General features: G+C 43.1%; 1 long non-coding RNA gene across 1 annotated transcript; it reads left to right on the forward strand.

Annotated features, from left to right (window-relative positions):
- Positions 1-17,916: 17,916 nt before the first annotated feature.
- LOC144771891 (uncharacterized) lies at positions 17,917-110,375 on the forward strand. The gene is made up of 3 exons (XR_013599538.1): positions 17,917-17,992; positions 76,847-76,927; positions 110,209-110,375. It is a non-coding gene; the product is annotated as an uncharacterized LOC144771891 (long non-coding RNA).
- The last annotated feature ends 33,804 nt before the right edge of the window (positions 110,376-144,179 follow it).

Below are 144,179 nucleotides of genomic sequence, written 5' to 3' on the forward strand. Positions count from 1 at the left end.
GCAGTAATTGCCTATGGCCAAGGACACTGAGATTATGAGGAGGACAACATTATTTGGAAGAATTGACTAAATTAATACAGCAACAAAAAGCATGTTATGTTGTATAATGCAGCATATTTTGTAATGTTATTACTTCATTATTTAGCCTTTTTTTTACAAATCCTAACACTGCCTGGGCAAAGGTTTCACCTCATCAGTACCAATTTAACGATCAAAGTGATGATCAGAATTGTGCAATGGCCGTGTTGTGTTGCTGCTATTATGCAGGACTTTAAAGTGAAAAGGAGCAAGAGATTGGTGGCTCTCAACTGATTCTAATGTGTGGATGGAAAGGAGTATGTGAGTTCCTGTGGCCTATATCTGGAGTTTTTTTATATGGGATGAACAGTGCCATCCTTCAGAGGTGAAAACCCAGTGATTCAAGCAGTTGAAATGCCCAACAGAAGGTCACCCAATCACCCCAAAGCAGCTTCTGCAGAAGGACAATGGCACATGTTCTTCACAGTACAAAAAGGCCTACAGCACCCGCAATACACACTGCTAAATGTAACAGTTACATGAAATGAGAAGAGCAGATGGACATGGAGAGTTGTACCATTAAATGAAATAATCTATAGGACCTGGTGACAGAATATATGTTTTTCATTAAAGTTTCTGTTTAAATAGTGCCTTATGTTTTGTGTGGTTTAAAAGTGCTAAGCAAAAAACCCATTAACATTTATATTCTCATTTCATAATTATTTTTGTAACAGCACCTCTGGGCTAACAAGAATTAGGAAAGCGCTATAGAATGACAGTATAATACAATATGACTGTCTTACTCATATACATTTTAAAGAAGTTTTGCTTAACCTCTCCATTGTAACAGTTAAGAAAGTCACAAGATGCCACTGCAGTGTATTTGTCAATGGAGAGAGATTGTGTGCCATTCATCCCTGTTTATCTGCCCCCAGCAAGACTTTAAATGACACCTTGCAAGTGGGCAGGAGAGAGAGAGTGGGATTGCACGGGGCACAAGAAGCAACTACAAAATAAACCCATCTTTTTTCTTTGAATGACCCATGAAGTGCTAGAGCCCAGTTCACCCATCAGCGTAAATAACCCTTGTCATTGAAGCTGAAGCAGCCTGAGCTACAGCACACGCTGGGGGTGGGGTGGGGCAGGTGACTGAAGCCCTTTTAGCACAGTGGGCATTGCGTGCCTGGATTAGTGCAAAGAGCCTTGGTGAATTTAAGTCAGCAGCCCCATTTAATCGTCATCCGTTTTTCATTCCCCATGCTTTTAATGTCTCTTAAAATCTAATGAAGTTAAAAAAGGGACTGCATCGCTTTCTTTGTTTAAACTTCAGGCTTTGTTCATGGGTGCACTCCAATAACAATAATCTCTCACCTGTCTCTGAAAGTCTACAGATGTCGGAATGAGTGCCACTTTGATTGACCAATGTCAGTGTGAAGCTCAACTTCAAGGCAGTAAGAAGGGTAGGGCTGAGGAGGGGCTAGCTGTGACTTGTTTGTCTCTCTCATCACATTCACCATTTCCCCCTGTGTCCCCTCGCCTCCAAAATCTGGGATGGGATAAATCCCCCATATTCCCCACAGTTTCTACACCCATCCCAGGGAGGCCACCATGCCAGATTTAATTCGAAATAATTCTTACACAAAATAAAGGATTACTTTGCTAATATTTACATTTGTAAATGTTAATGTCAGACCTACATTCCCCCAAGGCAGTGCATGAATGGCTACCATAAATTCTTCAGCACACCTTGCGGCAGATAGAAACATTACGGGCCTCATTTATGAGGCTGTGCGTCACTTTTACGCCGCCGGTGCGTCACTTTTTGTGACGCACCAGTGGCGTAAAAAATGCGCCTTGTTGCGCCATATTTACAAAGTGACGCATCTAGGTAGGTGCGTCACTTTGTAAACCCCTGCGCCCCATTATACCTGCGCCAGGTATAATGTATGCAAGGGGGCTTTTTGACGCAAGAAAGGGTCATGGAAGTGACCATTTCTTGGCCGCTAATGTATCAAAATCTTACGCCTGCTTCATGGCAGGCGTAAGACTGACGCAGGCACTAACAACATGGGGCTTGTCCATGTGAAAGTACACATTGCTGGAGTTGCGTCACTTTTGTGACACACTCCAGCAATGCGTCACTTTTGCGCCTACAGATACGTCAGAAATACTGACGTATCTGTAACTCCTTGCGACATGATGCGTCATATTATAAATATGACGCATCAATCATGTCGCAAGGAGTGCGCACTGAGAAGTGAGGCATCGCTGCTTTCACGCAGAGATGCGTCATTTCTCATAAATGAGGCGCTACCTCTGCATCAAGCTGGGGTAAGTTAGCTTGCCCCAAAAAACCAGGGCACTGTGATGTAGATAGTGCCTATACATTGTTGTATGACAGATTTTAATAAATCTACTGAGCTAGTATGAGTCAGTAGTAATCAGCAATCCGAGAAGAAAGACTGTGCTTAATGTCTATTTAAGTAGTCTCTCATAAAAGGACATTTAACCAGATCCATCTCCTATAGAAATCGCAGGATAGCTGAAAGAGGAAGGGGTATTTGAACACTGAAGTTCTGCTTCTGTTCGATTGACACCTTTCACAGCCAAGAAGAAATTCAGTTACATATTTGTAATACAAGCTATGCACTGCCTTGCGCTACTTTGAATTTACTAAACCATGAAAGCCATGCAAAGGGTCTATATGTGGCTTAGTAAATCCCAGATAATGGCTTGCGTTGCTTGCTATGACTTGCGTGAAGCAAGTCATCACAAGCAACACACAAGCCCAGCGGAAGACCTTAGTAATTCTGCATCTAAGTCCAGTGACTTTCAATGGAATTTTCGAATATTTTCTCTCTTTACTGCTTAACAGCTTTTAAGTAGTGTTTAATTAATAAAGACCTATTTTTATTAATAGTCTTCCTATGCTTCTTTGTATTTTAACTTGAGAGTGGCTTTGCTTGTTGATTTGTGGCTGTTAGACGTGGCATTCTTGGTGTTGTTTCCCCTGACTTTTTGCCTCTACCTCCTGTATTTTTGATGCTGTGCTGGATTTCATTTTTGCTGGCTTAGATGCTTTGGGCACGTTGCCACTGCTGACCAGTGTCAAAGTGCAAGTGCTCCCTGTGTGAATTGTTATCCATGATTGGCATATTTGATTTGCTGATAAGCCTCCAGTAAAGTGCACTGAGTGTGCCCAGGGCTTGTAAATCAAATGCTATGTGTGGGCCTGCAGAACTGATAGTGCCACCCACACAAGTAGCCTTCTAATTGTAACTCAGACCTGCAACTGCAGTGTCTGCGCATACAGTTTTCCACTGTCATGTCGATGAGGTAAGTGCGCCTACTTGCTAGGCCCTAACCTTCCCTTCTCTTCCGTTTGAGGTACCACTCAAGTAGGCCCAAGGTAGCCCCATGGGCAGGGGGCAGTGTATGTGAAAGGTAGGACTTGTACTAGTGTGTTTTATATGCCCTGATTGTGAAATACTGCCAATTTTATTTTTCACTATGAAAGTCTATCTGTCCTGTAGTCTAACATGGGAGTGACTTTGTAACATCTTACATGTATAACTTTCCATTGGGACAAGATTGAGAAATAGAGTTTAGGCTCTCTGAACACAGAATTTAGTAACACATCTTTTAAGGGAGATGGTTTTATGAAATGCAACTTTTAGAAAGTGGCATTTCATAGGTACCTGAAATACCAAGGCTTCTTTGAAGAAAAGGCCAGTCAAATCGATTGGATAACCACTTCTAAAGTACAGGTACTTCAATTTCCATGCACAAAGAAAAAATAATGTAGAAGAGAAGGCTGTTAATGATCCTAAAGAATATTTCTTTAACTTTCAGATTACACCGTGGTTCAGCCCTGACGATAATCCCTAAAGTTACATGGGGATTGGAAACACGTCTGCATTTTCCGTTTTACCTTTGAGGGATTGTAATTAAATAGGACTCTTGAGAGGGTTGTTAGTACAAATATATCCCCGGAGAGACCCCTAAACTCCTTTTCCCCATAGACATCTAATTTCTAATTAGTACAAGGACTTTAGTTAGAGAGAGTTAACGTATAACTAACATTGACTGGTGCAATTGTTTGTAATGTTAAGTACAAAAGACTTGTAATGTTATGTACACAATTTTCTACATATTCTGTTGCATTTTCACATTATCACTCACGTTTGTTTTATTTTTATCTGTAAAATGAAGAATGTATCTTTTGAATGCTCCATTGAAAAGTAAAATGGTTATATAAATGTTCAAAATATTTCCAAGTGATGAAGTAAGGTACAGTGACTAAATGTGTTGCACCTCAGGCTGCTGAAATAAACAGCAGCCTTGAAAACTGGTGGCCAGGTTTCTATTTTTTATAACCTTTTAGAAAGTAGGCATTGTCTTATCTAACCATTCTGTATGCCCCTGCTGGTTTATGTATTGACTGTCTGGTTTTGGAGTGAAAGAGGCTGGGGATGTGCATTCACTGTAGACAGCCACCGGGGGAGGGGGTTAAGGTGTGTCCTTCCTTTCCTGGGTGACTCAGAGCTGAGCTGAATAGACCTTGGCTGAATTTAGAGTGGTGGGAGGAGTTTCACTTATACCTGAAAAGGCAGTGTGCCCTCTGCACAATGTTGCTGCCACTTTCTGTAGTGAAGCTGCACTGGGTAGGACAGAATTGGTTTGGACTGTGCTCCGAGACTCTGGCCACAAAGAGAACAAAGACAAAGTAGGGCATAAGTAGTGGACCTTAAATCCCAGAGAAATCGGTCACTTCTGGACTCAAGAGGAACTTTGCTGGTGTCTGTGTGCTTTGCTCGGGTGGCCTGCAGTCGCTGCTTCTGCTGAGGAAGAGGACAAATACTGGAACTTTTCTATGAACCTGCTTGTAGAAAAATCTCCAATGGCTTTAGAGTGCTGGCCTTCTGTCCTAAAGACTCAGGGACACAAATACTTCACCACCAGCTCCCCTGAACTCCACTGCTCAGAGTTTTACCTGACATGAGTAGCCTATTCCAGTTTTTGGGCCTCTGAGTCTGAACGTTGTTCCTGCTGTTGGGAGGGGGAAGAAACTTAATGAAAGCAAGAAAAACAACTCTGATGCCATCAGCGATGCTACCAGTAACTCAGCGACCTGCACTGAGGCTAGGGGTACGGCTTACAAAGTGCATTCACGATGCACCACCTGGTATCTCCAACGCCAGCCAATGCCTGCAGTTATCAGCCTCCCCGAAGCCAGCGCTCGCACCGACGCTGTCACTGCCAGAGCCTGCATCCCATTATCGTGGAGCTGATAACCAACAATGGTGACTGCACAAACTCTTCGACTTCGCATTGTCTCACTGGAACCGACGCTTTACCGCCACAATCTTCCCCTGTCCTGGACTTGACACTTCACCTCCTCGTGCACATGATGCCTTTTTTCCCCGTGGTGACCAGGGAACCGCCCTCGACCTCGGCTCCAACGCCTCACCTCCAGGATGCCACGCATCATCCATAGACTTCGTTTTCCAAAGTACTGTTGTTTTGGGTTCTGTGTGACTCCGTGCCTGATGCTGGGCACCGTGCGGTCAATGCTGTAGTTTGGATTTATGTCTGTCACAACATCATAATAGCCCCAAATGGAGCTATTTGTTTTCTACATGTGCTATTTCTGCAAGGAACTGTTTTTAGGTGCCATTTTGATATATGTATGTTGGATATTTGTAGTTTTGGTCTTGTTTGGTTTAGATAAAGATATTTTATTTTTCTAAACTGGTGTGCCTATTTGTGGTGTTATCACTGTTTTACTGTGAGTGCTGGTACAAATACTTTACACATGGCCTTTGGGATAAGCCTTCTGCCCATGCCAAGCTATCAAGGGGGTGAGCAGGGGCTATCTGAAGTGTGTATCCCCCTTACCCTGACTAGAAGCAAGAGTCCCTACTTGGACAAAGCTGCATACCTCTGCCAACTAGAGACCCCCAACACTACTTCTGCACTAAAGCCTTTGAATTCTGCGCTACCACTGATGAGACGAAGAGTATCACAATGACTGTGCATTCCCAGAAATGGACATTAAAATGGGTACACAAAAGCTCAATGATAAAACCAGTGGGGCCACCTGTAACAAGAAAAAGAGAAGTGTCCATACACGTACACATGTGTATGTGTATATATCACTTCCGTCCCAGTTATTCATTTATTATTCTCCTATGACTCATGTTAAATTTGGGGGTCTCTAGTTGGCACAGGTAGGTACTTGTGACAAATAGGGACCCTTGCCTCTGGTCAGATTAAGGGGATATACTCCTAAAATAACCCCTGATCACCCCCTTGGTAGCTTGGCATGAGCAGACAGGCTTATCTCAGAGGCAGTGTGTAAAGCAATTGTGAACACATACAGTAATCAAGCGAAAAAACTACAGATGGACACCACACAAGTTGTATATTAAAAATATTTATATAGGTTTAACACAAGACCACAATCGACAAAAATCCACAATACTGTACTTAAAATGGTAGAATAAGCTTAGTTCTCTTTAGATTTTAAAATGCGACACTTTGAGTCAATGTACCTTAAGATGCGTAACACTTCTAAAACGAAAGTGTTGCAGGGATGGTGATGGGTAGCTCCTTACACGCAAAGACGGTGATGCATTGAAGATCCGCTGCAAAGAAACAAAGATGGCATCTTCTTCTTGATGCGATACGCTTTGCCTATGTTGCGAGATGTCTCAACTCGATGCGACAGCTGCAGCGGCGACACCCTTGTTCAGCAATGCAACGGCTTTGGTGGCGACACTCTTCTCTGACAATGCAAGACGCTTCCACTCGATGCGACAACTGCAACGGCAACACCTTTGTTCGGTGGTGCGACAACAGCGGCTGCGACGGCGGCATGCTTCTCCGTGGATGCGAGGCGCTTCTGCAGTGCAATACGACAGCAACAGCGACGACACCCTTGGTCAGTGATGCAGCGGCTGTGAGGGCGACACCCTTCTTCGATGTTGCGAGACGTTTCCTGTGATGCGGTGCAATGCGACAGCTACAGCGGCGACATCCTTGTTCAGTGATGCGACAGCAGCAGCTGCGACGGCAACACGCCTCTTCTTCATGAGTCGTGCTTCCAGCTCCTTGCGACACGCAGTCCCTCAGAAGGCCCAAAACAGCTGCAGGCACTTCCAAAGAACTCTAGGAGAGCTGGTGGTTGAAGTCTGTTGCCCCTGAGACTTTAGCAGGAGGCAAGCTCTTCTCTCAAGCCCTTGGAGATTCTTCACAAGTTGAATAAAGCATACACAAAGTTCCTTTCTCCTTTCTTTGGCAGTCAGGTAACCACTGCAGGCCAATCCCCCAAGCAGCACTTCAGCTTAGGGATTGTCTCTCCTCAGTCTCTCTGATTCCACGCCTGGTTTCCTCTTGTTGCCCAAAAGTGATCTAAAGTTCTGGGAATTGGGTCCTCACTTTTATACACAGTTTCTCTTTATTCTCTGAAGGACGAGAGGCCTTTGCCTAGTCCAAACCATTTCTGGTCAGTCCTGGAGCACTCTGTTTACATGACTCCTTCGTTCCTTTCACAGTGCAGGGCAGAGACATCAGACGCACCACAGGAGGTGGAGCCAGCATTGTGGAGGGAAGCAACAGCCCTAGTCAAGTCCCAGGTGCAACTCCTCCCTCCCATCTAGATGCAGATCTCTCTATTCACCACTGGGCTGACTCACCCTGTCTCCTGGAATCCCCCAGACACTGTCACTCAAACTCCAGACAAGGAATACACAACCTAGCAGAGGCAGTCTTGGATAGTTAGACAAGAAAATACCTACTTTCTAAAAGTGGTATTTTCAAACACAGAATGTTAAAACCAACTTCACTAAAAGATGTATTTTATCATTCTGCGTTCAGGCATACTAAACTTCAATTTGTATCTAGTTCCCTGAGTCAGTTAGGATTATGCAATGTAATATTCTAAGTGCCCATTCTGGCCCATGGGGAATAGGTAGCCTTGCAATAGTGAAACGCGAAAATGGCTGCAATTCACTACTAGGACATGCCACACACATCAGGGCTTGTCCTACCTTATACTTACAATGCACCCTGCCCTTGGGCCTACCATAGGGGTGTCTGATATGAAGAAAAGGGAAGGTTTAAGGACTGGCAAGTTGGTGCACTTGCCCAGTCAGCATGGCAGTACTTAGACACACTTTTACAGGCTGCTTCTGTGGGTGGCACAACCAGTGCTGCAAGCCCACTAGCAGCATTTGGATTACCAGCCCTGGGAACTCCTGGTGCACTGTACTAGGGTCTGACAGGTAAACCAAACCAGCCAATCATGGAATCACTAATCCATACATCAATTTTACAATAGGGAGCACTTGCACTGTGGCACTGGACAGCAGTGGCACAGTGTCCAAAGCATCTAACACCAGCAAAAACACATGAGGCAACAGCAAAAATGGAAGGGAGACCCATGCCAAGGTGCCAGGTCTAACAACTCTCTTTTCTGTTTTTCCTCTATTTTCATGTTTGTTATTCTTTTCTGTTATACCACCTTCAATTTCTTTCCGCCCCTCGTGTACTTAACATGAAGTGTTTTCTTTCCGTTTCTTAACCTGCAGCACTGTCCTCTTTTTGGTCTGGCTAAACAGCTTGAATTCTGCTTTCTAGTTTTCATTTAAAGTTTTCTCATCTTTGCATAATAGAAGTGGTATGGGACACAAGAGATGGGGAAAGGAGGAATGCATCAAATGCACAGGCCCAAGTTTGCTCCACCCTGGCAACACCAGTGAAGGGCTTGTGTAACACCACTCTCTGCACGTTACCAGGTTTGAGCTCCAACAGAGCTAAACTGTTGAATGAATGTTACCTTGTGCAATGTACCTGGTGATCCTGTAAAGCACCCCTATACTTTTGGGTAGAGTTTGCACTATATATAGACTGCAAAAAAGAGCCTAATGTGTGTGAAATCACTAGCCACTCAAGCCAACTGGTTTTATGCCACCATAAGGCGTTTCATTATCTCTGGCACAACCTAGTTACCAGACTCCTGTGAAATAAAAGAATATCAGCAGCACCATTGTCCTTGCTGTAAGAGGATTACTATTTGGTTCTCCGAACACATTCATGGGGTACCTTTCTTTAGCATTTGATACACCATGGTTGTAACTCCAAATAGTAAAAGTTTTTTTAAAAAAAGAGGTCACACACGAGGTGTTGCCCATAGACTGGCATTTTGTGAACATACTGTTTGAGACAGAACCCCATAACAAGCATGTGATGAGGGTACGAATGAGCCTTGGGTGAAATATTAATTACACCGGAGTAAGCTGAGAAATTTCAGTAATTACACATCACTTTTGTGAAATTATCAAAATGATGCAATTACACTAGCTTGAGTAATTAAGAGTAATATTGGGCAATGATCATACTGCTGGAGCACAGGACCAGCAAACTAGGGGAAATATTTAACATGGTGCAAGGGTGCCTGCTTTGGTGCAAGGCTGCCAAAAGGGTGCCAGCACAGGCAAAGGACAGGATAGCGCCATATTGACTTTAAAACAGTGCATTCCTGCCCTTTCCCTGTCTTGCATTGCAGCACAGCATTGTGACTTGCTGCACTGCACTGTGTGCCTTTCTCATAAATGAGCCCTGAAGGGAGAATGAGTGATTTCTGACTACTGCTGTATGTGTACTGTAGCATTTTGTGATATTTTCTTAGCACAAAATGCATCCTTGGGCTGATTTTGAACGCAGGAGTGTATTTTGCACTAAGAAAATAGTGCTAAATGCTGGAGTATACTTCTCACGTAATTATGCATAATTCTGAGTCATTTTGTTGTAATTACAAGTAATTGAGCTAGAGAGAATTCTGCCACTTACACCCACCCCTAGTAAAACATGCACTTGAGGCATTACAAGAGAGTACACGATACAGTTAACTTTTTATATTAAGCATATATTACATTGTATGGTAGGGAGACAAATTAATTTGACCCAAATCATACTATGTTTCATTGAGAGATGGGCGAGCCCAGCATGGTTCGAGGCTAGCTCGGCTGAAGATCTGGCTCCGCCTTGTGTCCCATTGGACTGGGAGGCCAACAGACAGCTGACCCAAGCATTGTAGGTACTGACCCGTTCCCTACCTAAACCAGTTTTTAAAAAACAAAAAATGCCAATCTCTTTTATGCTCTACATTTGACTTGTAATACAGTTCACTGAATTCAGTAATGTACTAAACTGAAACACAACAAGTTTTTTAAGTGTAAGGGTCTTTATTATATTTTAAATTATGTTTATTCTATGATCAATATGCTGACTCTTTCAATTATTCGGATCGTGCTTTGGCTCTTAAAGCCATGCAAGACTACTAGCTTGGCTCTGGTTAAACTCGCTCTATAATTCTGCTGGTGAGTTCCCCTCTAGTTTCATCTATCAAGGGTCGCTTCCAGGTACCAAAGGCAGCAATTCTTCCAGTAGGCATGTCTCCCACTGGTAAATCCTGCATATCTATCTGCGAGTACAGCTGTGCCATATGTAGATCATTGCATGGTTGTGTTGTGGATATAAATTCCTATGTAACTGCAAATTATTTTGTGAGGCACACACTTGTGCTGGTTGTAATTCTAGGGGCACATACTCACACTCTTAAAGATACAAGTTGGACTACCAGACAATTCTACTTAAGAATTTATTTATTCATTTATTTATTTATTTAGTGTTTTCTATAGCGCGAACTTGACTCAGAGTAGGGTATCAGAGCGCTTTACAGTAGCGTTTCATCAGTCCTTAATGTTTTATATTACCATTTAGCATATATACATTCAGTAATACAATTGCCAATGCGCATTTAAGGAACAGGATCATCTTTGAACATGACCTAGTGTGGGGTAGCAGAGCTCTTTAACATAGCGATTCATCCGTCATAATTTTGCACTTCAGTTTAGCATATAGACATATCTACATTCAGTAATGAAATTCGGTAGTTTATGGCTAGCAGACCTCCAACAAAGACTTTATGGAAGAAATGTGCTCTTCTGATGTTTGGTGAGAGAGCATTCCAAATTCTTGGTGCTGCTCCTGAGAATGCTCGGTCATAGGTCTTTTTCTTGCAGTAGCGAGCCGGTTTCAGAAGAAAGTCGGATTTGCTCCTAGATGGACGGTTACCTCCGGATAGCGTAAGTTACTTGGCTAGGTAGCCTGGCTTTGTGGTGTATTGCATTATGAGTGATGCATGCCAATTTGAATTGAATTCTTGCTTCGAAAGGCAGCCAGTTTAGCATTTTCAGGTGAGGAGAGATATTTTTTGGATCCCGCTATCAGCCTTTTGGCTGCATTAAGACAAGCTTTCAATGGGGCAGTAGAGATCTTAGGGAGACCAGCTAGGGTAGTGCACCCGTATTCGATCCTTGATATGACCAGCGCTTGAACTGCAGTTTTAAGATCTGTTTTTTTCAGGAAAGGTTTAAGTTTTCGCAAATAGCTCAAGTGGAACCTGGCATTTTTTGTCATTGTATTAATATGTCCTAACATGTTTAGGTTTTTATCTAGGGTAATTCCCAGTGATTTGGTGGAATCTACAATCTTTGGAGTACTGTTTAGAGCAGTGATAAGGTTGGTCCATTCTGTTGACTTTAGTTTGCTTTTATGTGGTGTAATTAGTAGGAATTCGGTTTTCTGAGGGTTTAGTTTCAGGTGATTCTTGGTTAGCAATTGGAGGGTTCTTGAAAGAGCATGGTTCATGGTCCTAATCTCTTCTGTTGATGCGACCTTGATGTACAACTGAGTGTCATCCGCATACATGTGAAAAGCTATGTTTGCTTTTTGTAATATTTCTGTGAGACGTTCAACGTATAGATTGAAAAGGGCCGGTGAGAGCGTTGAGCTCAGTGGAACTCCAATTGTTTTATTGGTTGGGCTAGATAGGGTTTGGTTGACCATGAATTTTTGTGATCTGTTCTCAAGAAAGGAGCTGAACCAGTAAAGGACTGTACCCTCTAGGCCCATTCTGTTTTTCATCCGATCTATAATTTAATTTTTTCATGGTTCACCGTGTCGAACACTGATGACAGGTCCAGCAAGATTAGGATGCAGGTTTCATTGTGGTTAAGAGCCAGCAGTGCGTCATCTACGATGTGCAAAATTGCGGTTTCAGTACTGTGGTTTGGATGGAAGCCCAATTGATAGACATTTAGCAGGTTGAACTCAGAAATATGTAGACTCAATTGTTGTTGGACACATTTTTCCAGTACTTTGGCTAACATAGGGATGTTAGTAACAGGTGTGAAATTGTTTGGAACAGATGGGTTCTCTGTAGGTTTTTTTAGCAAAGAAATGACTTGTCCTGTTTTAACCCCTTCGATGCTCATGACAAGCTCAGCTCGTCATGAGGTATACCTCTCGTGTGCTCATGACGATCTCAGCTCTTCATGACCATACCCATTTCCATTATGGCCCAGCACAGCAGAGGATCTTCTCAAGCACCCAAGGTGCTAAGGCAGGCTAGCCTTTGTCCTTGTGCTAGTGAGGCATTTATGATCTTTGTCCAAAGTGGGATTAACAGGTGGTTTAAGGAGGACCAGTATTTTGCTGGTAGTGGATCATTATAGTGGTTATTGGGTTTGGTGGTCGACATGATCTTTGAGATGTCTAATTCACTGACCACTTTAAAATCTGACCATCTGGCATTGTTTTTTGGTTTCTTTACTTCTTGTTGAACCAATTCTTCTTCCTCCGTATCCATCCTACTTTCAATGTCTTCAGCTGCTTTTTTTAATTCCTTCTCCAAAGAGTCAGCTTTGTCTGTAAAGAAGGTAGAGAAATCTTCACTATTTAGGCTATTAATGTTGATGGCTGGTGCTACTTTAGCGGTTTTATTAGATTGTTATTTAAGAAGATCAAAAAGTTTCCTGGGTCTATTTACTGCATTGTCCAGTTCTTTCCTGAAAACGTATTTTTTTGATTTAATAATGCTTTTATTGTAATCCTTCCTCGATTGTCTTAATAGTGTTAAGTGGGGTGAAGAAGGATGTTGTCGCCATTTGCGTTCTGATAGTCTCATTGATCTTCTTTCTTCATTGTGGGCATCGTTGTACCATGGGTTTTTGATTTTGTCAGTGACCCTTTTCAGTTTAAGAGGGGCTATGTCCTCGATAATACTTGACATTGACTTGTTATAGTGCAAAGTGAGGTCATTGACGTCAGTCATGCTTTGGGTACTTGTAAATCCGTTGAACAGCGTGCGGCTATTTTTTCCATATTAGTTCCTCGAGTGTCCCTGATCCATTTTTTTGGTTTAGCAGCTTGTGCGGACAATTTGGTTTGGAATTTTGAATCTTGATAATATGGTGATCGGGCTAGTCACATGGTGTGATTACAAAGTTCTCTATCGCTTTCTCTTTAGCTATGATCCAATCTAGGGTGGATCCTTTAGAGTGGGTGGGGAGATGACATCCTTGGACTAATGATTGCTCTACCAGGAAGATTTTAAGGATGTTATTTTGACTATCTACCTGATCTTCCCAATGGATATTAAAGTCTCCTAAGAAGGTATCGTTAGATTGCGGGTTTGAGTTGGTGGTAATGATGTCTATTAGCTGGTCTATGAATTTGGTCTTTGTACCTGGGGGGTGGTAAAGAGCGTGAAGTTTACAGTTTTGGTTATCATCTGATCTAAGAGACATGCCCATATATTCACAAGACTCTAGTGGTTCAGCGTTAATTTTTGTGATGGAAATGTATGATCTGTGAATGCAGGCTATACCCTTACCCCTTCCTTCATTTCTGTCCTATCTCATAATCTGGTAGTTCAGTGGGACTAACAGGTCTAAACATGGTGAGGACGAGTCCGATTGCCATTTTCAGTTAAGATGATAACATCTATTTCCTGGTTTAGTATGATGTCTGCTATGTCAGCCGCCTGTTTATTTGCTGAACGACAGTGGAGTAGTATACATCGCATGTGTTCATGATCATTAATCCTGGCCGATGCAGATGTTTCAGGCATTAGTGTCACATTCTTAAGATTCTTTGTGTTAAACCCTCTATCTTTGGCTAGAGAAGTTCTGTCTCCATTCGTTATGATTGTTTTGATTGTTTGGATGTGATTTTCTCCTGTCTTATAGAGAGCAGTGGCAGTGGGTTCATATGACGAGAGAATGGATACTAGTTCACTATTTGTTAGGTAGTTGAGTTGAGAACGAAAATGGTAAATTCTGTTAGAACTCGCCAAGGGGGTGGACCTGTGCTTAGCTACTGTTTCCCTCGAGGTAACCTGAAGGACCTCCATTTTTGCTAGCCATTTTTCTGATAGGTACAGCAGGTTTTTCGTGTCTTTAATAGCGGATAGCATAGCTTTGTGAGTCTTGCTAGCTTGCGAACTGAGGTTTATAAAATCCCCATTTATGTGTACGGGTCTATTTTTTCCCATTTCTGATCTGTGACGCGTAGTAGTGGGTTGTTGTGTGGGTGTTCCTGTCAGATGGTATGTTTTGACTATCTCTGCCGACTCCGTAGGTGTATTTAAGAGCCTGGGGCCGGTTCTGTAACTCCCTGTGGTACAACCCTGTGTGTCCCTTCTGCTATCAAGATCTACTGGCGATCTTCCCATCCATCTGCTTGTTCCCATTTTAGGGTCAAGAGCACTATTAGGTGTAGGAGGAGAGCACTCCTCCAGTGGAGAGACTGAGGGTGAGGTGACAATTGAGTGTTTTGTGTTGTTGTCTCCACTGTTAGCCTTACTGGGTTCTTGACGCAATTGTTGGGGCTCCTCATTGGGTGATATGTCTTTTAATGATTGGGTAATAGTTACCTGTTGAGGTTCAAGGGTCCTGGTGGATCCATTTACACTATCGCTTGTGGAGTTGAGTTCTTAAGTTGCAGTTTGGGGTTCTACCCTGGGGTTTGTGCTAGCTCGTTTACATTCTCTACCACTTTCACTAGGCTGCACATTATTGGATTCCTGGTGTATAGGTTGGGGTTCATGTTTGATATTAGTCTGGCCCGCCAAGCTATCTAGATTAGACTGTTGTAAAGCATTCTCCCTGCTTATTTCCACCATATCTGGTAGGTTCCCATGAGGGACCGTGTCTTGGGAGATCGTGTGTGGATTAAGTTTTCCGGAGGTGGAACTGCTGATGACCTGGTTTTTTAGTGTCTAGAAGAATTCCTCGAAGTGTTCCAGATCTCTGTTGGCAGCTTGAATAAGCAAAGTGCCATTTTTATACCATGTAATGTTTAATGTTGCTCGCTGTTTTCTAGATGGCGTAATGAGTAGTTTAGTTCCATAGGGAATATTCTTAGATTCCTGAATTTTTAGAGAGTTATTTAATGTCTTTCTCCATCTGGTCATTCTATTTGTAAAGAAAATAAAATCATTAATTATCGCGCCTTTTTTAAGTTTACAGATGGGACCAGGATTAAAGTTTCAGGGTTACTTCAGAGAATCTTTTGTTTAAAGGATTTGGAAGAATATTTAGTCAAACTGGTAGGGTTCTCTCAGTCATCTTAACTGTCTTCAGCATATCTTATAGGCCCTGCCCCCCAAATTCTAACTGTTAGACCTGGCATCATTGGTGTGCCTTTGCCTCCTTTTATTTTGCTGTGTGTTTGACTTAGTTTTTGCCGGTCTAGAGGCTTTGGGCACTTTGCCACTGCTGTTCTGTGCCAAAGTGCAAGTGCTCCCTTTGTCAATTGTTGCTATGGATTGGTGTTTCCATGACTGGCATATTTGATTTTACTAGTCAGTACCAAGTACAGTGCACTGTGTGTGCCCACAGCCTGTAAATCAAATACCGCTTGTGGGCTTTCAGCACTGATTGTGCCACCCACATAAGCAGCCTGTAAATTTAACTCAGATCTGCCACTGCAGTGTCTGTGCACAGTTTGGTACTATCATGTCGACCTGGCAAGTGCACCCACTAGCGAGGCGCAAACCTTCCCTTTTCTTACATGTTAGTAACCCCTAAGGTCGGCCCACGGTACCCCTGTGGGCAGGGTGGAGTGTATATGAAAGGTAGAGCATGCCCTGATGTATGTGGCATGTCCTGATAGTGAAATACTGCCAATTTCGTTTTTCACTATTGTAAGTCCATCTGTCCCGATAGGATAGAATGAGGATTTGCTCTCAACATCTTATGAGTATTACTGCCCATGGTAACAAGATAGGAAAATAAAGTTTGATATGCCTGAACTCAGAATGTTAAGATGCATTCTGGGTTTGAAAATACAACTTTTAGAAAGTAGGTATTTTCTTGCCTAACCATCCAGTGTGCCTCTGCTAGGTTGTGTATTGACTGTCTGGCTTTGGAGTGACAGGGGCTGGGGATGCGCATTCTGCTCAGACAGCCACTTGGGGGGTTGAGGTGTGTCCTGCCTTACCAGGGTGACTCAGGGCTGGGCTGAATAGAAATGGGCTGCATTCAGAGTAGGGGGAGGAGATTTCATTTGCACCTGAATGGGCCTGGTCTGCCAAGGACAATGCTGTTTCTACATCCTGCCAGGATCCTGCAAGAGAGAGGACAGAACTGGTTTTGGCTGGGCAAGGAACTTCTCTGCCACAGAGAACAAAGGATTTTGTATTATAAAAAGAGGACCCCAGACTTTTAGATCCCTTCTGGGATTCAAGAGGAACCTCTGCCAAGGAGAAGAGCTAGAGAAACTGAGGAGGAATACTGCCCCTGTGCGGTTTGCTGTCTGGGGTTTGCCTGCAGTGGCTACTTTCTGCCCAGGAAAGGAGAAGAACTTTGCTGTTTACTGTGTCCCCTGCTTGAGGAAGATCTCCAAGGGCTTGAAATTGAGCTTGCCTCCTTTTCTAAAGTCTCGGCGACACAAGGACTTCACCCCCAGTCTCCCTTGAACTCCTTTGCTGTGAGTTCTGACCTGCTCAGAGGGGCCTGCCAGTGTCCTGGGCCTCAAAGGTTCTTTTTGGACTGGACCATAGATTTCTATTGACAGAACCTATTTAACCTTTGAAAGTGATATTGTGACTTATGTATGTTGATTTTTGTCGTTTTGGTCTTCTTTTATTCAGAAATATTGACTATTTTTCTAAAGTGTTGTTGATTCAGTTTGTTGTGTTTTCACTGTATTACTATGTGTGTTTATACAAATGCTTTATGCATTGCCTCTGAGATAAGCCTGAATGCTCATGCCTAGCTCCCTTGCAAATCACTGCCAACTAGAAACCCCATTTCTAACAAGTGCGATTGCTAGGGTTGCTTAAAAGGCAATACCTTGTGAAATAACAAACAGTTTTAAGAGCTTCAAAATAGAGAGCATAAGAGAGTATGTGTGTATGTTTTTACATGTGTGTGCATGTAAAAATCCTAGGTGAAATCTGACAACCACCTCACCATACCCGACTGAAAGCACCTATACCCAACTATTTACTAGAGAGAGAGTGTGTGTGTGTATGTGTGTATGCATGTTTTTATCTGTGTGTGCATGTAAAAATCCTAGGCGAAATGCGACAACCACCTCACCATACCTGACTGAAAACACCTATACCCAACTATAACTCTGCTCTCCCGGAAGAGTCTACAGAATATTGCCACTCCGCGCTCAACTTGGCGCATGGCAAAAACTGCACCCACCGACACATGGTGGAGTTAACCGCCCGTCCCTCTCTTTTTTTGACCAAGTCCTGTTTTCATTTCCTGAACCAGAATGAACCCAGGCAACGCCATTCTTTTGCAAACAGTACAAGAGATTTGTGAACAGGCAAGCTGCGCTACCTGATGACTTAAAGCTCCAGAAAATTATCATTAATTCTACCCGTTTACTTTATTTGAATAGGTCTTCTGCCTGTCATTAAGTTCTCGAGAATGGAAGGATCAGCTGGGTCTGCTGCAGAACGCACGGCGGATGACATCAGCAGTGCAGCACCCTCTCCAAAAACTCGACGCCATTACACCCTGTACCTCAGCTCATGGGGAATTAACAGTTCTGACGACTGCGCGCTCGGGTGGAAGGGGTCCAGGTCACAGCATTCTCAGAGGAGGAGGTAAGCGATGTTTACCTAAGGATGCTTTGAAGCATTCCTCTCAAATACCCATTGAGCAGATTATGCCCCAAAAGCCCGTTTGGGTCAGAAAATATTCAATTTGTGAAGTGCAGGTCAATTCAATTCAATTCATGAAGCTTTATTCGATACATATAAAATGACCATAAAAGCACAAAAGAAAACAGAAAAACATACATAGAATAAAGAAATACTTCTGGTTTCAGGGCAGGGAACAGCCAAGACATTACAAACATGATTCTTAAAAACACATACTTTTCCTAATATTAATACACTGAGTTAAAAACGTTGCAGTATAAAAACAGATATCGACAGATTGCAAATTAAAAATTAAACTCATTGCCTGGTTAACTGTACGTATTCAATTTGTGAAGTGCAGGTGATTCTGCGTAAAGTTTCCCTAATTTGCTGAAACCAAGTGAAAACGCTGTTTGATAAATGTTGCTACTTTGCAGCCATAGTAGCCTTTTAACCCAACCGTCTGCGGCAAATCATTGAAATGCTATTGACTCTGTCTGCTTGGAGTGGACAAGCTGATGCGACAAAGCATCTCATTTCAGGGCCATTGGTTCAGAGGCGCTCTTGGCTGGTCTTTGGGCGCTGTCTTTACCTTGAAAAGCAGCGCAGTAGTGTCCACTGTCCATTTAGAAGCATTACAATGAGGACCACTTGGAGCGCCTGGCCCTTCTATCTTGGGTTTCAGGGTGTGGCCTTGCACTGCAGGTGCCGCATTCGGTTACTATATTGCCTTTTATTTGTGTGTGGTATATTAAGGTTGGTCGATGTGCTTACTTTATGTCACCACCAGGAAGATCTGTCTATTTCTTAACTTCCTCTTTCCACAGTAAACTGATTCTGTTCTGTTACTCTGCATAGTCTATATCAACCTGACAAGGGGCTACTGAAGTGAGGTTTCCAGATCTGATTTTTATATCTGAGTTCCGTTATTTTGTCATATTTTGTGTTTTTTTAATTTTTGTTGATTTGTAATTTTTTTTATTTGGTGTGCACTCTTTTGCTGTCCACATTATTCGGGTGCTTAGTGCTCCGGGTCATCGCCTGGATGTTAAACCCTTCACACTGCCATGCCCAGCTGCCGCACGGACGGCCTGGAGAGACCCCCCTCCAGGAGCTATGGCTTGCTGGCCGCACTGATTGCCAGAAAGCCCTGGTGGTTCCTGCTGGTGCCTCTGGTGTCTGTGGTGCTGTCACCAGGGCAGTGAGAATGCTTCTACTTCTTGCCCCAGAGGCTACGCAATGATATCGAGGAGCAGTTCACGCCAGTGAGACGGCCTGCCAAAAGCAACGGGGCTTTTATTATAGATCAACGACTGGGGGCTCTTCTCGGCACAAAGCCTGCACACCGAGGGCTCCTACGTCTCCCTCATTGCGATGACCACAGCCAACAATGTCCTCACCACTGCTACCTTCGAGGAGCTGATGATGCCAGACCAGATGGTGAGAACTCTGTCTGCAGCCAGCAGGAGCCTAACCTTTGAGCAGCTCTGTCACTGCAGCTGGTACTCCTGTGTGTCCCCCAAACCGCTGCTGCAGGCAGGAAATGGCAGCGCTACTGCCATCGAAAACCTCACAGGTTTCGAGGTGGGCGGAACTCCACGGAATCTCCCAGAGTTTCTATGTAACTCCACAGACTACATTCAATGAGTTCTGCACATTCCTACTGTTTACTGGAGAATAAATTTGTTAGGGGGGTGTATCACCCCAAACACCCCCCGAAGCTATATCCCTGTCCACAGACTCCTCACAGCCCATTGCCTTCTAGTTGTGAGCATACTTAAGCAGGATATTGGTACCAGGAATAGAACTAAGTGCCTTCTCCTGCACATTTTGAGATGCAAATTTAGAAGTGTGAATCAAGAGGGAAAAGGGGGTGCTTTTATTTATTTATTAATTTTACTTTTGGGGGCAGCGCCTGCTCATCTTCAATTCGGTCACACCCATAATGGGTCAAAGGATGCTCCTCCAGTGTCCTTATATCCTGTCACTTTTTTCAGATTGCAGTCTTTAGTGGCTGGCATTAAGTATTGGCCACTGTAACAAATATTTTCAGTCATGACTAGTCAAGCAGATTATGGAGATCCTCAAATCCTCTCAAGGGTCCACAATTACCACATTGGACAAAGAAAAAAATGCTCCCTCCTGAAATGAGATTTGCTTATTTTTCAAAGTTCTTATCCTTGAAGGAGTCAAGGATCTCATATCTCTATGGAGCTGTAAATGAACTGTCTAAGTATCTCTAAACGTGGCTCTTCAAAATCCTCCTGGCACCTCTAAAAAAAAAAGCAAATATCTCACAAACTACTGAATGGATTTACATCAAACCAAGCAAACGGATACCTCAGACCAATAGGCTGGTTTAATAACAAGTTTGGTATACTTTCATTCAGCGTGTTGTATTTTAATGGACCAAAGCTTCCTATGGGACTTAAAATGGAAATTGACAATATTTTGACCTGTTTATCCCCCTCCTATGCCCCCAATGGATAGAGCTGCACAAAACGTGACACGTTCTTTTTCATTGGAACGTTTTGTGCAGATTCATCAAATAGTACAAACTTAGAAATTAAGAAAACATCGCCATTTTGATGGAAAGTTAGACTAAGCCAGGCAAAACCATATCTCTCATGGTGAAGGACAATGCCATTGAAGCAAAATCACTGATTAGCTGCAGTGCAGAAGAGAGATCTCAAGAAAAATGCAAACAAACCTGTTTTATGAATTTAAAGATAAACACCACTTTCAAAGTAAAGTGTTCTATATAAGTGGGGACATGTATTTATGACACTCCAAAACACAGGGGGGGAATATAATGTATGCAAATGGAAAATATATGAATTCACTTTCATTCAGAATCCTGTTACTGGTGACCATATCACAGAAGAAAACATGCGATCATGGGTACACAAGATTTTTTCTTTTGGGTCAATGCAGATTACTGGATATTGGGATTATTCAGGGAGCTACACAATCTGACTGGCTAGCTGCAACTAAAATCTTGTGACAAGATGTTATGCACTGAAATCTGGATCTTAACAAATGGAACCTGGGCATACATAATGCGGTAGGAGTAGCGTGCCCTGTATTTAGCATGAAAATATGTTTTTCATTAACAGGGAACTGTTTATTGAAAAAAGTAAGTCAAATCCTGTATTGTAATGCTTGGTTGTCTGCAGCATAAAGATGAGAACTACACTTAATTATGAAGTTAAGAATGTAGAATTGTGGAAATAACACCCGTTGCATGGTTACAAACATTCTATCAGTAGAAGAGAGAGTCTGTTGAAGCTGTTGTCTTCGGGGTGAACCTCAGAGTGGACACGGACTGGGATTAGAATGTTTAGGTTTTGTTTGACTTTCACAAATGGATTGTTCATAAAACAATGGGCAATGGTCAGTGCTAGTGAAGGTATGAAAACTTGTGACTGCAGTTTTAATGTCATAATTTTGGGTAAGGCTTCTGGTTTATGGTATTTTTTTAAAAATTTCTGTCTTCTTTTTTTTTTTTTTTTGTCCTCATCTTTCGCCCTTGGTGATCAACTAGTAGCGTGTGGAAAATAACCTTACTGTCTCAGATAATCTGGAAGGAGCACAAGAGAGATCACCCTGATTGCCCTACAGTAATAATGTCATAGTCCACTTAAGCCACTTTAGAACAACCGTGTGGGACACATACTGCGTTCATATACCCAATTTCACACCGATTCCAACTTTGTAGGGTATAGTCAAAATAGAGGGTAAGATACCAAGCAGCGTAATCATTGGACCTTGGGGGGAAAAAAAACCCAAGATCAATCCAAAATATATCACCAATTTAGTAGCCTCCAGAAGTTTCTCTTATTTTTATTTCCTGATCTTAAGAGGTCCATCTTTGATACTTGTAGCACTGATGATTGCCAGTCCAGCAAGGTAGGAGATGCGGGGTCCTTCCATCTCTTACATATTTCTCTCCTCGCCAACAACATACAGTAAAAAATTAGATCTTTTGCTGGACCATGGAATTCTGGGGAAATACCAAAAATAACCAAGGCAGAACATAGAGTTAATCGGGATCCCAAAGAAGTAGATATTAAAGTAATAACTGAGGTCCAAAACGGTGATAGAAGCAGGCAATCAAAAAACATGTGCAAGTCCGAAGCCTCTGCCAGTCCACATTTTGGGCATAGAACTGATGGACTATTCGAGAACTTTGATAAACGTTGGGGCGAGTAGTAGGCCCTGTGTAATGTAAACAGGTGGTTACGACATAGCCAAGATGGTTTTACAATGCTCCACATGATCTTAATAGAATCGTACCACAAATTTTCCACACTAATATCTATCATGTATGTAGACCACAACTGCTCTGGTAGCTGGAACTCGCACTCTGCCTCATCCAGAATAAGATTATACCAGAATGAAACCTCTTTATTGAATGGAGGCTTATCTGTTAGGAGAGACACCAGTTTACTATCCCCTCCCAGCTGGAATCTGCCTTTAATAGAAGACTGTGAATGAGAATGTGACCAACTTTGCATCTGAAGGTATTTAAACCTAGAGAGCCGAGGCCCCACTTTTAGACTCAATACCTCCCATTGGAGTAGTGATCCCTCCACAAAGATGTCTCCCCAAACTACCAAACCCGACTCGCGCAGCGGTGTAGCGAGGCTATCAAGCAGCCAGGTCGGGAAGCCAGGAGAGTTCCATAGTGGAGCCTTATCTGAGTAGTAGTCTATTCTAATGGTGCCCCTCAGTTTAGCCCATGTTCTACATACGTCTCTAAGCACCTTCAGTTTTATTTTCTTAAAAAACTTGGGGTCCCCAAACTTAAATAAAATTTTTCGATCAGCCACTTTTTCGCCTCTAAGTAACGCAGCAAACATATACCCACAACCTATATTTGTTGGAGATTTTAACAACATTCTAACATGAGACATCTGGAAGGCCCACCCGTAAAGCTGTAAATCAGGGGCCGCCAAACCTCCCTCCTCTCTACGTCGCCTAATCTTCTTCCAGGCAATTCTCGGATTACGGTTGTTCCAAATAAAAGAGCGAATATCGCTTTGAAGCTTAGCTATCATAATGGGATTAAAAAAAAGAGGAATAGTATTAAATAAAAATGTTACCTTGGGTAAGATCGTCATTTTGACTAAGTTAGATCTACCCAACAGGGATAGTGGGAGTGTAGACCATGATTTCATTAGTCTACGACATTCTTTGGCTATAAGCGCAAAATTTGCTGGAACTATCTTGTCTATATCTTTATATATATTCAGACCCAGGTAACGGAGGACCGAACTCATCTGGGCCCCAGCCACGGGCTCAGGGTCATTCCAGACCATTATGTCTTTCTTAGATGCATTTACCTCAAACCCTGATATGGCTCCAAACTCTTTAGCCAACATGATTACTGCCGGAAACGCCGACCGTAATTCTGATGTAAAAATGAGAACATCATCCGCATATAAGGCTGCCTTCCTCTCCCATCCCTCAAAGACAAAAGACTTTATCTCTTATCTTCTGAGCAAAAGGCTCTATATACAGATCAAATAAGAGGGGGGAAAAGGGGCAGCCTTGGCGGGTACCCCGTGTGATGTTAAATGGGTCTGATAGTTCTCCATTAACAAGTACGGATGCTGACGGGTTCATATACAAAAGTTTGACTGCATGTCTGAATTTTTTACCATGATTAAATTTCGCTAAGACCTCCGATAGGTAAACCCAGTTCACCCTATCGAAAGCCTTGGTGGCATCCAAGGTCATTACTGCTAAAGGAAGTGATGCCGTTGTTGCCATATCGATCGCGCCTATGAGGTCATAGGTCAGCTCATACAACTGGTGCCCTCTTACAAACCCTTTTTGATCTGTGTGCAAGATGTTTGTCGCTACTGCCCCCAACCTATTTGCCAATACAGATGTAAAGATTTTATAATCTGTGTTCAATATGGAAATTGGTCTGTAAGACCCACAATTTGATGGTGATTTTCCTGGTTTTAAAATCAGTGTAATTGATGCATTATCCCATGATTTAGGAGGGGGCATTCCTTCCAGGAGAATCTTGTTAAACAACTCGGTCAGAAAGGGAATAATAGTTGAAATCAAAACTTTATAGATTTCAGATGGCAGTCCATCGGGGCCTGATGCCCTACCCTTTTTGCTGCTGGCTGTAGCTGCCCTGACTTCTTCTTGTGAGATCAGATCGTCCAGCTTATTGCTTTGTTCTAGAGCATGGGTACTCACAAACTTTCTCTCGGGGGCCGAATTTACAGTGTGGTTTGTGGCCGAGGGCCGCACTGGTGGAGGCGGGGTCAGTGGGGGAGGGGGGAGGGGCAGAGACCAAAAAAACTGTGACCATGAGGTTGAACACAGGCCCCTGCAGTGAACGCCTCCATCCACTAAGCCACTAGACCCGGCATACACATCTATCTCTCTCTCTCTCTCTCTCTCTCTCTCTCTCTCTCTCTCTCTCTCTCTCTCTCTCTCTCTCTCTCTCTCTCTCTCTCCCTATCTCTCCCTCTCTCTGTCTGCCTCCCTCTCTCTATCTCTCTCTCTTGCTCCCTCCCTCCTTCCCTCTCTCTCTGTCTCCCTCTCTCTCTCTGTCTCCCTCTCTCTCTCCGTCTCCCTCTTTTTCTCTGTCTACCTCCCTCTCTTTCCTTCCCTTTCTGTCTCCCTCCCTCTGTCTGTCTCCCTCCCTCTGTCTGTCTCCCTCCCTCTGTCTGTCTCCCTCCCTCTGTCTGTCTGTCACCCTCTGTCTGTCTCCCTCTCTTTGTCTCCATCCCTCTGTCTCCCTTTCTCCCTCTATCCCCCTCCCTCTGTCTCCCTCCCCCTGTCTGTCTCCCTCCCTCTGTCTGTCTCCCTATCTAGCTCTGTCTGGCCCTGTCTTTATCTGTCTCTATCTCTATCTGTCTCACCTCACCCGGCTCTCACTCCCTGCTGCCCTCTGTCACCTCACCCGGCTCTCACTCCCTGCTGCCCTCCCACCTCACCGGGCTCTCACTCCCTGCTGCCCTCTGTCACCTCACCCGGCTCTCACTCCCTGCTGCCCTCCCCCCACACCCGGGCTCTCACTCCCTGCTGCCCTCCCACCTCACTTGGGCTCTCACTCCCTGCTGCCCTCTGTCACCTCACCCAGCTCTCACTCCCTGCTGCCCTCTCCCCTCACCCGGGTTCTCACTCCCTGCTGCCCTCCCACCTCACTTGGGCTCTCACTCCCTGCTGCCCTCTGTCACCTCACCTGACTCTCACTCCCTGCTGCCCTCCCATCTCACTTGGGCTCTCAATCCCTGCTGCCCTCCCATCTCGCCAGGCTTTCACTCCCTGCTGCCCTCCCACCTCACCTCGGCTCTCACTCCCTGCGGCCCTCCCACCTCGCTTGGGCTATCACTCCCTGCTGCCCTCTGTCACCTCTCCCCCCCCCCTCGTGTAGCGAGACTGTATTTGCCTGCATATTGAAGTTCTCTCTTCCCTTCCTAGGCGTAGGACCTGGGTGGATCCTTCAGCAGTGTGTTTGGTTTGTAAGGCCCAGCACGGGAAGCCAATGAACAGATTTCATCATTCTTGGGGAATGGATAAAATGAGAAGAATTATTGATTAGGACAGTTTCCTGATTGTGCATTACATGATATATTGAAAATGGATATACAGGAAGGCCAGTGTACAATGAGTAAGCCAGACCTGAAATTCCAGACACATTTTCATTGTGAATGCTTATTCCTCGTAGTAGTAGGCCACGAGTAAGTTCCTTGTTTGGGACTTACAATACCTCTGGGATTTATATTTTTGCCTGATTTACTGGCATTTCAAAGTACACTGTGTGCAACATGCACTAATTATTCATGATACACAATAAAATGTCCGAACATTACCCACACGTGTGTTTTGCTTTCAGTGCCCGGGAAGCAAGGGGTGCCCAGGAAGCCCAGGCTGACATAGTTCTTCACAGCCCGAGTACTTCACAGGTCTTTAAAGACCATTTACATGTGAATGAGCCTTTGTTCACCTCTTAGCGCCCCTGCAGCCCCACTCTGACTGTGGCTGCAATCACCCGGCCCCCACAGAGCAGTACTGGCGGTGTTTCCTAACGCTTAAAAAAAATCAAAAGAACACAGTACGATGTCTCAAGGTCCGCGGGCCGCACAGGAAGGCTTGCCGGGCCGCTGCCGGCCCGCGGGCCGTACTTTGAGTACCCGTGTTCTAGAGTCAAGGCAGGAAGAGAAATGCCCGCCAGCCAATCTTCGACCTGTTTTGACTCAACGTTATAATCCTCACAGTAAATTTCACTAAAGAAGTCGCGGAGCGTTCTCCTAATTTCAACATCAGTTGATAGTGTATTTCCTCCAGTCGTAATTGAGTTGATATTATTATGCACTACCTCAGTCTTTGTTTTCCAAGCCAGCAGTTTATTTGCTCCTTCGCCATATTCAAAATGTGCCAGTTTGCTGGCCTCCCACCTCTCTTGAACCCTGGCATTTAATACCGAGTTTAGCTCTCCTTTCAAGATAGTCACTTTTGCCTGCCTCTCGTGGACTATAGATGCACAAGGTTCAGGGTGGCTAGCAATTTCTATTTGTAGATTAGCCAACTCCGATTCTAAAGAGGTCACTGTTTCCCTATAGACTCTGTTCTTATATAAGGCTTTATTATTAATCTGACCCCTTAAAAATGCCTTAAGTGTATCCCATATAACACCTAAAGAGGCGGATCCTATATTTTCATCCAAGAAAAACTGGGTCTCTACATTAAGGGCATCTATGATGTTAGTAGATGACAATAGTGATCGATTGAATGACCAGTTACTTGATCGAGTTTTTGGGAACCCATCCAACTCTAGTAGAATTGCAGTATGGTCCGAAAGATGAAATGGTAAATGGGATACTGATTTAACCAGATGGACTAAGGATTGGCTGATCAGGAAAAAATCAATTTGAGACTGATGGTGGAATCTATAGTTTCGAAATGTAGTTCCTCTTTGTAGACCGTGCATTGTTCTCCAGATATCATTATATCCAAGCTGCTTCATATTATCCTGCAGGTATGCCCTAGTTTTCGACAAAACTTTAGCTCTATTAGATGGCGATTTATCAACTAAGGGATCTAGGACTATATTAAAATCGCCCGCCATGATAACTGGATCCGGGAATTAATATAGATGTGAGAACAGGGTCTTCAATGCAGAGGGATCGTCCTGATTAGGACCATAGTAACCCACTATGGTTATCGGGCCCCATATATTATAGCTGACACTATTGCCCATCGCCCTCCTGGGTCTACTAGATTAGAAACTAATCTCGCTTTGATGGATTTTCTGAATAGGATTGCCACCCCTCTAGTATGTGTTGTTTGTGACGTCATTATACAGGCATCAATCCATCTATTCCTCTTAACCAATATTTGCATCTCTGGCTCGGTCAAATGTGTCTCCTGGAGTACCATGATCTGCGCACTAGAGTCTCGAAGATATTTCATAATAATGTTTTTCCTAGGATTTGTTCGCAGACCATTAATATTCCAGGAGAGGATAGAGATTTTACTCACAGGAATACTATTTTCAAATTACACATGTAAAAGTAAATTTTAACTGAGACATATTTTAACAATAATCTCTTCACACTAAAAACCAACCTCACGTGAAAGAGAGGACTCTTTTTTAGTTCTTCCCCCTGCAAAACCCCCAGTGCCCCTGTTTGACCCTCCTCCCCCCCTGGAAAACCCTTGTTATATCCATCTGGAAAACCAGATAATAGCACTCTGTTGTGAACTCCCATCTTGTACATTTTATGGCCGGCAAACACGGAAAACACGGACAAAACATAAGAAGGAGAAAAAAAAGGCAAGCTCCTTAAACTCTAGTTGGCATAAAGAAAAGTCAACCTATGTACCTCAAGCCCCTTATCTAATCATTTAAGGGGATATACGGGTGCATTAGTTAGCTTGTGCATATTACCTAGCCCAACCTAGCCTCTACTCCTCTCATCCTCCTCCCTCAACTGTGCACTTACTGTATGTCCCCATGCTTCCCCAAATTTTTTTATTTTTTATTTTTTTTAATGTATTTTTTCCACCTTTTTTTTTTTAAGTATCTAACAGATTAGTTTTAACTATCCCAAAAAAAACAAGAGGTATCATCTAATTACCCGCTCCCTTTTCTCTACCTATTGTAAGCAGTAGTTCGTCCGCTGCCTGCACTGATCTTACATTGTGCATGGTGTTATTGTACATGATTCTCAATGCTGCCGGGAAGACCATTTGGGCCACTGCCCCATAGCTTCTAAAGGCCTCGAGCCTTTTCCCAAGTTCCCATTGTTTGTCCAGTGTAATCCTGGACAAATCTGATCTAACTTGAAAATTAAAGCCCTTTGCACTGACGGTCTTTTGTTTTAGAGCTAGGTTTAGGATGGTTTCCTTAAGAGAATACGTGAGGAAGTTAACCAAGACCTTTCTTGGCTTGGTCCTTTGTGGATTCTTCCTAAAAGGCTCTCTATGTATACGCTGTATATCTAGGGCTAATTCCTCCTCAGACTGATCTAATCTCAACGCCTCTTTCAACAGTGAAATTACATATTGCTTGATGTCTGAGCCTTCTTTATCCTCAGGAATATTCATTATGCGAAGATTATTCCTTCGAGCATTATTCTCAAGTATCTACATCCGTTCCGATAGAATTTGGTCTTCTTTCCTAAGTGCGTTGATATTCGATTTGGCCTCGTCTAGATGTAAGGACATACCTGTGACCCTATCCTCGAGTACCTCCGTTCTCATTGTAAGGTCACTTAGTTTTTTATCAAGGTTTTCACAATAACACCTAATATCCGCTTGATTAGCAGCGGAGGTTTCAAATCCCTTTTTAATGTCTGCAGATAGCGAGGAAAACATTCCGTGGAAGGATGCCTGCAGAGTGGTAATCAAATCAACATTTGTGCTAATATGAGGAATAGCACTAGACGAAAGAGGCAAAGTGTCTGAGGTATCCGCTGTAGCTGTTGCCCCTAGTATGGGACCCTGTAGATCCAATCCAGTAGTTACAGAAAATGGGGCTAACATAAGAGGTGGAGCCAATGGGGGCGCCAGGACCAAAGCAAGAGGTGAAAGGGGCCCTGGTGTACTAACAATTGGACTACCACTCTCTACACCACCAACTTGATCATTACATAGCCCCGCATTTACTGCCGGAGTCGCAGAACCTTCTGCACCCCCCGTAGCCATCTCGAGTGGAATATCCACTTTGTCAAGTAAATCCTCGGCATTCTGCACTCCTACTACACTTGTGTTCACCGTTGATATTGATTCAGGTCTATCTGGTAATAATACCACCTGAGGGATCACCTTGAAAAAAGACCTCAGTGATGCCGTTATTTTGGATACTGAGGCTGCGTTTTTATTTTTGGTTTTTGTCCCCTTGCCTGATTTACAGGTGTAGGCGCGTTTTGCTTTGACCTGGCCGGTCAGGTAAGAAGAAAGCTTCTTCTTATTATTACTGAGACTATCTAGAATAGAATTATCCGTCCCTTCAGGCACCCCAGGTTTTGTTATAACATCATTCGCATTACTAGTGTTACTTGCAGAAGCTGCCGTAGCTGGGCTTAGACTGGTAGCTGAAATTAAATTGGTATTTCGGGGGAGGGATTTGTTATATTTAACTTTTCTGAAATCCCCCTTATGGGACTTGTACTTATTACCTCTCAGGTTGTAGGATACCCCAATCCCATTATCACAGTTACCACCATCTCCACCTCCGCCTCCGCCTTCACTCAGCTCGCAGACCGATACCGGGTTTTCTCCATTGGACGCCTTCCCTTCAGTGCCGATCGCCTCCGCCTCCGAGATGGCAACAATCCCGCGACGCCCAGGGAGCAATCCACAAATCCGGCGACCTCTTCGAAGCTCCAGGGCGGCCAAGCACCACAGCAGCCCACCTGCTGACACCAAAGCGCTCCGCTGAATCACCCCAGTCTCTCGGCAACCAGCGTGCACCGTCGCAAGAAATCTCTCTGCAGCCACGGCGCCCAGACACGCCCTCTCCAGACCCATTAGCTGCAGCCGAGCGAGGGGACACAGAAGCCGAATGAAGACACAAACACCGATCCAGGCGAGATTGTTAACTCCCTCCAGGTATGGAATCTCCTCAGTTAGTTATCTTCGCTGGGCGACCGCACCACAGTCCGACCTAATTACACTGTTTCATTGTCGGATCGGGAGCTCACACGCAGAGTACCGCTGCGTCTCAAGCGGCCGCCGCCATGTTTTCCCCAACTTAAATTTCTGTCTTCATTTATCCATATTTATTTTCTACTCATTTTATCTGTATTTATTCTCGTTTGTCTTTGGTGCAAAAAATGCAATGAGTATATTTCTACATTTATTTAACCAAGAAATGTTTACTCATGTTTTAATGTCTAATGCTTTTTGCCTTTTACAGTATAAAAGTTATTTGAAAGCATTGCATTGAAGAATAGCTTGCATTGCGGTACTGCTGCAGTAATTTAAGCTTCATTAGGAATTGTTTTAAACTTCCCTGCCTGTCACTGTGCACAGTTATTGACTTAGCACTGATGATTAACAGTTGTGAGAATTGTCCAATGAAAAACCATTTTACATATTTTTTCACTTTTAAAAATAAATACAGACAGGAGAATAAATGGTCTTTGTCAGTAGTTATCTGTAAAAATCAGTAAAGATGGACAACTGGGCACCTCAATTATGGATTTTTGTGATTGTGACACAATTTGACACATAATTTAAAGATTTCAACCCAAAAAAATGTTCAAGCTCCAATTTTTCAAAATAATACAGCCAGGGAACTTATATCATTCTGCCACATAATTGCACAACTGCTGCCTAATAATCCTAGTTGACCTGACAATGGTAAAGCTCTGCAGAATCAATGTGATGAGGGCTGTCAATGTGATGATGAAATCTATATTTGAAAGGGAGCCATAAAATATTTTCCATATTTCATGGGCTTCTGTGAAATTCAGCTTTAGGGATCACTGCATTAAAAGCCTCGAGGGCCTGATGTACAAAACCATTTTGCAGTCACCAAGCCTGTGATTCACAAAATCACATGGGTTGTGACCGGAAAATGCTTTTTCTTATGTACTAAACCCATTTTGTGATTCAGTAACTGTTTACTGAATAGCAGAATGGGTTTAGAACCCATTGCTAATTGCTATTTTGATGGGGAATGTTTTGGGTGCCCCTTTCAAATAGTAATTTGTTAGGGTATATACGAATGTTTTGTGACTGAAATCTGGTTGCAAAACATTGACATTTTATTGAATCCTTAAAAGATTTGTTGATCCATTCAGTCAGTTAAAATACTCTTTCATTGGTTAAATAAAACCATAATAGATCCATACAATAAATCAAGGATAAAGTTCATTTAGAAGGTTAAATAAAAATCCTAGAAAACGGCTAAAATGTATATAAAGTTACAAATTGTTATCAAATCAAACAGGATAACAATGAGAAAGTATACAGTTGTTACAACATACATTTTCATGAAATTACTGGGGGCGTACCAAACACCTAAGAAGCAATCAACCCTTTCTATTCCTGATCCTAATTGCACATATTAAAAACCTAGCAACTTTGAAACAGACATATTAATTTTGCCGCATTTATAAAAAGATTAAAGACCTCTTCCCCTTTGTGAATGTTAAAGCAAATGTATGTTGGCCAGTAGGCTTGGATAAAACTTTTGTTTTTGAACACAGGCCCTTTTCCTTTAAGAAAAATGGACTTCATTAAAAAAGTGAACTTTTTTGAATATGTGATCAAAGACACGATGGTCTGCTGACTCATGCAGGCCACCATCCCTGTGATAGTATTCATTGTAATGGGTTGCAATTTGTGATCTACCTCGTGAATATTGATAGGTAGGTCAAATTTTGACCTACTGAAATTTAGAATTTTCAGAACTGATCTTTTAGTGTATAGTTTGCTTTTAGAATTCCTTTCCATTACATTTGCAAAGAAGACATTGTGCAATTTGCAACCACTTTTTGCTAATGGAAATTTTATAAACCAGGCCCTGAAATACCCTTATACATGCAAAACACACACACACCCACACACACGCAACACACATACACACACACAGTTACTTACTGAAGAAAACTGAGTTACGCTTCTGGCTCACAGGCGCAAAACCATTGAAATACTCCAGCTATGGTAAGAAACGCATACAATCAATCAGGTCAGATTACACTCACCTGGCCCCTTTATGCCCTTCTAGTGCACACCATAACTCACAACATCCTCCCATGCTTTTCATGTTAGCCTTTTTTTCTTGTGTTATTAGCAAATTGATGTACTTAACATGGCAGGACCCATGAGTCACAGGATGCATTCTATACTGCTCATCATAACTGGCGAATTTCAGTGCACGTTTGAGCCAGAATCATAACCTAGGGGCATATTATCGAGACACAGCGTTAAAATTCTCGCTGCTTTAGCGGCAGGAAACTGCAGCTAAAGCGGCGATAATGGGCTTCATAATATGCCCTTGAGAATTCCAATACAAGCCCATGTTCTGGAGTTAACATGGGCTTCTATTGTAATTCTCTACAGCATATTATCAAGCCCATTATCGCCGTTTTAGCAATAATTTTAACACCGTTCTTTGATAATATGCCCCTAAGTCTTTAATTGTATTTTTTCAGTGAATTTATTGGCTTGATACACAATATTCGTAGCACCTGCTGCAGCATTGTCATTAATTATGTTATTTAACATTTCATAAGAGATGTTCTATGTAAGGTAAGAAGTGCATCACAATGGGTGAGCAAATTATGGTTAGTTTATCTAACCCTAACTGGGGAATTTCAGGTTTTTTTTAGGTTTCATTTTGTTTTGTAAACACAACTGTACTTTAACTGTTTTTTTCATTGAATTGCTGACTTTTCAAATAAATATGTTATGGTCTTATAGCAAAATGAACCATAACTTCACTTTAACATTAGTTTTTTTCAGCGAATATTTTTTTATAATCTTATATCACAATCAACTGTTCCTTACACCTAGCCTCCTACTTTTCACCAAACCCCCACAGTGCATGACCTTCAGCACTGCTCAACAAGCCCTGACCGCACAGTCTAGCTTATAGACAAGCCCTGCTCCTAACCCGACATATGTATCCAACTACTGGGGTGTGAAACTTTCAGAAATGCGGTTTGCTGCAGGACCTGCCCCTACTCTCAACCCACTGCAGGCACCTGCCTTCACAACACACAGCCTTGTGGTGTGCACAGCAGAAGACAGAAGCTACGCTAGGCCCTGCAGCCAACTGGCTGTCAGTGTCCAACTCCCACTGCACATGCCTTCAGCAGTGTGCAGTAGGGTCTTGCAGACGTTTGGCCAGGCCTCTGGCCCAAACTGCTATGGGTGGGTGGTCACAACCTGTGGCACATGGCCGAAGGCCATTGAAAAGAAAAGATTCATGAAACCAACAAACAATTTGTGAATCATGAGTCTTATGGAAGGTGAGGTTCCATAAATATGGTATGGGATTCGCAAAGACATAATTATGTTATTTTTTAATATTCAGTTTAATGCCATGGGGTCCCTGTGGGCCCCGCTAACATAGGCCCGGAGGACAGATTACACTTACCTGGCTCCTTTATGCCCTTTTAGGGTTACCTGCATGGTGCTCAGTGCACCATGTTGGGTAATGAAGTCACAACAAAAAAAGTTCTTAGATGGCCAGCCAATCATAGTGAGGTGGATTCGCCAGATTTTATGAATCTGCAATGAATGGTAGGAGAAAACCATCCTTATTACACAGTCATCTTTAAGTTTTTTAATTCGATCCGCAAATCCAGCATGGATTTGAGAGTCTGTGCAGGAATAGCTAATTTACATTCGAGATATGATTAAAATGTAACCCCAACATGCCCAGACCAGAACACTTTTTAAACTATAATATTTTGAAAGCTACTGAACGATTGATACCACACCAAGCTACGGAACTTTCATCTGTAAAATTCAGCTTATTTGGCAAGATTTAGTGTAATTTCGTTCACCAATTTTTTATGTATATAATAGCAAATATGTATTTTCCAGTTGAAATTGGAAGTATCACTTCGTAACCCTCACCGTTTTCTGCTCCAGTTGAAGAACCGGATTTTAAGACCCAGCGGCGCCAGGGGCACGCCCAAAGTCTTCGGGTATCACCTGTCTTAGAACACAGGGACATGGGACTCTTCTTGGTGGCGTCAAAGATCAAATTTATTGGCTGCAGCCAGTAACAGAAGTCCTAGAAGTCAACACGGTATGAGTTCTCAGGAGACTGCTCAATTTTACAAAGCAAGTCATCCCTTTTTATGCCAAAAATCACATTCCAGACAAATACCTAACATTTACAAACTGTCCAATCACATGTATCCACACCCAAAGTATCACATGACGGTAAAACCCACTTTTCAGTTACCCGGCCCATGATCAATCATCGGTCAAACCCAACATTCTTCTTTAGACAGGTCGAACGAACCCATAATAAAAAAGAGCACATCCCCATCGTAAACAGACCATAAAGAAAGGAGCAGAAACAGGTGTGAGTAGGATAAGGCATATTTGTGTGCAATAAAAGTTTTACCATGTCCTGTGCTCTGATCCTTAATCTTGATCAGCTAAAGGGCAGGAACTGGTTTAACAAGGTCAGCTTCAGGCAACAGGGTCAGTTCACTCAGGTCAAACAGGAGTCAGCACGAACTGGAGGTACATGTACTTAAAGGACTTGTTCAGCCACAGTCATCGGCCTATGTGAGGGCAACCACAAAATGGCTGCCATACACAAAATGGAACCCAAGGGTTCAGAACGAAATCCCTAAATACTTAGTGAATCCATCAGTCTAACATCACGAAAACACTCATACTTGCCGCACTAACTAGTTACGGTTCGCTAATATCAAATTCATAACGAAACCATGACCTTTATGGAACGGGTTCAGAATTCACGGAACCTCAGACCCTCCTTTTGCCCTTACATAGGCAATAACCTAAACTCACGTCAATCTGAATCCAGGTCTATATTCATCAGATCATCAAGATGTTGCTGGAGCATAATCCTATTACTTAGTACCTCTCTTGGGACAGGTCTCCTTGCACTTGTAGTAGCACAGAGGCCACATATAGCAGGAGCGCACTGCACAAAAAGACAGAACAGGAAAAGAATCGCTAAAGCCATCCCAATGATCATCAGAATCTTCCATCCCCAGGTCTATAACAGTTCCCAAAACCATCCAATCAACGACCAATCTCCTTTGTCCACATGTATAGACTCGGAGATTTTATGTAACCTGGAAATGGCCTCGTAAACTGTCGGAGCATTATCTGGGATAAAAACGCAGCAACTCGATTGGATCACTTTACATACTCCACCTCGATCTGCGAGTATGACGTCTAAAACCATACGATTTTGTAACGTCATAAGGCGATCCACTTGAAGCTCAGCTGTCAGATTACTAAGGGCACCAGCAGTTTCGTTTATGGTGGATCCAACCACTCTCGTCAATTGTCGTAAGCCTCTACTGTTAGCCATAGGTCCCCAAAACTGTAAGAAACCCTTAAAGAAGTCTCCCACTTCTTGTCCAGCAGTATCTTCCTGATCGAAGACACCTCTAACAACTCTCGTCTTGTGGTAATCTGAAGCAACAGTATACGTAGGAGGCAACAAGAATCCAACATAACACGTTCCCGAAAAATCAGGGGGCAACCATGTATATGCTCTGTTGTAACAAACAAAATATGTGCCCTTAGCTGCCAAAAACAGCGGGGAAGATTGAGACATAAAAACGTACGTCTAAGTACAAACACTCTTCCCCAGCTGAGCTTTCGGATTTTTGCCAATACCTTGCAGACAAAATTGACCTCGGTGGGGTACGACCCAAATCGGAGGTGACCTCTTTCGTTTCTGCCTTTCACTCAGACTAACACTGTAACCAGTCGTGTTCCATCCAACATAAGCCGCTAACTCTTCCTTAGGAATAGTCCTATACGTGTCGATATCTCTGCTCATATTCATAACTCCCTTCACCAAAGCTTGATTACTTAAATTATCTCTCATGGAATGTAGAGGATAAACTTCCAGGGCGTAAATGAACATAGTCTGAAAAGCCCATATCGACCCATTCTGACTAAACGGTAAAATCAGATAAGGAACAACTCTACCTGTAGTATGTGGCATAAGACCACACACCCAGCAATTAGTAATGTTCACTACCAACTGATGCTGGTGTAGTAGCTGTATGAATGTGTTATGTACAAATTCCGACCTTCTAATCTGCTCGTGTTCAGGTAGGACATGAAAAGAATGCACAGAAGTAGCAGTAGAAAAAGATATAGGCTGGGAGGTGGGTGCAGAAGTCAATTGGGTAGCGAAAACAATCCCACCCGCCAATGCTAACGTCATGCTTAAAAACATCAGGACACATGTTATCAGAAAACATTTGCTGTACATTAATTTACACAGTTTCATTTTAGAGTTCTTTCTCTCAGCAGCTCTCTCTGTCCCAGGAAACTCCATCCTCTAACCGTGCTGTTCGCGGCAGTTGGTTCTTCCGTGCTAAGGAATGCGTCTGTCAGTCCAGGGAATGCCCTGAAACCAACTAGAAAAGTTGACCTTGTGTATATGGTCTGCAATCCCAAGTCTTTATACCGCGACCCTACAACTGAGCTCGGATGGCAGCTCGAAAAAGAAAAATAGGCCAAAACAGTTTCTTGGATGAGAGAGTGCAGTTCTCCAAAAGCAAAAGGAGGAAAAAAAAATTAAACTTTAATTGTCAATTGTTTCTCGGTCGTAAATTATAACGGTCTTTTCCAGGCTTCGTTTGACTTTGGAATAATAGTTCAGGTTCAGTAGTGTCCAATTTCAAATGTGGAGGTGCAGCTGCTTGTAGAATGTCGTCGTCCTCTCGTTCAGAATTTGTCCCTACTAGATGTGCATCGCTAAACGGCATGAACTTCGGTACTCGTTCTGTCTCTGAATCACCAACACCATCACGGATCCACTGGTCGTACGGCAGAGGTAAAGGCACCCTCTTGCAATGTACGCCGTGAATCCAATTTTTCTTCCCGAAGACCTTCACCGAAGTTCTTGTGGACAGGAGCACTTGGTGGGGGCCGGTCCAGCGGGGCTGCTCGTTTTTGGTCCGCTGAAAATTCCTCACTAGGACCCAGTCACCGGGATTGATGGTGTGGCCTGGATCCACAGATGCTGGTGGCAAGTTATCATGAACCTGTTGATGCAAGACACGCAATTTAGCCGTCAAATCATACAAATAGTCCACCAACACAGGATATTCGATGTCACTAAACTTCACTGGCCTCGGCACTCCCCACACATTCGCCGGATGGCCAAAAACAATTTCATAGGGACTAAGGCCAATCCGGGAATGTACTGTGGTTCTAGTTGACAAAAGTGCCAACGGCAAAGCATCTGGCCATTGAAGACCAGAACTCGCCTGAATTTTGGCTAACTTTAGCTTCAAAGTGCCATTGTAACATTCCACTAGTCCAGCTGATTGGGGGTGATTTGCAGCGTGAAATTTCTGTCGTATTCCCAACCCTTCACACACTCTCTTCATAACCTTCCCCACGAATTCACTCCCATTATCACTCCACACTATCCTTGGCAACCCAAACCTAGGGAAATATTCTTTGAGCAAGACTTTGGCTGTGGACGAGGCAGTATTGTCTTTTAGGGGGTGTGCCTCTACCCATCTAGAAAAGGCACAAACAACTACAAGGACATATTTCAGGTTGTTACACCTTTCCATGTGGATAAAATCCAATTGCAGAACCTCAAACGGATACGTCGGAGACGCAAAGTGACCAGCTGGAGTTGGAGTTCCCTTGCCAGGATTATACATCAAACACACCATGCAATTCTTGACCACATTCTCTGCACATTTGGGAATTCCAGCATTCTGCCATACTGGAGCCAACAACTTACAAATTCCTTTTACACTGATGTGAGACAAACCATGTGCCATAGTAACCACTGCAAGCACGTACGCATCTGGCAACATCCATCTTTGGTGTTCTGACAATTCAACCCAACAACCAGTCGAATCCAATCTACCCGTAGTTTCTCTCCAAACATCCTTCTCACTTTCAGTAGCTTCAGCCTGTATCGATTTCACACTTTCAATCGTATCTTCGCACATTCCAACATCACCAATCCATCTCGCAGGGCCTGCCACATACATTCGACTCATCAGATTTTTTGCTGTGTCTTTTGCAACTTCATCCGCAAACGCATTACCACGGCCAACATCATCCGTAACCTTCCGATGAGCACTACACTTCACAATCGCAACTTGCTTCGGCAAAGTAAGTGACTCGAGAAGTTCATTCACCAACTGTCCATGCTGAATCTTAGTCCCATGGGATGTGAGGAATCCCCTTTCTTTCCACAAACGTCCGAAACTATGGGCAACACCAAACGCATACTGACTATCAGTATACACATTCACTCTCTTTCCTTAAAACACACGCTCTAGTCAGTGCAATCAACTCTGCTGCTTGCGCAGAATTCTGTGGTATACGTGCTGTCTCAACAACTGTATTTAAAGTTGTGATAGCATACGCTGCAGTCATCTCACCATTCGGAAGCTTAAAACACGAACCATCAACCCACAGCGTACCATCCACATTCTCAAAAGGAGTGTCTTTTAGATGCACTCTAGCTTTTGTTTCTTCCTCTGTACGAAGAAAACAATCATGCTGTTCTTGAGCATCCGTCTCTGTAGAGATCGGCAATAACGTAGCTGGATTCAACACGTTACATCTTCTGATGTGGACGTGGCTAGCCAATAGTGTCAACTCGTAGCCTGAAAGATGAGCACTAGTAAAGTGCTGTGTCTTAGTCCTGTTTAATAAGGTATCCACTGCATGCGGAACCATCACAATCAACGTATTATCCATCACCAGTCCAGCAGACTGTCGGATAGAAACAGCTGCTGCAGCTGTAGCTCTCAAGCAACTCGGCAACGCTCTAGCTAATGGATCTAACGTTGATGAAAAATACGCGCATGGACGCTTCTTGTCCCCAAAAGATTGTGTCAACACTGACAACGCACATCCCTCTCTCTCGTGCACATACAACGTGAAAGGCCTGCTATAGTCTGGAGTACCCAACACAGGAGCAGAACACAATGCATCACGCAACTCAGAAAAACTTTTCTGACAATTGTCAGACCACGGAAGAGGATTCGGTGTATCTTTACAAGTCAAAGCCAGCAGAGGTTTCGCTAATAGAGAGAAATTTGGAATCCACTGTCTACAATACGACGTGATACCCAAGAAAGCACGCACTTCTCTCTGTGCACTTGGCACAGTCATTTGCGCAATCGCTTGAATTTGTTCTGGGGTCAACCTTCTTGCCTCCTTTGACAAGAGATGACCTAAGTAGGTCACTTCTTGGCGACAATACTGCAACTTAGAAGGTGACACTTTATGATGCAAGTCCGACAAATGTCGCAACATAGAAAGAGTAGCTTCTTTACAACTTTTCTCATCATCAGCGGCCACTAACAGATCATCCACATACTGAATAGGAGCAGCACCAGCAGGCAACACAAGAGTATCAAGTTGAGTTTTCAAAGCCTGGCTATAAATAGAAGGACTTTCGCAATAGCCCTGGGGAGCTCTCTTAAACCGGAAGCTTTGGCCTCCTAAAGAGAAGCCAAAAATATCTCTACTTTCCTCGGCAATTGGAATGCTGAAGAAAGCATTCTTCAGATCTATAACCGAAAACCAGGCAGCTGAAGCAGGAATCAAAGTCAACAAAGCAGTAATATCCGGAACAACTGGAAACTGTGGCACGACAATCTTATTAACCTCTCTAAGATCGATCACAAACCTATAAACAGGTGGCTGAGTAGAGTCAGTGCACTTCAGGACAGGCACAATGGGACTGTTACATACATTGCCTCTAGTTTCTTCAATCACATCTTTCTCAATCAAATCATAGATGATCGCTAAAAGCGCTCTTTCACCATCGCTAGAAATCCTATATTGGGGGATGCGCGGCAATTTAACATTCGCCTTGAGCGTTACAACGTAAGGTGGAATCTCCAAAAGACCCACATCATTGAGACCAGTAGCCCAAAGAGTATCAGGGAGAGAACGCAATTCCGGTGGAAGCTGATCTTTAGACAAATACATCGGAGAGATCACTTTCTTACCCAATGTAAGCTGTACTCCCGAAGGAGAACAACGTAATGTTGCATGCAACCTTTTCAACAAATCCAAACCCAACAAATTCTCACCACAACCTGTCGTTAAAATGAGCGGTGCTTCCAATTCACAAGGCCCTATAGAAAGAGACAAGGGACTAGAAACTGGGTTACGAACTGGGGCGCCAGAGAATCCTACTGAAACATTAGTTAAGCCAGACAAAGGTGCGCCAGGGAGTTTAGAATGCATGATAGAACTCTTTGCTGCACCAGTATCCAAAAGAAAAGGCTCTACCACACCCGACGTGGCTACTGCAACATAAGGCCCACTCTGATCTACTGGAACCGACACTACTCCCTCTCTTTGTCCATGGCTGTCCTAGCAATCATTATAATCAGCGTTCTCACTCTCAACATAATAGTCATCAGCATAGTACTGAGTCGACCGACCAGATGTCATTTTCTGTTGATCAAAGCAATTCATAGAATTTTGTGGGGGAAAGGAACTTTCATTATGAGGAAACGCACCACGTCCTCTACCCCTTGACACTTGTTGAAAACCACCACGACCTCTCGGGCCGGCATACCACTCGCACGTTGTCGCAACACAGGGCACTCATATTTATAATGACCTTCCTCCTTACAATAAGCACACTGATTCAAACCCAAGGGTGGTCTTGGAGGAAAATACCCAACGTTCTGTTGCGGTCTCTGAAATGGCGGAGGTTGCTGAAACTGTGGGCGTTGCTGTGATTCTTGCTGATGCGAGCGAGGCGGATACGCCTGCTGCAAAAGAACCTTCATCTTTAAGTCTTTAGTCTTTTTCTCTACTCTATCTTTCTCGTCCTTATCCCTATTCTCATAGTACTGTGCAGTTGCCAATATCTGGGCCGACAAAGAAACAGCCCAAGAACTTTCAGAATCTTTCAACTTATTACATAGTTCAGGCAGTAAGTTAAAGACGAACTTATCTACGAACAATCTTTGCCAACCTTCCGTACTCATATCCTGACCACTATGATCTATAAATGTTTCTTCAAACCTGGTGAAGAAATCAGATACACTTTCGTCCTTCTTTTGCTTACATGCTGCTAACTTGTCCCAATTTACTCGTAACGCTGGCATCATCGTTTTCATAAGATCATCGAAGCTCCTCACGATCTTCAGGCTTGGACCGGTACCGCTGAAGTCGCCCCACGTTGGGCGCCAACTGAAGAACCGGGTTTTAAGACCCAGCGGCACCAGGGGCACGGCCAAAGTCTTTGGGTATCCCCTGTCTTAGAACACAGAGACACGGGACTCTTCTTGGTGGCGTCAAATATCAAATTTATTGGCTGCAGCCAGTAACAGAAGTCCTAGGAGTCAACACGGTATGAGTTCTCAGGAGACTGCTCAATTTTACAAAGCAAGTCATCCCTTTATATGCCAAAAATCACATTCTAGACAAATACCTAACATTTACAAACTGTCCAATCACATGTATCCACACCTAAAGTATCGCATGATGGTAAAACCCACTTTTCAGTTACCCGGCCCATGATCAATCATCGGTCAAACCCAACATTCTTCTTTAGACAGGTCGAACGAACCAATAATAAAAAAGGGCACATCCCCATCGTAAACAGACCATAAAGAAAGGAGCAGAAACAGGTGTGAGTAGGATAAGGCATATTTGTGTGCAATAAAAGTTTTACCATGTCCTGTGCTCTGATCCTTAATCTTGATCAGATAAAGGGCAGGAACTGGTTTAACAAGGTCAGCTTCAGGCAACAGGGTCAGTTCACTCAGGTCAAACAGGAGTCAGCACGAACTGGAGGTACATGTACTTAAAGGACTTGTTCAGCCACAGTCATCGGCCTATGTGAGGGCAACCACAAAATGGCTGCCATACACAAAATGGAACCCAAGGGTTCAGAACGAAATCCCTAAATACGTAGTGAATCCATCAGTCTAACATGACGAAAACACTCATACTTGCCGTACTAACTAGTTACGGTTCGCTAATATCAAATTCATAACGAAACCATGACCTTTATGGAACGGGTTCAGAATTCACGGAACCTCACAGCTTGACGGATCTGCACATAATGTACCATGAGTACGCACATTTTGGTTATTGGAAATTGTAGTTCAGATTCAAAGCTATAAAGAAAGCAAAAAATGCCTTTTTAATTGAAGTTATGACCTAACTATAACTATACAGACTCTATCATCGCCTCTGTAATAAAAATATACATTTCACACTGGTGATTGTCTTAGTAGGCCCTTTGCTTCTTGACGCTCAGAGGACCTCATATCAACAAGAGGGCTTGTAATGCCTTAGAGCACATTTGGTTCTCTTATTAGAGAGTAACTGAATGATCTTGTAGCCATGAAATACCACAGAGGAAATAGAAACTCCTCTCTGTGATAACTAATATTCACACATCATCAATACTGTAAATTCGTCTGCAGTCTATCAACATATTCAAAGAGTGACCCTATCTTTTGCCAATTCAATGCTACTCCCTGTTTTTTCTGAATCCCCACGACTTTCCCTCTTCAGAACCCAAACTTTCCAAGCATCATTTACTATAAGTGGCCTACCAGTTATTGTATGCCCCCAACATACTTGGAGCACGATTCTTTCTCACAGCTACTATGTGTGGTTGATACCAGTGCACCTGCTCCTTATAGTTTGGTCAATACTTAAACAATGCTTCTATGCTTTCCGGTTTGAAGAAAGTTGTATTTGTAGTTCTTTGGAGGAACCTTTCAGCCAATTTTGCTTAGCAACTACCATCTAATTTCACTCCTACCCTTTGCAGTAATGCCAGAGAAAAAGAGGTTCTTATCACATTGCTAAAGTGTGGTGTCCAAGCAGGGTCTGGCCTTCCTATGAGACCAAAGTAGCTCTGGTGTCTTTTATGAACCAACTAAGTTCCATTTAAGATGAGATTGCAGTCAGGGTTGCAGCTCTGAATCTTTTGGATCTTTCAGTGCCTTCAGTACTGTATTTCAGGTGTCCTGATTTCTAGACTGTGTGAAACTGATATCAGTGGCGAGGCCTTAGACTGGTTTTCTGCCTTTTTGGGTGATGCTCTCAGGCAGATTATATTTCCTTCTTCAAACTTCTAAACTGTGGTGTACCAGCCTCATCACTGAGACCCTCACTGTTAAATCTTTATGTGGCCCATCTTGACAAATTCATTAGATAATATGGGTTGCTTTCCATAACCTATTCAGAAAATGCGCAGACCTTCCTTAGGCTAGAGGATCACTCTTTTTACAATGCTTGCTCTACAACACAATCCATTACAACGCAGTTGTTACAACAACCGCATTGTTACAACACGAACCATTACATCGCACGTCTTTACAACGACTGGCTGTAGGAGGTGTGCTGGACTTAGGAATAGTATAATTTACTATTCCTACTCCAGTTTGTGCAACAGCAGGGAAGGTGTTGGATTGTAAATCCAACACCAGGGCGCCCCCTAAAGCAAGTCGCTGAAACGACATGTGATGTAATGGTTTACGTTGTAACAACGCAGTCGTTGTAATGGAATGCTTTGAAGCGCATTCGATGTAAACGATGTTGCTACTCAAAGACTAGCATCTCAACTACCACACTGCAGGAGAGGGGACGTAACAGTCTTTAGCGTAATGCTGGCTATACAGAGGTCCTGATTATTAGGAGCTCCTTCTCAATCTGATCTTCGGCCTCGTGGCATGCCCACCGTGGCCTTTGCCCTGTGCTGCTGTCCTCTGTACATAATTTAGGTTTACCGTTCATCAGAAACATTCCTATTCTGTTCCTATCTCCAGGTTACATCTTCTTGCTTCTTGGTCTTTGGATCCCAGCAATGCTGTTCTCCTTGGGCTGCCAGACGACCACACCCAACATCTTCATACCGATCATAACTCTGCCACCTTCCTTCTGTTGGGTGTATGTAGGTGTGCTCAGTTTCTAATGATTTTTGCAAATCCACTAGCTCCCCATGGCTAAACATTTCACATTCAAGTACTTGTGTATTTGCATAAAGCTCTTTACAATCATAGCCATGCATTATTCAAGGAACCTTTTTTATCCTTGAAAAAGTCACAGTACCTACTTTGTTGTATAGCATTTTAGGACTCTAGTGTAATTTTCCCGATTCATGCCCTTATATAGGTATAAATCACCATATCCTTATATAGGCATAGAAATCATAACCATATTTAGACATAGCTCATGCAGTCCAAATACGGCATGGCTACTTCCACTAGTTCCGAAAATCCACAACGATTTCTTGGAGAACTCAGCTTCAGAAGCTAGGGACTTCCCCGTGCTTGAATATTGATGTATCCAAGAACTCATGGAGTTTTCAAAGAGCTGAGACTCTTTGATGACGTTATTATGTCCACCTTTACGTCAATCTAGGCACCTTCAAGGTATAAATATACCCACACTTGCCTTAGCCAACACACGGTGGTTTGGAGCAGTTCGACTAGCTACTTGCCCTACGCATCCTGCTACAGCAAGTGCCAAAGGAAGCCGACCCTCTAGCAGACGCACTGAGAGAGACACTGTCTTTTCTCTGGACGAGAAATCCGACTCCAGTGTTTCCAAGCTACCCTTGCAGGTTGTTGGGAAATCGAGTCCTGAGACTGACCTCCTTCATTCTAAACCACGGTACGGAGCTGATTAGACACTAAGGGGCAGATTTATGAGGACCTTGCGCCACGTTTACGCCGCTGTTGCGTCACGCAAGGCGGCGTAAACGTGGCGCATCCCTACGAACGATTTACAACGTGACGCATCTAGGCAGATGCGTCACGTTGTAAAGCCCTGCGCCGCTTGTGGGCGTTCCGGCGCAGGGGGGGCGTTCCGGGGCAGGTGCACCTCGCAAAAGTGACTGAGTGAAATCTATGAGATTTCACTCAGTCACTTTCAGGCCAATGCTGCGTCAAAAGCCTGCGCCTGCTTGAAGCAGGCGTAAGGCTTGACGCAGCATTGCTAAGATGGGCACCCCCGAGCCTTGCTGGAGCTGCGTCGCGCTTGCGACGCAACTCCAGCATTGCGCCACCTTTACGGCACAGATGCGTCACGCATCTGTGCCGTTTTTGCCCCATGGTGCGCCGCATCATAAATGCGGCGCACCATGGGTGGCGGAGCAGTGGCGCACTGTGGCGCATGTTAACTGGCGCATCCCTGGGGATGCGCCAGTTAACATTAATCTGCCCCCAAGAGAATTCTTGGATAGATTCTTCGCAAAAAGAATACTAGATTTATGCTACACCTCACTTACTTCTTCCCTCGTACTAGACTTAGGTTAGGTACATCGGGGTAGGCGTAGTTTAGAAGCACCAGTTAAGTACTTTTTAGCCTTTGTTATTTATGTATGTATTTATCTGTGGTCTATGAACCGTACAATTCTTTTACAGTATTATTTTATCCTACTCTTCTTACTGTACGCATTATACTGTGCAACAAGTCTTACGATTGTAGCAGTTCATTTCTTCTGCATGAGAAAGAAGACAGTTCAATAAATACTTTTATTGAAAACGCCCGTCTCTCTATTTCTCTGCACCTCTGGTGAAACGAAGCATGCATGAATGACTGAGTAAAATATCTATCTATTGTTTCCACAACTCTGAAGATCAGTTTTATCTTGGGGAAACAAAGTTGTCATGTTTATGCGGTTGTCAGAAACTAAATCCCTTCTTGTGAATTCGAGAAAGTTTCTAGTGACCTCTGAGCTAGCTGGCACACACAATTAAGTCTAATATATTCGATAGTGACCTAGTAGACATAAGTCCTGCGTCACATCTATAGGATATATTATTCCAATGTGCACAGCCTATTGGGAATATAGGAACTACACTACAACTTGCACAGACGAAACATGTGTGGCTGCTTTGTTTGCTGGGAATTCATTTTGAAAAGAAAATCAATAAAGGAAAAATTTTCTGCGATAAGATTTTTGTGGAATGCCCTTCATGTCCTATATACCGGTTATGATAAGTTACAGAATTGGATGGACTCAATAATGGGTTTACTGAACACTAAATGATTTTAACAAAGATTGATTGATGTGATCAATTTGAATACATAATTGGTGTGCTGTAATAGCTTTAGCTTCTTTTACTTATTTGCATGTTTTTCATGCCAATTGCACCCTTTGGTAGTAGGTGACATAGCTAGATAAGCACCCTGCTGTACTTACAGCAAGTTCATCAAATAGTCACGCCATTAATTGTTATACATTTAATTATCAAATCTCATTGATGTGCGGTTTTTCCCTTTTAGGGGTCGCTACTACCTATTTTGTGAAAAGGAAAAGGAAATTTGACTGTTATCAAAGTAGCTACTTTTGGTGTGAGCAGTTTCCTTTAGTAATCCTAACATAAAGTACATCAACTGTTTGTGCGTGCTTAACATAAACGAGCAGCCATGGCCGGCAGTGGGAGGAAATGCAGGGCGGTGATGTGGGGAGGGGGAGGGGCAGGGTGGGGGGTAGTAATGTATGGATTACGGAGTTTTACAGGTTAGTAAACATTTAAACAAATAAAACGAATTTCGTTGAGTGCACTGCATCCCAAAATGCGATGCAGTGCACGCAACGAAATTCGTTTTATTTATTTAAATGTTTACTTACCTGTAAAACTCCGTAATCCATACATTACTACCCAACACCCTGCCCCTCCTCCTCCCCACGTCACCGCCCTGCATTTCCTTCCACTGCCGGCCGCGGCTGCAAACGAACTCGAAAAAAATAGTGGATGGGACAGTTCCAGTAAACCTAGCTGCTGGCCTGTGTGAGCTACATTGACAATTTTACAGTAATGAGTATAGGATTAAAACTCACAAGTGCAGGCCACACTGGATTAGTAATCCTTTGGCTTGCCCTTCTACCCTCCATCACCTGCAGTATTATCTCACTTCACTACACCCTTTTCCCAAACAAACTTTACACACCGATTTGATGGCAGGGCACGCTTTGCTATCGACCATGTATCAAAGTATGCTCTCCCTGAAACTTTGCTACAGCCTCCCGACAGTCTCTGCAAATTGTCTGACAGTGGTGCACACCACCGCCTTCTTCTGCTCTCTCACTCGCACATCCGATATAGTCACGCGTCTTGAACAAGCAGGCATCAAGGGTAAGTTTATGAGAAGGGAGCAGAGTAACAACACTGAAAACAGCACCTCTGCGCACCAGTGGTTAACTACTGACTCAATAGGCCAATCTGGTCAAGTCTTTGTCTCCAAGTTTAATAATCTCACAATGGGGAATGTGCCCTCTTGCAGTCTTGCGCCTTAAACTGTGAATTAGTTTGCCAGAAGATAGGTACTCACTGTGCTGAGACCTTTTTTTGTCTTCCATCAGTATCAGACTGGGACATAAATTAGGCCCGGGCACCCAAATAAAAGTAGCCCCTATAAGCTAACCAGATAGCTATAAAAGTAGCCTATATTTACAAATCTGATCTTGTAAAAATTGGTATTTTACCAGTTTATAAGAGACTATATGCGATTATACGTGCTGGGGACAATGTGAGTGATCAGGGAAATCAACAGCAAAAACCGGCTCACTTGGACATAAACCAGGCCCACAAAGTGTCAAAGACACTGGCCCTCACAATGATCTGTCAGACTAACCCACCGGGGACTGCCTGGTTGCCCTACAGGCCATTCCGACCCTGTATCACATCCTCGTAAGCGCTGTGATTTTGTCAAAGTAACTCAGACGGGATTGTCGATAAGTAGCAAGTTAGGTTTAGTGTATAGGCCCCAATCACAAGGTCAGCCACAACTGGCGGAAGTGGAAGGTTCCAGTCTTCCATACAGAAGAACAGATCACTAAACAGACTGCGCTCTACTAGGAACGTGACCGGCCTAAAATAATCCACAATGACGCAACAGCAAAAATCCCAGGAGGCACTAAGAAAAAAACGTGCCACTTATCGTGCTTATGAAATACTCGCAGAAATTGTCCGTTTAAATAATAATAATTGTGTTGAGGACACCGAGAAATTGAATTTCTCTTTCGGTGAATATACTTAGCAGTTGGAGGCTTGGAAGATCCGCTCACATGCATTTGAGGACAATCTTGTTCTCTTTGTTTGGAGACATTTCTTTAAAGAGCACCACCAGGTTTCGGATCTTAGCTTTTCTGCAGAGGATGACAGTTTCATAATATTTAGCATTTACTAAAACAGACTGAAGGCAATGGAGCAGAAATTGCACAGTAGGGCTTTTAAAGGGCACTGCAATCCCCGGATGGCAATTATTTTTAACCACGGGTGACGTGATTGAGCACGGTGGACGTGTGGCTTTGGTATTTAAAAATACTACCGCGTTATTAAAAGAATAGATCACAGAATGTAATTAACAGCGTACTAGCCAGCATTCGTAAGTGTTTTCATTAACATGGCCTTCTCGGGTATGACGGGAGCGCAGTCTCGTATTCACTAGAGTGTTGCTTGAAGTCCCAGCGGGGAAGTGGGTACATGCGACACGAACGGTCTCTTGTGTATAGACTGCTCAGACATTGGGACGAATATTAGCAATTACTGTGTGCTCTGCTATTAAAGAGTTTCACAAACACTATCAGAGCTACTGTAGGCCGTAGACAGCTCACATACTGCGATATAAGTGCTGGCACGGGTTACATAGCAGCACTCCAGGGAAAAGAAGTGAAGGCCGACGGAGCAGGGCACACACAGCAACACGATAAGTACAATGGACAAAGAGGCAGACAGAGAGGAGTAAACAGAGAATGAGAACTAAGGAAGAGCAGAAGCACATGAAGGCTCTGTGAGGTCCCTAAGGAAAGGTCTATAAAGTGGCTGATGAAAGGCCTCTAGGAAAGGTTTCTGTTAGAGAAAAATACAATTGCAAATATTATAGAAAACTCACTGGGCGCTATTCATAACCCTTTTTTCCCTCGTCAATTTGTGTGTTTTAATCCTGGACAATCAGAAGTAAGTTGCACCAAAGTTTGGAGCAAAGCAACTATTCACAGATTCGGCCAGATTTATCATACCTTCACAAGAGCCACACAGCAAGCCACATTGCTGTGCAGCCTGAAAGAGAAAGGGCAGGAGTTTCTCTTTGTTTCACCTCCACTGGAGAGGGGTAGAATTTTGACTCGTTCCCTCGTCTACCACTAAATTATTGTACATTTTGGAATGCCTCAAAATCCATGGGTGGATGCGTGAGAACACCCACACTTCCGCAATGGAACGCCTCCCTGGGGTAGAGTAACACAAAGCAGCAATTTGCGCTGTGTTCCGTTATTCTAGATTTATCAAGCCATGCAGGGCCACGCAAGATGGCCTTGCACAGCTTGATAAATCTGACTTTAGTGTTGTGTCACCTTTGCACCCTCTTGCATGCAAGCGCAATGCAACACTATGATAAATATGGGCCTCGCTTCATTAACTAAGCCCATAGTTTCTTAGGCTTACTTACCAGTATTGGCAAACAACTTAGCCCATTGCCCATCATAGAAACCAGCCAGATAATTTTATTGCAAATTCATCACTAGATTTGGCTTTTGTATTAATTTTGCTAATTGAACCACCACCTAATAGGGCAACACTAGATGTCCTTTGAAGTACCCAGTATTCCTTCAAAATGTTAAAACTTCATCAATTTCAAATTCATCATAAAATAAAAAACATTTGCGCAATAAAAACAACATTCTGAATAATAGATGTCCCAGAGTTTATTTTACTCTGAACTACACCAATATAATTTCACAGGTTGTGGACAGACATCTCCCTAAAATATCCCAAAGTTTGGTTTGGTTTCAGGGAGAAAAATGTCCTCTATGCCATAGATGTTTTACGATTTTTTGGTTTTGCTAACATTTCAATTTGTAATCTGTGTTTAGTTTTGTAGAGGAATATCTATGGACCGAAACTTTTCATAATGCTTGTGGATTTCATACTTTCAATATCTTTTTATTCTTCCGCTGAGCGGCAAACTTCACACAACAGACCAGGATGTTCAAAAACCATAAGCTTATTCACCAAGGTAATAATGTCATTATTTATTATAGAAGACTATGCATCTGACAAGATCTCCATCAGCAACTACCTTTCGGATATGGATCTTGGAGATCGTGGCCTCTAAATTATCGATGAGATTATGGTGCTTTAAGAATTGGACTTTTTAGGTTAAGCTTGATTAGATTTGCCTCTTGTTATGTGACATGTTATGTGCCATCATGTATTCCGTCTAGCTGACCATCAACAACAAAAGTAGTGTCGTTTTTTTAGCATAAAGTATGTAAAGGGTGACTACAGATTTAAATCCCAAAGGCAATCACCTTTTAGCTCTTGAGGAGTACATATATGTGAATGCTGTGAAATCCCTAGATCTTTGTCTGCAGACCCTGTGAGAGCAAAGAATAATTTCTGGTCCATCTAATAATAGGGTATGTGGAATGTTGTCTATTAGTAGGGGTAAGTAGGTGCCTACCACTAGTAATAAGACCACAATATAAGGTCCAGTCAAGGTCTCAATAAATGATTCTCATACTCAACATTTGGTAACTGGCTGCGACCAGCCAGTCTTAGCTTAAGAGACAGGCGTGTAAAGCATTAAAAAAACATTAAATACATTGAATAAGTAAGACACAACACACAATAAAAATCCAACACGAATTTCTAAAAATAGGAAATATTTGTATGATTAAAATGATACTAAAAATATGCAATGTAGGAAGCCAGAGATATGAATTTTTAAGGATCAACAAATTCTAGTGCCTAAAAGCGACACTTTGGGACATCAGGTGCACTTGACAGAGACAAAGTCTAAGTTTACGGCTAACTGCAATGGCATGCGGGTCAGATAAAGTTAGTGGTAGGGCCCAGTCAAGTTTTTACCTTCTGAAGTAGTCATGTCATGGCTGCTTTGCTCAGTACGATGCCTCAGTCAACTACTGGAAGTCTTGTTGAGGGAAAAAAGCTCCAGAGCTGCAGCGGGGCAAACCTGCATTTCAGGCTGAGTCGCTGTTCGACGTCAGCGACTTAGCTCTTGCCGACAGGTCAGTCTTCTTATAGAGCTTTTGACAAAAATTCCCCAAATCTTCTCAAACTTCTCAACCTTCCTACAGAAAGCCCTTTTGGGAGTCCAAAGTGTCCACAAAAACCAATTCAAGGTTCCAGAAGCTCTGAGTTGCTCCTTGGCATATTGAGACTGTGTATCCCACAATGCACCCAGCCAAATCCTTTAACGTCCAACTGAAGGTGGTCATCTGGTTTCTTCTTGTTGGAGATGATGCAGGTGGAGCTCTGTTTATCTGTTGCTTTCAGGGAGTACACTCCTTTACTTTTCAAAGGAACTAAAAGCCCTTAGGGCTGTAATTCCAAGGTGTGAAGCAGGTGCAGTCACTCAGAGTGCAATCCTCATGGTGCAGGCCAGGGTTCCAGCAGGGCAGTCCTTCTTCTCCTTGTAGTTTCAGGCAGGGATTTAAGTTGCTGGGCTGTTCTCCCATATTTATCCAGTGTTCTTGGGTGATAAGAGGGGGGCACCCCTTACCAATGAGGTACAAGGTGCCACCCAGACGTTTGACAGCTTCCTAAAAAATGTGGCATATTTTTGCCCCAGAAACCACTGTTCTTTTAAAAACCAAAATGGAGAAACTGTCTCCTGGAGGTTAAGATCTGACTAAGCCAACCCACTGGAGTGGCTAAGTTTCCCTAACGATCCCCTTCCAACCCCTCTGCTAATTCAATTACTGGAGCTTCAGTCTGGCTAGGGGTGGAAGATGTGTGGGTGAGCCTGTGTCCTGCCCTATCATTCCCTCTTTGAAGACCCTTTTGGCTACTCTAACACCATCCTGCCATTTGCTCTGCAACTGCAGATCTCCTGCCACCAGAAGTCGTTTGTCTCTATGCAGGCCACTTCACAGCTCATCAGAGCATTTTGTCTCAGACTGTCAAAGGCTGGCCAATCAGGAGGAGCTTATGGAAGGCTGGATTTAGGCTCATCAAAAAACAAGTTCTATAACTTCTTTTTTTGTAAAAGTTTTAATAAATCTAACAATGGCAAGTTGTTGGATTTGTCAAAACTATTCCTTTAAGTCTTTGAATTATATTTTTAGCTCATTCCGATAAATAGTTATACTTTATTTAAGTATGCCAATGTTAGCATATGGAGCCAATGTGCTCCATAGGGAGACACGAAATTGGCAGTGTTCCCCTCATCAGGGCATATAAAACATCTTTTTAAAATGTCCTTGCATGTAGTTACAAGGAGCCCTGTCCCTGGAGCACTTAGGGGAGACCTTAGGAGTGACTCATATATGTAAGAAAATGAAGGGAATGAAAGAGGGTAAGGAATTGATCAATATCTCCTTACAGCACACTATTACCTTGCTACATAAAGTTTCACAGTGCTTCATACATATGAAATTTCTCCATCCCGTTTTTACATTTTCAATAGAGGATGTTAAAGATGCCAACATTCAGAGACATCTTGCATCCAAGAAAAAAAGTCAACATTTTGGTTTGTTTACCAATTTGGTAAAATAACATTTCTTAACCCAAGCCATATGGAATGTATACCCTGTCATCACCGAGCATGAGCAGGAACAATTTAGCATTCTACTTGAAGACCATACACCCACCTCTATAAATTACACAATGCATGAATTGTATCACTTACTTAAGCTTAGCCTAATAAAAACATACATTTTGTATCTTTTCCACCTTGTTGCAAAATGCTACTGTTTCAAATTTGTGAAGACCTACAATTCCTTATACACATAGGTCTCCAACAAGACAATCTTTGGGGTATTGGATCTTTTAAATACAGTATTTGAATGTTGTAGTAAGTAGTACTAGTGTACCACTGCTTTACATATTACAACATGCAGTTCGTGATTCAAGCACAATATGTTATATATTTTAAATTGAGAAGTGCTATTACATTGCAGAACATTTTTGATAAACATGAATATTTTTCCTAAGCATGCCCCATTCCTGCATTAAGAGCGTAATGCAGGACCAGTCATTCTGGATTGTGGAGGACCATGAAGAAGCAAGGGCAGGCAATGGAAGGTCAAAGGGGTGAGGGCAGAAATAAACAAAGGTTTTTGGAAATCAGTTGTTTTGCACACTATCAATGTTGACGTGTTTTTGAAATGGCATCTCCAAATTTTTAATTATGGTGAATCTTATGGATATAACCATTACCTATGCACTATAGCCAGTGCCCAATTTCACTAGGAGCAAAAGTACTCAGCACAAATGCAGGCCATGCTCCAGGCCCAGGGCACAACTACAGGCAGTTCCCAGAGGGTACATGGGGCAGTGTACCTGTGCCCACTAGACACTGGGAGAGGTATTTTGGCTATGAGGCAAGTCTGATGTGTATGAGCTATGAAAGTAGGGGTAACATATCATAGCAAACCATAAACATTAAAACTCAATGTATTTTTTTATATTTAGGATCATCATTATAATTCCCTTGCAGCCGTGGTTTCAACACTCCTATATATGTCACATCAATGATGTCATAACTTTGAATCATTTATTTTCCAAAAGTAAAAAGAAAGAACATTACCACTGTGCTAATGAAAAGACACAATACCTGTTTATAAAAAACACTAAATATACAAAGTACATAATACAACATAGCATTATAGAGCTTCGGTGACATTTGAAAACTAGTAAACTGCACAGTTGACTATCATGTCATAAGAGCTCCACATTGACTTAAAAGAACAAGAGCTCTGTGAATTATAAACTTTGCATACATACATATCACCCTATCATATTCCTTTCAGCTGCAAGGAGCTGTCTTCTCTGCTGTTACTCAAGACCGCCAGCCAGGAATAACAGCTGGAATTCAAAAGCTGTCAGCTGACAACCCAGATATTTCCCCTTTCTTGCTACCATATGTCCTGCCTTAAGACTTCTGGAAGAAGGGATGGTGGGTTCACATAACTCATTGGAAACTGTAAGACACAGTGTGCTGAAAGACCTGTGTGGTAATGGCGAAAGTTCTAATGGTCTGTAGAGCCTCTTTCTTGCCGCGTGTTAATGTTTTAGAAACATTTTTGCCAGCTTACCACTTCACAAAGCTGGGCAATTAAAAATATATATGCAAACCTCTAATCCTCAAAACCTTGTACAGTGTGCTCTCTAGACGTATACAAAGTTGCCCATTGTTTATCCTCCACATGCGGACACCTGCTCACATCTTTCCTCCCCCAACACAAACACACACACACATCTATATCATTGTGGCACAATAAGGGAAAATACACTTTTCACAAGGAATTCAAAATATTTTTTTTATAAACGTTTAAAAAGTTTGTATAAAGTAGACCAAACTTCAAATAAACTACTGGGATGCATATATAGATAACCAATAAAGTTTAAAAAAATTGGAATTCATCTTTTCAAAGATTGTTTTTTAAAATCTGTTTTAAGCACAATGCACACTAAAGCACATTAAAGCACACGTTTCTCAAAACTGTTTGCATCAAATTAAAAAAACAATGTGACATTCACATGTTATCTACTTGACCCGCAACTGCATTAATACATGGTGACAACATTTGAGTAAAGAAACACTTTAAACATGTTCAAGATATGTCTACAGTGTATGTATGCGCAGTAAGAATGCATCGATATTCAAACAGTATTTAAATAAACATTATGCTGGCAGCACTGCACCAATTTAAGCTCTGTAGGGCAGGTTACCATCTGGTAAAAGTGAAAGGGCAATTCCTTAAAGAAGCTGGAACGAAGTCTACTGTAAACTTTATTACAAGTGGCCTATCACTTCCAGTGGGCCCAGTAACAGGAGAACCATACACATCAGAATAAAGGGGCAGATCTACAAGAAACTAAAGCAGTGCGGTGCCACAAGTCATTTTGCTGTGCTTCATCAGATTAAAAACACAGGGATGCAACGTATTTACAACAATATGTCGCATCCCTATACTTCCCCCTGCACTGGCACACAAACTGCTGCCATGCGCCAGCGCAGGTGCAAGGATGCCTGCGTCGTGGGGAGTTTGTTTTTGTGCAGGAACGGGCACCTTCCTGCACAAAAACAATCGATTGAGGTGATTTCCGTGCTGTAGAATGCAGCATGCATTGAAAGAGGAAACAAAATGAGGAGAAATGAAAACATATCTTCTCGTTGCAGCTCACTGCGCAACCCCTAGGGTAGCATAGAATGTGGATGCATTTCCAGATTCACGATTGCTCGTAAATCTGGAAATGCATCAGTGGACATGGGTGTTGAGTGCGAACACCCACAGAAACACCCATGCCAGGCCCCTAACAATCGAAGTGCTGTGTGAAAAGGGGCAATATTTACAAGGATGAGTAAAGTCACGCAGGGTGGCTTTGCTTGTGCTTGTAAATATCACTCAGCAGGTTGTGCCACCGGTGCATCGCGCAACATGACGCACCAGTGGCGCAAGGGGCTTGTAAATCCGCCCCTAAGAGTTTAGAGTTTGGTGGGACAACCTAATCAATAGTATTCTACCCAGCCAATTTACTGGGTAAAATATGCAAAAATCAGCACTGTAAATATAATTTCTACAGGTCATTCCCCCAAAAATCATAATCCCCCCGTCTGAAATTTATTGGACCCCCTGATAGTGGTAAATTGGTAAACAAATGGAAAGCTGAGGGAAATAACATGGATTTTGACAGGTCACTCAAAACGAGGGCATATATGAGCTGACTTAAACGCACAAAACTGAGCCTATATGAATGTACAATCACTAGTGAATGTATATTTAGACGAAAAATGTGTATATTTATTCTAAAAAATCAATTACAATTTTGGGCACTCCCAAACTGATATCCAACCCCTTTCTATCCTGGAAATGGTCAGAGATTTATTTCACCAACAGGCTGAAGTAATTCCTATTCCAGTATGGAAAGGGAAAAATATTCCTCCCATATTTGGTGGGAGCTTTATGAAAGGACTTTCTCCAGAGGGAAAAATATTTTCACTGCAGAGAACAAAAATTGTGCATTTGCAAAGGGATCTCCATTCCCCCTGTTTGGACTTATCCACTATGTAGAACTCAATACAGTAAGTATAAGACCCCATGAGAGTAGGCAGACGACTTTCTCAGCAGCTTTCCAATAGTTCTTCTAGTCATTTTTGTAAATTCCAACAAGTAGTAAAATTACATCCACAAGTAGACGTAAATTTACGGGTGTGGTGCAGATGTACTACTCCGTTTCTGAATCTGACCCAAGGCTTTCAACCGTCATTAATCGTACGATGAGTGTAGACTGCAGCACTTAATAAATATATCTCAATCACAGAGAAGTCTGTAGTTGAAGTGCTTTTGAAAACAACATACAATTGTGCTGTAGAAAATCCTTAACTTATTCTTAATAATCACCAACTATATGCGAAATAGACAATAGTTACAGTATTTGTATGTTTTTTAAAAAACAGTAACCAATATGTTTTACTACTTTTGCGACTTTTTATGAGTTAAACAACTTTGTATACATATTTATATATATATACATATATTTCTTGAAACATTTTCATAAAAAAGTAATTATTTTTTTATATAGCGCCCCAGCATATGTTGTTGTTTAGTAGCTCTGTAAACAAAGTCAGTGATACCATTTCTATTTATCTCAGAAAGATAAAATGCTGGGATTCCCATGCTGGGTTTCAAACCAGGGTCCTTGAGGTTACACGTATATTCCTGCAGAAAACACTAGACTAATATCTGTCTACATTCATTTGAATGCAATTTTATGAAAGTAGAATTACCTATTTAATGTTCTAACATTCTTTTGTTCACTTCTAATTAAAAAAATGTTTCCTAAAGTGCCACGAGTTGAAAATGGACTTACAGCTCCAAAATAATAAACCAACTCCATTACTAAGCATAGGCACTTATCCTATGATCGTTTGTATTTACTTTTCTTGGTAAAGGTGAACACATCCTTGTCACTGCTAGTTATTGTACCGTTGAAGAGATTAGGCGGAGAGCTAGGTCCCTAGGCCCCAGAGAAGAACTTTAAAAAGGGAGCCTTTTCCAAATGTGGAAGGGGCCAGGATGGGCCAAGATGCACCTTTGGGGATGCCTGGTCCACATGTCTCAAGAACCGAGCCTGGTGTTAAGACTAGATGTTTTCACTTTAATATTATGTTTCGATACTTACGATCAGGTCCATGTTACGTGCATGTGACGTATGCAGAGTGTTTTTATGAAGGTTAGTGAATCTCAAAAATATGATTTTTTGGGTTTCATCTAAATGTTAATCACACGCCCAGAGGCAATCCCCTAGCTCGTCCGATTTCACATAGGTCACCCCCCACCTACTGATGTCCATCTGTTGACATTTGCACAAAGTCTATGACTTGTGATGTGATGTGATGAAACACAGCCATCTAATGCTGAGGCATGCACATTTTTTACATAGCCGGCTTTGTGACAGATTCATGCAGATTAGTGTGCTGACATTTGTCATGTTTATAAGTATTTCAAAAAGCAATCAAAAACGATTTTCTTCAGGGCCAAATGTTTTTTTAAATTTTGCTGAGGCTGTGCCTGCTAATTAGTGTTAGTTCCTTTGAAAATGGACGGCTTGCATAAATTGCAGGGTCAGCTTGCTCTTAAGCCTCATTATTTTCATCTGTGCATGCTGGCATTACTACTTGACTTTTGAAGGGAATTACGTTGAGCACTGTTCATTCAAGCTCAGTGCTCTTCACTGGCGTAGTAAGGGTGTCGTGAGCTCTAAGGGAAGCAAGGAAACTGGGCATTAAAATATACATACAATTGGGGTGGAGTTAGCCAATCAAACCCCTGGACCCCGGTGTCACTGAAACTGCAGCCCTGATGTTAGTGTTTCCCCTAATTATGGGTCTACAAGGGGCATATTATCAATATTATCGCTGCTTTAGCGGCAAAAAACTGCCGCTAAAACGGCGATAATGGGCTTGATAATATTCTCTATGGAATTCCAATTGAAGCCCATGTTAAATGTGAAGGACATCTAACATGGGCTTCAATTGGAATTCCATAGAGCATATTATCAAGCCTATTATCGCCGTTTTAGTGTCAGTTTCCTGCCGCTAAAGCGGCAATAATTTTATCGCCTGTCTTGATATTATGCCCCCAAGTTCGCCAGTCTGTCCGTCTTTCCTTCTCTCCCCATCTCTATTCCCTTTTATCTCCATTTCCCACTGTCCTCCCTATCCCCATCCTCAGTTCTTTCTCGCCCTCCTCTTTGTCTCAATTGACATACTTATTTATCGACCTTTCTTTTCCTCTTCCCTTGCCCCTTTTGCTCGTCCTTAACTATGTTTTTTCTCTCTGATCCTTAATTCCTTCTTCCATTCTGTTACGTTTCCATCACCTTCTTTCCTTTTTATCTGTCACCCTCCCATATTCTTGCATCCATTTCTTTCCCTGAGTTTCTCCCTCACCTTCTACTCGCTCCTGTTTTCCTCTTTTATGTACATAATTTTTCAAAAATCAGAACAGATGCAGTGTTAATTTTATCCGGCTTTGTGTTTGTGTGCTTTGGTACACACCTGCCTATTGAATGTAGAATCTGTAGAAACCCACAACTTATGAGCGTCTTTTGAGGTAAAATAAATCAATCTAGCGCTGCTCTTTTTTTATTTTTTTTACCAACCATGAAAACAGTCCCTTCAGAAGTGGTGCCACACTATTTACTTTATGGAACATTAGCCCTGGCAGTATACTGGACCATGTACCCTGGTATCAATTACTACACTTGTTAACCACAAATTTTATATTTTGTCAAAAAGTGCAATACAGAATCTCTGAAAATGATACGCACTTTGTGGCAAAGCGATTGACCTCTGGCAACTTTTTTAATTATATACATAAATATATATGTTATGCTAGCGGCATGTGTATCTCTTTAACAGACTATAATTTTTGTATTGAAATCAAAAAACCCTCCTTACACTCCTACAGTATACAGTACCACATAGGTTATATATGCAGCGCCCATTCTTAAATAACAGACTGGTTTTCCAATTCGCCTGATCCAGTCATATGCTATTATGTGAACCTGGGAGTGCAGTTTAAGACATTGTTTAGAAGGTAATTTTTTACTAAGGCTTTCATTTTTGCATTAATGGCTATCGCTGGAAAGTTGCTATTTTCACTCTTTATTTTACAGTATTGATCTCAAACCATTTGACTAAAAAACCAGCTTCTGGTATTTTGGAATAAATGTTAAAAAACTGTACTCCAAACATAATAACTTAGAGAGATCTGATTTAATTTATTTATTGAACACTTTGTACTATTTCTAAAAGATTATCATCGTAGTTACTTATTGAAAAATTTGATCGCAGTCAAAGAGGTCGTAGATACACTTTAATACAATGATACAAAATATGTGGAAATGAAATCAACTCTTAAGAAACTGCAATTTGAGAAACTTGAACAATCTCATGGAATACTTAACCCCCAAAAAGCAAGTGAAAGTGAGAGTAAGGCAACCAATGGTGAGCGGTGAGTGGGCTCTAGTCCCACTGTAAGCTGACAATAGGTCTTTTCGCCAGCAGAAAGCTTTGCTGTCTGGTAGGACAAACCTAGAACATCCTATATTTTTTGGTGCTTTAGCCATGGCTGGACTAGCAAATCAAAGTTCAAAGATTGTATCATACTTACAATTATATAGGGCTTCATACCCCTGATGAAAAGTTGCAGAACATTTGTGGATGGGTAGCAGTTACACCACGGGTGTGCTTGGATGGAAGAGTAGACCCACCACATGTCCCACTTGGTGTGCCTACATGAGAAATGTTGTGATGTTGTTCATGATGACCAAACTTGTCCTCTTATGCTTTGCCACTGCACCAAAAGTTATAGTAAAGCAAAATAAGTGAGAGATATGATGCTAGAGATGTGTTAATAAAGTATTGCCATTGTGGGATGCTTTAGAGCTTGTTCATGCATGGAGGAGGTTGCTCATATCTTTTCACTGCCAATGTGTGTGGCTGTGCATATGTGTGGAGTGAAAAAAGGATTATGCCTACAGTCCTTTTGGGATGATTTTGCGCCAATCACACCATGGCCCAAACAGTTATATGACTAAAGTGGACGCGAATAGAGGGCTCAAAACACATTTACAGTGCCAGGTCCATATGCCTAATACAGATAAAGCTGCCTGAAATGATTATAAGTGCATACGTTTCTGTTTATTCAAATGTTCTGATACATTGTATTCAGGTCCTGGGCCAGCCACAAGTTAATGGTCAGTATCTATGAAGGGTATTTTTGATTGTCACGGATGTCCTAGAGCATATGGTGCTAATGTCTTTAAACTCCCTTTAGTTAATCAGGTACTCCGTTTGTGCACCTGCCTCTACAATAGGAGATTTGGGCAGAAGGCGATAGAAAAATTGAAACTCAGATGCAGAATGACACAACAAAGTACACAATAAAATAAAAATAAAGCTTTGTATTTGCAGCAAATAAGGCACTTAAAATAAAACAATGCAAAAACAAGAAATTGGTTACGGCAACTACAGGGCTGAGATATGATCCCCAAATGCTATTATAGCAGTTATGTGGTAAGTCTTAATAAGGGACATATAAGGCAACGAAAGTCCATGAAAGAGGGATTGCAAAAACTATATTTTATTCAATTCCCACTGGGTGTGCTGGAATAATAACACAATATAGTTCTTGTTCTCTTCATAGACCTTCACAAGCCTTGTATGGATGCACTTGGGTAAGGATTAAGGGCCGATGTAGGTAATAGTGAAATACCAAATTCTAAATACCGAATTTCACCGATTCGGTATTTAGAAATTGGTATTTCAGATGTAGGTAAGAATTCGGTAAAAAATACTGAATCCTTAATATTCGTTATTACCGAATCGGTAATTGAGATTCGGTAATAATGAATACCTACTCATTCATTCCTATGGGCTTGGAGGCCCATAGGAATGAATGTGAAGACATTCGGTATTACCGAATCGGTAATATTGGGAGGTATTTCACGGGTGCCAAGGTGTCCAAAGGACATCCCTGTTGCACCCCTGAACTGTGCATGTGTGCACATGTGGCACACATGCATGCCCTAAGGGCATGGATGTGTGCCACATGGCACTTCAAAAAAAGCTAGAAAGTGCTTTTTTAAAGGAATTCGGTAATTACCACCAACTTGAAGTTGGTGGTAATTACCGAATCCTTAAGGCCCAAAAGCACTCTTTTATGTGCTTTCCACATTGCATTTAAGGAATCGGTATTAAATGCAATGCCAATAAGGAATCGGTATTGAGGAATCGGTATTTACCGGTTTCGTATTACCGATTCTTTCCCTACATCAGGAATTGTTAAATACAGGTCGGTAACAGTGAAATTTACCAATTTTCACCGTTACCGACTGGTATTTGGACCACCTACATCGGGTCCTAAGGCCCACATATACGAAAATTCCATTTTGCATTTCCTAAATAACGAATACTAAGAAATTGCTATTTAGAAAATGCAAAATGGAATGTACAAAAATAGCGATTCATACAGAGCATTAATCGCTATTGGGAAACAGCTATTTAGAAAATGCAGACCTATTCGTTCCTTTGGGCCTAAGGCCCAAAACTACAAATGGTTTTGCATTTCTAAATTTGCAATTTCATAATAAGAAATCACTATTTAGGAAATGCAAAAGCATATATACAATTGGGCCCTAGGCCCCCTGTTAAACAAAGGGTAAAAAATAATGGTGCTCCTGTAGTGTCAAATGTCCTTGGGCAAGTGGGCGCTCTGTGGCACTGGTAAAAATATATTTTAAGTGAATTTTTACAAATTGCACCTGGTTAGCATTTCCTAAATGTTCATTTTGAATTTAGGAAATGCTATATATAAGGGGTTAGGAAATTGCAAATAGGAAATCTCTATTTACGATTTCCTATTTCTGAATCATATAATGTAATTTCTACTTGTTTGAAATTGCATTTTGTAACCACACTTCCACTTTTGTACATTGGGAAAGCTCATTTACCATTTCTTAATAGCCCGGAATTCTGATTCGATCCGTTAAGAAATGCTAAATGGCTTTGTGCATATAGGCCTTAGCCTGGTCAAGATGGCTCATTTTCTGCCATGATTTTAACTAGTGGAGATCAGAAGTGGGTGTGCGTGCATGCACTTCTGTTGTTCAGTCTGTCTCTATATGGCAGACATAGGTACTGCTATATCTCTGGCAACGCCTTACCCCAAAGTTTCCTCTCTTTCGCACTTCCTCTCCTCCAATATGCAAAGGATACTAGTTTTATTGTATTATACATCCACCGGTCTGCTGAATACTTCATGAGTATATCCGGAAGAACAATTTAGGGGCATATTTACAAGAACTGATGCATCTGCATCGATGTGTCAGAATTATTGTGCCTCCCGCAAATGCCCTAACAACGCCATAGAAGCACTACATTTACAATAAAGTGCTCTATGGCGCAAGGATTCACGGATACACCAGAAATTCTGATGCAACTTTTGGTGCAGAAGTGACTAATTGCTTGAGTTGTTCGAAAGACTGGCGCATCTCCAGCAATGCATCAGAGCACGGCGAGTCCAATGTCAAAAGCCCTGTGTCAATCCTTATGCCTGGTTTAAGAAGGTGTGGGTATTTTGATGCAGTCAAGAAGTAGAGTCACGCAGAGAAAAGTTGTAAATATCACTGTGTCAGTTCTAGTGACTTTTATCGTGGGAACACCTACCTTTCAAGCATTATACCTGGCAAAGGTATAATGTGACGCGGGCCCCTACAAACTGACGCATTGGGCCCAATGCATCTGTTTGTAAATATGGAGCAGTGTGGAGCACTGATTGCGCCGCCAATGCGTAAAAAAAGAGAAATGACGCAGCAGCGGTGCGAGCTCCTTGTAAATATGCCCCATAGTTGTTAAGCGCACTGTAAATTGAGCAATTGGATAGTGGGATCTCAGGATATATCCAGAGCTACTTTCTATAATTGCTTACGTTTATTGGTGGAGGCAGGAGGGGGTTGCATAACTCATTTGATCATTTTGAAAACTAAACTTAATTCATTGTTTTATGCCATAGAGGCTTCAATTCCCCAGTGATCTTACCTCTTTGTTCTGCAATAATTCCTGTAATATCCACACAGATATTGCCACACTCTTAAATGATGTATCTTGCCCTTCTGGCATGTGGTCCTCTTGGCTGAATTCAGCACACAGGACTGTGTTTTGCCACCTTTATAATCTGGAATCTCCAAACGAAGGCCAAATAAGATTAGAGATCTGACTTGTTAACCAAACTTATAATGTAATGTAGCAGTTCGTACAGGCTTGTGTCCAGTTGAGAGCAGCCCCTGCAGACATTAAAAAAACATTTTCCCTGGAAATACCAAACTGAACTGGGCTTTCTGACTCTTGATGGGTGTTTTTAAAATATAGTTTTCTATTACCTTTTTATGGACGTGCATTGGGAAAAGGAGTTTCTTTTGCTTTTAAAACATATTTAGAGTGCAGCACATTTTATCTCATGGGTAAGGGACAGAAATGAGTATGAATAAAAAGAATTCTCCAAATTTATTATGAAATGTCACAAGATTAGTACTTATTTATCATTAGCGACTCGGGCGGTGACGTGGAGCGGGGGAGGAGCAGGGTGGGTGGTAGTAAATACCGGAATATGCATGAATGCAGGTAAGTTGACAATTAAATTAATAAAATGAATTTCGTTGTGCACGTTGCATGTCATTTGGCGATGCAGCGTGCACAACGGAATTCGTTTTATTGATTTAATTCGGACATTGCGGCAGGTGCTGCAGCTAGCAGCACCGGCCGCAATGTCAGAGATACACGATGCAACCGCCATGGTGGCGGTCGCATCATAATCTCAATGGCAGGACTGTCGCATTACTGGCGGATGGTCCCAGCCCCAGCATGATGACTGCCGGACGGAAGTTCGTCCGCCATCGTAATGACCTCCCTAGTTACAGCAGAAACAGGGGCTAACTCTTTTTTGCTTTAAGAGCTTATCCTTCGATCATGTAAGAAGAATGCTAACTTTATTGTTAGTGGTGAGTGGTCAGAATGATGAAATATATTGAAAACGTTTTACTGTTATAAATGTATAAATATTTTACTGTAAAGTGGAATGGTCATATTTGTATGCTCTATGGTTATCAAAACGTTTGGTGAATTGACAATAAAAAGCTACTTTTAATTATCAGGTCTTTGTCTTGGTGTGATCAATGTCCAGGGTTTCAGGGCGACAGATCTGTGGATAGATCAAATAGGCCAAAACTACTAAAAGGATGTGACTAGCTAACAAAAGAAAAACTCAAAAGCATCTCTAAGTATTGCTGTTTCTGGGCCTTGAAGCCCCAGTGGCTGTTACAATGATGATGCCAGACACATTCAAGGACCAGTAATGTCACTCACTGCTCTGCAGCTCAGGTCTCAGTGCCACGGGTCGAAGGAAATTATATATGAACTTGTAATTGGCATACACGTATGATCCAAACATTTACAGACCTGCATCTTGTGACTGGTAGATGCTGGTCAGAAATTGGAAGCCAAGAGAGCAACCACAGGGCCACAGCACCAACTGGACAGGCTGGAACCCAGGTGCCCTGATAAAGGGTCATTGAATCTGAATCTTGCACATGCTTAACTGACCCCATAAGATGTAGAAGGAAAGTCCCAATGGTAAAGAGTTCAGTGCAACCACCTTCACATAATGAGAGGAGCGCTGGGACTCCTCAATGAAAGGGCAACCCAGCCATTCGCTTGAGCTCAAGTAATGGAGTTACAAGCACAGTGGAAAGGAAAAGGACACAGGGCCTGATTTATACTTTGGGGATGGGATAGCCCAACTCAAAAGTGACGGATGTCCCATCTTCCATATTACATATGCCATAGGATATAATGTCATTGTAATGTAGGGGACGGGATATCCGTCACGCTTTGTGATGAAGTATCCAATCCTCCAAAGTATAAATCAGGCCCACAGTCTCTGGCCACTCCTCGTGCACTTACAGTAGAGAGGCTACAGAGCAGGAAGGGGTGAGATCAGCCTCATCAGATGGCACTTCCTTCAGTGGCATTACAAAAGCCCCACAGCACACGCGTGCATGGGGTCCCCAAACTCCAGGGAGCCCCCTTTGGCATTGGGCGGGCCTGAGAACTCCTGACTGGGTCCGGAACCTGGGGCTCCATGGATTCTGCAGGGGGGCCTTTAAGTTTTATTACGCCACTGAATTCCTTCAGTGTTTAAGGAACGTTCTTGACTCGTTTTTGAAGTTATTCTTGGTCTTCCTTCAGAATCGACCAAAGCCATCAGTGGGTCTGAACCTCATGGTCTTAGTGTAACTTCTCCTCTCCTTCCAGGTCTCGTGTAGCAAGCCTTTCACCCATTCACCCTCTAGCTAAGGATATCGCCACTCACTGGAGGGCTGTTCGGTGCCTTGTCTCGTATGAATAAATATGGGGAAGAGGGGCTAAATTTAGATACTCAGAAAGACGTCTGCATCTTTCTTCTGGACTGGCATGTATTTCAGTTTGGGTCTTGAAGGTTTCAGTGCCTGGATACGCTCTTTGGAGGGTATTGTTGCGCTTTATAAATTCAATAAATATATATGTAAACATAAGAGCAGACTGCAGAAAAAGAGGTGGAAAAATGTTTACAAGTGAATTCACCTCCAAATCTAATATTTCTTCCGGAAATTGGAGGAGCTGGCCTTACCTTCCAAACTCTAAATTCATCTTTGGATTTGCAGAGGAAGAACTGCGGAGAGGCAGAAAGAGGCTGCAAAAGTTCTGTGAGTGGGTGCGGGTTAGAGGGGGTACTTTGGAGGGAATGTTTAGGAGAGGTTTGGTAATTTTTGGTGACTGCGGTATTAGGCAGTACCGTTTCAGCAAATGTAAAGGTGGAGCAGGGATGGAAACGTTCTGAGCTTTCAAATGACATTTAGAGGGTAGTGTTTGTGTAGAGTGTATGTAGAAGGGAATTTGAGAGTAGGATGCAAGGAATGTGCTTGACTAAAAAAGTATATATGCAGAAGGTTCGGGTGGGTACAGGTCGCATCAGGGCTCAAATGTACAAGCAGCCCATAGCGTGGTGAATCATTGTTTTTGTCATATAGGTGCCACTTTGCAATTCTGTACTAGGGATTTCCAGAGAATTCAAAGAATTACCCAAATGCAAGACATGCAGCGCCAAAATTATGGAATCAACATTAACAGATTGCAGTGATTTGCAAATAGTGACTGGGCCTGTCTCAAAGCCTCTCATTGACAGTGGTTTAAATCCAGCACACACAGCCTAGCATTGGTGATGAGAAGTATTTAATACCTTTTGTGTAAATATGCGACAATATAGCCAGATTCAGGAACACCAGAGCAGCAGAGGACCATGAAAAAGGAATGTTGATAAAGACGTACAATGCATTACAATGTACTCTACCAGGGTGCCCAGCTAGACAAGCATTGCCAAATCAAATGCAAAGAATGCGTCAAATATTAGAGAATGCACAGAAGTGATTACAAGAATACAATGCATTAAAAGTAGTATATCAGCTGTGCCAGTCCAACTGCCTTTGTGTTGCAAAAGCAGGCTTCATCGGCTGACATTCCCCATCTTTTAAGAACCTGTCACTCTGGGTGTATGTTGGATCGGCCCCACATAAATTGTTGCTTCTCGTCTGTGAAGTGAAGTGGACCCAGCACGGTGGCCTGTGCTAGTCTAGATTCATTCTTGCTTTCCAAGAGGTTGCTTTTAGTTCTTCTAGTGCCACCAGCTTCTGGTTCATCATTTGAATTTTGCCATTGGCTTTGCTGTCTGCAGCAGACAGAGGTTTGTATCGGCAAAGAGTAATATTTGCTTATGGGACTTCCCTCATGTCCCTGATTAATGGCTCTTGAATAAGCACATCTGTTCCATTGCACCATGAGAGCACCGATTTCCTTCAAGATGGGTCTCCCATCTTCTTGACTGTGCTCCTTTTATTTCATATCTGACAACTACAATCTTTTCCAGCTTCCTCATAGTTGTGATGTCGATGTTCACTTGAGGCACTTCCAGCGTTTATTTAAGGTGAACAGTGCTCGCTTCCCTTAGCAATAAAAACAAGCATTTACAAAATCAATAGGTCTCACCTATGTGAGAGCCATTGGCTTCGCAAGGTCTTCTAATCATGTTGTGTGCTGTTCAGAATGGGTGGAAGATAGTGACATGGAGGGGCGAAGAGTAGAGTGGCGTAGAGTGGCTTAGAGAAGAGTGGGGTAGAGGAGAGTGGAGTAGAGGAGAGTGGAGTAGAGTGCCGTGGAGTGGTGTCGAGTAAACTGCAATAAAGACCAGTGGGTGAAGAGTGAACTGGTGTCGAGTGGCGTGGTGTAGACTGGAGTGGCTGGAGTGAAGTGGCATAGAGTGGTGTAGAGTAGATTAGGAGTGGAGGGGTGTAGAGTGGAGTGACAGAGTAGTGGTATGTTGAGTAGAGTGGCATGGATTAGAGTGGCATCAAGTGGGGTGATGTGGCGTGGAGCAGAGTGGAATAGATTGGAGAGGTATAGAGTGGAGTATTGCAGAGTGTCATAGATTAGAGTGGTGTAGGGGAGAGCAGTGTGGAGTGAGGTAGAATGGAATAATGTGTAATGGAGTAGAGTTGCAAGGTGTAGACCGGAGAGGCATAGAGTTCAGTGGCATAGAGTGGAGTGGTGCAGAGTGGAGTGGCATAGAGTAGAGCGGTGTATACTGGAGCAGAGTGGAGTGGCATAGAGTAAAGTGGAGTGTTGTTGAGTAAAGTGGGGTAGAGTGGAGTGGCATAGAGTGGTATATAGTAGAGTGGCATAGAATAAAGTAGCATAGAATAACGTGGCATAACATAGAGTGGGGTGGCAAAGAGTGGAGTGGAGTAGGTGGGGTGGAGTGGATTAGAGTGGCATCGTGTGGAGTGGCATAGAGTGGAGTGGCATGAGTGGAGCAGAGTGCATAGAGTACAGTTGTGCAGAGCAGAGTGACACAGAGTACAGTGTAGTGGCATAGAGTAGAGTGGAGCGGCAGAGAATGGTGTAGGTTAGAGTAGAGTGGTGTAGAGGGGCATTGTCGGAGTGGAGAAGTGTAGGGTGGAGTGACAGAGTAGAGTGGAATGGAGTAGAATGGTGTGGAGTAAAGTGAAATGGTGTGGAGTAAAGTGGCATGGAGTAGAGTGGAGTGGCGCAAAGTAGAGTGGCATTGTGTGGAATGCAGCTGCATAGAGTAGAGTGGCATTGAGAAGAGTGGCGTAGAGTAGAGTGGCACAGAGTAGAGTGGAGTGGCATAGAGTGGAGTGGAGCAGAGTGATGTGGAGTGGCATAGAGTGGAGTGGCATAGAGTGGAGTGGCATAGAGTTGAATGTCCTGGAGTAAACTGGTGAAGGGTCGAGTGACATAGAATAGAGTGGAGTAGAGTGGTGTTGAGTAGAGTAGGGTGGAATGGCATGGAATTCCATGGAGTGGTGTATAGTGGAGTCACATACAGTGGAGTGACGTAGTGTAAAGTGCCACAGAGTGTTGTAGAATGCAATAGAGTGACATTGTGTGGAGTGGCATTGAGTAGAGTGAAGTAGGGTAGAGTGGCATGGAGAAGAATGGCATAGAATGGAGTGGGATAAGGTGGAGTACAGGTATAGAATAGAGTGGAGTGGCAAACAGTAGAGTGGAGTGGCGTACAGTAGAGTGGATTGGCATACAGTAGAGTGGCATTGAGAGGCACAGAGTGGCACAAAGTAAAGTGGAGTGGCTTAAAGCGGAGGTAAGTGGTGTGGAGTGGCATCAAGGAGAGTGGCATGGCTTAGAGTATATTAAAGTGGTGTAGAGTGTATTGGAGTGGTGTAGAGTAGATTGGAGTGGCATAGAGTAGATTTTTAGTGGCATAGAGAAGAGTAGTGTAGAGTAGAGTGGTATAAAGTAATACAGTTGATGGTGTAAGTAACTAAAGCGTTAATAGAGATGGAAGATAGGGTGAAGCAACACAAAAAAGAAGCCGTTTTTTCCTGTGCTAAATGTAGGAAAGATAATTGCACATCCAGGAAAAATGCTGAAACACTTATAAGTATATAACTTGTGCATTGCAAAAGGCTAAGGAAGAAGAACCAGGGTGAAGAAGAGCACATGTCCTTGGTCCATGCTTCAGGGAGGAACTAAAGGAAGGGAAACCTATGGGAGCTAAGGAATTGAAATATTCTAAATGAGAGTGACAAAGAAGGCAACTAATAGTATGCTGTAGGTGGGTGTGAACTCACTCAATTGTAAACATTTTTTCACAGCACAGCACATGTACTGTGTAGGGGGGGCCTAAAAATTGGTATTACCCGATTTTAATAGATAATCATGCATTTTTGATTAATTTGTGAATGTTTAAGCATCGTATATATATATTGGTCATCAATGGTTTCAGTTCTTTAAGTCTGCACTGTGGTTTGTTGATTTTCAGGCACTGCAATGTGAACATAATATTTATTAGGGACCACATTCAAAATGGTATTTTTGTATTTGCAGTAAATTTTGTGAAGTCTGGCACATTCGCTACCACTTCTTACAATTGGTACCAGTAATTCGAAGAGAGGAGTTTATATAGTTGACCAGGCATTATGGGCCAGATGTAGGTAATTTTAATTTACCACCTCTTAAATACCGATTCATACCGAATCGGTATTTAAGAGGTGGTAAAATAGAGGGGGAAGATGTAGGTATTTCAGATTCGGTAAATACCGATTCGTTAAGATTCGGTATTTACCGATTCTGTAAATACCGATTCGGTATTGCCCATTGAGACCTTTGGGCCTTGCAGCCCATAGGAATCAATGGGCAATACCGATTCTGTAATTACAGAATCGGTAAATACCGATTTTAGCAAGGGTGCAGGGGGTGTCACTTTGACACCCTCTGGCACCCCAAAAATAGGCATGTGCGCCATGTGGCACACAGACATGCCCTAAAGGCATGTCTGTGTGTCACATGGCACAGGTGTGCATGCACACATGTGCATGCACACCTGGATTCGGTATTTTACCACCCAATTGGATTGGGTGGTAAAATACCGATTCTTAAAGCCCTGTGGCACTCTGACATGTGCCAGCTACATCTGCATTTACAGAATCGGTATTTTACCGAGTCTGTATTTACCGATTCGGTAATTTTACCGAATCGGTAAATACAGAATCGGTAAAATGCCAATTCTGTAAATGCATGCCCTACATCTCAAAATCCAATTACCGGTCGGTAACGGCCGAATTCGGCCGTTACCGACCGGTAATTGGCCACCTACATCTGGCCCTATGTGTGGTGGTGTACAACAAGCCACATATTTTGAGATTGAAGTGCAGGAAAACACAGAGTGGGGATGATAAATGACCACATTAAGTATTTTGGGAAGACCAAGGAGTGGGACCAAGGAGTGTCCTGCACAGATCAAGTATTTTGAGCTAGGAGAAGGGGTGGGTTCAGCATAGAAGAAGTATTTTGGAAGGAGGGCATTGTAGCTTGAGGGCAGTGTCTTCAATCAAATGTCTGGATCACTCAAATAGGAGATATAAAGCTCTTTTACAATCACAAACCTTGGGATTTTCAAAATCACAGGTTTTGCAATTAAGACTAGGTTATCCTTTATGTACAAAAGCCGTTTTATGAGTTGGAAAATTCTTTCCAATTCATAAACTGACTTTTGTGTTCCTTTCTGAATTTAAATAGGAAAGGGCATGAAAGGAGTTTCCCCCTCCTATTTCTGATTCAGAAAGTACTTTATCAATGGCTTAGAACTTCATTTAAGGTGCACACAGGGTCAGACTGACCTATCGGGCAATCAATCAAGAGTATTTGTAAAGCGCGCTACTCTCCCGCTGAGAGAGATTAAGGACTTTTTTGTTAAACTTATGACAGCATGAGGGTGATATATATTGGGCCTGCATCACACCTTTATGAAACTGAATGCATAGCGTTGGCACTGTAGTTTTCAAGTATTTTCGAGACACAGGTAAATTATTTTGAGCATACTGTAGCATACTTGTGGGGTTCCATAAGCATACTTTGAAACACAGACGTCTGATCGAACTGCCTGGGAGGGACATATATTTTGGTTAAGGTTCCTAAGATTTTTATTTGGCTTTACTCTATTTGTCCACATATTAATAGTATTGTTGTAGTCCTAATTGTAGTAAAATTGAAGAAAATGTTGCTCCTAAATCAGTATTAGTTTTGGGTTAGAATCCCGTGTTATTATTTAGTATCCGATTTAAAGATTTCTCTGTGCACTCATAGGGGCATATGAATAAGCCGCTATCGCCACGGAAACGTCACTTTTTTTTTATGTTCCTGTGGCAGTAGGGGCTTTGCCTTATTTACAAGGCAGTATTAAGCCACTTAACATCGCTTAACCCTGCCTTGTAAATAAGCCCCCCTTTAACGCAGTGCTTAGCATGAAAGGAGTGGTCAATGGCTGTTTCAGTGGGCATTCCACCGCAACACCCATTGATTCTGACGCTGCCTCCAATTTACAAGGGGGGTGTAAATAGGAGGCAGCACCAGAATTAAGACCAGGGAACATCTGCTCTAAACTTGGCAAAGCAAGGTGAAATGTTTAATTCCTCCTCGTTTTTGCAGTTTTCATGTGTGCTGCATTGTGCAGCACACACATACACACACACACACACATATATATATATATATATATATATATATATATATATATATATATATATATATAAATATAAATATATATATATATATATATATACACACATATATATATATCAATGCTTTCCATGTAAAGTGAATAATGATGGTCCACATTTGTTGGGAAAAAACATTCTGCAGTGTATAAAAGCACATTGATATCAAGTATTATGAACAGACTCAATTCCAATGTAGAAATCTCAATCACTATTTGGTACATCACCATGGTACACAGAGAAATTATTAACAGCTTAACATGGTTGTAAAAATGATGCACTTCATGCATCCACTGTATTCAGTTGTTTATATCAAATTACAGTTTGTGTGAAACATGAATGGAACATTGGGTACTTCACCAAGATAAATGTTCATTTAACCCCTTCCATGCTCGTGATGGAACCATTCCATCATGAGCACATGCTCATGAAATCCCTCTGCTGCAGACAGCAGAAAGATTTCCCTTTTTTTTGCATGAGGAGATGGGGAAGAGCTTCCCCAACCTCCCTAGGCCTGTTTTTGAATTTCATTGCAAATACGATTGCACGCATGGCGCGCAATCATCATTGCAACGAAATCGAAAATGAAACTAAGTTTCACTTTCTCAGTTTCGGTGCTTGTGGCCTATCTGATCCCCCCGAGCACCGAAAAAGATAGGAGAGGTATTGTTGGAAAGGAGAGAATCTCCCCATTCTAATGGTATCCTTCCCTAGTGGATCCCTGATTGGGGTTTACCCCAGGACGGCGATCCCCAAGCAGGGATCCATCCATTGCACCAGGGAGGGGGAAAGGCCCCTTGGGCAAGGGCTTTTGTTCCAGCCATATTTGTTTCGTCACAACAGTCTTTCTGTCCCCCCCTTGGGGCAGACGGGGCAGTAGCCCCCAATCTGCCCTACGGAAGCAGAAAGCCCACTAGAAACCATGGATTTTTTTTATTGACGTTGGGGTGGGGGCTGCCCAAAAAAGTCATGGCAATGTCCCCATACCCCCAGAGAAATGTCAGTCTTTTTGCCCTCCAGGGGGCAGACGAAAGAAGTAGCCCCTAATCTGCCCCCCGGGGGGGGGGGCAGAAAGCCCACTAGAAACCAGGGATTTATTTTTTATTGACATTGGGGTGGGTGCTGCCCAAAAAGGGCATGGCAATAGCCCACAATCTGCCCCCCCCCCGGAGGGCAGAAAGACCACTAGAAACCATGGATTTTTTTTATTGATGTTGGGGTGGGGGCTGCCCAAAAAGGACATGGCAATGTCCTCACCCCCCCCCCCCCCCAGAAAAATGACAGTCTTTCTGCCCCCCAGGGGGCAAAAAGCCCACTAGAAACCATGGAATTTTTTTTATTGATGTTGGGGTGGGGGCTGCCCAAGAAGACGGGCAAATGCCCCCATCCCCTCAAAAAACTACAGCAGTCTTTCTGCTCCTCCCAGGGGCAAATGGAGGTAATAGCCCCTGACGTGCCCCCCAAGGGGGACAGAAAGCCCACTAGGCACCAGGGATTTTTTTTATATTGTAGGGGTGGGGGCTACCTAGTGAAATTCAAGTCATTTTGACCCCCGGGGGGGCCATATGGGGACAGTAGCCCCCAATCTGCTCCCTGGAGGGGCAGAAAGCCTATTAGAAATCAGGGATTGTTTTTATTGATGTAGGGGTGGGGGCTGCCCAAGATGGGCAGGCAAATTCCCCCATCTCCCCAAAAAATACAGCAGTCGTTCTGCTGCCCCCAGGGGTAGATGGGGTAATAGCCCCTGATCTGCCCCCCGAGGGGGACAGAAAGCCCACTAGGCACCAGGGATTATTTTTATATTGTAGGGGTGGTGGCTGCCTAGAATGGGCATAATAATGCCCCCACCCCAAAAACAAATACCACAGTCTTTCTGCCCCTCCCCGGAGGCATGTTGGGGCAATAGCCCCTTATCTGCCCCCCGGGGAGGGGGCAGAAAGACCTCTAGGCCTCAGGATTTTGTTTTTTTTATTCAGGGTTGAGGTCAGCCCAGAATGGGCATGCCGATGCCCACACCTCCCCCCAAAAACGCCACAGTCTTTCTGCCCCCCGAGGGGTGGCAAGGGGCAGTGATTACACTGGCTTTTTTTATGCGTGAGGGCTGCCCAGAATAGGCATACCAATGACCCCACCCCCCAAAAACATAGCCACAATCTTTCTACCCCCTTGGGGGCATATTGGGGCAACCCCCCCATTCCATCCCAGGGCAGCAGAAAGCCCACTAGGCACAGCCTTCTTTTTAGCAATGTGCCTACATGTGGATTTTGGGCCCTAGCACAGCCGGCACATAGAGAAACCTAGCAAACCTGTACACTTTTGTAAACTAGACACCAAGAGGTATTCGGGATAGGGTGACTTGTGTGCCTCTCAAAAGGTTCTGTTACCCAGAATCCCTTTCAAACCTCAAACTTAGGGGCCGATTATGATGGCGGACGGACCTGAGTCCGCCCGCCACCATAGAGTAGGAGGGAACCTCCGCATGGCCTGCGGAGTTCCCTCCTGTGCAATTAGGATGTGACCGCCACCCTGGCGGTCACATCCTCTATTTTTACCATTACGGCGGTTGCGGCTTTAGGCTGCATCCGCCGCAATGGTAAAAATGCATACATTGCATTTGTATGCAGAAAGCGGCAGGCACCGTACCCCCATGTGCACCCCCCACCCTTCACCCAGGGGGCCCGCAACGAGCCCCCGCAGTGAAGTTACAAATGCTTTTCCACGGCGGAAAACCCGCCGCGGAAAAGCATTTTTTACAGCCCATCCTAATATTAGAGCTTTTCCGCCGCGGTTGTAAGCCAACCGCGGCGGAAAAGCTGCGGACGGAAACCAGGACCCACCAGCCATCCTAATGTGGCGGTGGGTCTTTGGTGGGTCCACTGCGGTTTTTCCGCATCCTCCGGGCCGGCTGTGGCTTCCGCCGGCCTGGAGGATGCGGTAAAACCGCAATCCTAATAGGCCCCTTAGTGTTAAAAAAATAAAAATCCTCAAATTTCTGTGAGGGAAAGTTCTGGGATCTGCGTGGATCCACAAAAATCCCCCCACCCTGCATTCCCCAAAGTCTTCCGAGAAAAATGATGCCTCACTAGTGTAGATTGGCCTAGTGCCCACGACAGGAAATGGCCCAAAACACTACATGGACACACCACATTTTCACTGTGAAAACGGACCCTTTTTTTGCAAAGTGCCTAGCTGTAGATTTTGAACTGCCGACACCTAGGAAAACATAGCAAACCTATACATTTTTGAAAACTAGACACCCAGGGGAACCCAGGATAGGGTGACTTGTCTGGCTCTCATCAGGTTCTGTTACCAAGAATCCCTGGCAAACCTCAAACTTTGTAAACAAAAACACATCTTCCTTAAATTTCTGTGGTGGAAAGTTCTTGAATCTGCGTGGATCCACAAAATTCCAAATATATATATATATATATATATATATATATATTTATTTATATATATATATGTTCCCAAATTTGTTCTGCAATGAGAACGCACACCACAGCAGCCAGGTAACAACCTGTTATTCGCTCATGAAGGTCACAGGACACCCCAATTATTTCAATCCTTCTGCCGACGCGTTTCGAAGCTTCGTGCTTCTTTTTCATAGGCAAGTGCAAATGCAGCCTTTCATGGCATCCACAGCTTCCCCTCGTGTGTTCAATTAATTTAAGGGCTTCCGGTGTGCCCATCCCATCAGATTTGTTACACTTTGCACACTGGGAGTTGTAGTCCGTTTTTAAAGCCGATTTTCCCCTCATTAGGTTCTGCATTTCACCATAGTACAGGACCAGTCATTTCAATTAAAACCCTCTGTTCCCTCTCCCGACAGATAGCACACATTTTCTATACCTTTCCCTCTCTCTTACGGTTATGCGTGCTTTATTTCTTCGCTTGGAATTACGGTACAGAAGTATTGCTGCACTGCAGACCACAGGGTAAATCTGTCAAATGAAAGTTGCTGCTGGTGTTAAAGGGAAGCAACCAAAATCGCACAAATCATATCTGACCTCGAGTAAAATGACATTAACTTCATCTGTGCCGCATTTATACAATAAGAAGCACAGAAAATACTTGTTTTTGCTTTTTTTAAGTATAAAAAGTGAAATTATGTTTGCGGCACAACCAGTAAGTAACAACAATATGAAGAAAAACCGTTTGCTTTTTTTTTATTAGGTTTTCATGCACCACGATTTATTTCTTAATATATCTACAGCTCGTTAAACATGAATTATAAGCTATTCCTGTGTTATATTTTCACAATTTACTTTCTCCATTATTTCCCGGGGCATAAAAACTTTCTGAAGCTGCGAAGAGCGCTAAAAGCGTTTGCCCCATTCTTTCTGTTTCACTCATCCAGAAAATATCACTAAAACAGATGTTTTTCTGCATAATACATTTTCTGTAATAATGCCATGGGCTGTGTTGTACTGCACTTTGATCATCATTTTAGCATCTATGTTCCTCTGTTGCTCAACTTGTTACTTTGAAGTAGAGTGTTTCATTCCGCCCCTGGAATGGACAGAATGTTGGTCACTCTCGTTATTCCTTAACGCGGTTTTCCGGACAAATTCTGCAACCATTGCGTGGTGGAAATTTTCTCCGCAAGACTGCAGTAAATGCGAGCTGGAGAGTGTAACCAAGATTTGGCATCCCCAAGCACAATCTATTGATGTGGGTGGATGCGGTCAGAGGGCTGCGGCTAAAGTACACTTGCCCCCGCTCAAGGTGATTTTCCACTCGAGTGGCAGCAGAGTCAACTTGAATGGCCGCCTACACTTGTGCAACGTATAGTGTAGTTTGCGCTGATTTATTTCAGTGCTGCTCGCACTACAGGTGCTGAATAGCAGCATTGCCAGAACTCCACAGAACCTCATGGAGCTTTTATGTAACTCCATCACGCCCACCTCTAGTTTGAAGAACACTGTGAAAACCCTATTTGCTCAGTGACATTGTACCTTTATGTGCACTTGTTTGCACTCTATGGATTAAGTGTTTCCTCTTCTTACATACACAGATAACAGGAGCCAGCTTCGTTTCCTGAATGTGGTGAGGATGGTTAGCCTTGGAGCCTGCAACTCGTATTTCAACAAGAAGAGTAAGCCTAAATATTTAAATACATGTTTAACTCAGCATTGTGCGTAATGCAAACCAAGAGCACATCAGAAAGAGCTATTCCGTTTGAACAATAAATCATGTTCATGGTGCTTTATAGTAATTGTATGTGGTAATGTATTTACTTCTTTCAAACAGAGGGAGAAAGGGACAAAATAGAGCATTTGCAATGCAATTGGTCTCGCCTTTGGGACCTTATATGTATTTAGCTATGCAGCACATTAGCCTGTGTGCTGAAACATCTACTGTTCTTTAATACGGAGGGAAAGTAAGCACCAAACTAGGTGACACGCAAGGTATGGAAACACATGGAGAGAAATATTGCCTTTCAGCGGGAAATGGTATAGTCCAAAGCTCTGTTTTTAATATAAAAGCAGGGCCTTCGGTGGTCATATCACTGAAAATACAAGATTTGAAAAACATATTATTGTCTACGGGTGCACGTGGAAGACAATTTCTACGGACTGGAATCTAGAGAATGCTAAAGTGATTCTGGTATTTTACTGTCCTCTGCTGGTCGTTTTCTATCAAGAAAGTTAAGTAGAGGCAGTTGCCAGAAAAACAAAAAAAATAAAGTCCCTCAGCAGAAAGCAATTCTGGTGTTTCTTGGTCGTTTTCTATCAAGACAGTTGGAAGCAGTTGAACAGAAAAAAATCAGTGGCAGATAATATAGCCTACGTCATTCCTTTACTTTATGTTTCCCTTTTACTATTTATACTTTTATTTTGAATGATTTTGATTCTCTGTTAATATATTTCTTTTAATTTGCAACTGTCTTTTGCGGTATTAGCTTTCGATCTGAAAAGCAAATTAAGTCTACACGTAAACTACACATTTTCTCTGCTAATCACAGAATTAAAGGCAAAAAAAGTCCCCAAGTAAGGAATATGCTTGGCGGGTACCTGTCTACAAGTCAGTGTAGCCACTTGTTTTTCCTTTGTCAAAATGTCACCCCCAGTAGTATGTAGGACAGGGGAAGGAAGGTTGGAAATTATTAGTCTTTCAGGTTCGAAATACTTGTTTTTGTAACTGAATTGTTTTTTTGTTGGAGTTTTAAAAATAGCAAACTACGGGGTATTGGAACGTCAAAGTAGTAGTGGACACCAGCCTCTAGGCTTGTGTTTTTAACACCTTTTCTTGGATCAACTTAGAACAACATGCAAAGATTGAACAATGTGAGGTCACAAATATATAATCATGGATTGACCTTAAGAGCGTAAAGCGGAGTCACCGTAATGCTCCTAAAAAAGTGTGTTTGTCCACCTTGATTGATGTACATTATTTTAAAAAAGCTAAACACATTTTAGAAATTGAAATGTGGCATGTTGACTTGGAGCTGGCACCTTGCCACAGATAGAAGTCGTACATCTAAGAATAGTTCGTAGTCTATTACTCAGTAGCTAAACAGTTAAAACACACTTCTGTCTGTGAATTAAACAATTCAAACGAAAATCAGTAAAGTGACATTTCCTGCTCTGTGGAGGAAACGCTGCACAGAGAAGACCATGAAATCATTTTATTCACCATAGAGATAGTGTGGTGGAGGAAATGTTACCAGTGGACTCTCCATCACATTAAGGCATTTCTCCACAAATCAGAAGAGTTTAACCGACCACCCGACTCCTCAGTAAGGGCCCAAACCGTCCTAGCACGAAATGATGCCTGTGAATCTGTTGAGAATCTACCAAATGCAGACTTGAATGAAGCCGCTGATGCATTCTCTAGGAGCTTTTGATAGAAAAAGAAGCCAGACTAGTCACATGTATGCATGTATATGTGCATTTATAGGTCACATTTTGTTTATGGCTAACCTAATCAAAAGGCAGAGGAAAACTGTACAGGGTCAAAGGCAAAGACACAGTCTACTGCATGTGATTGGAAGGGGAGCTGTTTTCTAACAGCAAAAGGGAACTGTTACTGCATCATGCTCAAGAGTCCTTTAAAGATGTGCCTCGTCAACTCTTTTCTAAATTGGAGTAGGGATGGTGCAGTCCTGATGGATACGAGGATATCATTCTAGATCCTCAGTGCATAAATGCACAAATGTTATATACCTAGTCCTACAGAGCCCTGCCGTGGCAAAACAATACTTGTCGTAGGATGGTATATGAAGGATGGGTGAAAATGTACAGGACCCATGTACAATACATGTGGCCTTAGACAGCAAGCGTGTGCCCCACTGTTTAGATACTGGTACTGAAGCCGGCCATTTCAAAATATGTTGAAGTTGCATAGGTCACTAAACCAGTCTATGTGCAATAAAAGCATCCACGAGCTGTTACTACAAGCACTGTGAAATCTAAAATCACAATCTGACGAGATTGAGCATATTACCCCAGCTGGTCCACCCTATGAACACAAAACATGCTTATATCAGTACTGAAACTACAGGCGATACCTAATGTTAAATTGCAAACCCTCCTTTCCTGGTCCAGTTGTGTAAGAGGCCTGCACACCCTATCTACACAAAGTGGCTGAGGACTCCAGTCTCATAAAAAAGTGAAATTTTGGTCTGGTGACCATAGAGCCTCAACAGATAAGGTGTGGGTGTGGACTGGAAGGTGCAGGGTGTGTCCTGGTTAGATCTTGGTGCCTTTGCGGTCTGTTAGTTGTGGCCCAGGTGGGTCACTAGAAGTGGTGGAGCAGTGCCACGCAGGATGGTCATAGACATATCAGGATTCACACAGCCTGAAAAATGTCACTCGCTCATCAGACCCCCAAAGCCAAAACATTGAAGTCAGTCAGCTGGAGAGACAAGATCGACCAGGGAGTCCTCATCAGCAAACATCTATCCTTTGTATACTCTAGCGTCCCACTGACAAATATTAATTGCAATACAAATACCATTAGGACTAAACGTTTTTTTAAATGTAATGTTTGTGTGTGGTGATCATAGCGGTGCAATTTAGTGACAATTTAGTACCATCCTCCCCTCTCCTCTTCTTGGCACATGCACTCTTTTTCAAACTCCTAGTGAAAGGTCCTGCTTCCCACAGATTGCCCCCGGGTGCCACTTAGATCAAGGAACCTTGGGAATTCCGTGCATGGAATAGAGAAGAAGAGTGCTGATTCAGGTTTGCCAGATCAATTTTTCTAGGTTAAATTGGTAGGTTTGATTTTAGACACCGATTAGTGAGCACTAAATCCTGAACTTCACAGCACGCCCACTGGTAGCAAGGCCAAGGCCACACCACTAATTTCTGCGGGCACTCAAAGCAAGCGTGCCAAGCCATGATTTGAAACTTAGTTAATAGTTGAAACGTTTGCAACACAATGCCATCTTATGTTCTGTCACACACACACACACACACACACACACACAAACTTTGCACTATGGAAATGTAATCACATATCTTAGGGTCACACTATATATTTACTACGAAAAAAAATGGCTTTTATAATAAACCTCCCTCACAAAACGCATGCACAAGACACGCCAGCAATGTATTTATTTTATACTTGTTTATTGATTTCCACCTTGCTTGTACTGTAACTTTGTGTGCTTACAGCTTATCCTCCCAAGTGTGAGAATCCCTGGAGGCCGGCTAAGCACTGTGGCTTAATATTGGAGGCTCGCAGTAATAATATCTCTCTGAATAATTCATTAAATGAAAATTAAAGTTATTGAAAAGACAAACCAGAAGCAATAACATTGACAACAAGTTTAATATATATTACATAAAAAATGGAAGTAACAAAGTTACTTAAAAAATAATAATTATTGCTGAATTGTAAATAAATATGTTTTAATTAATTTTGTTTTTTAAGTTGGGTTATTCGTATACTCGTCATATTTTCTTTATTTCCCCGAATTAAAGCATATTGAGGTAGTAGTGGAAAAACCCTTCATACCATGCCACCATGAATTTATGGTAGAATAATGTGCCCTTCCCCCATTCTTTTTCTTTGACCTCCTTAATCCTTTTAAAGCTGGCTGCCATTTTTAGGTTGAGGCTTACTGACAGTGCAGCTGTCTGGTTTGGTAAAGATATCTTGAGGACATTCGGAAAGCTTCCCTGGGATTCATTCCGCCCATTGCTTTCCATTGGCTTTGTGGTTTGTAACTCAGATTTGATTGCTTTCTATTTGCTGGCTTTGTTATAGGCTGTCCAGCTTGAATTCTTCCCTTTCATGGTGCATAGCCTGTTTACAAGGAGCCCTTGCATTCCTCAACCATTTCTCCTTTCTGTAAAAAGGGCCTTAAATTGTGTGACATTTGCTGTGCATTAAGAGACATAGGTCAAATGTCTGAGGGAGTTTGATGTTAACTTTTCTTTCTCTGACTTCAAAATGAGGGAATTTATGACACAATCATGCTGAGTACTGGGGGTGTGCTGGAGGAAGGTTGTACAATGTTATTTTTTCTAGCACACAATACAATTTAAATGTCTGTAAATGAACTGTGCAGATACTTCAGAAAATATTAGAATTAAGAAAGCACAAGCACAGCACATTTTTGGGTAATTGTGAAGTGCAGAGGAAATAAATATTGTAATTAGATCAAAACAAATCAATACACTGGGTGATGACGTTCACAGATTATCGTTTGTGCGCTGTATAGTTTTGCCAGTAAAGCTGTATGTTTGTGCAAATGAAATTGTAATTTCAATTGAAAATGTGTTGTCTGTGATTGCAGTGTGCCCCCACACCAAGCATACTCCACTTTACTCTGCACTACTCCACGCCACTGCACTCTACTATGCACCATTCCACTCTGCGTCACTGCACTTTACTCTGCGTCAATCCACTCTGCACCATGGCTCTCTATGCATCTCTATTCTACACCACTCTACTTTATTTAAATGCACTACTCTGCAGCACTGCAATCTCGCCACTGCACTCTACACCACTCCAGTCTAGGCCACTCCGCTCTACTCCACCCAACTCCACTCTACTCTACGCTACTCTACTCTGCAATACTGCACTCTATGCCACTACACTCTACGCCATTGCACACCACTCTTTACCATTCTACTCCATGGCAATGCATAATAAGGCACACTAATCTTCACTGCACCATATTCCTCCATGCCATTGCACTCTATGCCTCTTCATGCCACTCTAAGCCACCCCACTCTACCCTACACCACTCCATTCTACACCACTTCACTGTACTCTGAAAGAATCTACTGTACACCACTGCACTCTACACCATTGCAGTCTATGCTGCACCACCCTACTCCATGCCACTGTACTCTGCACCAGTCCATACCACTGCACTCTACTCCACTCTACTCTAAACACTGTGCTGTGTGCCACTGCATTTTATTACAATCCACTCTACACCACTTTACCCAAAATAAATGCCCCCTATGCCACTTCGCACTATGTCAATCTACTCTGCACCACTGCACTCTACACCACTATACTCTATTCCACTCTACTCTACACCATTGCACTCTACATCACTGCACTCTACACCACTCCATTTTAGTCTGCACCACTGTACTCTACACACTGCTCTTTATTCCACTATACTCAACTCTGTGACACTCTACTCGACACCAATGCATTCTACGCCAACGCACTCTATGCCACTCTGCTCTACAGCATTCCACTCCATGCCACTCTTCTCTGCAACACTGCACTCTATGCCACTGAACTCTACACCACTCCTTTATGCACCACTTCACTCTACTCTGCACCACTCTATTTAATGCCACTCTAATATAATACATATTAAACATATAAAAAGAACACATATTAAATATTAATTACATAAAAGAAATATTATATAAAATAAAATAATAAATACATTTAAAAAAAAATTCTTTTAAACTAGAAAATATTTACAAACAAAAATTATTTAAAACATACATTTATTAATTGTATTCCCCACCCTATAACACCACACTAATAACAAAACATTTCAACATTTTTAATTAAACTTATTTACATAATAATATAATTAATAATCAATTAAAAATAATGTTAATAATAAAAAAAAAATAACTACCCAAACATTAACACTATAATATCCACAACACACACCTAAATAAAACTATAAAACAATTAAACACGATTAAAACTTATTTTACAATTTAAAACTATTACTAGTAACAACTAATAAATAAATAATTTAATTTAATTTAATATCCACTCTTTAACCCTTTCATTCAGGATGTTCGACACTTGATAATATCGCTTGATTGGCCCTATTAGTAAAAAAGGCAAGCATGTGGAAGATTACGTTATACGCCTGTTTTGTGGACTATTCCACAGCTTTTGATAAAGATAACTGGCAAAGGCTGTGGAGTAAATTAACAGCATGGGAGGTTGATCTGAACCTTCTGGTTTTTTATTATCGGCCTGCATTCAGGAACATGGATTAGGGTGAAATTGGCTCGTGATAATACATTGTCACCAAAAATGGAAACCACAAATGGTCTTAAGCAGGCTGTGTCCTTGCACCATTGTTATTTTCCTTGTATATTGCAGATATAGATTTGATGCTAAGTTCAGATATGGGCTTGGCACCTAAACCAGGAGGCAAAAAGATACCATATCTAGCATATGCGGATGATATAGTAATCTTGTCCCTAACTCCAAAAGGACTCCAGTATCAACTGAATCAATTAGACACATATAATACAGTGAATGGTTTGATAGCTAACTTGTCAAAAACAAAAATTGTGACGTTTGGACAGTCTATACAATCTAAAAAGGGGACCTTAGGAGAACATTTAATTGAAGTATTGGAAAAATATAATTTTCTTGACATTACCTTTGACAAAAAGTTATCATGGTTAAACCATAAGGTTAGTAAGACTGCTAATTCAGCAGCTATTACTAAATCAATCTTGAGATTCATGAAAATGTTTTGAGGAAATGCCATTATTTCATCACTTAAAATACTACAAATGAAAATGATTCCGTATTTACTATATGCATCTCCAGTTATGGACAAGAAAGTCATCCTTGAACTTGAGAAATGTTTTATGAAATGTGTACGCACCATACTACACATCTCCGCACTGTACGATAAGAATGGAATTTGGTCTAAAATCTCTGGAACAGAGGCTTAAGAGAAGTTGTGTTACCTATATTATCGATTGTGCTAAAGGCAGATTCATGCACACTGAAACATCTAATATTTGAAGAACTCCGGAGCAAAAAAGTCAGAGATTTGCAACTACATAGTATAATGATGGAAATAGGATCTTATGACCTGCCTGATATACAGGAGATGGGGTGAATGACTAGGGACGTGCGGAAAAATCTAATACGTAATACAATAATGACAAAGCAGTTGAATTTAGATCTCCTACAAGCTTGGAAATATAAACATACAGATTTAGTAATTGATACTCATACCTTACAGGCTCAAGAATACTTGGGATGGAATTTGTCCAGTTACACAAAACGGAAATACTTAAGGTTTAGACAATTCTATATTCCGATTGGGTAGTTTGAAGGGTCTTGGAACCAGGCATTTAAAGGTATACAAGTATGTCGGCTTTGTGGAATTGGAAAAGAAACTCTTGAACATTTAGGGGCCCATTAGGATGGCGGCGGATTGCCCCACCAGGCTGTCGGTAGCCACCACCGGCCTGGCGGGGGCAATCCGCCCGCCATCCTCACCTAAATGACCCCCCGCCATATTAGTATGGCGGGAGGGACCGCGGCAGCTTTTCCGCCCAGTCGCCTTGCAAAAAGGTCTAATATGGTGGTAGTGTCTAATAGACACCGCCAGCCATATTAGCATGGGCTTTTTTAGATGCCTTTCCGTGACGGCGATGCCGCCACGGAAAGGCATGTGGTCTTCACTTTGGGGGCCCCCTGCGGGCCCCCAGAGTGAAGGAGAGGTGTGGGGTGCACACGGGGTGTACCTGTGGTACCCCCCTGCATTTGCATAAACAAAGCAGCAGGGACCGCGTGGTGCCTGCCGCTTTGTTTATGCAAATGCATATGTGCATTTTTAGCATTGTGGCGGGCGGTGCTGAGAGCACCGCCCGCCACAATGCTTAAAATGCAGGATGCGCCCGCCATAGTGGCGGGTGCATCCTTATACCCCCCACGGGACCCCTGCCCTTATGGCGGGCGGTCCCAATAACCGATAGGATGGCGGACGGACTAAGTCCGCCCGCCATCCTAATGACCCCATTAATATGCATTTGCCTGAAGTTGTTGCCATACGGAGGATATATTTATGCCCCTTGTTTAATAATGCTAAACTAAGAACAACTACAGAGACTGTTCGCTATTGTTTCAGGCTCAGAGAGGACAGTGCAATTATAAGGACGGTTCAGTTTTTAGAACATGCCTATAAAATATTAATTGCTTAGACTGCTTTTAATATATATACATACATATATATATATATAAACACAATCTCAGCATTCTCTCACCAGGAGCCCTTATACAGGATACCAGCGGCGCAGAAGAAGAGAGAAAGACCCAGGGTGCAGGTGAGCAGTAGTTTTATTCAATAGCGTGGAAGGCCCACCTCAGCATAACGTTTCGGCCTTCACATAGGCCTTGGTCACATGACGCAAAGGGGAGGGAGGGCAAAATTTAAAGTGCAAATGCAAAGTTAATTAAACCGTGATTGGTTGCATAAATCACATGTTCCTGCAGTAAGTTCATAAACATGAAGGACATACTGGAAGGCTACTCAAATTACGGGATAATCCTCGTTCAGCCACTGTACATGGGCAAAAGCAATAAAGTGTAAACAGTTGTATCCAAATATGGGGTTTAAGAACACATAATAGGCATATTTACAAGATAAAATATCCATTTAAAAAATATACGCACTATATAATGTTGTCTATGATTAAATATAAGGTAACAATTCACCAATATAAAACCAGGATAAGACCGTACAAAAGTTAAAATAAATTTAGACTTCTGATAAGGAAAACACTAATATCCATATATAACTATTGCACATTTTGTAATGATTGGTATACACTACTGTGACTATACCATGGAGGAGATAATATCTGTCTAAATACATTATCGCAGCCTCCAATGTTATTGTAAAGACGGTAATGTCATCAATTTACCAGCCTACAGGGGAACATTGAATATATTGCAACCAAAGTGATAGTGCATAGTGCATAGTGATAAACATACAATACATTAGTTTTCTTTACTCTTAATTTTTTTCTCTTATTACATAGCCTAATCCTAGGCTATAAAGTTTGACTGCTGCGTCCACATTGCTCATCAAACATAGGGCCTATGGTGTTAAGCACTGATTGCTAGTGTGAGAGGTTTGCGTGAGAGTCCTGAGGCGGAAGCCGGGACCGTGGATGGTGACATCGCGATTGCTGCCTTGTTTACCATATTCTGTTCGTGCATGTTATTTTTTAATACTTGCTGCTAATTTTAAAGACTTGCTGCTAATTTTAATGACTTGCTGCTAACTTTAAATACTTGATGCCAATTTGCACTTTAAGCTCATTTGCACATTACTGGAGACAGCTCTCCCCGTGGGTCCCGCCATATTGGGTGAGGAGCCGGCCGAGAAGTCTAGTGCTCCGCCCCTCCCGCCCTTTCTTCCATAAAATGGCTCCCCTAACTAGGAAGCGCAGCGGGTGCGCCGGTGGCGCGCCGAAGGCTCGCCAAAAGCGAGCCCGTCTGCGCCCGTCTGCGCCCGTATGCGCCGGACCCGCGCCCAGGGCCAGACCCCCTGTTCCTTCACATACTAATCCAACCCCAAGATATATCTATGACAGGGAGGCTCTCTGTGCCTTAAAAAGCAACACCTCAGCAGTGGGATGCATAGTCATGGAAGCGGGGGCCAACGCTCGAAACAACCCACCCCAATGCGCCAACTGCCGACAGGCCCTGCCCAAACTGCTCTGGCAACCTATTGCTCCCCAAAGGGACCACAAGGATGAACCTTCGAGGAAGGATCATCCCGCTGTCAATTGCCTTCTTCTCAATGCGAGGTCATTGGTCAAACACAGCACTGAGGTAGCGGAGCTGATTCTGGACTCAGGTGTAAAGATAGCATTTATCACTGAGTCCTGGACTGATGCGGCTTCAGGTCCTGACATTATTAAGGCCACCCCGCCGGACTACGTGTGCCACACTCAAATTCGGGACAAGAGGAAAGGGGGTGGCTTAGCCATCATTTATCATAAAGCTATTAAAGGGTCCTTTCAACCCGGACCCACAGGCCTCGAGGAGTCACTTCTTTTTAACTTTACCCTTTCCGATCATCAATCCCTTAGTGGCTGTCTTGTATACAGACCCCCAGGTTCTAAAGCCCCATTTGTATTAGCCCTGAGTAAGGTACTCGAAGCAGTAGCCTCTGCCCAAGCTTTCACTCTGCTGGGCGATTTTAATTTTCATCTAGAATGTGATGCAGACACAGACACCCGTGATCTGATCAACTTATTGCAGGGGGTGGATTTGACACAATGGGTGTGCGGTCCGACACACAAGGCAGGACACACCCTGGACGGGATTTTTTCTAATCATCCCAGCCTGAAGGTATCTTCGGTACTGCCGGTCCCCTGGTCTGATCACTCAGCAGTCCATTTTAAGGTTTTCTAATCACCCCCATGAAACCACCCAGTACTAGAAACGCCCCCAGACAGGTCAGAAAATGGAACACCATTAATGGTGAAACGCTAGATGACACATTAAAAAACTCCCTGAGACCCCTCTCTGACAATGTGGAGGAAGCAGCCGCGGCCTATACAAACTGGTTAGAACGTGCCTGCCTACTTCTGGCTCCCCCCAAAATTACTTACTCCACACGGGCAAATCCTACCGCCCCTTGGTTTTCTGAACAAATCAGGGACCATAAAACACGGTGTAAAAAACTTGGGAGAATTTGGCGGACAAACTACAGTGAGACAGATAAAAAAATTCTCAATACAGAGCAAAGAGCCTACAAAGAAAGAATTTTACAGGCAAAAAGGGCCTTCCTCACGAAACGGATTAAAGAAGCCAGCAACACCCCCAAGGAATTATTCCAAACTGTTTCATCCCTGGCAACCCCTAAATCCATAGAAATTCCCCCCAGTCTTCCACTCTGTGAGAATCTCGCCACCTTCTTCCGGGAAAAAGTAGAAAATATCTTTTTTTCCCTAGACAGTCTAGTCAGGACCCCTCCACCTAGGGATGGTCCGGAATCAGACAGTAATCAGGAAAAACTCCTACATTTCCAGCCCATCAGTGTAAAGGAAGTAGTGAGCCGTCTATTGAAGATAAAATCTGGCTCCCCACACGACCCATGCCCAACTGCAATAGCCAAATTAGCTCCTGCCATCATTGCACCGGACTCACTCCCCTTCTCAACCAGATGTTGGATAAAGGGGAATACCCCGCAAGATGGAAACGAGCCTCCATCCTGCCCCTTCTAAAAAAAAACAACCTGGACATCACCGAGATGAACAACTACCGGCCGAATGCACGATTACCCCTCCCTGCCAAAATTATGGAAGGCAACTTAAATGCGCAACTAAGTGCCTTTTTGAAGACAGGAAAACACCTTGATTCTTCTCAACACGGTTTTCGTGCGGAACACAGCACGGAATCCGCCCTGATCAAATCCGTGGAAGACATCAGAAGAGTGATGGACGCAGGAGGCAGAGCCGCCCTGATCCTGTTGGACCTTTCCGCGGCCTTCAACACGGTCCATCACAAGTTGTTGGTGGACCAGTTGAGGGCCAGTGGAATTCAAGGAAAGGCATTGAAGATCCTACAGGCCTTTCTCTCCAACAGAACTCAGTCAGTGGCCCTGGGAGACTTTGAATCGCATCCGTTTGTGCTCCCCTGTGGAGTTCCCCAGGGGTCCTCACTTAGTCCCACCCTTTTTAATGTTTATGTAGCTACCCTAGCCCCGGTGATTCGATCATTTGGTTTTCACCTCACAGCATACGCAGATGACACACAGATAGTGGTGTCACTGCTACCCGGCAACACAGATAGTACAGCAGACAGGTTTAGAGGATGCATGCGTGAGGTGGGCTGCTGGATGGCTCAAAACTGTCTTAAACTTAACTCCACAAAGACAGAAGTGTTGCTCTTTGGTTCTAGGGACAATTTTTGGTCCCCTAGATCGTGGCCGGATGAAATGGGACCCCTCCCCTCCCCAGTGGCAAAAGTTAAAAATCTTGGTATACTGGTGGACGACTCTTTGTCCTTTAAGCCTCAGATCAATGCACTGTCTTCCTCTATGCACTACATCCTCAAAACAATCAGGAAAGTTCTTCCTTATCTGGAGAGGGAGCATAGGAAAACTGTCGTTACTGGTCTAGTCCTCTCACGTTTGGACTATTGTAACAGCCTGATGTTGAACGCCCAGCAGGGCGTACTTAACAAACTCCAGCTACTGCAAAACGCAGCCGCCCGCCTGATCACCGACACTCTGAAATTTGCCTCGGTAGCTCAGGACTTGGTGAACCTCCACTGGTTGCCAGTCCGCAAAAGAATTGTTTTCAAAGCACTCTGCATGGTCTTCAAGGCCCTGCATGATATGGGTCCTAGGTGCATGAAACTGCTCTTCCACTGGCATAAACCAGCTAGAATCCTGAGATCTGGGGAACTGGCACTGGTAACAGTCCCCAGAGTTAAGAAAGCATGGTGGGAAGGCAGGAGTTTTTCCCTCGGTGCGGCAGAGGCATGGAACAGACTGCCACTTAATCTCAGACAATCTTCGGACCTGATGGCTTTCAGGAGAGAGCTCAAGACCTGGCTCTTTACTCATTAAGCTCTCAGACACCCACATACACTGGTTCAATCACGCTAGCGCCAGGACACCTCCGGGTAACAGAGCGCTCTACAAATGTGATAAATAAATAAATAAATAAATAAATAAATATATACAGTATCCTACCACCAGCTATAAAGTATATCCGTGAAATCAAGTTAACGATCTGCGCTAGAAGAGACTATGAAAGGGAAGTAGGGTTCAAAGGCAAGTGTAAAAATCCTCCGTTGAGTTGAGACCACCTGGTGTCTTGCTATCCATCTCTAAGATGTACCTGGTCTCTAACATTCTCAAAATTCCCTCTCTGTCCCCTCCTCTTCTCAGGGGGCCCACAGAATCTATGGCATAATATTTTAATAGTGCACTGTCGTTATTATGCCATTCTTTAAAGTGCCGAGCTACCGGATAGGCGGAGTCATTGGTGTTAATGGCCCGTTTGTGCTGGAGTATCCTCTTGTGAACCTGCAACTTGGTACTACCAACATATCGCAGGCCACAGGGACACTCCAGCACATACACCACGTATTCGCTCTTGCAAGTTAGTTGTTTATTAAACTTGCGCGGGGTAGCTGAAAAGGGAATAGTGTATTCTGATTTATTGATCCCATGGAGGCAAGCCTTACAGCTGGAGCATTTTCTAAAGCCCCTGCTTTTATCCATCCAATTTGTACATGTAACCACCTCCGGACTAGACTTAACTAGGGCATCCTGCATGGAATATGCTTTCCTGAAGGTGATTGATGGCTTGCCCGGCATGTTTCCTCCTATAATAGGGTCAGATCTGATTAAATCCCAATGTTTGGCAACAATTTTTCTGAGTGCACCATGTTGCTTATTGTAAGCCCAGATCAGTCTCACGGATTGTTTATCACGTGCCTCTGTAGGTTTGGATTTCTGCTTGCGCTCAAGGGCCAGATCACGGGGCAGTGCATTTGCCTTACGCATAGCCTTGTCAATCTCCCCCGTCTTGTAGCCCCTAGCCAAAAATCTAATTTTACTAGCTTCCTGGGCCTGGCTACATTGTGCGTCAGTACTGCACAGACGTCTGATTCAGAGCATCTCCCCGTAGGTGATACTCTGAATCAAGTGGGCGGGGTGATGGCTGCTGGCATGGAGCACAGTGTTCCCTGCCGTTGGCTTCCTATATAGCTTGGTCTGCAGTTTACCCTTATTGATCTCTATGGTGATGTCTAGGAAGTGTACCTGAGATTGGCTGATATCTGATGTAAACACCAAGTTATAGTGATTACAGTTGAGAGTATCAATAAACTGTTCAGCTTGTGTTCGTGTGCCACACCAAATTAAAAACACATCGTCAATGTAACGATACCACTGAACAATAGAGCTTGCAGCAATGTCAGCGTACTCACCATAGAGGACCTGTCTCTCCCAGTAGCCCATATGTAAACAGGCATATCTGGGAAAAAAACAGGCCCCCATGGCTACCCCCCTGACCTGTTGATAATACTGGTTGTTGAACATAAAAAAATTATGGTTCAAACAGAAAGTTATCATAGACAAGATCATCCTGTTGTGTTCCGACATAATTATAGGTCTCTGTCCCAAATAAAAATCAATAGCTCTGATTCCATCCCGGTGCACAATGCTGGTGTACAATGATGTTACATCTAAAGTTATTAGCCACCAGTTTGGATCCCACTGGATATCCTTAATCTTGCGGAGGAAATCACTGGAGTCTTGGACAAAAGATGGTAAATTTTGCACGTGCTCTTGTAGAAATGAGTCCACATAAATTGTTGTATTCTCCAGTAAACCCCCGCAAGCAGCAATGATAGGTCTACCAGGGGGTTTCGCTGGATCCTTAGGAATTTGTGGGATCAGATACAAAACAGGTGTGATGGGGTGGTCATTTTTTAAGAACTTCAGTTCATCCATGCTAATAAGACCATAGGACCGCCACCCCATTAGCAAGGAGTAGAAGTCTGCCTGGGCTTTTCTTACCACCCCCACATCGCAATGTCTATAGCAGTCAAAATTATTTAATTGAGAGAGGGCTTCTTCCAGATAGAATTGTCTTGGCCATAACACAATGTTACCCCCTTTATCTGACTGCCTGACAATGATATTGTCATCTTGTTGAATCTTTTTAACCAGTTTAGTGTATTTGTCGTTCTGCTGGTATTCGTGTTGCTTAGGTTTGAGCATTTTGGTGTATAGCACCTTGATTTCTTTGGTGGCTGCCTCATGGAATATTTCTATATTGTCATATAGCATAACCGGCGTATAGGTGGAACGTGGCTTGAAGTTGGTGAGTCGCCCTAGATAGGTATTCGGCTGTTCAGGTGTGCTCTGTGAAATCGATTGTTCGCATCTGAGGGATTCCAGGTCATGTAGCAACGGGGCATCGCGCACCAAGAGCCCTTCGTTGTCTGTTTCTGCTCGCACCCCAATTGCCCGTGTCTTACTCCCAGCAAAATGTTTTTGTAGCTTCAATTTACGGACAAATTTGAATAAATCTATCCTAGTATTAACATAATTGAAGTCGCTAGGAGGACAATAAGACAGTCCCATCGATAGAATACGCAGTTCAGATGATGTGAATTTGATGTTGGTAAGATTCAAAACAGAAAGAGCAGTACCTGATATTGCCGATGAGTTGCTCACTTCTTGTTCCACCGCCTGTTGAAATTCTTCTTTTTTCGTTGACTTGTTCCTTGAGTTGGCTTTTCGGCGCTCGTAGCGCTTGGCATTGCGGCTTTTGATTTTTGTTGCGCTGGTATCCTGGGGCGAATAGTCTCGCGTCTGTCCTTTCGTAGACACTCCACCTCTTGGGCCAGCGAGAACCGGGTAAACCCCAGCCGGGGTTCCACCAGCGAAGTGTTGGAGTCCATGTCACTTTCCACACTGGAGCTGAGATTGGATTCAGACGAGACTTCCTGTCGGACCAAACCAGGCATGGCTTTAGAGATAGACGGTTGCGATGGGGGGACAGAATTGAACGCTGTACTGGCTTTTATAGCATCATATTTTTTCGCGAATGTGAAAATTCGCCCCTCAGCATAATCAGCCTTATCGCGTTGAAACTTATATGTTTTCCTTTTTCTAATCGTCTCCTCCTCTTTCTGTAGCCTTGCCATCATTTCACTCCTTAGCTTGGTGCACAACGCAATTTCCTCAGTGCACATAGCTTCAATCTCAGCATTCAATTCCTCAATCTTTGCTTGAGTCTTCACACAGCCACTGTCCGCATATCGTACCAATATTTGCACATGCCGACGGGAGGAGTCAAGACTACACTCCGCCCACTCCCTGAGCATGTCTGGGTCAGGATCTTCATAGCTGGGGGCTAACATTACTCGCAGCCCCCTAGGTATTCTATTGACCTCCAGATAGCGGCTCAGGGAGCGGTGCTCCCACCATTTCGACTGTTCACGCCTCATAAGTTTTTCAAGCTTTTTGCACTTCTCATGCGCACTAGCACTTTCATTCTCTGCCACTTCATGCAATGTGGACACAGCTACATCCCCGGCCGGGGAGTCGTCAAACGCGTTGAGGGCTGCCAACTCCCTCCCACGTATAGCGTCTGCTGACATGGCACCTCCCAGGTGTTCTTGGCGCTCAATGCGCACTCACAGTTACGATAGCGGCTTTGACAAATGCTTTCCGCTAACAAACTGGGCACTCACTTCCTCACCGGATCAATCTTTGAGCGTGACGGCTTCACGAAACCGGGCTTCAGGTGCACGTAGAGACAGCAGTCCCAGGGCTCCTCGCCAGGCTCAGGTTGCCGCCACGGTATACAGTGTTCGGGTGCTGGAGCAGTTACTCCCCAACGGGAGGCACTAATCGACTTCCGGGTCAACAGAGGTCTTGGCTTCCTGCTGCTCCGCCACTTGAGAAGGAAGGGGTCAACCAGAACCGGAGAAGCTCGTAACCGGTTGTAGAGATAAACACAATCTCAGCATTCTCTCACCAGGAGCCCTTATGCAGGATACCAGCGGCGCAGAAGAAGAGAGGAAGACCCAGGGTGCAGGTGAGCAGTAGTTTTATTCAATAGCGTGGAAGGCCCACCTCAGCATAACGTTTCAGCCTTCACAGAGGCCTTGGTCACATGACGCAAAGGGGAGGGAGGGCAAAATTTAAAGTGCAAATGCAAAGTTAATTAAACCGTGATTGGTTGCATAAATCACATGTTCCTGCAGTAAGTTCATAAACATGAAGGACATACTGGAAGGCTACTCAAATTACGGGATAATCCTCGTTCAGCCACTGTACATGTGCAAAAGCAATAAAGTGTAAACAGTTGTATCCAAATATGGAGTTTAAGAACACATAATAGGCATATTTACAAGATAAAATATCCATAAAAAAATATACGCACTATATAATGTTGTCTATGATTATATATAAGGTAACAATTCACCAATATAAAACCAGGATAAGACCGTACGAAAGTTAAAATAAATTTAGACTTCTGATAAGGAAAACACTAATATCCATATATAACTATTGCACATTTTGTAATGATTGGTATACACTACTGTGACTATACCATGGAGGAGATAATATATATATATATATATATATATATATATATATATATATATATATATATATATATATATATATATATATATATATATATATATATATATATATATATACGTATATATATATGTATATGTATATGTATATGTATATATGTATATATATATATATATATATATATATATATATGCTTGCTTCAAGGTTGCACCAATGTCCCAGCACTCACGAGCGGGTGCCCTCAAGCGGGTGGTGCCCCCGCATCCATGCCTGCTCCAAATTTCGTAGTTTCTCGCCACGAAAAAGACCAGCACTCACGGTGGCGAGCTTTAAAGATTTTATTATAAAGCTCACGGTGTCCAGACGCATTTCGGCATTCGCCTTCGTCGGTGGTAACATGGCGTTGCCGCAACGGCCGTTTTTATGTTCACATATCATTCATGGACATAGTCATAGGACAACAGTGCTTATTTACAGCCGCCATCTTTGAATGGTGTAACATTTTGTAACTGTTTGCATTTGATTAAAGCGCAAAGGTGTCATTTAATGCAACCACTTTGTACCATTTCATAATGCCCATAGATGAGCTCACCTTGCCATGCTTATTAATGCACCACTTGTCTTATAATCATAATGCCCTTCGATGGGCTCATGTTCCCGTTACAATAATGCCCTTGGATGGGCTTTAGCATCACAATGCCCATAATGTCCACAATTTCAATCAACCACCTACGTATCAATAACAGAAGGTCCAACCCAGAAAATCAAAATCAAATCACCCAACAGCTCCGGTTACACAGAAAACGCCAGTCACGTTCGCCGAGCGGTTCGAGAAGGGGTTACCGGTCACCCATATTATCCAACCAAATAGTCCATAAATATGAACAGATGTACTCGAACGCTAAAGTTGCTGGTGCACACAACATTTATTCAGGCAGGAAACAACGCGTTTCACCTATCGGCTTGATCACGTTTCAGCCGTTGTGTCATCAAGTGTCCATTTTTACCCACTCTTAATAATAAACATAAAGTAGGACTATTCACCCATTCCCATGTTAGAACAGTCTGAAATCATGGCGGCCATTACTGAATGATACATTTTGCATGCTAAACAATACATAATGCTCATCTTTCAAACTTGGTGAACTTTCTTTGATATTCAGTTTCATTATGCATGATTTGTAAAGCCATATCGCTAAAATGTCTCAACTTCCAACGAAGTTTAAAATTATAAACAAATCAATGCAAACGATATAGCAAATTTTCACAGGGCATACAATGTAATAACCTCTTGTATCAGAGCTTAAAAACAATTACATTGATGGATACTCAATGTATTGATGTGTGTTGTTGGAACTGAATAAAGTTCTAACATTCAAACAATGATTTCATCAGCAAAAAATAGCCGCAGAGATATACAGCCACGTGGTCTTATTCTAAAAAACAACCCTGCCCATGTGGGCGGCATGTAACATTTTATGTGTACAATTAAAAATTTCGCTTTGATCGTTCAAAAACGGTAGCAAAAGCGTTAATGCTGTGAAATTCAGTCCTGCCGCAATTTTTTGCTGATGATATATATATATTACTTCAGCAATTTACTTCAAACAAGAAGACGCCGCACACCACTTCAATATTTGCTTCAGTTGGTTTATTTCCTGTAGGTTCTTTCCCACCTACGCGTTTCGGACATCAACTGTCCCTGGTCACGGTTAACAAACACTAGTCTTTTCTTTGTGTTGGTTATTTATACTGAAAGCTCCACCTAGCAAGTTATGATGCATTGTGGGCTTAGTAGGCAATGCTTTCTTTCAAGCTTATCTTTGCATTGGGTAGCTAGAGTCCGGCATTTTACTTTATTTTCGGGGTGTTATTTACCACTGGCAATTATTCAACGATTGTCATATGCATGGGAGACACCGATGTTTAGTACATCAGACATCTTTTCAAACAATCAAAAAAAAAATTGTTTTTATTTGGGTTCATGCTGTGTCACAAGGACTACATTTTTACCTTGGTGTAATTATTGGCTTAGTGCCTTTTTATATTTGACCCCTTATAACGTAATTGCCGTTCTCACAGATTTCCTTTGCTCCGATACCAAATATTTAAAACAATTATCTTATTCACATGTCTAATGATGTTTCTTATGTCATACTTTGTACAATATTTTTTGGATTTAGACCATACTTTGGGCAAAGTCTATACGTAAAGAATTGGGTTGGTTAGATGTTATAAAGTACTCTCATAAAGATTCCATGGACTTTCACCATAGTCCTTTAAAAAGCTTCCAGCTTTAGAAAGTCTTAAAGATGTACATGCATCTCTTCGTCCCCGTTAAGTCCCATCGGGGTCCTGGTTTTGAATTTAATTATTAGTTTTGATTCAAGGCGTCTTAGTGTACTGACACGATCTCCGCCCCTCTCATTCTCATTTACTATCGCGATGCCTGCATACTTGATATCCTTCCATGTTTTACCAGAATGATTCTTCAGATGTTTCGCAATGGCATAGCTATAGTCACTGTTCTGGATTGATCTTATATGCTCCAGTATTCTTTTTTTGAGGGGGCAGGTTGTTGAGCCAATGTATTTTGTACCACAGAAACATTGTAGTTGATACACGACAAAGTGTGACTCACAAGTTATTTTATCTCTGATTTCAAAAGTGCGTCCTTTGGAGTCCTTGATGCTTTTCAAATTTTGGCCTATTTTGCAAGCCTTACATGATGGGCATTTTGAAAATCTATATTGGCGTTTGTCTAGCCATGTCACTGGCTTGGTTCTTCTGAAGTGACTATTGACTAACCCTGGGCGTAGTAGGCGTAGTGGGGCTACGCGAAGCTACGCGAAGTGGGACAGGAACTACGTCCACCTACGCACTTCGCGTAGCCCCACTACGCGCCACCCGCCTCCCTCCAGCCCTTGCTAAATACTACCCGCCTCCCTCCCTCCCGCCCTCCCGCCCTCCCTAAATACTTAAATAATGTATTTAAAAAGAATAAACACCACTTACCTTGTCGGCTGTGTCTCCTGGGCTCCCTCTGGTAACCACGCCGCCATCTTGGATACTAATGCGCATGCGCGGCCGCCCGCGCATTCGCATTTCTCGTGAGAAATGCACATGCGCTGGAGTAAGCGTAGTGTTGCCTGCTACGCCTACTTCGCAAATGGCGAAGTAGGCAACACTACGCCCACTCCGTGGGCGTAGCGAAGTACTACGCCCAGAGTTACTATTGACCAAAGTGTCTTGTATTGACGGTATATATATATGCATCACAATCCTTTCCAAATTGAAAAGAAGGCGGCACACCAGGAACTGCACCAAAAGATACACTAGAAAATGTTGGTCTATGTGCTGTTGCCTTATATGAACTCAAGTTTTGATTGTGGAATATTGAGCAATATTGAGGGCATATTCACTCATGGCACATCTCCAAATTATAGGTTGAGGATATCTATTTATTTTTATAATTTTGGTGGGAGACCTCCTTGATTGGACACTGGTCCCAGATCCTGAACCTCATATGTATCTATTGGGCCACTTGGCAGCATGATACTTTTGAATAAGGTTGCAGGTTGCATCAATATCTTACATTTGTGTTAATATTTTCAGCAACTGCTTATATTTATTTTGGTGCAATCTGCCACCGATAACATATGTCTTGGACGCCATATTGAACGTTCTTGTCTATTTGGAGACAGTCATATTGTGTGTATTATTGTGTATTTATACATATAATGAATATTGATGAAATCCGTTTTGCCCTGTTAATTTGCATTTGCATAGAACTCAATACTTCCTTTGGATCATGCTCGCTGATTCAGGTCGCGATGCTCACATATTTATGAATTATGCTGACTGCTCTTTAAGTAACACAATGATATTTGAGGTATTTCAATTAAAAAACTTTATTTTTATAGGAGTCACGAAAATCGCTACACTTACGTATTTATGTATTATGCTGTCTGCTCTTTGAACAGCACAGTGATTTTTTATGTATTTCTATTCAAAACTTTATTAATAAAAAAGTCACTAGAGTGTGTTTTTGTAATTTTGCGGCTGATCCAAGATGTATGTCTTCTGTTTCCATGATTGTAGTGAGGAACGCCCTTTTAAAATGACTATGCAGCAGCCCGACCGTTAAACCTGACGAAAGCTGATTGGCTGAAATGCATCGTTCTTTGGGCACAATAAACTCTTTTGGTGCAGTTCCTGGCGTGCCGCCTTCTTTTCAATTTGGAAAGGATTGTGCTGCATATTTTTGGTTTGGCCGCCAAGGCTGACACCAGCACCGAGAGGCAGGCGGACTGTGTGTGGGCGAAAAACTGTGTGACTTATATGGGCCCCCAACAGAAGTCAAAATGTAACGCAGTAGCCAGGTCGTCTGCGGCTGTGCTGGGATTCGCCAAACGGTTGGGAGCCAGACCAATGGAGGCTATACTCAAAGTATACAAAGCTAAATGCCTGGCAATAGCTACCTATGGCTCCGCCATTTGGGGATACACAAATCAGGATGACATCCAGAAGGTGGAGAATAAATTTATTAGATCCCTTCTCTCCGTACCACAGTCAACCCCGACCTTCTCAACCCATTCGGAGTTGGGGCTGGGATTCGTTACAGATTTATTGAAATCCGCCCCTGTAATTTGCTGGATCAAAACCTGGCTTAACCAGGAAGTCTCCTTAAATCATCTGATTCTCAAGGATTGCCTGGCCTTGGATAAAGCCCACAAGATTCCATGGTTGGTTTATATTAAAGCCACACTTACAAAATTAGGCAGACCTGAGCTTTTTCATTCCCCCGGTTGTATTAGAAGAGAAGATGTGAGGGAGATTAAAATTGCCCTGTTAAACTTATTTTCTGTTGAGCGGGAGGCAAAGGAGATGGAGAAACCACTTGTAAGAAGGAACTATGGACTGATAACTGCCCCCGGACTTGAACCCTATCTTCTTGTGGTAACGAGACCATTTCATCGGTTTGTTTTAACCAGATTTCGTTTTAATTTAATACATTTTATGCTTGGTTCTTTTCCTACCTGGGATACACCAGAAAAGGCCAAACCCTGTGACTGTGATAATTTTTCAATACAGGACACACTACATTTTATGATGTTTTGTGACCATTACGCAGAAATGAGGAAAAAATATTTGTTCCCGATTTTGAGGGAGGTGGGTTTCCTCCAGGTGAGACCAGCTCTCCTGTTTTTGCAACTTTTATCTAGCGCACGAGTCACTTTTCATGTAGCAAGTTACCTGGTAGCATGTGTCCGTATTAACAAAGATCGCCGCAGGTCACAGTGTATTTTCTCCCAGGACATGAATTAATTGTATATTGGCTGTTTTTTAAATGTTTCTTTTAAACATTTTAACTGTGTTTTAACTTATGTGTAATTTATATACATTTTGTCTGTATACTAAATGAATTGCTGATGTTTACTCCCTGTGATGTATTTATATTTATGTCTCTTTTTTTGATTTTTATTAATCGAATAAAAGTATCTTGACTGACTATATATATACCTGGTAATATGAATTATATATGTTCTTTTATACAATGTTTAATCATGGAAATTATTTTATCTTAATATTTGCATTTTCTCTTTTATTCTAATCAAATGATTAATACAATAAAGTATTTTAAACAATGACAACCCTTCAGCAAAACACAACACACACAAAATAAACAATTACCCAAAATAAATATCAAATAATTAACATTAAATAACAACCAATTATTAATACATCAATGAAAAATGAATTACTCCCCACCCTTCCCACCCTTTACACCTTTGAACCACAACACACACCTAAAATTAACAACACAGTTACCAAAATTAATAACCAGTTAATTAATTAAAATTAATTAACAACCAATAATTAATTAATTAATTAAAAATAAATTACTTCCCACCCTTTACACACTTTACACCTATAAACACCACAACACACACCTAAACATAATTACACAATTATCATAATTAATGAAGAACAAACTAACAACCAATTGTTAATTAAATAATAATAATTTACTTTATACATTTAACACTATAACATCTCAATTAAACCAATATCAATAAATTAAATTATTAAATATTAATCAATAAAAATGTATCAATGCATTTAATATGATTAAATTACTTCCCATCCTAGTCCCCTATAAACCCACAACCCGCTACAGAGCTAAAAACACAAAATTCAAATAAAAATAAATTAATAAATGTAATATAATTAAATCACTTTACACCCTATTCCTCTATAAACCCACATCCCGCTACAAAACTTAATGCGCGGAATTCAAATTAAAAAAAAATAACTACTAAAAATGTAACACATATATTAAAAATACAAACAATTCTTATACAAAAAAAGACACATCATATACATATAAATATATACTAAAACTCAAAACAATTATGAAAATATTTTTAACAACTATATTTTTGCAAACGATATTAAACATGTTGATATTTTTAAAATCAATATTACTTACCTTGAATCGATATTCTTGACCAATATATTCTTGCTGTCGATATTTCAGACACACGATATTTATGCCTCGATATTTGTGCAACTCAATATTTATGACTCGATATTCTCTCTCTGCGCCCTCTAAACCACGGCACTCTAGGCTGATCCATTCTAAGCCACTCTAATAAACTACTCTGCACTGCTGCATCCTACAACACAGCACTCTATGCCACTCTACTCTATTCAACTGTACTCAACACCACTCCACCGTACATCACTGTGCTCTATACCTCTTTGCTCTACACCAACGCACTCTACACCACTTTACTCAAAACCAATGGCCTCTACACCAATCTACTCTGCACCACTGCACTACCCATTATTATTCTCAACACGGCAACACTTTACTCCACTTTACTTTACACCACTGCACTCTACACCACTCTACTCTACACCATTGCACTCTACGTCACAGCACTCTACGCCACTCTATTCTACTGTGCACCACTTTACCCTATGCCACTGTTTTATATGTCACTCTACTCTGTGCCAATGCACTCCATACCACTCTACTCTACACCACTGTACTCTGTGACACTTTATTATGCAACACTATATTCTCTTCCACTGATCTCTGCATCACTCTGCTCTAAGCCACTCTTCTACACTCTACATCCATGGACGCTATACTGTTACGCTCTATGCCTCTTCACTCTGCATCACTTCACTCTACACTACTGCACTCTACGCTACATTTGATCTACTCTGCACTACTGCACTAAATGACATTGCACTTCACACCACTCTGCTTTTCACCAGGGTACTCTAGTCTGCACCACTGCATTCTTCACCACTTCACTCTACTCTGAAACAATTTACTCTATTCCACTGCACTCTGCGCCCCTGCACTTTGCATCACTGCACTCAATGCCACTGCACTCTGTGCCAGTGCACTCTGCGCCACTGCATTCTGTGCCACTGCGCTCTGCAGTGCTGCAATCTATGCAACTCTACTCTGCATCACTCCACTCTGTGCCACTCCACTCTACACCACTTTACTCAGAACCAATGCACTCTACACCACTGCACTCTCTGTAAATGTATTCTACTCTACAATACTCTATGTCACTGAAGTGTAAGCCACTCTGTACCATTGCACTCTATGCCACTGCACTCTACTCTGCACCTCTCTACTCAATACCTCTCTACTACACTCTACACAATGCAATCCTCACCACTGCACTCTAAACTAATGCACTCTAAGACACTCTGATCTACTCTGCACCATAACACTCTACATCTTTATTCTATACCACTGCATTCTACCCTGCACCACTCCATTCTACACCACTTCACTCTAATCTACAGCAATCTGCTCCATACTGCACCACTGCACTTCATGCCCCTCCACTATGCCACTGCACTCTACACCACTGCAAACTATGCTGTGCCACTCACACTGCACAACTCTGCTGTATGTCACTGCACTGTACGTCACTGCACTCTACATCATGTTACTGAAAACCAATTCACTCTATGCCACTGACATCTATGCCAGGCTAGTCTGCACCACTGCATGCTTTGCCTCTGTACTCTACTCTGCAACAATCTACATCAGTGGACTAAATGCCACTTCACTCCAGGCCACTATACTCCACTCTACAACTCTACACTACACTCCATGATACTCCACTCTGACACTCTACTCTATTAAACTATACTTTACTCTACTCAAATCCACTCTATGCCCCTCCACTCTACTCTACTTCACTCTATAACGCCTTACTCTAGGCCATTTTACTCCACACTACGCAACTCCATACCACTCTACTCAGACATTTTACTCTACTCTATGCCACTCTACAACACTTTGCATCACTTTATGCCCTCCACTATACAATACATTATTTCACGATGTGCCACACTATGACACTCAACGACACTCTACGATGCTCTACACAACTCCCCTTATGCCACTCTACTCCATTCCACTACTCCACTCTACGATACTCCACTCCATGCCACTCCACTACAAGACACTGTATGTCACTCCACTCTATGACTCTCAGCGCTACTCCACTCTACGCCACTCCCTTCTCTGCACTCTATGCCACTCCAATCTATGATATTCTATGCCACTCCTGTGTATGACACTCTATTCCACTCTACACTAGCCCACTCTACAACACTCTACGCCACTCTATACCATTCCAATCTACCACACTACACCTATCCACTCTATAACAATCTACTTTTCTCTACGCTACTCTACAGCACTCCACTCTATGCAACTCCCTCTATGCCACTCCATGTTATTTCACTCCACTCTATGCTACTCCACTCTGCTCTACGACACTCCACTCCACTCTATTGTATTGTATTGAAATTGCATTTATATAGTTCTTACTACCCCTGATGAGGCATCAAAGCACTTTTTCAGTGAGTAGCATGCTCTTCCAGAACCCATAAAGGATTAGTGTTGAATTAGTATAGTAAAATATAAAAGTAATTTGAGTGGTCGATAGATTAGTCAGTTATTTGGATTCAGAAGGATAGCGGAAGGATAGAAGAAGGAAAGAGGAATGCAGTTATATAGCGCTTGCTACCCCTGATGGGGTGTGGAAGCATTTTTTTGGCAAATAGCACGCTACTCTGGAACCCATAAAGGATTAGTGTTGAATTAGTATAGTGAAATATGAAAGTAATTTGAGTGGTGGATATGTTAGTCAGTTATTTGGATTGAGAAAGGTAGGGGAGGAATAGAAGAGGGAAAAAGGTTTGCATTTATATAGCGCTTGGTGCCCCTGTTGGGGTGTTGCTTCGCTTTTTTGGCGAGTAGCATGCTACTCCGGAACCCATAAAGGATTAGTGTTGAAATATTAGTATAGTGACATTATTAAAGTAATTTGAGTGGTGGATATGTTATTCAGTTAATTGGAATCAAGAAGGGTAGCAGAGGGATAGAAGAGGGAAAAAGGTTTGCATTTATATAGTGCTTGCTACCCCTGATGAGGTGTTGATGCGCTTTTGCAGCGATTAGCATGCTATTCTGGAACCCATAAAGGATTAGTGGTGAATTAGTATAGTGAAATATGAAATTTGGGAAGTGGGCATGTTAGTCTGCTATTTTGATTGAAAAGAATAGTGGAGGGATAGAACAGTGAAGATTGAGGCTTTTTTGTGTTTGTTTTGGAAGTCATAACAGTAGGAGGAGGCTTGGGATGAGTATAAATGGATGTGGAGGGGAAGAGTCAGAGGGAAGAGTTTAGAAAGGCTTGTTTTGGGTAATCAGTATAGTAAAAGAGGTGTCAGATGTTGCAAGGAGGGGTAGAGTAGGGGAGAGTCTTGAAAGGGTTATTTTGGGGATCATAGTAGTAGCATGGGATTTGGGATAAATGAGAGAGTGGATGTAGAGGACATATATCTATGACACTCTGTGCTGCTCCATCACACTCTACGACCCTCTACACCACTCAACTCTATGACACTCAATGCCCTTCCACTTTGCAACACTGTACTCCCTTCACACACTTTGAGCCATTCCACTTCACTCCACGACAATCCATTCTATACTACACCACAATACACCACTCTAAAGTAGTCTACCCCATTCAACAACACACTAAATTACTCCTCAGCACTCCACTCTACTCCTCACCACTTTCCTTTATGCCACTAACTTTTAGCCATGCTGAACAGTATCCACACTGTGTATAACATGGCTAAAACACATTGGCAAAGCCAATAGCTCTTACATAGGTGACACATATTGGTTTTGCCAATGCTTGTTCTTCTTTTTCTTACTTCCTAGAACCTACCTCCCACACCCCTCTCTCTTTCCCTTCCTTCTGCCACACATTGATCATACAATACTCTGAGTCAAGTTCCTGTAATTCTTTCCCTTTCCTGCTGTGCACTTTAGCACCCTCCCTCCGTGCACTGTTCCTTTGACGCTGGAAGCTGACATCCTGTAGGTTCTCGTAAATTCCTTAATTAAAATAAATGATGACTTCCTGTTTGAATGCTTCACTTTTAACAGGAATTATTGTCAGTTTTTGCTATCAATCCATCCTAATTTCCAGTCTTTATTTTCATTATGGGACATTTAAAAACAAACCATCATGCCCTTTGCTCAGTTTCCCCAGGTGAGATTTCAAAGTATGTGGTGTACTGTAAATTTATGTTCATGTGCCCTAGCCCTGCCGCCCCGTCCAAGCAAAGTAGACTTACACCTAGTGAAATCAGAATATATGCTTATAGACTGGTGCCTCTGAGAGGCCAGTATGGATCAGACGCTATCTGACTAGTCCACCTATTACCTCTTAAGAAACAAAACACCGCACAAGGGCAATGAAACTCCTCCCTCCAACACCTATAATCAGAAACCACATAACTAAGTAGACATTAGCACTATCACCCCACATCACTCACAGGTGTCCAAGGGGTGGTAGAGTTATAACGGTGGTGCAAATATCTCGCCTATGGTACAGATTACGTTGTCGAAGCTCCTTCACTAGGAGATGTTCTGGTCAGTGACTTGTACTTGAGTTTAGGATTTGGGGTTGCTAGCGTGGAGGACTCAGGACAAAGAACGTTTTCACTCCCCATTGAAAGAAAAATCAATGCTGTTGCATTTGAAAACTACTGCTTTTTTCGGTCACTACATCTAACTTTACGTCACTACATCTAACTTTAACAAATTTGTGCGAGGCACTCATTTGCTGAGCTTGGGCTGAGTAAGCAGTTACTGGAACACACCTCTCATTGATACTGAAACAAAAATGTCTAGCTGCTTGGTAGGGGCCAGCATCTACTTTCTAATCCCAGCGTCTTATTGTCTTCTGTTTTACTCTCTCACTGGTCTTTTTGCGGTCTGGGCTTGCTGTTCTTCAGATCAGTACTCAGGAAGCCCTTACCCCAAAAAGTATCTGCGAGGGAGACTGTCTTCAGAAGCTGGAGGAAAAGCAGCAGAGTCCAGAAGAAGAAAAGACAGAAAGGATGGGGGTAAGAATATTGCAAACTTAACTTGCCACACTTTAAAAAAAAAAAATTTAAAAGCCATTTCTCTTTAATGAATGATTAACATTAAAAGCCCGTTCACTTAATTGGTTTTGTGTGGTTGGACTGTAGAGTTTAAATGATGTGTCTGTTAGTGAGGGAATGTTGAGGTCATTGTTATCTACTGGAGATGATTTAATGTGAAACTTTATATTATGTTTTTATGTTATGTAATATGCTCAATTGTTTTTTTCAGGTGAGGGCCACACTAAATGAAATTTTAAAAGGAATTAAAGTAGTGAATGTTAGTCAGTTTTGAGGTGGATGTTGGTCAGGCTTATTTAATAAATGCTCCGGAGAAACCAAAAAAGGACTGGAGATACTCTATCTGACCTCTGGAAGGTGTTTAGAGGGGGCTCATGATGTAACACAGATAGATGAAAATCATTGTTATGACCTGCCCATTTCTCAGGACTGAGTCCTAGTCCTAAAATGGCTGCCACCACATCAGTGTTCATGTGGTGCCAGCCAATCAGATCTCAGCATGAAATGTGTCGGCCAGCGAATCCTCCGCAGCAATTTTTTTAAGCTTTAACTGCTCAAAAACTACTGAACATATGTACTCCAAATCACAAAAAGCACCCCTTCGGTGCAAAGATCTAGCTTTCTGTCAAATTTGGATTAAATCCGTACAGCCATTTGGAATGAAGCTATGCCTAAAGTTCCTATGGAAAAATTAATGGGGAAAACGCATTTTGGGGCCCCTTTTTTTCCTGGCCTCCACTTGACGGATCACCCCAAAACTGTCCACGCACAAACTAGTCAATAAGTAGCACTTTTCATATATATATACAGACTATTATGGAGTCAGTTAGTTAATCAAGAGCTAATAACAGTCGTAAAGGACAATAAATATTACTATTTAGTGACCCCTCAAGCCAGTTATGCTATTAGCAAATCAATGTACCAATTATGTCACCAATCCCTTATGGCCTCTTAAAAAGTACAGATCTCATTCATAAAGCCATTTTTGGCCTCTAATGCAAAGTTTGTGATCAAAAATTGGTTTATGTACATCTCTATGGAATCCACTGAAGTATTCCTGACAGACAAATATTTTCGCTACTGTGAATTTTTCCTTGATAAATGTGGAAAAATATGAAGTAGTAAATGAGTATTAAAGTAGTACATTGAGCGAAGTGCAGGAAATGACAGACCATGGCATGGTTTTTCTTACAACTTTGCGATCACCCACAAGTTTAAGCGTATTTAGCATTCACAAATGGTAATGCAAACTTTCCCACCCGGGAACTAATTGAGGTTTCCTCAAAACAAAGAGCTGGAGTAACTCCGCTTCGAGGTACCATGAGTAACACATCCCTTTGAAACCTGGAGGGAATGTAGGGAAAAATGTTTTCCTGTGCAGTAAAAAAACAAAAAACTGAAAGTGTGTTTTTACACACAAGGCTGCAGTTACCCAGTATGTAATTGAACACTATGTTCAACTGAGCATTGGGGAAATCAAGCCCAGGAAACACTTCATATGACCTTCCCTGTAGTACATCTGGAAACAAACACCTGGTGCAGCTTTCCAGGTTAATATAGGATTGTTTGTGAACTCCTAAAATCAGTAAATCTGCGACTGTCCATAGGAGAAAGACTATGGACCCGATTCACAAAGGTAAAATGAGACAAAAGTCTAACTTTATGACTTTCGATATTCACAAAGAGCATTTACTACTTGTAAATGTCCTTTGTGAATACTGAGTCGTAAAGTTCAACTTTTGGTATTCACAAATGGCATTTACAAGTAGTAAATGCCCTTTGTGAATACAAAGGGGGATATTTACAAGGCTGCACCGTATTTACAACCATATGGTGCAGCCTTGCATTTCCCCCTGTGATGGCGCTACACTTAACAGTGTAGCGCCAATGCAGGCACCCTTGCACCATAGTACAAGGGTGTCTACGTGCAGGGGAGGATTGTTTATGTGAAGGAAGGTGTTCCTTCCTGCACATAAACAAGCCTGAATGCCATGTTGTCACTTTCATGTGTGCTGCTTTATGCAGCACAGATGAACGTCACAAAATGGCATTTTTTTAAGATTGTTTATGCACAGGAAGGGGGACCTTCCTGTACAAAAACAATTCATGGCATTTTTGCTTTTTCCATGTATGCTGTCCAAGGCAGCACACATGGAAAAAGCAAAAACGAGGAGAAATAATGCACTTCTCCTTATTTTGCCAGCTTTAGACCAGGTTTTCCCTGTTCTTAATTTTAGTGCTGCCTCCTATGTACGCCATCCTTGACCATAGGGGGCACAGTGAAAAACAATGGGTGTTGAAGTGGAACAACCACCGCAACACCCACTTCCCACCCCTTTCACGCTAACCATAGCTTGAAAGGGTGCCTTTTTTACAAGGCAGCATTAAGCCACTTTAAGTGGCATAACGCTGCCTCGTAAATAAGGCTAAGACCCTATTGCCACCACAACGTCGGCAAAAGTGATGCTGTGGTGGCATTAGGGGCTTGTACATATGCCCCCAAAAGTCATGAAATTAGACTTTCATCTCAGTTTACTTTTGTGAATCGGGCCCTATGTATGCACGTTTTACTACTTTTCTCTGTGATTTAGTCTCTAAATTGTCTGTTAGAAGATCTGTAGCAGGCCTTTCTACCCATATGTCATGGATTGGCCTCTGAGAAATCTGATTGTCTGTCCAAGTCCCACTAATAAAATGAACCAATACATTTTGTGACACTAAAAAGATACCAAATTTACAAAAATCTATATTTTTATGACATGTGTGCATTTTGGAAAGAAAAATTAGAGCTCTGTTTCCTATTTTGGTATGAGTGAGTGAGTGCATTTTGGTGGCTTACCGCTATATGTATCAAGCTATTTAGCATTCGCAAAGGCCGAAATTCTGCGAATTTCGGCCTTTGCGAATGCTAAATAGACAAATGGAATGTATCAAACAAGTTTGATGCAAAATAAGGATTAGCAAAATTTGCTAATCCTTATTTTGCGATTGCACTTAAGGAATTGCAAATTTTGCGATTCCTTAAATGCAATGTATCAAACAAATAAAATGCAAAAAATGCCATTAAGGAGTAGCAAATTACCACCAACTTCTAGTTGGTGGTAATTTGCGAATTCTTATCAAAAATCTTTTTTGATAAAAACCAAAGGTGCCATATGACGCCCATACATGCCCTTAGGGCATGTATGTGCGCCATATGCCCCCAAATGTCTTTTTCAGGGGTGCAGCAGGGTGTTCTTGAGACACCCCTGCACCCTTGGAAACATCCCTAATTTGCGATCAGCAAAGTGCTAATTGCAAATTGCACTTTCATTCCTATGGGCCTCCTGGCCCATGGAAATGAAGGGGTAATTTGCGATTGACAATTTGCTAATCTCAAATTAAGGAATGCTAAGGAATCGCTATTGGAAAGCGATTTTGTACATACATACCGTTTTGCATTTCCTAAATAGCGATTCCTTAAAATTCGCTATTTAGGAAATGCAAAATGGTTTGTTGATACATATAGCGGTTAGTGATTTCGTGAGTGAGTGAACAATATCACTGTCCTTCATCAAGCACTCTTTGCTATCTAGCAGTTTCGCCTCCATCAGGCTTGGTATGCTTTCCTGAGACTTGGCTCTGGACACAAACTTATGGCATGAGACACACCTGGTTGTTAGATTTGTTGATGTGGTCCCTGGGTCCATCTAAAGCTATCAGAGGTTTTTTTTTAAGATTAGTCAGCAGAGGCATAGGACACAGTTTCCAATAGGGGCAATGTGAGACATGTTCACCTATTTAACTTACAGGCCCATGAATTCACTTACATTTTTAACACTTGGACTCTATTAGTTCCTTTCCTTCAACTAAATCAAAATGTTATCTGCAAACAGGGAAACACACATTTTAGGTCAAGGCTATAGTATGAGACCCAATGCAGACACAAAGTGGTATCACTCCGGAAGAAATCTCATACACAGAGAAAAATAACCTGCACAAGAAAGTTCGTAAATACCCAGCACACGGAAGTACATAAATACACAGATAGACCGAGCTATCGTCCACCATGCACAGTTTTGGAAAGAGGGGAATACATCATCTGGTTCAGGGTCAGGAACAGATGCACCAGGGTTAGACACGGGATCTTGAGCAGATAGATGCCTTCAGTGCAATCCATCTCTATTGACAATCTTGTGTGAGCAAATGGAGTAAAGATTCCTCTGGCTAATGGGCGGGGCAATTTAGGGTGTTCTATGCCAACAGATTTGGTAGAAAACGTGATCAATTGTAAAAATACAGTTTAATGCCAATAATTCACAAAATTAGCAGATGCCAATGTCACTATGAAGGTTATAACCCAAAGTGGATTAAGTTATTTTATTGTGATGGCAAAGCGAAGACAGCTTGGCTGTTTCCAAATTAATATGTGTGCCAATAGAAAAATACTAATGATCAACTGTAATACAGTAAGGGTGTGTCCCCCAACTCCTGTGCTGTTGTAAAAGTGTTTTAAAATTAGTTAAGAACTGAAGGATGTGTGAATAAAACTGAATTTGAATCATGTCAAATGAAACGACTTGTTTTGTTAGGGTCCATGGATCCCTTTTCTGGTAGCAGCAAGAGTGACGGGATGGAGGTAGGAAGGAAGCCACCTTGACGATGCCACTCAAGCACTGAAGAAAAGGCGTCTTCTGGAAACAGCGCAAGAGGCCACTGATGAAGAAAAGATCACACCAGCAAGAAATAAGGAAAACACAAGGTGGAATTGTTTTCTAAAAGCTCCCTATTAAGGTGACTAGTCACTTTGGTGTAATAATGGGCCATGTACCCTCCTCTCTAAATCATCGTATTTACTAGGGTAAATCGTCCTTGTATATATAAAAAAAATCAAACACACTCATTAGAAATGATGCAGCGGTCCCATAAAGAACATTAATGGCTAATGATGTGCAAGAATTGTCAAGAATATATAGGACTGGGGGGTGGCATAGGTCCTGAGCATTTTTTTTAACAATGCTAAAAGGAAACAAATGTGTTGGGCTGCTCTCCTGTGGTCTGACAGCCTATTATAATATTTTCTGCCTGCGTGTCATAATCACATCTTCCTTCGGTGATGCTGTATCAGAGCTTGAACTCTCCCACCAGATCTATCAACTCAATTATCCTGTTCCTGTTGCACCACTCAGGCCCACTTCCTTCCCTACAGTACAAGTAATATATTTTATTGCACTTTATTGAATTTATATAGCAACAGCTAAGTAACAGCACAGCAAAATTAAAATATGTAATTATAAATATATAGTGCCAGCACGAAGGTGTTACTGGCAGTATATTTTTAAGAGGATCTCAATGCATCACAACGCAAAGTCAGAACAGAGGAAATGTTCTTCTGGCAGAGACATTTTTTTTCTGCTTAGATTGAGAAGTGGAACACGCCACGAAGTGTCTTACATGTCCCCCTCAAAATCTGCGGTCTCACCTAGGAGGAGAATCAGAAGTTAGGTAATGGGCAGTGCCGGTTCCTCCTCAAGGGCGGAGCAGCTTCGCCCTGCCTTCTGTGCAGCAAACAACAAAAATTAAATAGAATGGTGAGGATCATTACCATTTTTATAAAGTGAAGTGCACTTCGAGTTTGAGTGCGAGGCGGGGCCATTCCATCTTGCATACAGTGTTGCCTAAAGCACAAAGTGTGCATGTCGGATTGGCCAGCTGTCTTGCAACGCAGTAACGTGTAAGTTGTAGAACAGCCTGGCAAACTGCAGACACAGGCTTCTAGTCTCAGAAGAAGCGCTGCCTTTATCTGCTCCGGCCAAAGCAATAGCTTTTGTTACTTTTAGACCTTGGCCGTTGAGTCGCCACTGTTGGAATTCCAAGAAAATAGCTTAAAATATTCTTCGTATTGAATTGAAACTGCTATTGAAACTTGGTTCTTCGTTGGAGTGAACAAAGTTTTTTATTAAAATAATGGAAATTACCAGGTGCTAGCATAAGACAAAAAGCATAAAGAGAATGAGCGTAGGATCAGAAACAACTCTTGGGTAAGAGGCAGAGGAAAATAACTGGAGTTTTCTACGAGTAAAATGAGTATGGGAGCAACAAAAAGTATTTCTCTGTATTTTTTTATGTCCGAGGCAAAAAAATAAAGAAACATTGTGGCATCCATAGTTGGGGCATCGTGAGGTATGGAGTTGAGTTGAAACAGAGGAAAGTGAAAGAAACATTTGGGAATCTTTGGTACTGGTTTGATGGAAAAGACCTAATGACCAGATGAGGGAAGTCAAGTATGATCAGGGACAAAGAAGAAAATCCCTTGATGAAGCCCAAAGTGAAGAGGGAGGGACTGGGAAGTAAGAGTAAGCCAGCAAACTGAGCTTAAATAGAGAAATAGATACAAATATGACCAGGAGAAGGCAGTGCCCGTGTTGCCGCGTGAGGAGAGAGAAGGAGTATAGAGCGATCAAGCAGCTCACAGCAGCCACTATACTAGGGCTGGTTTATAAGTTTAGAAGTTACTTATTGCACATGATAAATAATGATACCATAGGGTATGTTATTTATCTTGTGCGATACACAACACCTATTACCAGTTTGTGGAGAATAACACGCGGATTTTGGTGATTAACGCACCAAAATCAGCATGGTATGGTAAATACCGAACAATTTCCCTTGTTAAATTTAATGAAGGTTGAGTTATTTAATTACCCGACGTATTAAATTAAACAAAACTCGTAATTCGAACATTTGCCTAAACGGGTTTGTGCACTGGTCGGAATTAACCAATTTACTCGGAATCAGGATGTATGACGTTACAACGCATACTTTTACAACACATACCTTTACAACGCATTTTTTACAACGCAACATCCATTACAACGCATTCCATTACAACGCATGCCATTACAACGAATTTTTAAAAACTACTTTTACAACGCATTCTATTACAACGCATACTACCTTTACAGCGCATACCATTACAACGCATAACATTACATTGCATGTATGGTAAGTATTGGATAGTGTAGGGGTAAAAATTACTATTCTAACTCCAGGGTGGTGCAACAGTAGGGTAAGTGTTGGATAGTGTAGGGGTAAAAATTACTATTCTAACTCCAGGGGGTGCAACAGTAGAGTAAGTGTTGGATAGTGTAGCCGTAACAATTACTATTCTAATTCCAGGTGGTGCAACAGTAGGGTAAGTGTTGGAAAGTGTAAGGGTACTATGCGTTGTAATGTTATGTGTTGTAATGGTATGCGTTGTAATGACATGCGTTGTAATGGTATGCGTTGTAGTGTCATGCATTGTAATGGTTGCGTTGTAATGGCATGCGATGTAATGGATGTTGAGTTGTAAACGTTTAGTTGTAATGGTAGTGCATTGTAAAAGTTGCGTTGTAAAGGTTGTTTCCCTCGGAATCATGTCCTAAGTGGCGGGTAGATGAAGTGAAGTTGTTTTTATCATTTATACTACCCAGAGCCTATTATCTCTATAAACATTATTTTTTATGTTACAGATGTGCCCCCGTGCTGCACGGTGACCTACATTCAATGCCTGCCCAGCGCCAGAAAAGAAAAGGGCCAGAAAGAGACACAGAAAGGTATAGCGACCAAGAGCGAACATGTATTTTTGTGAGTGAAAAGGGAGATGGTGTTGTTAGGGAAAGAATGAAAGTGAAAAAACATCTTTCAGTAAAATATTGGAATAAATAGGGTAGTGGAGAAGAGATCCTAAAAATGGCAAGGGAGCTGAACATTCAGTTAAACTTTATAATGCTTTCCTGCCTACGATGCAGATTGTGCAATGCTCCCCCCCCCCCCTTCCAACGGAGACGTGGCCCTCCACAACTCACAGACCCTGGCTGTAACTAGTATCTTGCTACTCACAAATATATAGAAGTGAAAGAATACTTGGGTATCAGAGATATATGGTGTGCGCTGACGTCATACTGTGGGCTTGGTAGATATATCAGGCAGGCCATTATGTTTTAGGGACTTAAACAGCCCGACTGTAAATGAAAAGGATATTTCAATTCACCTGAAGTTAGGTGCTTGGAGTTGTGAGTGCCCTAGGTCTAACTCGATATTGTCACAGAACTCCTCTGTGACTTTCAACATCCTTAGAATGTACCGTGGTGTATACATTAGCCAGAATGTGAATATTCCATGTATTCATCAGGTCCGTCAGTATATTCTAGTGGTGTTAGAACCAATTTCACCAGCGATCAGTGACAAGCGGGTCCATCCACAACCATCCTATTATTAATGAAAAGTCAGAGACTATCAGCTATTCCTTAAACTATCCATCACCATTTATCAAATCAAGTCCTCTCCTCACTTCATTAACCAGGCATATCAATGGTGGTCAAATACGGGCCACAGAACACCCACTGGCCATAAGTCACCTCAGTTCACTCCCTGCTGCCCAGTCTGCTTTCAGACGTAGCACAGCTGGCTCTCACCATCATGCTAGCTCTAGATCGATTCGCAAACTTCCATATCAACCATACAGACGTCTGTCATATTGAGGCCCCCGTTTGTCCATCCCCTTTATTCCCAACCTCTACAGGAAATCAGGTAAATGCATTATTTGTCTACCTATATTGCACAACCAATACCCAATCCATGCAATCCCCATATCCATAGAGTTACATATGGCCTTGAGCAAAAACCACTGTTGGTTATTGTGTAAATTTTCTTGCATAATTAATTAGCAAAGTGTGTCACCCCATCTATCTTGCTAGCCGTCCTGTACTGTACCAAAATCAAACATTGGCTCCTTTTCTAACATTAATACAGAGCCTTGCATCAATCCCTTTTCTTACAAGCCGTCATTCCCTATATTCATTCAAACATTTGTCAACAAGTGGCATTGGATCTTTCAAACACCGCTTCAGCTGGACCTTTATGATAATTGTGGAACTTCCCAACATCAGCAATAAGGATGATGTGTACCCCATGATACATCAGGAGCCAAACTGTAGCCCCATCATGTCCAATCATGTCCAATCTTCAACTAGAGATATAATCATGCTTGTCCTCATCACACTACCATGCTGTGGGCCCAATGACCTATTCCTCCTCCAGAAATGGGGAACATGACGACTATCTCTTATACAAATGCCATTCTGCATCTTTCCATATCTTTTCACTGGAAAAGGATAGATGCACTTCTCGTGCAGTGCATGGACAGTGAACTATCAGTTCACTGCCATGGAGATGCACTGACCCAATTTGATCCTTCCATCTGCACTAGTATTCAAACCATCATCTAATAGTAGAAATATGCTCTGGCCAGAAGTGGCATCAAAGACAGACGACAGCATTCAACATAGTTACGACTGCAGTTTGAAACGCATCTCCAGGGTTAAGAGGAGTGCATTGGTGCCAAAAGGGTGTCGAGGGAATCATAGGAACATTTTCCTTTGCACCCCTGCCTATAGGTTCAGTGCAGGGGTGGCTCTATTGTGATAGCTGGATGGACTGAGTGTGTAGCTGTAGATGTGATGGGAGTATAGATTTCAACCTGTAAAGGTAGTTAAAAGTGACTTTTGAAGTGCTGCCCTGGGCCTTGTCCCGCCCTTCAGTATACCCAGGCAACTGTGCTCCTCCACCCCAGCACTGTACCATGTCCTATAGCTTTCATGTACTCTGTCCTGCTTTCTGCATCCTGGACGATCTGCAGTTTCAATATATCCAGCTCTCTAGTTCTTTCACTGCTTCACCAACACCTTGCCCCCATCTTAGGGCCTGAATACAATGTCGGACGGACCGGAGTCTGTCCAACATCGTTTGGGAACTGCAACCGAACGAACTCCTGACGTCGGTTCCAGCACAGTAGGTAAGATGAGACTGAACTCTGTTCGGTCGCAATCCTATTCTTTACAATACAAGCATGCATTCCGAACGAAATGCATGCTCTTATTGCAAAGAGCAGAGGTGCAGTTCATCCCTGCACCCCATGGCAGGCCCCTCAAGGTGCCTGCCCTGGGTGAGGGGATCAACACAGCCTAGGCCCCCATTCAGAGGTCTTGCACTGATGGGGGCTCTGCTGGGGGCCCCCAAAATAGAATTTCCACAGCCTTTCTGTGTCGGAAAGAGAAAGGCTGTCGGATTCTTCCAACGGAATCCCTCGGCCCGAAAGAGCCGCCAAAGTGATTGAAGGAGGTTTTCGGAATGGCAGCCGAGCCCGTTGGAGGCCATTTGGAAATCTGGTTCAGATTCCTTTCCGACTGACCCCATCAAAATGGGTCAGTGGTAAAGGAATCCGAATGGGACATTCCGATGTGGTCCGAAAGGCTCCATCGGAATCGGCCCCTTAGTGGCAATCTTAGGCCTTATGTTGATCGTGCTGGGAACTCCTGTGATCCCCATAGACTCCATGCCACTTTCCAGATCCTGCACTTCCCCCCACAACATGTATTGCCCACTGTCCTCTTAAAGCTCTGTGTCTCCTACCGTGGACACTGTGTTACACCAGAAAACCACCCACCTAAAGATTGTCTTCCTTCTCCCCTAACTCCCAGATAGCGATACATATTTTGGTTCTTAAAGGAGACCAGGTATGTGCCCAGAACCATTAATAGATTGCATTGACAATACATTTTTTCATTTCATAAAGCTTTATTCGGAACAAGAAACAAGTCCATAAAAGCACAACATACAAAAATACAGTTAAGAAAAGCGGTGGCCATACTAACGCAAACTATACAGATCAGTTAATAATGATTAAAATGATTAAAACTGCATGCTTTTCCTAGCGTTAATTGATTTTAAAAGAAAGGTAGCTGTATAAAAACACACGTCAGGGTGTTGAAGATTAAAAAGCAGTCTCATGGAGTCTTTTACAGTCCTAACTCCAAACTTTACGAACACTGGTTTAAGATAAGCAATCCGCAAATCTTTATACAGTTGACAAAACAATAGAAAGTGCTTAGTGCTTTGTAAACAAATGTTATCACATGGGCAGGGACCAATGGGTGGTGAACGCTGTTGTGGGAAGGCCACTAGATTGTGGACTATCCCAGTTCTCAATCTAGTCAACACAAACCGGTGGGCCTTCCAGGTCACCTGCGATAAATACGCTTGGAAGTCCGAAAATTCATTTAATTCATGATATAAAATACAGGAGGAAAGTTCAACATTGTCTTGGTGCCGTCTGTTAGCTTGATGATTTAAAAAAGAGTTCTTGATTTCCTGCTTGGCTAAATCAGAGGCACCACAGTGATTAGTGAAAACATCCAGGCCAAAGTACTCCTGAAAACTGTCCACGTTATACTTTAGCCAGGGAATCCTTCGATAGTTATCCAGGGACAAACAGTCAGATATGATAGATCTACACAAAGACGTCTCTTCTTTCATCCATATTGAGCGCCAGAGCATGAGTGGTCTCAGGAGAACCAAATCGGAAAGGTGAAAAATATCCAATTCTTTGTGCACTAAAACGTTGGAAACTGAGCTGGGTAGACACAGAAGTCTCTTTAAAAAAGTGTTCTCCTCTACCTGGAGCGGTCCCGCCGGGGCGTAGCCCCAGACACCTGCTCCATACAGGGCCGTAGAGAGGCATCGAGACTGGAATATTTTGAGCATATCATAGACATGCCTGTCCCCCAACTTCGTAGCCAACGTGAATATGCCATTAGAACTCCTGGCCATCTTAGACCTTACATTATTGTGTTCACTAGACCATTTGTTATGTTTACTGTTTGAGAAAGTAACCCCTAGATAAGAAAATTTATCAACAAGTTGGACCTTGTGTCCATCAATGAAATATGAAAAGGGCTTCTTTCCGTTCCTCCTCCCACATTCCATTACAAAGGTTTTGGATTTGTTAATTACTAGCTTTCTTCCTTCGATGAATAGGGAAAAACCATCCATTAACCGTTGGAGGCCTATGGGGGTGCGTGAGATTAGAACCGCGTCGTCCGCGTATAATAATACTGGGACGCGGTCACCGTGTATTGTGGGGGCATCCACTGCCATAGATTTTAAGATGGAATCTATCTCATTAATGAAGAGTGTAAAAAGCAGTGGAGCCAACACACATCCCTGTCTAATTCCACGCCCGATTTTAAACTTGGTGGTACATTCCCCTTGGATACCGTAACGTACACAAGCACGTAATTTGGTGTATAATCGTGCCAGAAAAAATACGATACCCTCAGGGGCCCCCATTTCAATAAGCTTGGCCCACAGGATGGCGTGATCCACTAGATCAAAGGCACTGCTTAAATCCGCGAAGCAGAGATAAATAGTGCCTGGTTTTGCTAGGGTATATTTATCGATAAGCAAGTCTAAGTTAAGACATTGCTCTATCGTCCCACGACCTTTCCTGAAACCAAATTGACTGTCAGCCAGTATACCATTCTCCTCCGCCCATTCTTCTAATCTTACCATGAGGACTCGACTCATGACTTTTACGGAAGAATCCAGCAAGAAAATCGGACAATAGTTCTTGGCATCCCCACGATTACCTTTCTTAAATATTGGGACAATTATGGATTCTTCCCATGTCGGAGGAACCTCATTGCAGACTGCAGCGTTAAAAATATTAGTTAAAAGTGGGCCCCATACCTCGGGTACTAGTTTGTAAACGTCGATTGGGACCCCGTCTGGACCCTGTGCTTTCCCCCCTTTACTAGCCCTGATACTGTCTAAGACCTCTGAGACAGAGATGTTGAGTGGCAAATGGGGCCATCTAACCACCGTATCCTCCTTAACACTATCGGAGTCAAAGATCTTAGAGAAATGAGAGATCCACTCTTCCCTAAGGACGGTGGTTGTTAGTGCAGGGTTTTTTTCATCTTTAAGAAATGGGGAATTCATTTTTTTCCAAAACAGGGTACAATCGTTCAGTTCAGCAGCCCGAGCCAGGTTGTCCCACGCATCCTGCTGGAGCTCCGCTTTCCTGCGTTTTAAAGTTTCCTTGTAGCTACCTCTAAGACTTAAAACCAAGCTCTTGTCTCTAGGTTTGATTGCTAGTGCCTTTTTTAATTCTTTAAGGGCTAATGTACAGGCTTGGTTAAACCATCCCCGCAAGTGACCTTCCTTATGCTTAGCGTTAATGGTGAGTTTGGAATCAATAATAGAATTGATGTAGATAAAACGTTTGATAGAGTTAGCAGTGGCATCACCGTCATCTAAAATCCCTACTATATCTGTCAGACAACTTTTAATAATGGAACCAGACGCAATCTCAGCCTTGTCCCCGTTCCATCTGATTCTCATACCATTGGGGCGGTGGGGTTCGATGTTATGAATGCTCCCCGTGTTAGGAGTCCCTTTGTTTTCCCATAACAGGGCCTCTACAGTCAAACAGTTATGGTCACTGAGCTGCATATCTACAATTTTAGGTGCCATAATCCAGGGTTCTAGGCTCGAGGAGATACAGATATAATCAATTACTGAGGAGGCTCCGCGGCCTGTGAAGGTCGGGGTATGTTCTTCACAGTCATTTTTGTCATTAACCATAATATTCATATCATGTCCGTGGAGGAAAAGATTTAATGATTCCCCATATTGATTATGTTGAAAGTGTAATGCACCCTCTCCTTGACAGTTTTCCACCCCGCATAAATTTAGGTCAGAGAGTGGGCAGGTGGTAGCATTAAAATCCCCTGCCATAAACAGGTCAAAGACGACATTAGAAGTTATGATAATATCATCAAGGGCGCTAGATAATGCTTTTACCGCCTGATCCCTGGTGTTGTCGAAAATGTTATTATAAAAATTAATTAAAAGGATGTTCCTACCATCTGCATAATACAACCACAAGATCTGAGAATGCACCCCCACCTTTACATATTTTTTGACCAACAGGGGGGTTTCAACAGATATCAAAACCAGGAGACCCCCCTTCGCTCTCCCTGACAAAGATCCAATTGCGGGCAGCTGATATGAGACGAATCCGTCATAGCCCTTAAAATCCAGGCACCAGGTTTCCTGGAAACATATAATTTCGAATAAGGCTAAAAATTCTTCTGTCCAGCCCAGACAATCCGATTTAGACCTGATACCTGCAACATTCCAACTAGCAATATGGCAGCTACAGAGACCTTCTCCATAGGGTAATCGCCCATTGCTATGCTGGATATGTGCAGGCTGTGTGCCAACCTCGGAGTTGGTAGTCTCAGAAGGACTCTCCATACCTTCTCCAATTTCATCCACCGTGGCCACAGACATGCAATTTACAGAGGTACATACTTCACTGGTGGTGGTTATAAATCCCAGTGGGTGAGAACCATATCCACCACAACTTGAGCCCCGCTCCTCCTTATTGTCAATAGTGATCAAAGCAGTCTCCAGTCAATCAGTAAGGTCTAACCCGCTCAGACATTGGAAACGATTAGAAGTATCCACCTGAAATCCACTTTGCTCACCATAAAAACCTACACCCCTCCTCTTCGGCTGACCATCGTCCCTGTGAGGCTGGCCTATAAACTGTCTGTAAAAATAACCTAGGGGGCGAAGAGAAATACCATTCTCATTACAAGGGCGGGAGGTGGCTCTAATGAGGGTAGTAGTTGCAAGGTGGGGATTACTAAAGTTTATGATGATGCAATCACCAGGAATGTTCTTAGGGGTAGTACCAATCCAGTTGGTTCTAGTGGTAACCAAAATCTGATCCGCCAGTGCAACAGGAAAGCCACATTCTCGATTAAGCCATGCCACGGTTTTGTGTTTAAGCGAATCCTGCGATTCGTTGCACGGTAAAGCCCCTCATCCTTGACTTGCGGGACGTTGGTCAGTACCGCCACATACGGTGCACAGTCAGGTGGGAGATTCGGATGTAGATAACCATGGTTTTTGGACTTCCCCCTATCTGAGTTGCTAGACCGAGTACGTGAAATTCCGGAAGAAGGTAGGATGGGGGGCGGAATTGGGACATGTAGGTATCGCTTTAGCTAAACCTTTGGTGGTCGGCTGTGAAGTCTTGTTGGTTTGACCTTGAACCATGACAGCTGTGTTAGAGGTATTACTTTGCTGTAGGGACGGACAAGAGTCAGGCCGGACCACAACAGCACCTGAAGAACTGTTGCTAGGTTGCGTAGGCATGCTGGTTCCACCACACGCCATAGGGGCCAGTGAGGAACTAATATTTGGGTTCAAACTAGATTGACAATACAATTTCCAAGAGCCGTGCAAGCTTCATTATATGTGGGAAATTCAACATCAGCTTCTGCTACTAACGTGCTGTTTGTTCTGTCTTTTACTCATGCTTCCAAACATCTTTTCAATACACAAACACGACAATTGGCACTCCCAATGCTTGTTTCCTGTGACACAGATTTCCTAGACAGGTCTGACTTGCCTGGTGATCAAGAACGATGCTCAAAATCTCAATTAAATTCTGTGCCACATAGTGAAATCACTGAAGGAACTGCAGACAACAAACAGCACTCACCAGCTCTGGCATCTTCCAAAGTATTCACTGCTTCATGCAGGAACGTAGCTTGAGGAGATTGTGAGTCGGGTGTGACACTCAACAAATAAATACATTCTTGACTTGGTAGCTATGTCTGGGGGCCATGAGTCTCATCCTGATTTCACTAAAAGATTTTAACCTGTTAATTGTTTGGATCAGGAACCTAAATATATATAGTGACCTGTTTACAGAAAAAGTATTAAATCTGCAACAACAAACGTACTTTAACCCGTTTACTGCGGCCGTTTTTTCGGCGCAGTGCTGGGCGTTCTACAGAGTGGGCGGGATCACGGCGGCCGGTGAACATTCGCAGCACCAACCAGGTAGTACTCCGAGCGTTCAGCGGCCGATGGCAGCATCAATGGGGTTAATTTACTACTTTTTGTAATTCACAAACATAGGCAGTAGTGGGCCTAGGAAGCTGCCCTAGTCTCCGGTTTCCAGGGATACTACTGGCAATAAAACACCCAAAAGGGGATGGGATAAATGCTTGCAAATATTCTAAACATTGGCAATCCCTCAGGGTAGCATTCCACCTCATTATTTTTCACCCACTTTGCCACTCTACACGGATTGCCTGATTTAGGTTTTCGTGGACAGATTAAAGGTAGACAGGGTGGTGGAGGACTTTTCACCAGCCACCCTGCCTTTACTCTGCCCACCAAATTTAGAGATGCTAACCAGCCAGCGGACATCTCTATACATTTACAGGAATACATTTTTTTACTGTCCCTCACCACCAGGATATATCTAAAGGTGATGGGGAGTTAAAACAAAACCAGTCCAACATGCACTCTAAATAGGGCAAAACATCAGATGTCGTACCCAAAACTTCAGGCTGTTCAAGGAAGTTGTACACTGACAATCCATGGGCAAAAACTTGCGGTTTGCCTGACTTAAAATCAGGCAGGTGTACTTTGAGTTTAGAGGACAGAGTACCCTGTGTGCCAAACTCTAAACCAGCCCCAGATGCAAATTTAATGAAACCCAAGCTGACTCTGTTCTCCTGGGAACTGTCCATCCTGAGGCTTGGCCACCTGACCCATACACCTTGCGGCCCACTGTTGTTTTATTTGGTAAATTTGAGATTCACGCCACTCAAATTTTACTGGCTAACCTACACCCTTGACCTCGCAGAATGTTTTGTGTGCAGAAGCCAGAAGCTGGGTGTTTTTTAAGAGCATGTGGAATTGAACAGCCTTCTATTTGAGGAAAAGTTATATTTCTCTCACCCTGTAATTGTCTCAGTAGATGTTCATGACAAATTATCACATCTTTCTTGTGCTAGCTCATCCTTGAATGCTATAACTAAAATCAATGTCTGTAAAGAGTAAATTTCACACCGCGTACATTTTAACATTCTGTTCCTTAAAAAGTGAAAATGTTTTGCAGGTGTAGTGAGAACAGCTTGAAGAAGGGAATTATGTCGCCCTGGAAGAAATTGAGCCAAACATTATACACAATGGAAGGTGTCATGCAGTCACGGTCACTTTGGGACTGCACCACGATTCAGATTAAATGAATTAACAAAAGAAATTGGAGAAATTCTGAGCTTCAGTGAGCCTGAAGGAGAAGGTGCCTAATTAACCGCAAAATGTGTAGAAAGTTTTGAATCAAGCGTTACAGGACACTACCTACTCTCCTACCTACTATGACCATAATTGAATGTAAATCTCTACCTTTTCGCATTCAATTTTACTCTTAAAAACAGAGGGGCATATTCCCAAGCAGGGCGATAGGCAATTATTGCCGCTTTAGCAGCCGTTTTCGGCCGCTAAGCGGCGATAATTCTATCGCTCGATTAGCAAGCTGTCGCTAACAGCAGTTAGTGACAGCTTTAGGCGATAGCAAGGGGTTTGGGTCCTGCTTTGCATGTCAGCGATATTTATCGCTAATGACATGCAAAGTGGCCGTACCCAACCTGTTAGCGACTGAAAGCAGTCGCTAAAGTCGCTATCGCCTATTAGCAAGGCAGGCGTAGCGATAGAAATATTCCAGCTCTCGCCAAAAACTAACGCCTGCTCTGACCAGTTCTTAGCCATGTTATCCTATGGGAGGTGGATAACATGGCTAAGAGCATTTTGTCGCTAATGCGTGAATATCGCTGTATTCTCAGCGATATTCATGCTATCGCCGGAAAATGTATCGCTTTGGAGATAAACGTTGCTAATAGCACGTTATCTCAGCGATAATTTCCGGCGATGCTTAGCGATAAAAAATGTGTTGCTAAGCCTAGTTAACGATAAATATCGCTAATCATTGGTGATATGCCCCAGAATTCTTGGCCCTGCTGCCGTTTTTAGAGAAACTATCCAGAAGTCTAAGCAAGCTGTGATACAGCAGGTCCACATACCTACTGATCAAACTGTTGTGAAAGTGTCAATGGTCAACACGCCATGCTGAAAGATTTACTGATGCTCCAGAAACTTATATTGTAGTCTGGCTGTTGTGTCATGAAGTGCTCTACATCTGGGAACATAATGTTCTCTACATCTGGGAACATAATCTTCAAATTGGTGTACATTGACCATCTGAGAATTCCGCTTTTGAAATTGTGAATCATTTGACAAGATATGCATCTGCAATGCTGTTTTGTAAAATGGACCTGGCCTTTAATATGTTGGCCCTTTGATTTGGAGGCAGGGCGAGACATCTCTCCTTTAGGATTGTTTTGCATCAGTTGATTTTCTGAAAGCACATTGCACAACACCCTCTCTCATACGTGTTTGAATGTCACAACATCAACAACAAAAGTACTGTCTTTTTTAAAACTGTATGTAAAATAGTACAATATCAACATTGTCATTAAAAAAATAGTAATTACAGTAATGTCAACTACAAAAATATTTAAATACACATTGTATTATAAACAACAGTGCAATTGATTGAACCTCAATAGAATCAGTGTCAGAAAAACAAGAGCAGTGAGGCAAGCAACACCAGCACCCAAAATCTTTGCTAAAATAAACATTCAATCACTTAGTCCTTCGGGCCCCATTGCAGAATCAGTGCCATTCTAATGTATACTTTCATCTGGTAATTACTGGGTGTTCGAAACAATTCCAATGATGGTGGGGGATTTAGTAAGACACAATGGCCCTTTTTCTGATGACTGTTATTATATTTGTACTGTATAATTTTTCTAACATTGAATGAACAAGTAACTGTGGAGCTAATGATCCATTTTGGCACAAAGGCACTTTATTGTTGAATATAATGTACTATATGTGTGTCATTTTTTAATGGATCAGCTGTCCTAGATTCTGTGATTGAGCTTCTATTTTTAAATTCTGCTGATAATTTGAATAGGTATTCTTATCTCACTTGAACTGTATGTTTCCTAGATTCTGCTCAATCAAAAAAAACATTCCGGCACGGATGGCGGGCGGATCGCCCCCGCCAGGCCGGCGGTAGGCGGGGGCAATCCGCCCACCATCCTAATGGACCCCTTAGATTGGTCACACAAGGCTTGAGATCCAATTGTGGAATATCTATCAATGTACATTAAAGAAGTTAAAACACACAACACAACACAACAATGGCACAACTGTAAGGTGACAAGGCACCACCCTTTACAATTTCTTTAATTTATTACAAAAAGAACACACCTTCCAGAGTTTAAGCACTCAGACAAATGTTTGGTCCTGAACTATCCAACTGAATAAAGCACACACACACAATAGCCTATCTAACAAGTACAAGTATTTGAAAATGCACCAGCCCATGAATACATATAATGAATAGCCTGCACCCTAATTTAACCAAATCTCAAAAATAAATGTTAAACTAACCAATCACACTAAACCTAAACACTACATCTGCACTAGAAATGTGACTATCAAAAACTATCTTTAAGCAACTTACCCAGTGCATGTTTTTTCTCTTGTTTAGGACTACCATTATTATTTAAAAATTTTTAAAGTAGATATTACAATACACAATTAAAATAATATATTATACAATGTATCTCCAAAATGCAACATGAAAAAATCTAAAATATTTGAAAAACTTTTGAAATACAAAAACATGACATCCAACTTGAAATGCATACTTTAATAAACATATATTAAAAATAACAAAATTGGGCACGACAATAAACACACTGTGTTGTCTGGTAAATAAGTTATGCATTCATATAAATATTACAGCCAGAAAGATATATCATTAAAGAGATTACAAATTAAACAACTCTGTACTAATCCCACCAACTTTGTTTCCAAAGAAAAGTTATAAAAATAAATACTTACTGTTCCAGAGCTATTGAAGGCCCAAACAAACAAGGCTGCCTCCATTTCAGGTAATCCACATATTAGACCCCTAAGAAATTCTTAACATACTTATCTCCCAAAGAAAATACATCCAAAAGGAAGGTTCTTGGTCAAATTCATCTATTCTCTTAAACACCCGATGCAAATAGTGTGACATACTGAAAAATATAAGAACATGTAAAAACTGTTGGAAATTAGAACTTAAACCATATTTTCCCTAATTAAAAAGCACAAAAACTGAAAATTATGGCAGTCCTTAAAATAACACTCTTCAGGGATACTCAAAACATTACACATTGCCACAGTCAAACACTTGAAACCTAACAACATCGTATGAACAACAGATAACTTCCTTAACTAATCCAATATACTATACACAAATATATCATTATAATTTATTTAATCTTGTGCAGTATTCATAACTAGCATATTATTAATTTACCTAATATACTTAAAGTACCATAATCTATGTCCACCCAACATCTACATGACATGCTAACATAATGTTTTATTTTTCTTACCAGGTGAGATGAAAAAGCAACCTCCAGCCACTGTCCTCAATGTCCGCTGTGAAATGAAATGAAAAAAATACAACTTTACAATGGACTCACTGTGAAAAATTTGGCAATGAAATAAAAATGAACAGGAAAATACAGATATCTTGCAAACAATGTAAAATGTTATATATTATTTTTGTATATATTAAGAAAGTTTGTACAAATGTAGTATTTTAAAAGCACATTTTAATTTACTTAAAATATGTGCATAATGTTTATTTGCAAAAAACACATATTCAAAGCACATTAAAATTGTCATTAAAAAGATTTCTTATTAAATATGCTAAAAGACAAACATTCAATTCCTTATTTGTTTCCAAATGTAACATGCACTTTATTTTCCATATATACTATTTTATATAATGTGAAAAAGCATAATTTTGCATAAATTCTATATCCATAACTAGTTTTGTATAGAATTTAAATCCATAAATAGGTTTCCTATTTTATTTCTTTAACCCCTTACGTGCTTATGACGGAACCACGCCGTCATGAGTCACGGGCGGCGTGTGCTCATGACGGCATGGTTCCGTAATGCGGCTGCCGATCCGCCCACGCGGCATTAATTTCCCACCTGTGCGGGCGAATTAATGAGCGAGCAGGGTCATGACGGAACCACGCCGTCATGAGCACCCGCCGCCCGTGACTCATGACAGCGTGGTTCCATCATGAGCACCGCAGCCCCGCGCTCACCCCCTAACCCCCCGCGTAGCGGCGAAATTCACGCCTCGGCGAAGGGGTTAAAATACATTGATTTGTTTATATTTATACATACATGTGTTTTTTATTGCTTTATGTTAATAAAATCTTACATGATACAAAATGTAATGTTTAATTGTTTCTAATAAATGTTCTTTAATGTTATATTATAATAATGCTCTTGTACATATAAAAACATTCAAATCTAATTTAATAATTTGCTTCTCATTAGTCACACTAACACAATATAAAACTAAAATTGTATTGTTTCACTGTATAGTAATGTTAATTATGGGCTGTAAAAAAATGTGTTACTAGTTGACTAGGGTGTGAATACTGGCCAAGCAGCAACCACAATCCTAGGGGTCGATTACGATGGCGGACGGAAGGACGACCGCCGTCCTGGAGTAGGCGGAAAATGCCTTTTTACAGTCGGCCAGCCGCGGCCAGTCCATCCGCCATATTAGGATGAGAAGCACTGTCAAATGTCCGTACACCGCAGAAGAACATGCACCGCCGCGTAAATACACCCGACCCCGTGTCGGACGTAACCAATCCAGAGACACCGCCGTACGGAATGACGTCTCTGACCGTCCTCTAAATCACGATGGCGGAAAAGACACAGCAAATCGTTGCGGAAAAACAACCAGCCTGAACACGGCGGATTCACCACAGCGGAGAGACAAAACATTGCAGAGATACCCACCACAGGCAGATCGCCGTGATGGACCCAGCTCTACACGCATTTCCGATACTCTTCGTGCTTCACCACCAGCAAGTCATGGAACGTCGCCAAAGACGACGCAGGTACGCAAACACACCAATTGCTGTCGGAAGGGGAGTACCTGCCGGGGCCGTGACGGGGGAGAGGGAGGGGCATGTTGGGGAAACAGCATTTACGATAGCACCAATATATCAACAATGCAAGGAGACAATCAGGAATGACAAAGAGAAACAACTACACACGATTAACTTGCTTTATTGCACATAATAGGGGTTCAATCCTAGAGTAGCCAGGAGCATGGGTACTGGATAGAACAGAGCAGGTACATCTGAGGCAGCACATGAGGGCACAATGCAGCATCCTAACAGCAACAGGGCAGTGTTCACAACAGAGCAGGTACATCTGAGGCAGCACATGAGAGGGGCTAAGTGCATCAACAGTCCATGGCACAGAACAGGTACATCTGAGGCAGCACATGAGAGGGCACAATACAGCATCCTAACAGCAACAGGGCAGTGTTCACAACATAGCAGGTACATCTGAGGCAGCACATGAGAGGGGCTAAGTGCATCAACAGTCCATGGCACAGAACAGGTACATCTGAGGCAGCACATGAGAGGGCACAGTGCAGCTTCCTAACAGCAACAGAGCAGTGTTCACAACAGAGCAGGTACATCTGAGGCAGCACATGAGAGGGGATAAGTGCATCAACAGTCCATGGCACAGAGCAGGTACATCTGAGGCAGCACATGAGGTGCTAAGTGCATCAACAGTCCATTGCACAGAGCAGGTACATTTGAGGCAGCACATGAGTGGCTAAGTGCATCAACAGTCCATGGCACAGAGCAGGTACATCTGAGGCAGCACATGAGGGCACAATGCAGCATCCTAACAGCAACAGGGCAGTGTTCACAACAGAGCAGGTACATCTGAGGCAGCACATGAGAGGGGCTAAGTGCATCAACAGTCCATGGCACAGAGCAGGTACATCTGAGGCAGCACATGAGGGGCTAAGTGCATCAACAGTCCATGGCACAGAACAGGTACATCTGAGGCAGCACATGAGGGACTAAGTGTATCAACAGTCCATGGCACAGAACAGGTACATCTGAGGCAGCACATGAGAGGGGCTAAGTGCATCAACAATCCATGGCACAGAACAGGTACATCTGAGGCAGCACATGAGAGGGCACAATGCAGCATCCTAACAGCAACAGGGCAGTGTTCACAACAGAGCATGTACATCTGAGGCAGCACATGGGGCATAATGCAGCATCCTAACAGCGACAGGGCAGTGATCACAACAGAGCAGGTACATCTGAGGCAGCACATGAGAGGGGCTAAGTGCATCAACAGTCCATGGCACAGAACAGGTTCATCTGAGGCAGCACATGAGAGGGCACAATGCAGCATCCTAACAGCAACAGGGCAGTGTTCACAACAGAGCAGGTACATCTGAGGCAGCACATGAGAGGGGCTAAGTGCATCAACAGTCCATGGCACAGAGCAGGTACATCTGAGGCAGCCCATGAGGGGCTAAGTGCATCAACAGTCCATGGCACAGAGCAGGTACATCTGAGACAGCACATGAGGGGCTAAGTGCATCAACAGTCCATGGCACAGAGCAGGTACATCTTAGGCAGCACATGAGGGCACAATGCAGCATCTTAACAGCAACAGGGCAGTGTTCACAACAGAGCAGGTACATGTGAGGCAGCACATGAGAGGGGCTAAGTGCATCAACAGTCCATGGCACCGAGCAGGTACATCTGAGGCAGCTCATGAGGGGCTAAGTGCATCAACAGTCCATGGCACAGAACAGGTACATCTGAGGCAGCAAATGAGAGGCTAAGTGTATCAACTGTCCATGGCACAGAACAGGTACATCAGAGGCAGCACATGAGAGGGGCTAAGTGCATCAACAGTCCATGGCACAGAACAGGTACATCTGAGGCAGCACATGAGAGGGGCTAAGTGCATCAACAGTCCATGGCACAGAACAGGTACATCTGAGGCAGCACATGAGTGGGCACAATGCAGCATCCTAACAGCAACAGGGCAGTGATCACAACAGAGCAGGTACATCTGAGGCAGCACATGAGGGCACAATGCAGCATCCTAACAGCAACAGGGCAGTATTCACAACAGAGCAGGTACATCTGAGGCAGCACATGAGGGCACAATGCAGCATCCTAACAGCAACAGGGCAGTATTCACAACAGAGCAGGTACATCTGAGGCAGCACATGAGAGGGGCTTAGTGCATCAACAGTCCATGGCACAGAGCAGGTACATCTGAGGCAGCACATGAGGGGATAAGTGCATCAACAGTCCATGGCACAGAGCAGGTACATCTGAGGCAGCACATGAGAGGGGCTAAGTGCATCAACAGTCCATGACACAGAACAGGTACATCAGAGGCAGCACATGAGGGGCTAAGTGCATCAACAGTCCATGGCACAGAGCAGGTACATCTGAGGCAGCACATGAGAGGGGCTAAGTGCATCAACAGTCCATGGCACAGAACAGGTACATCAGAGGCAGCACAAGGACGTGTGTCATGTGCCCCGTCCCATGGACATCAATAATGCAAAGGTGGTTACAATGGAAAATCCAAACACCAAGTACAATGACATGTGAGTGACTGCACCTCACAGCACAGAATCAGCTGGACATGACTGACCCAGTAGCTTTGGACACAGTGGCAGTATCTGATACAGGATTGGGAGACACAGCCACACTACCAGTGACTGACACATGAGCCATAGACCCAGACACACTGCCAGCACCAGAAACAGGAGTGTGAGACACAGCCACAGCTCTAGTGACTGACACATGAGCCATAGACGAAGACACACTGCCAGCACCAGAAACAGGAGTGTGAGACACAGCCACAGCTCTAGTGACTGACACATGAGCCATAGACCCAGACACACTGCCAGCACCAGAAACAGGAGTGTGAGACACAGCCACAGCTCTAGTGACTGACACATGAGCCATAGACTCAGACACACTGCCAGCACCAGAAACAGGAGTGTGAAACACAGCCACAGATGTAGTGACTGACACATAAGCCATAGACCCAGACACACTGCCAGCACCAGAAACAGGAGTGTGAGACACAGCCACAGCTCTAGTGACTGACACATGAGCCATAGACCCAGACACACTGCCAGCACCAGAAACAGGAGTGTGAGACACAGCCACAGATCTAGTGACTGACACATGAGCCATAGACCCAGACACACTGCCAGCACATGTCCCTGTACAGTGACCAACAAATACCATTCCAGCATCTGAGACATGAGAGTGGCGGACACACACAGTGGCAGTACCTGAAACAGGAGAGGGCCCAACTGACACAGTGCTACTACATGAGGCATGAAAGCGAACAACAGACATAGTGCCACTATCTGACACATGAGAGTGAACTGCAGCTGACCCACTAGGACCACTGAAATGATGAGCCACAGGGCTATATGGGCCAGGAGGCAGGGTGGCTCTGGGAGCTGGGGACAGCTGTACTGGAACGACATTGGGGTGGTCAGGTGTCACGGGTGTGTGTCTCCGTTTCTTAGGGATATGTAAGGGCACCCTGGACATGACTGGGCTGGTGAGTGGTGCGGGCTCATCTGAAACATCACCCATCAAAGGTGGATCATGTGCTGGTGGGGGTCTGCTCTCTGGGGATGTGCTGGACCCTGCTTGACGCTTGCTCTTGCCCTGCCTTCTGCCCTCTGTATCATGTGTAATGGGGGATGCAACAACAGTGTACTCCTTCCTCTGCTTCACCGGGATGTGGATGGGAGTAGAGGTATGGGAGCACTCCACCTCTGACACATGTGGTGTACGTTCCTTCACCAACACCAGCTTCAGGGGACGCAGGGGTGATGTATGCCTGTCCTTGGTGGATGTCCTGTGAATGGGAGAAGCCTTGGCCCTGGGAGGTGTCCTGTCTTTGGAATGTGCCTCATCCGTGGGCGGTGCTCGATCCCTGGGAGTGTCCCTGGCCTTGGGAGGTGCCCTGTCCTTGGGAGTGTCCCTGTCCTTGGGAGTGTTCCTGTCCTTGGGAGGTGCCCTGTCGTCCTTGGGAGTGTCCCTGTCCTTGGGAGGTGCCCTGTCCTTTGTAGTGTCCTTGTCCTTGGGAGTGTCCCTGGCCTTGGGAGGTGCCCTGTCCTTTGTAGTGTCCCTGTCCTTGGGAGTGTCCCTGGCCTTAGGAGGTGCGCTGTCCTTTGTAGTGTCCCTGTCCTTGGAAGTGTCCCTGTCCTTGGGAGGTGCCCTGTCCTTTGTAGTGTCCTTGTCCTTGGGAGTGTCCCTGGTCTTGGGAGGCGCCCTGTCCTGCGGAGTGTCCCTGTCCTTGGGAGGTTTGTAGTGTCCTTGTCCTTGGGAGTGTCCCTGGCCTTGGGAGGCGCCCTGTCCTTGGGAGTGTCCCTAGCCTTGGGAGGCGGCATGTCCTTGGGAGTGTCCCTGCCCTTGGGAGGTGCCCTATCCTTTGCAGTGTCCCTGTCCTTGGGAGGTGCCCTGTCCGTTGTAGTGTCCCTGTCCTTGGGAGGTGGCCTGGCCTTGGGAGTACCTTTTGAGGGGGATGCCTGTGTTCCATGTGAATCCCTGTCCCCCAACACCCCTTGAGGATCCTGTGCGTCAACTCCAGAGTAGCTGAATTTGTGTACTGTGAAAGATTTCCCTGTCCTAGGGGATGGTGTCTCTTGCCTCCGAGCCCTGCTTTGCTGCTTGTGCCTGCTTCTAGTGCAATACCCTGAAAATGAGGCTTGGTCAGAAATGTCACTCTCCCCTGAGACATCAAGTGGTGTGGATGGGAGAACTGAAGTAGAACCTTGTCCATGTGACAGTTGAATGGCTGCAGACACTGTGTTGGATAATGACTAAACTGTTCTGTGGAGACCAGCAACATTGCCATGCATCCCCTCCATGAATGCTACCACCTGCCCCAACTTTCTATCGTGGTCTAGGAATGCATTGATCATGTTGGTCTGCCCTACACACAGCTGTCGCAGCAGATCAACCGCCTCAGCACAAAGGACACTTTGTGTCACAGGGGCAGGGGCAGGGGCAGCGGTGCCTGCACCGAAGGTCACTCTGCTCCCCTACTCTGGCGAGCACGAGCAGTACTTGTTGCAGTTGGTGACAGTGTGGGCCCTGTGTGCTGTGTACCGACTGAAGGTGTAGATTGGTCATTCCCTGTGACTACCAACAGTGCTGACTCACCACCACTGTCTGAAGATGAGGACGATGGTGTCTCCACATGTGAGTCCTCAGGGACAGTTCTGTCCCCCTCTCTGGGGCTGCTCTCTTCTGTCTCAGTCTGCATGTGTGTCATCTCTGATCCGGATGCATTGGCACCACTGAGCTCCGTCGTTTGTGGGTCAGTGCCCTCGGCCAAAGCTGAAAGAGAGAGTAAAGAGGTATACCTAAGTACCACACTCACGTACTGCAAATTTCAAATTCAACACTTCCTTGACTGCTGACCAACATGTAGCAACCATCCTGCACACGAACCACCCCTACCAGACATCCTCATGTCACAGAACCGGGGGTGCCTGTGAAACATGTACATCAAACAAACAGGGCAAGTTCATGCAGACCACCACACATGTGATGCCATGGGACTACAGACCTCAACGGCATGTCCTGGGACCCTGCACTACAATGCAACTGGTATGTCCACCTTGCTGACATGGATGCTAACGCTCACTTTGCCAATGGCACCAACATGCAATTGCAGCACAACATACACACCACGGATGTCGCTACTGTGTCTGAGCAGCAATACATGCATGCACTCACAAGTCACAAACACATTCAGTCTGCTTACCGCTAGTTTGCTGCTGCTCCCCTCTCAACTGGGCGGACAGGTCAGGATGCTTCACAGCTATGATACTGAGCATTAGAGGGGTCATGGTATGTCGTGCAAGCCGGGACGATCTTGGAATCAGCCCCAGTGTCATCTCTGCCACATTCTTGCTGAGCCTGGAGATGTCGTCCCAGCGCTTGTGGCAGTGTGTTTGTCGCCTATTGCAAACCCCCACTGCCCGTACATCACGTGCTATGGCCCTCCACACGGTCTTGCGAAGGTGCAGCTTGACCTACCATGACGGGAGACAAGAGGGGGCAAGTCAGTGGACAGTTGGCCATTCCCACAGATAGGAGCAACACGTATCTTTCAGTAGCCATGCACAGTACAACACATGTGAAGGTCCCACATCACACCGCCAAGATTGCAGAAGCCAGGAGTCAGTGACCACCTCATGCACACCAACATGTCCCCCACTGCACTTATCACCTGTCCGGGGGCACCGTAGAGCAATTCATAGTGGCGGAGCACACCGTCCACAAGGACCTCCAGCTACGCTGCAGTGAAGGGACGAGACCGGATCTCTCGAACTCTCTGCATGGCAAGGTCCAGGACTGTGGCACAACAGCAGCAGTTGGTGGAGTGCTCAGCAGCAGCAGGTAGAGGTGATGGGTGCAGGCAGCAGTTGTTGGAGTGCTCAGCAGCAGCAGGTAGAGGTGATGGGTGCAGGCAGCAGTTGTTGGAGTGCTCAGCAGTAGCAGGTAGAGGTGATGGGTGCAGGCAGCAGTTGTTGGAGTGCTCAGCAGCAGCAGGTAGAGGTGATGGGTGCAGGCAGCAGTGGCTGGAAGCAGTGGATGTGTGCAGCTGAAATTCGCACATTTATAGGGCCCTGAGCTGATATCAGTGGCCCATGTCTGCAGCAATTGGTTTTCCCGGGCTGCCTCATTCAAAATGAGCCAATGACTGGCCCTGCCGTGGCGGTGCACGGCTTCCGCTATTTTTTAAATCGCTTACGCGCCCCGCGTTACCTGTTTCCATGGGCTACATGTGCAAGGACCATCACGGTCACACCCCGCCAACCGCATGTGTGCGCTACCGCGATGGTGCATCTTTTGAAACTCATCAACCACTGGCATTGCAATGGCGGAGTACGCATTCCGCGGGGGCGGGTCAGGCCAACACATACATTTGAATGTGCAAGTGAATATGGCGGTTGGTACCCCCCTTTCAGTCACATAGCAGCACCCCCCGCAGACCGCAAGGTGCGGGCGGTCACCCACCGCCAGCCATGGCCGGCCACCCACCGCCGGGTGCGGCCGGTGGGTGACCGCCCTGTGTATTGATGTTACCCTGGCACGGTTGGTCATGGCCGGTCACCCTCCACCGGGTGCAGCCGGTCACCCACCGCCGGGTGCGGCCTGTGGGTGACCGCCCTGTGTATTGATGTTACCGTGCCATGGATGGCCATGGCCGGTCACCCACTGCTGGCCATGGCTGGTCACCCACCACCGGGTGCGGGCGTTCACCCACCGCCGGGTGCGGCCGGTGGGTGACCGCCATGTGTATTGATGTTACCTTGGCATGGATGGCCATGGCCAGTCACCCACCGCCGGCCATGGCCGGTCACCCACTGCCGGTAATGGCCGGTCACCCACCGCCGGGTGTGGGTGGTCACCCACCACCAGGTGCGGCCGGTGGGTGACCGCCCTGTGTGTTGATGTTACCCTGCCATGGATGGCCATGGCCGGTCACCCACCGCCAGCCATGGCCGGTCACCCACCGCCGGGTGCGGGCGGTCACCCACCGCTGGGTGCGGCCGGTGGGTGACCGCCCTGTGTATTGATGTTACCCTGGCATGGATGGCCATGGCCGGTCACCCACCGCCGGGTGCGGGCGGTCACCCACCACTGGGTGCGGCCGGTGGGTGACCGCCCTGTGTATTGATGTTACCCTGGCATGGATGGCCATGGCCGGTCACCCACCGCCGGCCATGGCCGGTCACCCACCGTCGGGTGTGGGCGGTCACCCACCACCAGCCATGACTGGCCACCCACCGCCGGGTGTGGCCGGTGGGTGACCGCCCGCACCCGGCGGTGGGTGACCGGCCGTGGCCATCCATGCCAGGGTAACATCAATACACAGGGCGGTCACCCACCGGCCATACCCAGCGGTGGGTGGCTGGCCATGGCTGGCAGTGGTTGACAGGCCATGGCCGCTGTGGGTGACCACCCGCAACCAGCGGTCTGCGGTGGGTGCTGCTATGTGACTGAAAGGGGGGTACCAACCGCCATTTCCACTTGCACATTCAAATGTATATGTTAGCCTGACCCGACCCCGCAGAATGCGTGCTCCGCCATTGGGATGCCAGTGAGTGATGATTTTCAAAAGATGCACCATCGCGGTAGTGCGCATATGCGGTTGGCGGTGTGTGACCGTGATGGTCCTTCACCATGCAGCAAATGTTACGCACAATTACAGTATCAAGGATCATCTTCTGTGTTGGTGGAAGGCGTACCCGGATGCCGTGTGTACTGCATGTCTCCGCACACATGTAATGTTTATAGGTGTACATGTGTGTCAGGCCATGTCCTGAATGCATCAAGAATCATAATGTCATGTCAATGGCCCGTGTCCACGTGTCTCATTTATGTCCATTAGTTGCATGTGTGGTCATACTATTGTCCTTGCAGTGGTTAACAAAGGTCAGTGATGTGAGCCCAAGTTGCGTCAGATGTGCATGGCTATGTGGTGACGTCTTGGTTTTGAGCTCACACGTTTCTAATTGTACACATCTACAAAGTACATCAAGCCTGTGTATCCACATTTATAAGCTGTTGTGAGTGTGTGGTTTGTGTGTGCAAGCAGCAATGATGGGAGTATACATGCATTTGTGTATGCGTCTGTGTGTCGCATGTTGTATGCCCATGCCTGTCATGTAAGGATGCACAGCACTATAGGTGGGGTCATGGGTGCATGAAGACAAGGAGGGTGTGTTCCATGTTTGTGTTGTGTGTGCACGTCCACGTGTGTCTGTGGGGACGCTTGTCCACACATGGGCCCTAAGTCATGTGATTTTGGCTGTTCTTTCAACATGTGTGCACGTACCATTGGACATGTTTGCACACAGGATGTTGTTTGTGGGTGAACATTGTGTGTGTAGTTAGCTGTAGTGCCTCATATTTCAGTCACGTCACACATACAATCCGTGTCTGTAACATGTATTAATTTTATTGTGTTGGTCAAGATGTGATAGTGTGGCATGGCTGTGCGTTGTTGGTCGATTGACATCTACTCCCACACAGGAGGGCTCCAAATGTGCATCAACCACACACTGTGCTGGAGGACATGGTTGAAGAGGAGGTAATCCGCAAATTCCGGCTTGACCGACGGATATTGCAGGACCTTGTAGCACAATTGGCACCTCATCTGCAGCCACGCAGGCCATATCCAGGAGCAATTACGCCCACAGGAAAGGTGATGGCGGCACTTCACTTCTTCGCGACTGGCACTTTCCAAGGAGGTATTATCTGACCAAAGTACCAACTTCATATCAACGTACATAAAGTTCATGTGGGATGAGTGTGGGGTAACATACAAGTTCTACACACCCTATTGCCTCCCAGACTGATGGACTTATGGAAATCTTCAAAACGACCCTCAAAGACATGAAAATGGGCCTATCAGAGCCGTGGATTTGGATGTTGGACATCCTCTTGCCATGCCTGTTGTTTGTTCACAGGGAGATAGAGTAGAAAGAGGTTGGATTCACCCCCCCTTTGATCTTCTATATGGTCACCCTGTCAGAGTGCCTCTCAGCCTGGTAAAAGAGGGTTGAGAGTAAGCTGCTAAGCAAGCCCCTTTGGATGTGGTCAACCACATGCTGGCCCTCTGCACCCAGATGAAGTGCTTCTGTAAGAAGGGGCAAAGGTGAATCTGGAAGCAACGCAGGAGGGTATGAAGCTCTTGTATGACCAGAACGCCACTCTGAGAGAGTCTCAGCCTGGCCAAAAAAGTATGGGTGTTGGAGTCCATGGAGCCTGGGACGTGGTCAAAAATGATGGTCTGGACCCTATGAGATGAAAGATCACTATGCGGAGGTCACCTACCTGGTGAATCTGAAGACAGTCGGAACTCCTTGTAGGGCCTACACATCAATCATCTCAACCCCCACTTTGAGAGATCCGAGGTTACTATGCTCCTGGTTACGGATGATGGAGTGAAGGAGAAGATTGTACCTCTCCCTGCTCTCCTTTCTTCCAAGGAGTAGGATGTTTCAGTGGAGGATGTCAGCGTCTCCCTACCCTGACCCTAGAGCAAAAGGTTTTGGGGCAGTTTGCCTCCCTCTTCTACATGCTATACCCATGATATTGACACTGGAGACAGTGTGCCTCTGAAGAATAAGATCTACTGACTAACACGATGAGAGCCAGCATAAAGGAGGAGGTCTCCAAACTGCTGAAGGTAATTGAGCTTCCAGCAACCTTCAGTTCAGCCCAGTGGCGCTGGTCCCCAAGGCTTCTCTGCAGGTGCCACCCCTGAACTCCAGTTCTGCATGGATTACCGGATCTCAATGCAGTCACTAAAACTGATGCTCACCCCACCCAACCTGATGATCTGGTTAATCATTTGAGGGCTGCTAAGCTACTCAGCATGTTTGATCTGACGCCTGGGTACTGGCAGACTACCTTGACTGAGGGGGCCAAAGAGCGGCATTGCAATCTTCAGTTCTACTTGAGAGGACCACCAGTGCCACCTCGGGAAAGTATTTCATGCTCTGCAAAGAGCAGGCCTTGGGGCGGCTCCTCCGTTATAGCGGAGGAGCATCGACTACCTGCTGAAAGCCAGCAGAGGCAAGGACAAATAAAATGATGATAAAAGTTTTCTATTATAATTTTATTTTGGGTCCTGCCAGCGGAGATGAGGGAGGGGCGGGGACAGCCACAGTAACGCTGCAGCACTAAGGAGGAGAGGGGAGTGGCAGGCACTGTTTCATGTACATGATGGTTTGACCAGCCCCAGAGGGCCAACCATATTGTCATGCATACTTAGCCTTTCCCCACCTAGCTGTGTTGTACAGCTGGGTGGAGAAACCACCACTGGCTCCCAGTCTAAGTCTGATGCTCAGACCAATGCCAGCACTGCTCACATGTTGGGAATGCGATTCCCAGCATGTGTTCAGCACCGGGATTGGGAGCTGTGAGCCTGCGCAGTGTGCACTAAGTTCCTGACATGTACGCAATGATTGGGAGGAAGGCGGGGTAATCAGAGCAGGTAACTGCAGTTTTATTTATTTAGTATTTGTCTTTTTTTTGTGTTACCCCCCTGCTCCACCACTTTACAGTACCAGCAGCCGATCCTTGGCAGGCCTGATTATCAAGGACAGTAAGTGCCAGATAGGGCAGGGTCTGTGGTTTACTTGCATCACCAAGTTGGAGGGGGCAGGGTATAACCCCTTCATGCCAAATTTCACATAATTCTGGCTTGGCAACTTCTAAGTACCAATACAGAGGTGAGCGCTTTCCAGGGCATCGGCGGGTACTACAGGAAATTTGTCAAGAGGTATGGCACCAGTGGTGCTCCCTTGAAAGAGCTGACTTCTAAGAATCAGCCCAGATAGATGATCTCAATGGAGGCATGCCAGAATGCTTTTGACACCCTGAACAAAGCGGTATATAAGGCACCGGTGCTCAAAGCCCCTGACTTCTCCCATGAATTCACCATGCAGACCGATGTCTCGGAGCATGGCATGGAACCTGTGCTCTCACAGATAAATTAAGAGGGCTTAGATAGTTCAGTAGCCTTCATGAACAGGAGGCTACTCCGCAGGGAACAGAGGTGGAGTGCAATAGAGAGGGAAGCATTTGCAGTGGTCTGGGCATTGAAGGAGTTGAGACCACATCAGTTTGGGGCTCGCTTCTGAGTTCAAATGGACCACAGACCACTCCGATGGCTAATGCAGACGTGGGGTGAGAATCCCAAAATGTTGAGGTGATCCATCTCCCTGTGGCAATTGACATTAAGATGTAGCATCACTCTGGAACGGACAGTGCCAATGCTAATGGTCTCTCCAGGTTTTTCCACCTTAGTGACAAGAATCCCCATGAGGGTGGGTAATTCTCTCTGCTTTGAGCTGGAGGGGACGCATGTTGGACATGACAGCCTTGGCATAGTTTCCCCCAACTTTTTTCCTTCAATCCTCCTGTTTTTGCTGACTTTGTTTTTATTGGCCTTAGTACTCTGTGCACTTTACCGCTGCTGACCAGTTATAAAGTGCTTGTGCATGCTCCCTAAAACCTGGTAACATTAGCACACACCCAATTGGCACATTTAATGTCTGATTAATTCCCTAGTAAATTGAGGCTACCTGTATCCAGGGCCTGTAAATTAAATGCTACTAGGATGCATGCAGCATTGACACTTAGGTAGCCTTTAAACATTTCTCAGACCTGTCCATGCAGCCTGTGTATGCAGTTTTAAAATGTTATTTAGATCTAGAAAATAAACCTTTTGCCAGGCATAGGCCTTCCTTGTTAATACATATAAGTAACCTCTAGGGTAGGTCCAAAAAAAGCCCATAGGGCAGGGTGCAGTGTATTTAAAAAGTTGGACATGTACTTTTATCTTTTACATGTCCTGGCAGCAGTGGCAGTGTGGTTCTGAAAATTCTGGACTCGTGCAATAAACTTTGTCGTAGTAAGACGATTTTGGTATCAAAAGACCGAAAATGGCTAGTACACTATGTACAAGCATTTTTGTCATATTCCAGTAACGATTTCACCTCGACGGTGCCCAACGTGGGGCGATACCAACGGTACCGGTCCAAGCCAGAGGTTCGTGAGGAGCTTCGTGTGAAAATTCTGGAGGAAGGCCTCCACTTCATCGACCCCTGCATGTCGACGTGGTCCGAAAGTCTTTGCTGCGAGGTTGCCCGCTTCCCGACGGCTACGAAGGACTGCTGCCCTGGCTATCGCCCTGATTTGGACCCTTGACGTTTGGTAGAGCGAAACGATAGACGAGTCTTCTGGTGACGTCATCGATATCTCAGTTAAGTATAAGTGGAGCGTCTCCCAGTCCTTAGTTGGTCTTAGTTTGGGTATCCTCTTGTGATCTTTGATTTGGAACTTGAAAGTACGAAAGCCGAAGGACTCGCGTATTCACGAGAATATCGTAATCGATAATCCTTTGAAGTTTGAAGCTAGACTAGAGAGCGAAGATGCCTGGTCTTAGCAGACTTGGAAATTTGTTTTGTCTTGGTTGTAATAATAGGGATTCCCGATTGGAGGACTCGTGTCCGGTTCCTCCAATTGGAACTCCAACTTATGAACTGTATGTGAAACATGGAGTAGGCCCCATCACATATAATGAAGTATGGATCAAATACACCAGGAAGGATGGTGTTTTAAAATGGCCCCAATATGGTAGCTTTGACACGGAGGTTTTAGATAATCTAGAAGTTAAACTTTTCAAGAAGAAAGCCCGGCCGGCGATGTTTGACTCTTTCCGCCTATGGCGTAAGGAGGCCAAACAGAAAGAAATTAAATTAGAGAAGAAAAATAAGAGAGAAAGGGGTATTTCGATAATGCAAGCTGCTATACAGTTTAAAGATAACGAAGAGGTACAAATGAGTGAGCAGTTGCACAGGCAACGTAAAATGGTGATCGATAAATGTTATCCAGTTTTGCCGCCTCTTCAGCAAGATGCAGCAAAAGAGCTTGAAAAAGACCCCCTAATGTCGCATTTGTTGAGTTCGCCACCCCCCTACGCGCAAAATGCTACGGCACCTCCGCAACCTTTAGTTGCGCAACCTTTAGTTGTTGTGCCTCCTGCTCCTCCACAACCACCAGCTGTTCTCCAGGTGGTTCCTGTTCCTCCGGTGCAGCCTCCTCAAGGGCCACCGCCTTTGACATCTGCTCTGCCTTTACTTCCTACAACTTTGACTACTATATCGACTCCCACTCCTGGTATTCCTTCTGACACTGCCTCTGCATCTGCCTTGCCTCCCCCTGCTTTTCCGCTTGTCTTTTCATCGAATTCTCCCTCTGTTCGACAAAGAGTGACTAGTGATCCAGCGGGCTATAGAAAATATATCATAAACTACGCTACCCAACTTCATAACCTATAAACAAAATTCTATACTAAATATGGACCCATTTATGAACCTGATATATTTTGGGCCTACTGAATCAGGTGGTCATATTAAATCTATATACACATTATCTACAAACTATATACATATTTATACATTTGCAGAAAGAATATTGTCATCAGAATAAAACCCAACCATTTAAACGACCACCATAGGTGACGTGATCTAGCTAATGGTAACCTACACTTCTGAATAACCAAGACCAGCTTGTTTGTCAAAAGTAAGATTTTATTTTCTAAATTATGGTATATATGTTGTAAGTTTTATAAATGAAATTTATTTGCAATAAAGCAAGCATGATGGTAAGAAATATAAGAAAAATACAATTTAAGCAATTGAATCAATTTTAAAGAAATTATATAAAGTTTAGCATTTCTAAAACCTATTTCCCTAACTGAGCTAAATAGACAGAAATTAAAGTAAAGTTCTTTGAGGATTCTTACATGCTCCACGCAAAGTCCAGCAGCACATCACCCTCATCGGAAAGTCAGAAAGCAGCAGCCAGCCCAACCCTAAGGGCATGACTTTTTATACCTTTCTACGCTAACTAAACTAGCAAAGGAAAGTTTTCAGAAATCTTCGACGTCCCATTGGCTGAGAGTGACAAGTGACATGTCACCCGATTCTTAAAAAGTTCCACAAAATCATGTCTTACAAAGACCATTGTCTCTTCCACGTGAAGCCAGAAGCTTCCTGCGATTGCAACTTTGTATTAAGTCATCCTCGCAGCTTCCATAGTCTTTCAGTACAACTTCCGCGGATGCCAAGTTAAGGACTGACAAAAAGTTCACTTTCGACCTTGGCCATGTCCGACAGAATGATGTCAGCTCATCAGTTTTTGCTTTGTGAATGCAGCTTCAATAAACGTTTTAATTCAGAATGGGCGTCTCGTGACTTTCTGCAGAATTATAGATCAGCTCTTTTTCTGCGGCTCAAATAATTAGGCCCAAAAGCAGGCAACTTATGTTTTCTAGTATAAAACAAACACAAGAAAAGTATTAATGTAAGAAATAAAGTATATTCTGTATCCACCCCATGGTTTACTAATTAATTAACCCACCCGATTAATCAAAATGTTACCTAGCTAATGCAAACAAATAAAGCAGCGTTTATATTTACCAGTCTCCATTTTTCTATGAGACCCATAAGCACCTAGAATAGTAGAAATGACAACACACAGACAAGGAAAAGCAAAACAAGCACATGCTTCTTTTAAGTTTGCAGCAGTTAGTAATGACAAAAACAAAAACAATAAATTATTTTATTATTTTGCACGAACAAAAAGATGCAACAATTATGCACGTTTATGAGCACATATGTTAGTCCCCCCCACGTGTAAAGTTTAATCTAAGTTGTATTAGCACGACATATCACAAATCATTAATAATTTTATTCATGTTATGGAAATGTGACTTTGCGAGTTTAAACAAAATTTTGTTTTCTATCTCGCTCCATCAACTCCCTCATCTGGTGATTAACAAATCACCACACCAGCACTCAAAATTTTGGTAAATTAAAATTTTTAAGAAATCGATTCAAATTCAATTGTATTAGTAAACCTAAAAGTCTGTTTCAGCATAATCTTTGCAATTAACATGACGCTCTCTATGTAACTCCTGTAACTCAATCTCCCTTTCCTCTTCTTTTCTGAGTTTATAGATTCTCTTCTTTTCCTTCAACTGTTTCTTTCTTTTATGTAACAAACAACCTAATTTAGTCAAAATAAAGATGAATACTATTATAATCAAAGGTGCCAGAATCTTGCCAAGAATTGAACTTCCGATATTATGAAACCAGTTTTTAATTGCTTGAAACCTTTTTGAAAGTTTCCCTGTAAAATCTTCTTCTTCTAAAGGAATTATCTCTGAATGTATTTGTGTAATATTCTTAATATACATTTCAATATTCTTACTTTCATCCGGTATATATGTACAGCAATGTTGAACATGTAAAATGCCACAGACTCCTCCCTCTTTTGCTAGGAGTATGTCTAAAGCAAGACGATCTTGAATTACCATGGATCTAATAGCAATAACTTCAACATTCACTAATTGAAATCCATCAGCAGTGTCAGTTGATAATCTATCAACTATAGTGGACAATTTTCTGATTCTCCCTGCATTTAGAGTTATACCAACAAAAGGTATTACAGCTTGGAAAATATCTCCCAGAACTTCAGTAAAAGTTTCTCTTTTAGCTCTATTTACATAATTATGAATTTTAAACAATCCTTCTGAATCTCTGTCAACATGAAACACTTTAGGAAAAACAATTCCCACATAACAAGTTCCATACCAATGGTCTGGAAGGTTATAGTAAGCTTTGTCACCACAAACAAAATAAATTCCAGGAAAGATAGGATCTTTTCCACCTTTAAATCCCCAACCTCCCATAATCTGATAAGTATCTTCACAGTTGCTTGCACCTACAAAATAATTATCAAAAAGTGTATTATCTCTTCTAATGCAAAGCTTTCCGCTAACAGGTTTGTCTATGTGAATTGCAATATTTTCAAGCATTTTGCCATTTAATTTCTCATCCTCTTTTTGCCAGAAGGATGACTTAGTCTGCTTGACTAATTCATTTCTCTTATAAATTGCTCTTCTCTCTTCAACCATATTCAAAAATTTCTTTCCTTCAGCACTTAATTTACATGTTAGATTATTCTTGTAAGCATACTCATAAGTGAGTTCGTTAGTAACAAGGAAATATTCTCTCAATTGTTTTGCTTTCTTATGCTTATTTAAAGCATTATCAATCTTAACATTAGCAAAAATCTCATCATAATTTGAATAGTAATATTCTAAACGTCCAGTTTGGTAAAATAAACTAGTTAATACACTACATGTTACAGCATAAGTGAGAGGAAGCATATTATATGTTACTCCCTCAGAAACAGAAGCAGGTAACTTAACACAGACATAACAGTCTTTTGCA

This window comes from Lissotriton helveticus, chromosome 1_1, assembly GCF_964261635.1.
Source record: "Lissotriton helveticus chromosome 1_1, aLisHel1.1, whole genome shotgun sequence".
In the NCBI taxonomy this organism is placed as follows: Eukaryota; Metazoa; Chordata; class Amphibia; order Caudata; family Salamandridae; genus Lissotriton; species Lissotriton helveticus.